Below are 123,159 nucleotides of genomic sequence, written 5' to 3'. Positions count from 1 at the left end.
AGCCACAATAAGGATCACCCAGGATCTAGCAGCATCCACATTAAAAGATCGAAGGGCCTGGAATATGATATTCCGAAAGGGTAGAATTTTGGTAGTTTGGTATGGCATTGAATAGATTTAGGCAGAATTGCCATTTTTTATTATATTGGTTCAGCCTACCCATGATTAATAACTATTTCCCAATTAGATCTGATTTTGTGTGTAAAGTGTTTTATATTTGTGTTCATAGTTCTTGGATTTGTCTTGGCAAGTAGACTCCCACATATTTTGTGTTGTCTACAGTTTTAAATGGAATTTATCTTGCTGCTGGATTTTGTTGGTAATATAAAGGCTCATGATTTACATAGATTTATATCCTGCAACTTTGTTAACGTTATTTCAAGATTTTTTAGTTGATTCCCTTGGATTTTCTAAGTATAACATCATTTGCAAAGTGAGTTTTTTTCTTTTCATTTCTATAACATAGTATTTCTGTAACATTTTCAATACAATATATAACAGAGGTGATAATGAACATCTTTCTTTTACCTCCGATTATATCCCCATTACAGATGATGCTTGCTGATAATTTTAGATATATTTTACTTATTTTAAGGTACAGTGTAATCTTAAGACCTATGGAAAGTAAGAGTTAAAGCGTATTTTGGTTTATCCTAAAGAAGAGTTTTCTGAGAGAACAATGTTCCTTTATCAAGTACTTTGCCCGGGAATAAGTTTCCTAACACTGAAAGTATTGAATGATTTATCTGTTAAATATCTTAAAGGAGATTCTTAATATTTTTCAGAAATGTTCCTTACTGATTTTCACCATGGTCTTGCCTTTTCATTTAAAACAAAAGAAGAAACCTGTCCAATTCCTTTGAGAACAGGAAGGTGTTCAGTAAGGTACTGAGTCAAATTTACAAAAATAATGTGTTTTGTGACTAGCAAACCAGGAGAAATTAATAGAATACCATTTACAATAGTAATGCTTTGAACAAATTCCAATTTCCTTTCTGTGTGCAAAGGTAGTTGTCATGATACACAATGAGCCTATATAAAGGAAATTATAATTTTTATGAAAATGAAGAATTAACGAGGAATGTTTTATGCATCATAGGTTGAAGTCCTAAAATTAATTTGGGAAGTATCAACATTTTTCTAATAACGTCAGTATAGTACCACAATGCTGATGGGTTGTTTAATAGAATTGGATAAAGCTATAACAAATTTATAAGAGAAAAATAAATGATACCGGGGCAGCTAGGAGGCGCAGTGGATAGAGCACTAGCCCTGAAGTCAGGCGGTCCTGAGTTCAAATGTGACCTCAGATGCTCAAACTTCCTAGCTGTGTGACCCTGAGCAAATCACTTAACTCCAATTGCCTCAGCCAAAAAAACAAAAAACACAATACCAAATGGAACTAAGCCTCCACCTAAAAAAAGTTATGGATTGAAGATTTCATCAATTCATACCATTTATTAGTCAGGAGCATATATTTAAAACCGTCAGTAAGCATCATATGCAATGGGGAAAAACTGGAACCTTTCCCAGATAGTGAAGCAAGGTTGTCCACTATCACCATTATTATTCAATATTGTATTAGAAACACTAGCCTCTGCAATAAGAGTCAAGAAAGAGATTAAAGGAATTAGAGTAGGCAATGAGGAAACCAAACTATCACTCTTTACAGATGATATGATGGTATACTTAGAGAACCCCAGAAATTCTACTAAAAAGCTATTAGAAATAATTCATAATTTTAGCAAAGTAGCAGGATACAAAATAAATCGCCATAAATCCTCAGCATTTTTATACATAACCAACAAAATCCAACAGCAAGAGATACAAAGAGAAATTCCATTCAAAATAACTGTCAACAGCATAAAATATTTGGGAATCTATCTGCCAAAGGAAAGTCAGGAATTATATGAGCAAAATTACAAAAAACTTTCCACACAAATAATTGGAAAAATATTAAGTGCTCTTGGATAGGCCGAGTGAATATAATAAAGATGACAATACTCCCTAAACTAATCTATTTATTTAGTGCTATACCAATCAGACTTCCAAGAAAATATTTTAATGATCTAGAAAAAATAACAACAAAATTCATATGGAACAATAAAAGGTCGAGAATCTCAAGGGAATTAATAAAAAAAAATCAAATGAAGGTGGTCTAGCTGTACCTGATCTAAAACTATACTATAAAGCAGCAGTCACCAAAACCATTTGGTATTGGCTAAGAAATAGATTAGTTGATCAGTGGAATAGGTTAGGTTCACAAGACAGAATATTCAACTATAGCAATCTAGTGTTTGACAAACCCAAAGATCCTAACTTCTGGGAAAAGAATTCATTATTTGATAATACCTTCTGGGGAAAACAACAGACCTGGAAAACAGATCCAGGAGAGACAACCTGAGAATCATTGGACTCCCAGAAAAGTACGATGAAAAAAAGAGTCTGGACACTATCTGCCAAAGGAAAGTCAGGAATTATATGAGCAAAATTACAAAAAACTTTCCACACAAATAATTGGAAAAATATTAAGTGCTCTTGGATAGGCCGAGTGAATATAATAAAGATGACAATACTCCCTAAACTAATCTATTTATTTAGTGCTATACCAATCAGACTTCCAAGAAAATATTTTAATAATCTAGAAAAAATAACAACAAAATTCATATGGAACAATAAAAGGTCGAGAATCTCAAGGGAATTAATAAAAAAAAAATCAAATGAAGGTGGCCTAGCTGTACCTGATCTAAAACTATACTATAAAGCAGCAGTCACCAAAACCATTTGGTATTGGCTAAGAAATAGATTAGTTGATCAGTGGAATAGGTTAGGTTCACAAGACAGAATATTCAACTATAGCAATCTAGTGTTTGACAAACCCAAAGATCCTAACTTCTGGGAAAAGAATTCATTATTTGATAAAAACTGCTGGGATAACTGGAAATTAGTATGGCAGAAATTAGGCATGGACCCATACTTAACACCGTATACCAAGATAAGATCAAAATGGGTCCATGATTTAGGCATAAAGAACAAGATTATAAATAAATTAGAGGAACATAGGATAGTTTATCTCTCAGACTTGTGGAAGAGGAAGGAATTTATGACCAAAGCTGAACTAGAGACCATTACTGATCACAAAATAGAAAATTTTGATTATATCAAATTAAAAAGCCTTTGAAAAACAAAACTAATGCAAACAAGATTAGAAGGGAAGCAACAAACTGGGAAAACATCTTCACAGTTAAAGGTTTTGATAAAGGCCTCATTTCCAAAATATATAGAAAACTGACTCAAATTTATAAGAAATCAAGCCATTCTCCAATTGATAAATGATGGACAGAAGCAGCTGCACCCAAAGAAAGAACACTGGGAAACGAATATGAACTATTTGCATTTTTGTTTTTCTTCCCGGGTTATTTATACCTTCTGAATCCAATTCTCCCTGTGCAACAAGAGAACTGTTCGGTTCTGCAAACATATATCATATCTAGAATATACTGTGACATATTTAACATGTATAGGACTGCTTGCCATCTGAGGGAGGGGGTGGAGGGAGGGAGGGGAAAAATCGGAACAGAAGTGAGTGCAAAGGATGTTGTAAAAAATTGCTCTGGCATGGGTTCTGTCAATAAAAAGTTATTATAAAAAAAATCATACCATTTATTAGTCAGGAGCATATATTTAAAACCGTCAGTAAGCATCATATGCAATGGGGAAAAACTGGAACCTTTCCCAGATAGTGAAGCAAGGTTGTCCACTATCACCATTATTATTCAATATTGTATTAGAAACACTAGCCTCTGCAATAAGAGTCAAGAAAGAGATTAAAGGAATTAGAGTAGGCAATGAGGAAACCAAACTATCACTCTTTACAGATGATATGATGGTATACTTAGAGAACCCCAGAAATTCTACTAAAAAGCTATTAGAAATAATTCATAATTTTAGCAAAGTAGCAGGATACAAAATAAATCGCCATAAATCCTCAGCATTTTTATACATAACCAACAAAATCCAACAGCAAGAGATACAAAGAGAAATTCCATTCAAAATAACTGTCAACAGCATAAAATATTTGGGAATCTATCTGCCAAAGGAAAGTCAGGAATTATATGAGCAAAATTACAAAAAACTTTCCACACAAATAATTGGAAAAATATTAAGTGCTCTTGGATAGGCCGAGTGAATATAATAAAGATGACAATACTTCCTAAACTAATCTATTTATTTAGTGCTATACCAATCAGACTTCCAAGAAAATATTTTAATAATCTAGAAAAAATAACAACAAAATTCATATGGAACAATAAAAGGTCGAGAATCTCAAGGGAATTAATAAAAAAAAATCAAATGAAGGTGGTCTAGCTGTACCTGATCTAAAACTATACTATAAAGCAGCAGTCACCAAAACCATTTGGTATTGGCTAAGAAATAGATTAGTTGATCAGTGGAATAGGTTAGGTTCACAAGACAGAATATTCAACTATAGCAATCTAGTGTTTGACAAACCCAAAGATCCTAACTTCTGGGAAAAGAATTCATTATTTGATAAAAACTGCTGGGATAACTGGAAATTAGTATGGCAGAAATTAGGCATGGACCCATACTTAACACCGTATACCAAGATAAGATCAAAATGGGTCCATGATTTAGACATAAACAACAAAATTGTATATTAGCCAGATTGTAGGAAATATGGACATTGCTTCCTTGAGGAATGGTGCAGTTTTCTGAATAATAAGTTTGACTACAGCCCAAAATGATACAAAACGGATTTTACTAGTTGGTCCACTCCCTCTCTAGGGAGGAAAAAACACCAAAAACATTCATAATAGTTTTGTGATTAAAAAATACATTTTCAAGTCTAATGATTTGGGGAAATAAGGTTGTAGTTAATTGAATGTATCATTGCTCCATAAAGCATGAAAAATCTGTAAAGATTTTATAAAGAATCAGAACAATAGACCCCAATTATCATCACCACATATTTTCAAGGCAGAAATCTGGTATGTGCATGAACAGAAGAGGACTCCTGCCCATTCAGCAAATATAGCATTTTTCAAGAATGATGTAGGGGAAAAGGCCTTGAATTTAGAATTAGAAGACCTGAGTTTCAATCTCAATATGACCATGGTCAAGACCCTGAACCTCTCTAGGGACTAGAATGCATGACTACTGAGGGCTGTCTGTCCTAAGTTTCATATATTCAAGATATTCCAAAAGTCTTAAGTGTTGTTTTGAGCTTTAATAGCTTATACATTTACTTTAAGTTTTAATAGCTTAAAAATCCACTGAGGCTTTAGAATACTCCTTTTTATGAGGCACTGTATTAGTCATATATACACTTGAGCAGAAGATTGAGGGGTGCTAGTAGCAGCAGCCACCTCAAGGCTTATTAGTGTGTTTACTTTTGAGTTCTTGGAGGTGGATTGCAGCTCCCTAGTACACAGTTGTCACCTCAGGCATCCAATTAATATGTACCTACACTGGATGCAAAGCTCAAAACAATCCTTCTGTTTGAGCTTATAGCTTCATAAGTACTCACAAAATCAACTGAACAAGAAGAGAGCATTATCAACTGCTGTGGGGAAGCAGAGAAGGTGGGGATATCTGAGCTAAGCCTGGGAGAAAATATGCAGGGCCAGGGAATTCCAGACACAGGCTAGCTTGTCTCAAGCTGGACTTGGCTGCATCATTGCCTTTTCCATTAGTTCTTTGAGCAGTTGCTTTCTATCAAGTGAGCCCTTAATGAATTTTTCATTAGTTCATTCACAAGGCGGCACTGGAGTAGGATTTGAATGAAATTTCAATATTCAAAAAAACCTATTGATCTTAATGTTCTAACAGTGTATTAGAAATAATTTGGGGATCATGGTTTTGCCTAATCAAGATATTTAGTAGATTATAGGAAACATTAGAGCCACAAAAATATCCTTTTGATAGTTTGATTGGTAAAGCTTTAAAACTATAATAAACTATCGGTGTTATTTTTATTATGTTAACATGCTCCAGACGTGAACATTGCATATTCCTGCAGCTAAATTGTTCTTTAAAATTTTTGCAATTGAATCTATAAAAGCATTTTGTGTATTTTAGTGATTGATGCCTAGATATTTTATGCATTTTGTTATTCAATATTTCCCTATTGCTTGTTTTATATAGAATATTGATTTTTGTGGATTTTACTGAAGTAATCTCAATATTTTTGTTCATTACTCAGGATTTTCTAACTAAACCATCAGCCAATATGAATGGTAAATTTTATTTCCTCTTTACCCTCTCTTTATGCTTTTGTCTTATTGCTATGGCTAGCATTTCTAGAATTATATCAAATAATAGAAGGTAGGTATATCTTTTGTTTTACTGTTACATTTGAAAAGTTTCTAGTGTAGCCCCATTCCCTATGCTGCCTTTGGTTTTGATATTAAAAAATATCTGCCCTCTGCAACTATGCTTTGTAGGACTATGTTATGTTCTTGTTTTTGCTTTTAGCATACATATATTTCTGCATCTATTGAAATAATCATATGGTTTGGGATACTTTTGATTTTTATAAAAATATTTTCCTATTGGCATATATCCAACTTGGTCATAATGAATGTTTTCATTGATAAGTGCCTGCAGTCTATTTGACAGGATTTTAAAGTTGTTCTTTAATGATATTTTTCTGTAGTTCTTTGATTTGTCCTTCTGTGATTTACTAATCTTGTCTTCTAGTTTTAGTCTAATAATATTTTAGTTTTTTTTAATGATTTGTGTAATATTGGTACTAAATGTTCTTTAAAAATTTCATAAAATTCATGAAGCCAATAGGATCAGGAGTTTTTTCTTTGCTTTGGTTTTGATTCAAAAGCTAAATTTTCCAAGGAATAATGTGACACTTTAATGTCTTTAATGTCACTTTTTGTAATGTCTTCAGCAATGAGATAAACCAAATCAGTTCCAATAGAGCAGTAATGAACTGAACCAGGTACACCCAGCGAAAGAACTCTGGGAGATGACTGTGAACCACTACATAGAATTCCCAATCCCTTATTTTTTGTCTGCTGCATTTTGATTTCCTTCACAGGCTAATTGTACACTATTTTAGGGTCCAATTCTTTTTGTACAGCAAAATAACTATTTGGGCATGTATACTTATTTTGTATTCGATTTATACTTTTTAACATATTTAACATGTATTGGTCAACCTGCCATCTGGGGGAGGGGATGGGGGGGAAGGAGGAGAAAAGTTAGAACAAAAGGTTTGGCAATTGTTAATGCTGTAAAATTACCCATGCATATAACTTGTAAATAAAAGGCTATAATAAAAAAAATTAAATGACAAAAAAACTCTCAAGGTTAATCTTAATGTTTTGCTTCAAGTAGTGCACTTCAAAGTGCACTAAAATAGTTCTTTATGCTTATGGAACATATGTTGTCTTTTTCAGTTGCAGTGTTGAAAATCTCTTGGTGTCAACATCTTGAATCCTACTAGAGAGTCACCTTCCCAGCCAGTGTGGAATTCTCATCCCTTTTTTCCATAGAATTTAAAAGAGTTTCATACTATAGTCCAAACCTAATTTAAACAGCAGCTAATTCAAAAGAGGAACACAAAGTAACTAGAAATATACTATTATAGTTTTTTAGCTTTTGAATCAAAACCAAAGCAAAGAAAAAACTCCTGATCCTATTGGCTTCATGAATTTTATGAAATTTTTTTTAATATAATTCTCTTAATATGGTAACATCCTAAAAAAAAAAAAAGTTTTCTGGAAACTCACTATGTTCCTAAACCTCATGCATAGCTTACCTTTGGCTTAGAATCTAAGGCCAATTTATCTTCCTTAGTCAAAGATTAGACTCTTTCAAGACTGTAAAAATTAAAACCGATAGATTTTCCATGGGTCTATGTCAGTTAAAAATCAGTAAATCAAAACCCATAGAATGATATCACTTAAGCTAACTGTAGCACTCAGATCCTCAGAGGGAATGCTACTCCTAGGTGTTCCATATGCATCATACTCTTCCTTCCCCAAGAATACCACAGCCTTATAATATTTTCCGTAACACATTAACAAATACGTTTAAAAACATAAAACAAAAGTTTTGTTACAAATTTAATAACCTTAGTTCAAGTTGAACTCCAAATTAGCTCTAGGGACAAAAACTGCATTATGCATGTTTCTTCTATTTTGCATGTTCCATGTTGATTTTATTCAAAAACCACTACAGATACAATTTTCAATATTTATGTAACAGGTCAGATACAAAGGCTGGGCTTTACTGTCCACCAATTGTATCCACAACAAAGATGAATGATCAGTTATTCTACAAATATCAACAACATCCATTTTCAAACAACATATATTAAATCCAATTGAGTTTGCATTATATCCAATTTAAATCTGAATCCAAACCACCCTATATTTAAGTATACCTATTTGCATTTATTCTGTAGTCATACAGTTATTTCCCATTAGAATGTAAGCTTTTTACATTCCTCTCATATACTGTTTATACATCCTAACAGAACAGGTTTTTTGTATTCTTAGCACAGTGTTAAGGATTTAGCAGCTCTTGATATTTTAATTATCATATTGTATATGATATATCATATATATATGTTTTTATATCTGACAAATGATTAAAATCTGGAATATAGAATTGCCAAATGGTCACAGAGCCAGTATATATCAGGCAGGCCCTAAAACTCAAGTTTTTCTGATTCCAAGTGCATCTCTCTCTACTACAACCACCCTACTTTCTTGCCTCACACTTAATATTTAAAGTGTTCCAAAATTCCAACCATTTTTCTCAAGTCCAAATCAGGATTCTTGCAGCTGTTAAATTCAGCTTGAAATTTATTGACATTACCCCAATTCCCTGTTGAACAATTGTCTGTCTCTTCAGAGACAGTCTCCTTTCCTAAGAATGTGTGTCCATTGGCTAAAAATTGCCCTGTGTCTATTTTTATCGATTTAATGGTCTTTTTCCCAGTCTCTTCTACATTCCATTATAGTTTCAATGCTTACCCTCCAAATAAACTCATGAACTTGTCCTTACCATTGATGGGAATTGCTCTTCTCTTTGGGGACTCGGCATTTCCCACTTAAAACACATTTCTCCATGCAAAGTTCATGGTTCTACACTGATAGCTTGTCCCCACTCTCCAATCCCTGAAAATCCTAAGATCCATTTTTAATCTCTTTTTCCTGAAGTTGAAAGAACAACATATGGGTTCTTTATTTCCCCACTTTGTGTAGATTTTTCTCCCCTTCCAGCTCTGGTCTCCGTACTTCTTGCTTTTTCTTCCTCTCTTTTCTAATTCCCCCAATGTAGAATACATTGTGATTAAGAACGAGATACCAATCTAATGGAGTGCTTCCTTAAGAAGCATCATGCCATTCACATGCATTAAAACAAATCCTACAGAGGTGAAAGTGTATTTTTAAAATCTACTGAAGACAGAGTATACCAAAATCACCATCAGTATCAGTATCACTGAAGTAAATAAAGTACCTGGAATGTGGATCTCATTCCTAAATTCCCAATAGCTTGCAGTCAGTTGATTGAGATTTTTTTTTAATACAGAAATTATTTAGAATCTAAACTACAGAGTGACCAAAGTTTGATTCACCTTCCCAGGAAAAAAAAATACATAAGGTTCTTTCCTTATGAGGCAGAAACTTTAAAATCCCAGTTGAATGGGACTATTTGAAAAACACCAGTTCAACAAATTTTTTAGGATTTTAGGGCTAATTATTATGAAAAAGACTCTGAAACTTAACAGATTTAAATCATATGAAGATGAAAGTGTGAATACTACTACAAGGCATATGCCTTAAAAAAATCAGTTACAGAAATAAAGGTCCATATATACCAAAATATTCCTAGCATTAATTTTTGTAGTGGCCCCAAACTGGAAACAATGGCTGCATGTTAATTTGATAATAGCTGGAAAAAAACAATCAAGAGAACAATATATATAATGACTACAATAATATATTACATTAAAAGACAAATCCCTGTGTGACCCTGGGCAAGTCACTTAACACCAACTGCCTGAGGAAAAAAAATATATATATATACCACATTTAATACTTATCCCTTTGAAGGTCACTAGCTCTAAATCCTGATTTTCATTATCTCCATACTTCCAGGTCATTCTCATTTCTCAAGGAGTTCAGTACATGATTCACAACTTTTCTGCCCCCATCCCTCACCCTCAATATAAGGTCCCTATAGAACCTTCCCCTCCCAATTCACCAACCTAAAAATCTATGATTTATATCCTTATTCTACCTCAGATATATACAAGGTAGACTATCCCTTTGATATGCCCACTTATAATTGACCCATATCTGAATTCCAAATTTCCCACTGACCATAACTCATACTTCAATTTCTATGCCTTATTCCTCCTCCTTACTCCCAATTTTAATCCTTACTAGGACTTCTAGAGTCTCTTCACTCCCAGTTCTCCCAGGATCTTTTCTCTGACCTTCCTTCCTGACTCTATGAACAATTTGATCATAAAATAAAATCATAAAATCAACCTGTGAACCTCTTGACTCTTTTTTCCTTAATAGCTGTGTTTGGCTAAACAACTTTCTCCTAATTTTCTTTCCCCATGCCTAGTCGTGTGCTTCTGAGCACCGCTGGACAAAAATCAAACACGCCAACTATTACAAATTAGCACTAGGTGGCTGACACCTAGGAAAGAGGCTCTACCTGGATTCACAGAGACTTCAGACTTTCCCGGGCTAGCTACAGAGAATTCTTGGGCTAACCTCCTTACGAGCTTATTGGTTTGGGGGTTCCCATGGTTTTGAGAGAGCTATTTCTGCTCAAATTTTGGTGTTCCAGGCAGAGGGGCAGAGAAGTGAGAGTGAAATATGAGGAGTCAAATACAGGAATTGGAGAATGAGAGACACGGGCAAGCAAGTAGCAGGAATGACCTAGAACTAAAAACAGGGGGATTCAACAATTGTGACAAGCCTACTTTTCCCAGAGCATAGTATTGGACAAATTCCAATTCCAATTCCAATTCCAATTCCAATTCCAATTCCAATTCCAATTCCAATTCCAGTCTCGTTCATTCCAACTAGAATGTAAATGAAAATTCAATCTCATTCATCATTTCCTACCCTTAGACCAGCTGGGAGTACAGTGAAAGGGGAGGAAAAACAGCAATCTTCACCGCCATCTTCATTGTAGCCTTTGATATTTGAAAATTCGATATTGCTTATAAATTACGTGGCCACCAATTGAGAGTAATGTCTCTAGTATTATTTCCGGGTGGAGCCCGAATCATTTGAAGAGAAAGCTTCGACAGTTTTGGCAATTTGCTGAAGATATTCCAAGAGCTTGCCTACCAGAATGCCTTTAAATTCAAAGACAGAGGCAGAGCTCAGGGACAGAGAAAAAGCAGGGACTTTCTGAGGTCTCCCAAATTCCCTTCAAAATAACTTCAATATCTCAAAATAAAATTTGGAGTATCAGAATCTACAAAAGGACAAGGTGAAACAATTTTCCAGGGCTAGACAGCTTACAAATTGGCGAGAAAGATTGGTCACATCAGGGTGAGAATGCAGCCCAATCCAGTACAGGCCAGGCCAGAGTAGGCTGGACCCAAGACAAACAGGGGTAGGCCTTGGGGGCACTGAGTAGCAGGGGCAGCTGAGCCGCAGCTGCTCCATCTCTCAGTCCACACAAGGTAAGAGGGGAGGACAACCCCTCTTGGAAGGTTGGAAGGAGACCAGAGGGGTTCCTTGGCTAGCCCCAAGGGCAGGACTTTGTGGCATTGCCCATTCTTGGATCTGGGGCACAGTTTTGAGTGGCAGTCCCTGGCTAGAGGAGGAGCTCAAGCTCACCAGAGTTTGCAGCAGTAGGAGAGCAATATCCTGGTCACAGATCCAGGGCAGAAGACAGAACTCATGGTTACTCACAGACAGGAGCAAAGGCAAGGAGAGAAGTAAACAAGGCTCCTTAGAGCATACCCCCTTGAAGAATTGAAAACTTACAGGTCCCTAGAAGTATTTCTGAAAACAACTGCACAAAATCCCTGAAGCTTGGGACAGTGGGCCCTCCACTCTAGGACCAGAGTCCCATTTTAACAAAGAGTTAAAAGTCAAGAAATGGTCTGGGAAAAGTGAGCAAACAAAAAATTCTGACAATAGAAAATTATGTTAAGATCAAAACACACACTTAGAAGAAAAAGTCAAATCTGCTGCATTTAAAGTCTCAAAGGAAAATATGAATTGCTCTCAGGCCATAGAAGAACTCAAAAAAGGATTTTTAAATTCAGACAGTTGATTCTGGAGTAGAAGGTGGTGAAGGTCATCATCCTTGAGTTCACCTGAAAACCTGTTATGTTTTCACTTTATTATTGCGGGTGAGAGGTAGTTCTTGTCCAGGGCTTTTTTTTTTCCTCCTTATGAATTCCATCTCTCATTATCAACCAGTTGTACTACATCGGATTACTAGTGCAAAATGCCTGACAAACAATTGGTGATTAATATGTTAAGCTAGGTATTAAGAGAAATGATTATTTCTCTTTGTATTAGTAACTAATTTTTGATTTAGGATTAAGATTTTCCCCTTTCCTCATCCAGAAACAAACCAGTGTGGGAGATCTTAGGCAAAGACTGGGAATTCCTGCATTGTGTTTACTCATACAAGTCTGGAAAAATAAGGATTCTTCCTTTTTTCAGATGGGTGAGGCGGAAATTGCTAAGTCTCTTTCTGACCAAGACTTGAGTGATCTAAGCCATGTACCTTCAAGACTCTCATTGCAATAGACCCCACCTTTCATTGAAATATTCATTTTTCTCACCCATTTCTCATGTTAACCAATCAGCGTTGATTGCCACCTTCAGGAACACCTGCTTTTCCAACAGCAAACAAACTGCAAGCCTGCCACTGTGAGGGGTCTTTGGCATTCAAGAAAGCTTCTGACCTCTTTTAGTAATGACATGCTAACCGAATAACATAATAGCAGAAACTATGCTTCTTCAACTCTTTAAAGTCACATAGTATTGATGTTCCCATGTGTGTTGTGCTGATTACATGGATATTGTTTGCTTATTCATATACTGTGAGGGTCCGAAAGGAACTTTGCAAAGTATAAGAGGAAGAAAAGAGGCTTTGATGCCTGAGGCAACCAGATGTGATCTCTGCAGCCAGCCCGGGCCGCCTCCTGAGCAGGAGCTCTGGTCGCATTGAGATCACATCATCAACGGGGGACGACTCTGTCCCTTACTGGCTGGGCGTGTGACCTCATAGACCCTATATAAGCAGTGGGGACCAGGGAGTGGGAGGAGCTCAGCAAGAGGGCGGGAGGGGGGGGGCACAAAGGGAGGCAGGAGGGGGGCAGGAGGGGGGTAGAAGGGGACAGGAGGAGGGCAGGAGGGGGGCAGGAGGGGGGTAGAAGGGGACAGGAGGAGGGCAGGAGGGGAGCAGGAGGGGGGGTAGGAGGGGGGCAGGAGGGGCGCCGTGTTGGACCGGAGAGCCCCTGGTCGCAGAGGCGGTGGCCAGAGATCTCTGAAGACCTAAGATTGGTATAGAACCACAGTGGCCAGGGATTAGGCGAGACTGACAATCAATAACCTCTGAGTGACAATATACTAATAACTAGCAAGTGTTTATGGTCATGGTGGCTATCTACATATGTCATTTTTCTATGTCATCAATTTGCACATTTGTTTAAATTTTTATTGGCTACAAGTTCATACTATATAACTAGTGCTTCATATTCTACTGCTACATGATGCTTCCTTGTTGGTCAGTTGATTGAGATTTTTTTTTAATACAGAAGTTATTTAGAATCTAAACTACAGAGTGACCAAAGTTTGATTCACCTTCCCAGGAAAAAAAAATACATAAGGTTCTTTCCTTATGAGGCAGAAACTTTAAAATCCCAGTTGAATGGGACTATTTGAAAAACACCAGTTCAACACATTTTTTAGGATTTTAGGGCTAATTATTATGAAAAAGACTCTGAAACTTAACAGATTTAAATTATATGAAGATGAAAGTGTGAATACTACTACAAGGCATATGCCTTAAAAAAATCAGTTACAGAAATAAAGGTCCATATATACCAAAATATTCCTAGCATTAATTTTTGTAGTGGCCCCAAACTGGAAACAATGGCTGCATGTTAATTTGATAATAGCTGGAAAAAAACAATCAAGAGAACAATATATATAATGACTACAATAATATATTACATTAAAAGACAAATCCCTGTGTGACCCTGGGCAAGTCACTTAACACCAACTGCCTGAGCAAAAAAAAAAAAATATATATATATATATATATATATACCACATTTAATACTTATCCCTTTGAAGGTCACTAGCTCTAAATCCTGATTTTCATTATCTCCATGCTTCCAGGTCATTCTCATTTCTCAAGGAGTTCAGTACATGATTCACAACTTTTCTGCCCCTATCCCTCACCCTCAATATAAGGTCCCGATAGAACCTTCCCCTCCCAATTCACCAACCTAAAAATCTATGATTTATATCCTTATTCTACCTCAGATATATACAAGGTAGACTATCCCTTTGATATGCCTACTTATAATTGACCCATATCTGAATTCCAAATTTCCCACTGACCATAACTCATACTTCAATTTCTATGCCTTATTCCTCCTCCTTACTCCCAATTTTAATCCTTACTAGGACTTCTAGAGTCTCTTCACTCCCAGTTCTCCCAGGATCTTTTCTCTGACCTTCCTTCTTGACTCTATGAACAATTTGATCATAAAATAAAATCATAAAATCAACCTGTGAACCTCTTGACTCTTTGTTCCTTAATAGCTGTGTTTGGCTAAACAACTTTCTCCTAATTTTCTTTCCCCATGCCTAGTTGTGTGCTTCTGAGCACTGCTGGACAAAAATCAAACACGCCAACTATTACAAATTAGCACTAGGTGGCTGACACCTAGGAAAGAGGCTCTACCTGGATTCACAGAGACTTCAGACCTTCCCGGGCTAGCTACAGAGAATTCTTGGGCTAACCTCCTTACGAGCTTATTGGTTTGGGGGTTCCCATGGTTTTGAGAGAGCTATTTCTGCTCAAATTTTAGTGTTCCAGGCAGAGGGGCAGAGAAGTGAGAGTGAAATATGAGGAGTCAAATACAGGAATTGGAGAATGAGAGACACGGGCAAGCAAGTAGCAGGAATGACCTAGAACTAAAAACAGGGGGATTCAACAATTGTGACAAGCCTACTTTTCCCAGAGCACAGTATTGGACAAATTCCAATTCCAATTCCAATTCCAATTCCAATTCCAATTCCAGTCTCGTTCATTCCAACTAGAATGTAAATGAAAATTCAATCTCATTCATCATTTCCTACCCTTAGACCAGCTGGGAGTACAGTGAAAGGGGAGGAAAAACAGCAATCTTCACCGCCATCTTCATTGTAGCCTTTGATATTTGAAAATTCGATATTGCTTATAAATTACATGGCCACCAATTGAGAGTAATGTCTCTAGTATTATTTCCGGGTGGAGCCCGAATCATTTGAAGAGAAAGCTTCGACAGTTTTGGCAATTTGCTGAAGATATTCCAAGAGCTTGCCTACCAGAATGCCTTTAAATTCAAAGACAGAGGCAGAGCTCAGGGACAGAGAAAAAGCAGGGACTTTCTGAGGTCTCCCAAATTCCCTTCAAAATAACTTCAATATCTCAAAATAAAATTTGGAGTATCAGAATCTACAAAAGGACAAGGTGAAACAATTTTCCAGGGCTAGACAGCTTACAAATTGGCGAGAAAGATTGGTCACATCAGGGTGAGAATGCAGCCCAATCCAGTACAGGCCAGGCCAGAGTAGGCTGGACCCAAGACAAACAGGGGTAGGCCTTGGGGGCACTGAGTAGCAGGGGCAGCTGAGCCGCAGCTGCTCCATCTCTCAGTCCACACAAGGTAAGAGGGGAGGACAACCCCTCTTGGAAGGTTGGAAGGAGACCAGAGGGGTTCCTTGGCTAGCCCCAAGGGCAGGACTTTGTGGCATTGCCCATTCTTGGATCTGGGGCACAGTTTTGAGTGGCAGTCCCTGGCTAGAGGAGGAGCTCAAGCTCACCAGAGTTTGCAGCAGTAGGAGAGCAATATCCTGGTCACAGATCCAGGGCAGAAGACAGAACTCATGGTTACTCACAGACAGGAGCAAAGGCAAGGAGAGAAGTAAACAAGGCTCCTTAGAGCATACCCCCTTGAAGAATTGAAAACTTACAGGTCCCTAGAAGTATTTCTGAAAACAACTGCACAAAATCCCTGAAGCTTGGGACAGTGGGCCCTCCACTCTAGGACCAGAGTCCCATTTTAACAAAGAGTTAAAAGTCAAGAAATGGTCTGGGAAAAGTGAGCAAACAAAAAATTCTGACAATAGAAAATTATGATAAGATCAAAACACACACTTAGAAGAAAAAGTCAAATCTGCTGCATTTAAAGTCTCAAAGGAAAATATGAATTGCTCTCAGGCCATAGAAGAACTCAAAAAAGGATTTTTAAATTCAGACAGTTGATTCTGGAGTAGAAGGTGGTGAAGGTCATCATCCTTGAGTTCACCTGAAAACCTGTTATGTTTTCACTTTATTATTGCAGGTGAGAGGTAGTTCTTGTCCAGGGCTTTTTTTTTTTCCTCCTTATGAATTCCATCTCTCATTATCAACCAGTTGTACTACATCGGATTACTAGTGCAAAATGCCTGACAAACAATTGGTGATTAATATGTTAAGCTAGGTATTAAGAGAAATGATTATTTCTCTTTGTATTAGTAACTAATTTTTGATTTAGGATCAAGATTTTCCCCTTTCCTCATCCAGAAACAAACCAGTGTGGGAGATCTTAGGCAAAGACTGGGAATTCCTGCATTGTGTTTACTCATACAAGTCTGGAAAAATAAGGATTCTTCCTTTTTTCAGATGGGTGAGGCGGAAATTGCTAAGTCTCTTTCTGACCAAGACTTGAGTGATCTAAGCCATGTACCTTCAAGACTCTCATTGCAATAGACCCCACCTTTCATTGAAATATTCATTTTTCTCATCCATTTCTCATGTTAACCAATCAGCGTTGATTGCCACCTTCAGGAACACCTGCTTTTCCAACAGCAAACAGACTGCAAGCCTGCCACTGTGAGGGGTCTTTGGCATTCAAGAAAGCTTCTGACCTCTTTTAGTAATGACATGCTAACCGAATAACATAATAGCAGAAACTATGCTTCTTCAACTCTTTAAAGTCACATAGTATTGATGTTCCCATGTGTGTTGTGCTGATTACATGGATATTGTTTGCTTATTCATATACTGTGAGGGTCCGAAAGGAACTTTGCAAAGTATAAGAGGAAGAAAAGAGGCTTTGATGCCTGAGGCAACCAGATGTGATCTCTGCAGCCAGCCCGGGCCGCCTCCTGAGCAGGAGCTCTGGTCGCATTGAGATCACATCATCAACGGGGGACGACTCTGTCCCTTACTGGCTGGGCGTGTGACCTCATAGACCCTATATAAGCAGTGGGGACCAGGGAGGGGGAGGAGCTCAGCAAGAGGGCGGGAGGGGGGGGGGCACAAAGGGAGGCAGGAGGGGGGCAGGAGGGGGGCAGGAGGGGGGTAGAAGGGGACAGGAGGAGGGCAGGAGGGGGGCAGGAGGGGGGTAGAAGGGGACAGGAGGAGGGCAGGAGGGGGGCAGGAGGGGCGCCGTGTTGGACCGGAGAGCCCCTGGTCGCAGAGGCGGTGGCCAGAGATCTCTGAAGACCTGGGATTGAGTAAGATTGGTATAGAACCACAGTGGCCAGGGATTAGGCGAGACTGACAATCAATAACCTCTGAGTGACAATATACTAATAACTAGCAAGTGTTTATGGTCATGGTGGCTATCTACATATGTCATTTTTCTATGTCATCAATTTGCACATTTGTTTAAATTTTTATTGGCTACAATTTAATACTATATAACTAGTGCTTCATATTCTACTGCTACATGATGCTTCCTTGTTGGTCTGCTGAATGCAATTTTTATTTTATGCTTACTTGAAAAACTGAAGGCTGACCTGATTGAAAGATATTGTTATGTAACAGATATAGGGAAACATAGATGTCTCCTGATAGTTGCTACAGAACCAGGTTACCATTAGTGCAAAAGTAAAACAATTTAACAAAATCATAAGATTATTGAAAAGGCCTATAAAAATGTGAAGAATTATAAAATAATTTATAACTTGGTTAGACTAGAAGAAAACACTCAGGAGATATTTTGTGAATTTACAATTCTATTCAATCATTCAAAAATTCTTGATATAATAACAGTAGATGTTAGCCAGAAATTTATCTCTAGACCCCAATCTGAAGAAGAATTGATTAAAAAACTGGATTGGGGGCAAGGGATAATGCAGAGAAATTTTGCTAGTAAAAAAAAATGCCTAAATTATAAAAAGTATGATTTACACACAGGTATAGTGTCTGAGATCTCTTCTAAGCTCTCTGACAGGTATTATTGAATCCAGATTTTCTACACCACATGGATATTATAGGTCCAAACTATGAATCTTTTCAGGAAAGGTCCCATGACTTCTAGGGTAACAACTATAGAAAATCTAAATTATCCATGTGGCAGAATCAGTACAACACTGGTATCTGTCTAGTTACCAAAAAAAAAAAAAAAAAAAAAAAAGGTAAGAGAAAACATCAGAAAACTTAAAGAGAGAAAACGACAAAAGATTAACTTTAGTAATTGTGCAAGGACTGAAGACTATCTACCCTGTACTCACATGGCAAGGATGTTTGGAAGATTAGAAAGGCTCTTTGGAGAAGGTGGGACACATAAGCAAGTTGATGCAATATTCATCCAGTCTGTCATTTGGTACAAAATCCAAAGATATTATCCACGAGAATACTCAATTATAGAAATTCAGAGAGAAGAAGTAATAAACCTAAGGAAGTAGATGAGGTTAGACTGTAACAAAGCACAGAAGCTACACCTAATTGATCTTAAATTTTGACAGAAGCTACTAGATTTGGTATGCTTGCTAGAAAGAATAAGTCAGATGGAGCGTGACTTCAATGTTGCAAATTGGAATCTAAATTGGGAAAAAACAGTTTTGACTAGTTCTGAGCCATCTCATTTATAGGACCATGGAAACACAGCAACAGAGCCTTGAGGTACTGATGATTGGGAATGAAAGGCTGGAGTCTACAGGAAGCCTGGTGAGAGCTGGAGCCAGAAGCAAAATTATTCTTTTTGGAAAGACAAAAGGACAAAGAAAACAGTTTTCAACGTCCTAAATTCAAATATACTACCAGTAGGATACAACAGATACTTTCTATGAAAAAGGTGGATTAGAAGGCCACAAATATATTAGGTGCTCTTGAAAAGAGAATTATGTCTTGGTTTGGAAGAAGCTGATGTCTGCAGAGTCAAGAATGGAGTTTATCCTGGAGCCCAAAACATGAAGCATGATCTAATTCTTAGTTTCTTCTGGAGTCTCTATCCTGTCTGCTCCTGCACAGAAGTGATAATAAAGGTATAGAATGTAGAATGCATTGCATTATTAGACATTGGCTCTTGACAGATCATTAAATCTGAGAGAGAAGTTTGAGGATTAAAATACCTTTACTGCCTACAAAAAAACTAGAACTTAGTAGACCAAGTGATAACTTGCATATGTTTGAAATCCAGCAAAGGAAGCTTGAAATTTCTTGAGTAAGTTGTTAAGATGAACAGGAAGATGGACGGACACTGGTATGTCCACATTTTCTAATATAACTAATACTGTCAGCATGAATTAGAACCAATTCCAACCCACCTAAAATAAGTTACTGTAGATTAAAAAAAAAAACAATATCTGCACATTGTGACCATCCATGCAGTTATGCAGAAGCCTACAAGAAGAGATGAGCAGTAACAGTCAACATTATGAGAGTACAATCCCTTCCCACTTAGAAGAGGATCCTGAAAAGGTCAATTGGGGTGAGTCCCCACTGCTGAGAGAATGGGAGGAATGGCTAATGCACAAGATAAGAGGCCTGGAGTTTTCTCACTGAAGGAGGGGATATGAAATATACTTAACGAACAACTCACACAATCTGCCTTGCTGATCCCTGTAGTTCTGCGATCAACCTGAGGTTTCTTGATAATTAAAGACCTCCAAAACATCTGCAGAACGATGACATGAGGGGCTAGCCACCTATGGACATCCTCAATAGTGGTGGTAAAGAAGAATGGAAAGATACAAATGTCTCCAGATGAGCAGCTTCTGAACAAGAGAACTAAGTGAATCAGGACGCTGCCCTAAGGGCTCAAGAGCTTCGGACAATCTCTTGGCTAGTCCATGGTTCTCAGGATTGGATTTTCGTGGCAGATATAGCAGAAGGGGGAAAAAAGATATTTTTTATCAGCCCAGCTGGATTTCGACCAGTATCAGTGAGAGCCCTGAGGGTGCCTGTTGCTTTCCAACAGCTAATGGGAAGATGGCTGGAGACATAAATTACCTTGGAGCTTCAGTGTACTTAGATGGCTGACTGTTTGGGGAAATTCATGAGAAGGGATTGATGACAGAATTAGGTGAATTTAACCAAAGAAACTGACCTGAAGCTTTCAGTTGACAAGTCCGAGTGTTGCAGAGGCAGAAGGGCTTAGTGGACACAGAGCTAGCCTTGAAATCAGGAAGACTTGGGACCCAGCCTGACGGCCAATACATATAGGATGTATAATCTTGGGCAACAATCATTCAATGCTCTAGGCAACTACATAACAATACAAGGTGCAGAGAAAGAGCCAAACCATGAGGCCCCTATACCAATGAAATCACAGGTCCAATCTTGATCCTTTATCCAGTTTTACAGAACATCTATCTAATATGGGGGTCCCATAGTATCTCAGCAGCAAGGCATGAAAACTAGTCCTGAGAAGATAGCAACCATCTTGAATTGGCTATGTCCAAAGGACTTTCAAAAGCTAAGTACTTTTCTACTCGCTTTGCAATTTCATTAAGAGCTATCACACAATTGCTAACCCACTCAATAATCTAACTTGTGAGTCTATAATTTAAAAGAAGTAGAGAAGCAGAATGAAAAGAAAGGTTAAAGTGTTCTATATCTCAGGAAGTTGTTTAAAAATTGTAGTTCAACACAAAGGTGAAGAAACTTTCAAAGACTTGGTTGATTGTTCCCTCACGTATACCCGTGCTGGTCCATGTAGATCCAAGCAAGGCTTTTGACCTATATATGGATGTGAGCCGTGAGTGTATGATAACAGTCTTTTACTAAGACTGATGGTTAGTGGAAGGTGATATTATTCCCAAGCAGCACTCTGATAGTGAGATTAGCTATCCTATCTATACATCAACTAGTATTCTTGGTTTTGAGGTGAGCCATCTCTGAAAAATTCAAAAATTATGTGCATGAAGCTAAATTTCCAGTGTGTATTAACAACAATCTACTGACAGATACTTCAATCATTGCCAAGTTAGATGCTATGTGCCAGAAATATGTAGCAGCATTAGCTAACTATGAATTCAAGATATATTAGCATCCAGGGAAAACTAATGTAGATAAAGATACTCTGTCCCAAAGGCTATGTGGGACTGAAGTTTTGGTGATACCTAAAGGAATGAAAGCTGTATAGTGATACCTGGGAAGCCGAGTCCCTGTCAAATGGAAGTACATCTAAGATTTTGGACTTCTACTCGACAATATACCAGCAAAGGATACAAATCTCATTTTATTAAGCCAATGCTTTTTGCTTCTCATTTCTGGAGATGACTGACAGCAAGAGTAGATGGCTAATGAAGTTGAGACAAAAAATGATGTAAAATCCATATAAATAAGAAACGAAGAAATGAAGCTAAAGAACTCAAATTCTAGTCCTAAGAAGACGCTTCACTATTGAGACAGTTGCAGGAGCTGTGCAATGAAGTGCTGTACCAGACAGTAATTAATCCCAAACATGGTACCAGGAAGCAGTTGGAGCTACACAGTGCATGTATGTGCATCTATGGCCATGAGAGTACTATATGATGGTTTGGGATACAGAAGTTGAGAGAACCCTAGAGCTAGTAAGCAACAGATAGAATAGGGTTAAGATGGCAGTGAAAGGCAGTATGGCATAATGGATAGACAGCTGGTCTTGCAGAAAGACTCCCATCTTTGACACATACTGGCTATGTGATTTTGGGCAAATCACTTAACCTCTCAGTGCTTTAAGCAACTCTCTAAACTCCAGTTTAGAGAAGGTGCTGGCTTGTGTTGTTAGAGGGAGCTTCCTCACCTGGAAGTTCTCTGTACCAATGAAATCACAAGTCCAGGCTTTGTCCTCTTCCTAAAATGGCAACAGGTGTCATTAAGAAGTATTATTGTAGTATGAGAAAAGCATTACCAACTTGTGCAGCATATTTGAACAATGTAAGTACTAACAAACCTCTGAATATATTTAAGTTGTCTTTTTATCTCTGAAAAAAAGATATTAACCTTATCTTAGTGTTGATTGCTCACTTCACCAAATATGCTTAGATAATTCGGCAAAAACTAGAAAACTTCCATGATCTTATAGAAGTATTTCTCTGAGTATGCATTTCCTTCCAGGATATAGTCTGATCAATTTAGAGTCTTTGAGAGCAACATAATTCAAAGAAATATCAGCTTTGACAATTTACAAAAAGTCTAGAACAACATCTTACCATCTCCAAGGAGACAAGCAGTGAAAGGTGAGGAAGATGAGAAAATCAAAATGGATTCTCTTTTGTAATTAATTCTATTCTACATCACAGCTGACACTTTAGCTGCCTAAATCATGTTTCTTTGTCCTTGAATAAAGTTTAGAAGTTTAGTCTTCCTCTCTTGAGTTATTTTTAAAAATTGTTTTCTATAAATCACTTTAAAGAAACTATCTTATCTTTTCTATAAATCACTTTAAAGAAACTTGTTATCTCTGTACCATTTGTTATCCTTATACAATTAAGAAGAAATCTGTCGTCTATGACTCATTAGTACCCTTGCAGATATATTTAATCAACCAGAATTTCCTCGTAGGATGAAACTTGTTACTAGCACCACATTCCTATTTCCATTCAATCATATTATTCCCCATGGCTATGATGTTTCCTGTTTTTAAAAATTGTGTTGTTTTCTTCATCTATTATTATGCTGCCTTCTATTTTTTGAATGCTCCTGCTCTTGTCTATAAAAATGATCTGTCAACCCTCATTTGAGGCCTTAGCTGACTGGGACCCTGATTATTGGCAAATTCACATTTTGCTAATAAATTGATGGTGCTTGAAGTTTTTCCTTCCATTTCACTTAATTTCAATTAGAACAGTTGGCAAGCTAACTAGGAACAAGGGAGGAAGGCCAGTTCCCAGGACAACTCTTAGGAGTACTTTCTAAAATGTCCCGGTTGAGTGATTGTACTGGGGATCTGATTCTCCCCTCAGCCTCAACTCTTCTGGAATAAGGTAAAGCCCCATATGATTGGAGAAGCTACAATTTGTCTTGTTTGCCTGAGTGTACTGTTTGTGTTTAATGTGACTGTAGCAATAACTGACAAAAGCCCAGGAAATTCCAAGAAAGGACAAGGCCATCAGAGAATTTTTTTCCTCTTCAGCAGGTGCTCCCAGTTCAGGTTGGAAAGCATTTTAAGGTGCATACAATCAACACTCCTTTATGGAAGCCACTAATAGGCCCTTGGAGAATTTTCCTTAACAGTAGCCTCCAGTTCAAGCCACAGGAATAATTCCCATAAAAGAAGGTGTCGGGAAAGCCCAGAAACAGGGATTCATTCCCAGTCAAAAAGGAGATAACTAGAAATAAAGCAGAATTGGTCTGACATATTTTAAAAAGTCACCAATCTGGTTTGAAAAGGGACTTTCATTGCTGCATACTAAATTATTTTTAGGGAATACCAACATGGGTGTTTATGCTTTTGTGCCTGCTTGTGGTGACAATCATTATTGTTACCACAATGACTTATTTCATTACATTTTATTACTGTAAAGAGAGGCAGGGTCTTTGGGTTCTTCCTTCATTCTATCTTGTCTTACAAACTGGGTACCACACTAGGACTTAGCCCACTGATCAGGCCACACATATACTGTGTGACTGTGGTACTGTGAGCTCAGTTGTAGAACTCAAGGGTCACTAAGTGAACCCTGCATCCCCCCCCAGGAGAGTGTTACTTCTGCCAGATGCCTCAATATCTCTACATAGCCTGTGGGCCTTTCCCTAAATATAAAGTGGATGCCCATTCTAGAACTATGATGGGCATCAACCACCAACACTGTCTTGAATAGGTTTCTGTGAGAACATTCTCGAAGCCAAGTGCTGCCAGCTGGGATGCTGTGGACCATCAGGAGGCATTCCATTTCTGGGGTCTATCTAGATTCATGAACAAAGGGCTAGGTCTGTAAGGTTACTAAAAGCCATCACTCCCTCTTGACAAGTTTTACTGAGTTTCAGTGGAAAGCAAATACTGAGGTACCCAGGCAAACTCCATTACCCCTTGGAAAGGGATTTCTGGAAGATTATTAAACCTTACTTGAGCAATCCCCCAAACCAGAAATACGTAGCAGCATTAGCTATCTATGAACTTAGAAGACGCTACCATCCAGGGAAAACAAATACAGAAAAAAATACAGATACTGTATCTCAAAGGCTATGTAGGATTGAAATTTTGGCGATACCTAAAGGAATGAAGGCTATATATTGTGGTACCTAGGAAGTCTAGTCATTGTCAAATGGAAGCAAATCTAAGAGTTTGGGACTTCTACCAGACCAGGTACCAACAAGACTTATAAATCTTCTTTTATTAAGCCAGTGCTTTTTGTTTACCATTTCTGGGGATGACTGGTGGCAAGAGTAGATGGTTGAGGAAGTGAGAAAAAAAAATGATGTAAAATCCACATAAATAGGAAACAAGAAATGAAGCTAAAGAACTCAAATTCTAATCCTAATTAGATACTTCACCATTGAAACAGCTGCAGAAGCTGTGCAATGAAATGTTGTACCAGACAGTAATTAATTCCAAACATCATACCAGGAAGCAGCTGGAGCTACAATTTTTTTCCCTTAATCTGCCTTAATTAAAAGTTCTTAATCAAAAATATAGTACACAAAATTTTCTAAAAGCAATATCAAAACTTTTAATTTGTTCAATAATCAAAAATGGCCCAAGCAACTCATCAAATGATTTTCTATTCCTTTTAGGCCAAATTCCACATAATCTAATAAAATGTTTTTTAGTCATTCCTGGATAAACCAAAAATGTCCTCTGGTCCCAGGATACAAGGAGTTTCTCCAAGGAGTTGGTTTTTTTGTTTTTTGTTTTTTTTTTTTGCCAAGTTATTATTAGATCTTATTATTTTAAATTATTTCTCAGATTAGGCCACAAAAAATTGTAAGGTACAAAAACACACAGAGAAAGTTTAAGCGAGTATGAAAGTTTTAGTGTTTTGGAGATTTTTGAGGGAGATTTTGATCTCATTAAGGATGTGAGAAACCTTATGTGGTTATTCTTTATGATATGAAAACTATAGTAATCTACTTGCAAACATGGGATTATCCAAAGATAATGTGCTAAAATTCTGTCCTTGAAGAACCATTAAAAGAATATGTGTGGAGGAATATATGAGGAATATAAAATTCTTATGGATCCTAAAAGAGGGGGATATCAATACAAACCTGACTTTTGAAGAATTTGTCAGTAGACTCTTCAGCCTGTTGCTGATAATATATATCAGATATAGAACTTAGGTAAAGATAGAAACAAGTGGTAGATATATAATAACTAAATTTCTCTAAAATTTTACATGAATTATGAGTTCTTAATTTGATCATTTTCTTACAAGCTCTATTAGTTAATAAGATCAAAACCTATTAGTTTTGAGCAGATTTTTCACCACATGAACTAGTTATTGTATAACTAAATTGAGAGGTTTGTACTAAGTTGTATTGAGTAATCTTTGCAAGTAACTTGGAACCAGAGAAGTAGACCATCAAAGAGGAGTTCCTTTCAGAGCTTCCTTGAGAATGAGACCTATTCTAGAATATCCAAGAGATGTTTACAGTGACCAGATGACTACATGGGACATCTGGGATCCAAAATGAAAAGAAATGATGAAAGGACATTGGACGTTGGGTTATTAGGATTCAAGGAGATTTGATGTCATTTAATAGTAATAATCACAATTATATTATAGGCTTTTTGTTTGCTGAGTTTTCTTGGTTACCCTGGGGATATGTAAATCTCCTCTCTCAAATTAGTCCATAACGAGCCTTGTAATTGAGAAAGTTGGCTTAGTTCTCAATTAAATACTTCTTCTCCCTACCAATTGAGATACATTCACTTGAAATTGAGAAGTTGGCTTAGTTCTCAATTAAATACTTCTTCTCCCTCCCAATTGAGATAGATTCCAAACTATTCTTACTGTGGTTCAGGAAGAGGCTTGCATTAAGATTAATTAATCTTGTTCATACATTAACCAGTCAGAAAAAATTGTGACAAAATTATGTTATTTTGAAGTCACAAGCACCCATCCCAAGTAAACCCTGATAGAATTCTTTTTGGTTCACTTGGTTACAGACAAATGCCTGCTAGTCACTCTTGGTAAATAATCTCCCTCTGCCTTATAATCCTGTTTAAATTTCAATTAGTTGTTTTATTAAAACCTGTTCCAAACTTGTGCTATAAGGCTTATGTTAGCATGCATTGTTCATGTTGAATATCTTTAAAATCTTATAGAATTTTGCTCATAATTGATCCATATGGGAGACATGTCTCCCATTGATCAAAGGAGGAAATTGAGAAAACCAAAATGATTCTATTTTGTATCATTGATGAGGTCAGGGTAGCAATTCCTAGTTTAAAATAAACATGTGACAAATTCACAATGGCCATTCTCTTTTGCCAACAGGAACATTTATTTAGGAAAAGAGGTTACAGACAAAATGAAGAGGTAAAATAGGCAGTTACAAAAACTGCCTATTTTAATAGGAATTGTAAATGTGAAATAGATTTGGGAGAGCAATAGGGTAATCAAGGAAAAGAGTTTGGAAGAATCCATTAAAGGAATGTCATGAGGCCTGAGTATGCGCCATTGACTGGCAGGTTAAATCCATAGGAGTGTAGAGTTAAGTATATGTAAAGCATAACTCTAGTAAGGAGAAAGACACTATTAAAAGAAAGACGCTGAGGAGGGAGAAAGTGTACTTCACAGTGGGCTTAGTCCTGAAAAGGACTTGGCAAAGACCTTCATCATGAGCATGAAGAGGATACAGCTTCTAAGGGAAATATAGCAGTAATCCTAAAGTCCCCTGACCTTAGAGTGCTGCTGTTCTAACAATCTGTCAATGACTCTGAAGTCTTCTGGCTTAGGGTAGTCTTACAAACATTGCAGATAGTCTTACAAACGTTCCCAGATAGATAATCTGCTCATCAGTGATAACCATGTTCCTGAGACAATAGTGAACAGACCATCCCTCAGTTCTATCTCTGGGCCATATCAGTGACATTAAGAATCTGATCTGTCTTTTCCTATAAATTTGTCTTCTTGCTTCTTGCTTCTTTGCTAAATTCTTTTGGAATTTAGCCCCCTTCAATTGACTTTACAATTACAATAAACTTTGCCCTTTGACTTGGAGATGGGTTCAAGTCTGCAAATTCTTTTGAGACACCTCCCTACACCTGCCATTGCCAACCTTTTGGGCTCCCTTTTGAACCTCAACAAACATCTGTTTATTTGGGAAATACAATCTTGGGGGTTTCTCTGGGGAGGAGAGGGAGTACCAGGGGAAAATTTGGTTATTTCAGAGGGAGGAATCAAAGAGGAGTCAGGAGAAATGTACCTGGCAGATCAGGTGCCAGACCTGTCTAAAGTTATGCTAATTGATATCTCAAAGGTTGTTTAAAGATGCCCAAAGGTTGGAGGGATAGACAAAAAAAGAATGATAAAGAGTTGTGGTCTTAAAATTCACTCGATTATCTGGGAACTTCCAGGCTAGGGAAGCTTGTAAGTTAGTTCAAACTCCACCTCATCACTGTCAGCACTTTCTATGACTGCCTAACTCATGTTTCTTTGTCTTTCAATCAAATTCAGAAGTTCATAGGTTCACAAATTTAGTTTTCCTCTCTGAGTTATGTTTAAAAGTTCAATTTCCCTATAAATCACTTTAATTAAGAGAGCTTTATCATTAGCCATCCTTGCAGCTGGACTAAATTAGAATTTCCACGTAAGAGGAAGTATTAGTTTGTATTCCCAATTTCCAGTCAATCATGTTATTTCCCATACCTATGGTGCTTCTGATTATTATAACCAATCATATTGTCTATCCTTTCTCTCATGAAACTTTTTTTTTTTGGAGAAGGGGAAAATGTTCTTCCTTTTATTTATAAAAATGATCTGTTATTCCTGAAGTCAAACCTATTTATTGGCAAATTTGCATTTTACCAATAAATTAGTTGTGCTTGATTGGAGCTTGTGCCTCAGTTTACCTTGATTTCAGTCACAACAAAGGTGAGCAACAATATCTATGCCATTTCTAGTACAAGTTTATAATTCCACTAGACATGCTACAGATACCATATTTTTTGATGTTTGGGTGAAAACCAAATCTACCAACTGATTTGAATTTTGGAGCCTTAGAAGATGGAGAGGATTCAGAAATTCACAACCAGTAAATCTCTCAGCTGAGAGAAGTTGAAAAAAGTCTTCCAATCAACTCTGACTTCAGCTCAGAAGAGTCCTAACAGAAATAAACAATGGAATACTTCTGAATTGATTCTCAAAAGAACTTTAACAAGGTGACAGTTTTGTTGAGAAACCTTAGTGTTATTTATGTATGATCTATGTAAAATTGTTTTACATAGAGAGGAGGAAGGGAGAGAATTTGGAACTCAAAATTTGGAGGAAAACAAAAAGAGTTCAAATTATTTTTACATGTAATTAGGAAAAATAATCAGAGGAGAAACTTTTGTGTTTAGACAACATGAAAATTAGTAATTAAATCAGTGGGAAGCTACCCTATATCAAATTATTCTAAGACTGGCCAATTAGTTTGTTGTTTATCTCTCATTATCAAAGGGGACCATGACTTCAGGGAGGTGTTGCCATTACAAGCAAGTGAATTGGATTGAAAAGAGGGAGGAGAAGTTGGAGCTGTGCATGTTCTGGGTCTAATAGCAAGCCACAGATTAGGCCAACTGGAGATGACTTGGATGCAGTGGAGACTTTAGTCTTTTTAAGCTAACGTTTTCTACTGTCTCAATTTGACTGAAGGCACACACATTCAGTGATTAAGGTTAGGTAGAAATTAAGGCAAAGAATGGTCTCTTTCACCTAGTAAACAAACTACAAAACAAAGCAAAAACAAAAATAAAAACAAACCTAAATAAATAAATCTGGTTGAGGAACTCCCTCAGAGTTTCTTGCTAAAACAGGAATGATTGCTATTAATATTCATTCTGAGTCAGTCAGGACCCAAATAATGGCCATTTGGGGCTTGTTCAAGGATATTATTGGCCAATCAATGAGAATCCTAGTAGTTTGGGTTTAAGACTTTCCATAGAGCACCCATTACACTCTGAAACTCTTCTATTATTAATACTATCTATTGCCTAGAGGAGAATTAGTTTGAGGAGCAGGAACAATTAACTAAGCATAAACTGAAGAGAAGAACTTTCCTCTCAGATGTATAAAGAGTCAATAATTCAGAAGCTATTGTTTCAAGTGAATTAGATACTATATGCTATTAACCAACAACCTTGATGAAGACTGAGGATTCACCTTCTGTGATGGGGAAATAAGAGGAAGATTGAACCTAGATGCAGCACATTGACTGCCCAGAAACTCAGCTGTTGAGTCACCTATAGTATAAAGGTAATCCACTTAGTTTAGAAATATATATATATATATATTGTATATATATATTTCTAATGTTATGTAGCCAATGTATGTGGATCTCCACCAATTGTCAAGATACCTAGCCTAGAAATCATAATTATGCCATATTGATGAGGTTCAGAGCAAGGCAGTGAGTTGTGAGTACCCCCTTCTGATCGGTGCTGGTTCTTCATAAATGAATTTACAAACCCGAAAAGTTAAACTGGCAAAAGAGTTTATTATTAGAACCGAGAAGTCAGTTTTTGCAGGCTGACTTCTTTAGTGGCAAGGTCCCAACAGAGAAGTAAAGCTCTAGCAGAGAAATCGCGACAGAGAGGTAAATAAGGTAAGAGATAAAGAGGGAATAACGCTGAAAAGAATGTCTTTTCAGCAGGGAGAGGTTTACAGCTATGCCAAAGGGAAAGAGAGAGGTTCCTTGGCATGATTAGGTCCTCTGCAAGAGGTTGGGCTGAAGGAAGCTTGTTATATGGGCAGTTCTTGGTGGGGACTGGGAGCAGTTTGATGAGATCAGAATAGAGAATCTTTGAAGTGAATGTGTCCCTGGCTAGGTGGTCCTGGACTAGTCCCACCCAGATAACAGATTGAAACCACTTTGTCTTGATTCCCTGGGGCGGGTCTCTCAGGGGAGAGCTTGTCTGAGGGAGGTTCCCACGCTTTCCCCCCAAAGTCTGAGAGAGAATGAGAGAGAATTTCGGAGCTCCACTTGTCAATATCATCAACCCGCTCATGTGCCAGTGTAAGAAAGCCACTTATAAAAGCTAGAATTATATAACCTGAAAGTAGAGTGACTTAGGATATTGTAGATAAGAAGCCTGATGACAATCCTAATGCTTGCCTGTGGAAAATATGCCTTGAATTTAATTGTATATATGGGTATATTTTGATACATGTGTTAATTACTGCCAATGCCAATGCCTTATATTTATGATAGCAAAATCTGGATGCATGATTGGTTGCTATTTGCATACATATTAATAATTGCCTATGTATTTTTCCTAAAAAAGTTTATTGATATAGTGCTAAAGTTCATTTTTTAAATTATTTGTAATTGTACTATAGATATGCATGTACTGTTATAATATGTGCTAGTAAATGCCTTGAGAAGGAAAATAGTTCTGGATTGCTATGACTACAAAGATTCAGGAAGATTTATTTGGGATCACAGACACTTGGAGGACTTTATACCATGATCAAAGAGACTTTGGAAGATGGCTTCCCAAGTTTTAAGAATCCTTGGGCATTCAGGAGAAGTATTTGTTTCCTGAGGTCATGATAAAGGGCCTTCTGCTTAAGGTCTGGGGTATCTTACAGGGGAAATAGAGGTAAGAATAAGTGTAAAAATTGGATGACAGTTTAGTTTCCACAGAGTTATGCAGAGAAATGAAACTTAAATCAGAAAAAAATGAAATTGAAACCTACAAAATAGAATCTAAGGTTAGGAACAAGGGGATACAAAATTAGAAATAGAAACACTTAAAAAGGTGCAATTAGGAATATGAATTGTAGGTATATTCCCTACAAGTGTAGGGAAAATGGAAACAGGGGACGGGAATTCACAAATGGAAGAACATGTAATAAGGTGTGGAAAATCACATGAGGAATTGACTGTAATCTTTGTAGTACCAAGCCAACAGGGATTCTGGGGAGGAACTGAATTATGTCCAGATAAGGCAAAAACCAAGGAGAGATGTAATTAAGTGTAAAGACTTGCATGGGGGAATTAGGTACTTTAGACAGATTGTAATCTCTGTAGTACCCAGTCAATAAGGAATCAGGCAAAGGACTTGTTTCTAGTAACAGGGTATAAAAAGACATGTCTATTGATTCCAAGTGTGCCCATTCTATAGGCCATCTGCTGCTGCAGTTGCAAAATAAAATACTTTTAACTTCACCCCTCCCAAATACAATAGTTATTTCTTATATAAATTATGAGATTATTATATAGATTAGAAAGTGAGAGGAAAAAATATGGCGTGTACTCAGTTGAGATTAGACAGAATCGGCAGTTATGGTATTTGGGAGTTTGAAGTCCATTCAAAAGCTCCTTTCTTAATTCTGTTTTTCTCAAAGCACAATGCTGGGAAAATTTCTGCTTAAGAGCAAAAAATCTCAACTCCTTCCTTTGTCAATTCTCCCTGAGACTAGGAAAAGTAACCTGAAAAAAAGGTCATCTTTGTTGTAAATCCCATTACCCCACTTAACAATTTAAATGTTTATCTTCATTCCTTTATTATTTAATACTGCTGATAAATCACATGGCCATTGCTAACTATTTATGTCTAAACCTATAAATTTGGAGAAAAGGGAAGCTAGCTCATTGGAGAAGAGATTTCTCAGCTTTTTTACTCTGGAGTGGGAACCAATCTGATTAGAACATTTCAGCAATTTGGGCTATTTACTGAGAATATTCAAGAGTATACTCTTAAGAAAAAAAATTTAACAAGGGATCTAGCCAAGAGCTGAGAGTGGTGGGGAATGGTATGGCTGTTCCTGAATGATACTATGGATATTATTTAATCTCAACTATTTCTTCACTGATAACATCTTTTTTTCTTCCGTTTCACTCTGTACCTCTTCTCTATAGTAGTTATTCCAAACTTTCATGCCTTACAAACTTCATCATCTCCTCTCAGCTAAGCATTTTGCCTATAATTTTACTGAAAATATTAAAAAAAAACCTCTCTTTTTAAAAAACAGTCTCATCTCAGATGAACTTCTTTCTTCCCAGTACTTATCTCAAAATCTCTCTTCTTGATCTCCCGTTCTCTTCTCCTTCAAACCAGTCTTTTAAGAAAGAGATGATCAGTCCCTCTGCCTGTGGTCTTGATCTCATCCCTTCCCATTTCCTTCAGGTCCTTGTCCCAGCTTGATCATTCCCTCTTTCATCTTCAGGCTCCTTCTACTGGTTCTCTCTACTCACAAACACATCCCCAATCTACAACCATCACCTAGTCTGACCTGACTTTCCCATTCTCTTCAGCTAGCGTCCAGTATCTCTTCTCCCATTTGAAGGTATTTCAGCCTCAGTTATTGTCTTTGTTTCTTCCTGTCCATCCCCTCATCTTTCTGGCCTTTCATTTCCCTTCACCTTATCTCTGTAAACACTTCTGCTAGCCGTTCCTGGACATCATCTCCTATCTCCTAGCCAAAGCACAGCTCCTTTACAAGTGGAATGCATTTCCTTCTCACCCCTTGTCTTTCAGAATTTCCAGTTTCGTCTAAGCACAGTATAAATAACACCTCCAAGAGATCTTTCCCTGTGCTGAAACCCTCTTGAAATTGCATTGTAGCTTCATTTTGTATGTGTTTCATCTCTCTGGTTAAACATAAAAGTTCTGGAGAATAGAAACTAATTCTTTTTTTTATCTTTATCTCCAGTGCTTAACCCAATGCCTTACACATTTAGTAAATTAAATTGAAATGATGAGGAAACATTTCCCTTCCTTCAATAGAAAGATAGTAGACCAGTCACAATTTTGCAAATTTTGGCAGTCCTTTTCACTATATTGGTTAGTTTTACTCATTTTTCTTCACTATGAGGGAAGTTTCCTCCACAAACTCCTACTCTGATGTCTCATTTTGATAGGTCAATAATTCTAGGTGCAAAGCCATGCTAGAAAGACTTCACAGGGTGTCTTGGTACAGACTACAGCTGCTTTCTGAGGACCAATCAAGGTAAGGACAGAGGAGCTCAGCACCAATGAGAGGCTATTGGGTGATAAATTCTTTGCTCATGGCCACCTATGAAACAAAAGAAAATTTCAAACACTCTCTCAGCCCTATCATGTGGTCCCTTCTATTTCTGCAGTGATGGTAGCAGAAGGACATAAAAAGGAAGCAGAGGGCAGTAAGAATTGCGTACTTTGAGGCATAGCCAAACGCCAAAGAACATCACTATTTATAAAGCTGATGATATTTTAACAGACAGAAAATGACTCCTGGTTTTTGATGTGGGAGTTAGAGAAAAGATCAAAATCATTAACAAACTAGAATACCAATGACAGTATACAGCATACAATGACAGCAACTCTAAACCAGCCTCTTTGATAAATAAGATGCTGGTGCCAAAAAATTGGAAAATGGAAAAAAGAACATTGACAGACCATCACCATTTTCTAAACAAGTGCAACCTATGTAAATTAGTTGCCACATATATATATATATATATATCCCAGAGATAGCAATGAAAAATCACTTTAGCCAGAAAACTTGATCTCCTGGCTGAGAGGAGAAGAGAACCCCTCAAGTTTAGGATAGAAACTAATTTGTAAAATCTTACAGGAAGATGATTGGAGGTGATAAGCAAAATTGCTGCTTAAAACAAGAGGCAACAGAGAGAACAGTTTTACCATAAGTTGAGTAATAGTCCAAACTAAGCAGTCTTGTTGAATACATTTAAGAGTAAAATTGGACAGAGGATTGTCAACAGAGAAGAAGTGAAGGTTTTTCTAACAAACTATTTTCTCCACCACATTTGGACTTAGACATCAGAGTCCTAGATGTGTCATATGAAGAATCTAATACAACCCTAAAAAAACCAATGGGAATATAAACAAACTGGAATAGAAGACTGAGTTTAACACAGGAGAGCTCTGGGTTACTTATCACAATTTTTTGGGCATTAAGGGATCAATTCTCAAGATATCTGAAAGAGGGAAGGAAAGCAAACGCCAAAGACAAACAACAGAGCTTATTATTATTCCTAAGAAGAGATTTAGCAACTCAGTCTTATCTGCCTCTAGGGCTTCAGAGTGCTAAGGGCTGCACTACTGCTGAAAACTTTGTCAATATTTACTAGGAGACCATGAAAAAAACAGAGGTATAGACTAGACTGAGCAGCTAGGCCATGCAAGAGATAAGAACATTGGCTTGGAATTAGGAAGCCTCTTCATGACTGAACCTTTGGCCTCAGACACTTACTAGTTCTGTGACTCTGGGCAAACCTGTCTGCCTCAGTTTCCTCATCTGTAAAATGACCTGAAAAGTAAATGGCAAACACTCCAGGATCTTTGCCAGAAAAATCCCAAATAGGATCAAAGAGACTCAGACATAACTGAAAACAATTGAAAAGAAATACTTGTACTTTGATTACTTGCACTTTGATAATGTCATTTTGTTTTGGAACAGAAAAATTCTCTCTGGACAAGACACTTTGAATAAATTTTTGGAAATTTTTGTTTTTCTACAAGTTCCTCATCAACATGTTAGACGGTCAACTTGTTCATGAACAAGTCACTCACAAAAAAATAACTCTCCTTGTGGTAACCTAAGAAACAAGCTTGATGGAAACAAACTCCATTATTTCCTCTAGAACTTGTTTTGGAAAGCCCCAGCCACACCTAATAATGTTAGGCCCTGAGTAATAGGCCATAGTTCCCCCTTTTCTTGCAGTTAGGCTTGAGTTTGGAAAAGTGCCCTAAGCCTTGAGGGTTTTGCCCCCTTCACATACATTCTGACACAATGAAGGATGGCAAAAAAGAAAAAGCATTGTCCAGGTAGTGCCTGTTTCCTGGTTCTTTTCCTTGAAGTTTCTTCCTAAAGGTAATAACAGTTGGAAGATGTTAGATAAGGTGGCAGGCTAATTGCATGTCTGACTTCTGTATCTTGCTTGTAAACCCTTGTTAGTTAAAATACTATGTAAGTTCTGCGCCTCATTTTCTGTACACCAGGTGCTTTGGAACATCTTACTATATGGTCAAGCTAGCTTATTAAACTCTCCTCTCTCCACTTAAAATTAAACCAGTCTTTAATCGCCTCAGTGTCTCCAGTACTACAAAAACACAAAGTAGAACACTGAAAAACTTCTTTTACAGGATTAGTCCTGACAAAAACGCATTGTTCTTCGTTAGCCCAATAGTCTTTCTTTAAATTATTTAAGGGAGGGATTCTAGGAAGGTGGTACACTTGGTCAGGAAATTTCAAGCTCTCCAGATTTCCCCCACAAACAAAACAAAATTGTGCCTTAGGTCAAACCTGTTTCAAATAAGATTTGGGGCAGAACAAGGGTCCCCCAGAACAACTGGAGACCCAGAGCATAGGGTTCTATGCCTAAAGCATAGAACTTTCATCTCCTAGATACAAAGGAGGGAGTTGGGGTCTGAGAGTCTAGGAAGACTGAAGAAACCACAACTGATCTGGAACCTCAGGCCCAGCTGTACTGCAAAGAGGTGGGCCTGTGCAAGAAGAAACCAGCACCCAGTAAGTGCAAAGCAGTGGGGTACGAGTGCTGCTACCTGCAGTGGGGAGCTTTTGGTTGGGGCTTCCTGGTCAGAGGGATGAACAAAAAGGAAGCTAAAGGCACCATTCCCCTCCTCTTCCCATTAATCTTTTTTTTTTTTTTTTTAATGGACAGGAAAAGAAAAAAACCAACCATGGAAACTTTCTATGGGAATAAGGAAGATTTGGCTTCATTTTCAGGGGAGGATAGAAGAACTCAAAAAAGATTAAAATCAAATAAATATTGAGGGAAAAAATTAAATAAGAACCTTCCAAGAAAAATAAGATGGTTATGAAAAGAAAGTTAACCTAATAGAAAAGGAGATCCAGAGATCCAGAAGAAAATAATTCCTTGAAAATTAGAATTGGGCCAGGGGAAGACAGTGAAGCTATAAAAGACCAAGAAATAGCAGAATAGAAAAAAATAGAATAGAATGAGAAACATCTTATTTAAAAAAAAATAGATCTGAAGAACAGATCAAGAAGAGAAAACTTAAGAATAATTGTTACCTGAAACCTGTGCCCAAAAAAATACCTTGACAGAATAATACAAGAAATAAAGAAAAATGCTCTGGAGTTTTAGAACACAAGGGGAAAATAGGAGGAGAAAAAAAAAATCCACTGATCATGATCTCAAAGATATCCTACAAAGAAAACACATAGGAATATTATTGCTAAATTTTGAAACCCTCAGATTAAAGAGAAAATTCTACAACAAACAAACAAAAAATTCAAATATGCTGGAGCTACAAGATTTATCAGCAGCTACAATAAAAGACTGAAGGTCCTGGAATAATATCTATCAGCCAAAAATGTTATAGCCAACAAAAATAACCATAATTTTGAATGAAAAAATGGACATTTAATGAATTTGCAGATTTTCAGGACTTTGCCTCAACCAAATCTGAATTCAGTAGAAAATTTAACATATAAGAGCCAAGCCAATATCAAAGATTAATTTCAAAGGACTCAATAAGAACAAATTGTTTTTTTATATGAAAATATAAACCCTATGTGGATAGACCTGAGTATGATTGACTTAAAGTAGCAATTTGTTTAGAAAAGGATAAAAGAGTAATTATACTATATGAATGGGGTACAGAGGAAGAAAGGTGTTGGGGGGGTAGAAGGACTGGTAGTTATGAAAAGCTATTCATATCAGGAATGAGTTAAATAGGTAAAATATGTGCATATGCCATGAAGGGTATAGCACTCTCCAAAGTCTATAAAGAAATAAAAGGGTAAGATAAAGTGGGTCATAGAAGAGTTTGTTCAGATTTGTGGCAATGGAACAAGATGTATAGATTAATGGGAAAGGGAAAAAGAGGAAGGGGAAGAGTGACATAAGATAAGATGATGTAGAGAAGGGTGTTTAGATTGAGAACTGGGATAAAATATGTAGAGTAATGGGAACTGGAAAAAGGAGGAAAATGGTAGGGGAAGAAGATAAGGGAGGGATCCATAAGTAGGGGAGGCAAGTTAAGGAGTAGAATTAAAGTAGAAGAGTTAGCAGGGATAGGAAATAAGAGATGTAAATACTATAACAAGAATCAGAAATAGAATTTATAAGGAAAAAAATAGGGCTAATAATCATTAATCTCAGACAACAACAAACTTAAGATTCAACCAAGAGAGGAATCTACATTATATGTCAATCATATTATTTTAGATGCATATCTACATATGCAGAAATGCATATGAATATATATGTATATGTATATATATATATATGTATACATGTAGGTTTATGTATGTATCTGGGTAGGTATGAAGTGTATGTGTATGTGGGGTGTTTGTGTATATTTATGCACAATATGCAAATATATCTGTGCTTAACTGTAGCCTGCTTGAGAGACATGGGGGGAGTGAAAGGGGAAAAAAAAAGAATAAAAGTAAAAAATTCACAGCAGAGAACAAAAAAAAAATAACCATGAAACCATGCAAAGAAAAAACAGACAGTCATGAATATAATATAATTATTGTATATGCTTTCTTGGAATGGAAATTTATTGTTACATATTTTGAATCCTTCCTGACATTCTGCTGAGCCCATGACAATGTTTTGTTTTGATTTTCCTTTTATTTTTCTAATTTTCTTAATTCTTTAATAATTTTATATAATTTAAATTTACTATGTGTTTATATAATAATTTGTTATATGTAATATGCATATTGTATATAACATGTGATGTTTGCATGATTTTAATTTAATAAACATTTTTAAAAAGTTATCTGGAATTCATTCCTTTTCTACTCTTGTCCAGTTCACTGCAGAAATACTTTAAACTGAGGCTGCATGAAGGTTGATATACCTTTAAAAATAAACATTTGTGGTTGCCTGAAGAATTATATGCAATTTTATTTGTATATTTCTTTTAGATACTTTGATAATTTTGAGCTTACTACTTTGTTAAAATGTGACTGCACTAAGATAACAATGTAAACTTGATCTATCTCAAAAATGGAATTCTTTATTTGCTGCTAATTAATGGTGAAAACTGCTTCAACTTATAAGCTTTCAAAGATAGAACAATAAAAACTATTTTACTTGTTTTTTTTAATAATTCCTCAGATATTCCAGAAGTTTATGTATGAAGATATGAAAATTGTTTTTAATGAATTATAAATATTAAAAATATAATGAAACTGTTTTTGAAATTAGATACATTTGACTACATGAATTTTAACATAAATATAATTTTGTAATTGCAACTATTTATTAGCTTCTTTGACTGTTCCTATACCTATATTATATGGTTATAATTAGTAATATACTATCTTTCCCTTGATTCTTTTCTTACTTGGTACTGTTTTATAAAGTCTTTTCAGATTTCTTTAATTTTCTCATATTCGTTTATCTCATTTGTTGATTTCATTGTATTATGATAGGCTGTCATATTCACATAACACAATTTATTTGATTATCTTCCTGTAGTTGGACATGTTGCTTCCAGTTTTTAAAAATTACAAATGTTATTTTAAAAAAAAAACACTCAAACATTATCAGCATCTTCCAATCTATGTGCCTGTTTTGCCATTTCTACAAATTTTTATGAGAATCATCTTACACACACATCAGAGAAATCTTTGATGAAGGTTTGAGAAGGTAACAGGCAGGCTTTCACCAGATTCTGTAGCAGATCATAATCACACAATTGAGGAACAAAAATAAGATTCCATTATACATAGTTGTTTTTTGAGGGGGGGGAGGGGAAGAACATACAAAAATAAGTATTTGATTAAGTAGAGCAAAAGGACTTTTCCTCCAAAGCTTTTCCTCAAAATCATGCAAGATTTCTTGAAAGACATAGCAACAGAGATAACTTTGTTCAGCACACATTTGATCATTAATCTCAATCAAGCAATAAAAGATGGACAAATATATCCACCAAAAGTTTTTATCCTTGCCATGAACAATGTCCAAGACAGAGTACAAATGGAAGAGGGATTCCTAATATATAAAATAGTGATATCCTTCATATATTCCTGTTTGTGGATACCAATTGTTTCACTCCCTGAATGGTTGCAGAGCCTTCTAAATGAGATCTATAATCACTCAAGAAAGTATGGCCTAATTATCCACACAGAAAAAATCAAGTGGATGAAGAATCGCCTGTTCTCCAGACTGTAATAGGAAGTTGTATAGACAATCTGCATAGCAACAGAAGAGCAGCTTGGACAAGTGCTACAAATAGACAATTTAAGTATCGACCCAAAGTTAAATGAGAAGAAGAAAGTGAAAAAGCTTATCTATAGGAAACTGCACAGACTTTTTTTTTTTTTTTAATGATCCCACATTTTTCTCTGGCATAAAAGCCCATTGTTTTAGTATTATTATTCTTCCAGGGAAAATATATGGACACTACACCCCAGTCTCTGAAGAGTTAAAACTGCCAGTGGAGAAATGCATAGCAGCTGTGAGTAAGCAAACAAAGAAGTGAACAAGAAAAATGTCTTATCAAAGGACTGTATGACTGGAGAAAAGATGGACCAGTCACATAACAAGAGTGAGGTACAACCAATGAACATCCTGTTTGCCCAATTCTTGCCTATCCAATAGCAAAAGAATTCCCAGAATGTTGAAAAAAACCCTATAATGGAATTATGGAAGCACAAGAAGAAAATCCAAAAGGAAGGGTGTGGACGGATGGGTTGCAATCTGCAAAGTTGGAGGAAGTACCTCCATTAACTATATCACAGATCCATCAAAATAAAGAACAGTTCTGTGTGTATTTGGGGATGGGGAATTTGTTGAGAATTGTGGTATAAAAAACAAAAAGCATCAATAAAACTTAAAAGAAACCCCCCTAAATGTCTAATTCATAACCTTTGCAGGTTATGCCTTTACCTTTTCCAGAACAAATAACTATTTAAATAACCATGTCATGAAACCATCAACAGGGTTAAGTTCCATAATGAGTCTTTGATAAAGATATAACAAATGACTATATCTTTATCTGCTCTCTATTACCTTGAAAGACTTTCCCAAGGATCAGTAATGCAGTGTCATTTATGTACATACCTAAATGCTGAACAAAGTCAATTGAAAAAAAAAAGTATTGTAAAATCTAGACAAGTGGCTGTTATAAAACTTAAATGACATATTATTCTTTACAAACCACTCATTTATGATCTTTTGTTACACCAAATGTTGGGCATTATGGCATATTTGATAGAAAGAATACATTTAGAAGTCTTAGAAAACCTGGGTTCAAATTTGACCACCAACTTTTTACTAGCTGTGTGACCATGGGCAAGTTATTATAACATTTCAGCCTCAGTTTCCTTATCTGTAAAATAAGGATTGTAGGTACCTGTAGCAGGCCAGAACTCTGGAAAGGTATACTTGAATCAAGGACAGCAGAGTGCTTATAGTTAAGCACCTATTCAGTGTGAGATAATGGTTCTCTACTTATTGTGATATGGTGATGTAATGGTTGCACATGCTTAGTTGCTGTAGTGAGGTAATCATACTGAAGTATTTAAGGGCTGGGAGGAATGGGAACGAGCTTCTCAGCCACAGACATAGACACAAAGAAGACTCTGGACTTCATCTTTGACCATCCATCCTCGGGAGTCTCCTGCCTCCTTCATTCCTCCACTAAGACCAAGGACTCAGGCTAATCCTGAGGTCCTTCAGAGAGCTAGTCCTGACAATACAGGGACCACCTAGTAGTACCAACCTCAAAAGTTGTTGTGAGGTTCAAATGACAATCTAAGTAAAATGCTTTGCAAACTTTAAAGCTTTATATAATGTCCATTATCATTCTTATTGTTATTGTTATTATTGTTATTAGAATTACCTAATCCCAAGTCATTCAATCCAGACCATCAATGATGACAATTTATCACAGTTCACTATTCCATACAGCTATGCCAAATGGAAATCAGGTATCTTTGTTTGTGTAATTTTTTCCACACACAACATGGCAGCACAAGGAAAATATATTGCCATTGTTAATATGACTTTGGAAACCAGAAAATCCCTAAAAGACTTGTCTTTCGAACTCTTGGAAACAATTGAATAGAAAAGTCATTAGCACCATGATCTCCATGTTTCAACTGATCTCAGAGGAGAGAATCAGCCTTCATCTCCCACTTTTACAATGCTGGAACTCATGTTGAAATAACTTGTGGTAACAGTAAAGACTTCTACGAGAGGATGATGGGGTCCAATTTTGACTGTAAAGAAATGAAACATAAGAAAAATAGCATCTCTGGAGAAAGCTAATAATAACATGTTAATAACCAATTAGGATAATGCAAATTTCAGCTAATAGAGTTTCATAACAAACCATATGAATATTCTGTGTAATCAATGTTGTTCAGCGTGATATCTTTTTTTATAATAATGATGGTTAGCATTTATATGTAGCACTTTTAAGGTTTAAAAAGCATTTTACAAACATTTCATTTTATCTTCACAACTATCCTGGGAGGTAGATATTTTCCTGTTTTATAGATAGGAAAACTGAAGCAAAAAGAGTTATATGACTTGCCCAGAATGAGGCCACATTTGAACTCAGGTGTTCCTGATTCCAGGCCCTGCACCCTATCCACTTATGGCACACAGAAGCTTTTGAAAGATTAAAGAACACTATACTTTTTTTCTCTTTCACTTTTCTTCCTTTCCTTTCAGTGCCCTAGGCAACTCTGTATTAAAATTATAGTTGCTGTTCTATATTGAAAGTGAGTTTCCTCACCAAAAATTCTGTATGCCAATAAAATCACAGATTGGGAAAAACAAAAATTATGGTTAACTCCCCCTATTTTCAGTGAGTGACTTTCAGAATTGACAAATTATTATTATCATATTGTTTGATTCCATCTGGCCCATGTTCTGTTCCACCATCCCGGCTGAACAAAGGGGCAGTTAAACTAATTTCAGGATTATTCACAGGGGCAGAGTGAAAGAGCTTGATATATAATATTAGGATCTTTTACTGTTGTGTGGCCTTTCTAAGCATGTGCTTTTGCAGCTCAACTGTTAGATCAGCAAATTGATCAGTCACCTTCCACTTTACAACAGCAAAACTACAAATTAAACACTTTATAATTTTGGTCAGTATTCCTCGTTCTGGTCACCTTTAGTTTTGTTCCCTGCCAAGGATTATGACATAACCACTAGTGCCTCTAGATAGCACAATGGATAGGGCACCGAACCTGTCCTCATGGAGGAGGACCTGACTTTAAATGGGATCCCAGACTGTGGGACCCTGTGCAATTCATTTACTCCTCTTTGCCTCAGTTTACTCATCCTGTAAAATGAACTGGAGAGAAGGACATGGAAAACCCCTCCAGGATCTTTGTCATGAAGAACTGGCCATGACTGAGCAATACTACTAACATGTTGATTTAAAGATCTAGCATAGAATTCCAAACTTCAGGTTTTAAAATAAGTTTCCACATCTGTGGATGCTTGGGCTTAACAGTTAATTTTTGTGTTTTAAAGTAGAAAAACTGAGGAAAGAAGAAACTCACAGGCTAGTTATAGCGCAGGCAAGATGTGGAGGTACATTCTGTTATCCCATAGTTTCTTGAAAGAATTCAAAGTGTTGATTTCACAAGAATCTCTTGTCTCTCTCAAAATGGCTTCAATTTATTTCTGTACTGCAAAGGAAACACAAACTCTAAAAACAAACAAGCAAATAAACAATTTAATTAAAACTTCCATAAACATGTCTCCATTTCTCAAACACCTAAATCATTGCTCCTGAAATGGCAATTCAGAATAAGGACTCTTACCTCCTGTAACTAGCATGAGATAGAATCCCCATGATTTTTCCTGATGTTAAAGGATCAGAATACTGGGAATACTGGGTTAGGGTCTAAAATCAGTTGCTCTGGACAATTTTAAAAGTTGTTTTAAATTCTTTAAAACTTTTCAATTTCTGTGTTGAATTTAATGTGGTTCTTCTCCAACAACAGCCTTTAACCTGAACTTCACATTTAGACTATGCTAATTCCCGTTTCCGTTTAATCCCTTTTAATTCTATTTTTAGTTCTTGCCTTTGAACCTTTATATTCAGTTTTCTGAATTTCTATTTACAAGTTTCCTGAAATTTAGAATTTTCTTGCAAGTTATTACAGTTGTTTGCATTGATTAAAGAACTTTTTCTTTTTGATATACCCTTGATAATTTCTTAAGCTCTTGCTTTTTCTATTTTCAAAACATATTTTTTAATAAGTTCTAAATGTGTTGTTAGGTTTTGCCTCTCATTATAAAAGAAACAAAAGTAGGGTGGAAAAAAGTTATCACTGTTATTGTTTTTCAGTCTTTGTCACTCCATTTGAGATTTTCTTGGCAAAGGTGCTAGAGTGCTTTATTTCCTTCTCCAGCTCATTTTACAGATAAGGAAACTAAGGCAGAGGGTAAACTGACTTGCCCATAGTCCCATAGCTAGTTAAGTATATGAGGCCATATTTGAATTCATGAAAAGGAGTCTTCCTGACTCTAGGCCTGGCACTCTATTCACTGTACAGACTAGGATATTCCTTACTCTATTGAACAATACCCTTCCATATCTAGGTATACTACCCAAAAGCCCTTGCTGCCTTTCTGGTTCAACCAAGGTTATGCTTTTTTCAAAATGTGTCCTTTCCTTTGTGTAATTTGGCCATTGAATAATCAGATGTTAATCTGATAGATTTCCAAGCACAATATCTTTCTCTCATCTACTTCACTAGTTTGGTGTCTTACTAAATTGTAAACTCAGCTCTTTCTGTCAGCAACAGATTTCTTATCACCCTGCACATTCTCTGCCCTTGATGAAGTAATTCAGCTAGATGTGTACATATTGCTTCCTTTGAAGTAATAAATAATTAAATTCAAACAAATCATTCCTTCACACTGGCACAGATCAGGCAAGTCAAATTCAAATTCTCAACATGAAAAAGGTATCAAGTATCACTTAAGAATGCTTCCTCTTCTTTTACTATTTTCTGAAATGCCATCTTTAACAGGAAAGGAGAAAGAAGAAAAAAGAAAGAGAAAGAAAAAAAATGTGGAGGGAGCAAGCAGAGCTTTTGCCAAGTTTTACAATTGCAAGATAAATTCTCTGCTAATAGTTTTTGTCATCAGGAGTTCCTTTTATATTCTGCTGAGCTTAATTAAGCCTTCTTACAGCCCATGGTATAATGTAGATGCTCCCTTTTAATTTCTGGGGTTCATGAAAAAAGATAACTCTAGTAACATATCATTTCATAATAGAATAAAATATTTAGTAGCTTTCCTTTGAGCTATATAGTTACTTTTCAAAAATTAAGGATTACAAAAATGAATACTGAATACTTTTTGAATTGAATTTTTTTTCAATTCAATTCAATTTTAAAAATTGAATATTTTTACATGTAATTTGAAAAATAAAATACTATTGAGAAAAAAATGAAATGCTGGTCATATCAATAAGACAAGAAAAAAAAATTGAAAAATAAAAACAGGCAATAAGGGAAAAAATGACAAGTAGCTGAGAAAATGCCCATCTCATTCAGATCAACTAAAACAAACATTTTGGAGAAAAGATTCCTTGACTTTCAGATTTACTGAAATTTTCTGTCTGATGAGGTCCTGAATAATTAGGTACGTTTAGCAGAGAAAGACTGAAGTGTTGATGGTATTACTCCTTGAAACAAACAGGGAAGGGCACTGATTGGGATCAATTTAACCTCTGTGGAGTTCTGGGTAGCCCCATATTATGATGTTCAGGCAGAAATTCGAGTTATATCAAACTCCTGAGGTTAAACTTCTCCTACAAATCTGTCCAAGGCCTACTATCTTTGCTGAACCCGCTTTGGATCAGTCGGCCACAGCATTCTGCTTCCCTCCTCCCTCCCCACAATGCCATATACTACCTCTCCTCTCCTTCCCCCACCATGCCTCATGGTACCTTTCTCCTTATATCTAACTCTGTTAAACTCCTCTATAGAATTAGCCTGCCAGCTAAGGGCTTACTCCAACCTCATGAGATGTTATTTTTCTTGTGGTAAATGGCAAGCTCCACTAGGGAACTTGTCTTTTTCATTGTTAATTGTCACATGCTCTCCCAACTCTTATTTCATATTTACCATTTCTGGTGTCTATTGTATCTCTTCATTTTGTCTGTAACCTCTTCTCCTAATTAAACCCACCTTTTGCCAAAGAAAATGGCCGCTGTGAATTCTTCACATTACTGAACCCCAACATTTAGTGTCAAATCAATTTCATCATTTGGTGCTAACCTTAAACACATCATTTGGAACTAGAAAGTTTTCTTCTAAAATACATCATTTGGTACCTAAATCACATTACCAGGCACTAACCAAAGTTTAATTTCCACAGAATAATTACTTCTCAGAAACCTTGAGCAAACAAGGAATTGGGGAATTAAGAAAGCCCAGATGGCTCAGTCAATCAGAAAGAGGTTTTGAGAAAAATACAAATTCAAGATAACAACAGATCCAGCTCATTTTGGTTGGGGTTAATGACCAGACTTAACTGAATCAATACTGTACCTGTTTAACAAGGTAATTGAATATTAAACAACATACCCTGTAGGAGAAGTTTTCTACCACTTTTGATCATGGGACATATAAGGGAGAGAGGACATGGTGTTACATATTTAGGGGAAACCACACAGTGGGCATAGCAGGAAGATTGTAACCCAAAAGGGAACAGACCAATACGTTCTCTGAAGGGAGAAGACTATGCCAAGCTAAGAAGTATAAAGCTTCTCTTGCTTCTGTACTCGGGGGCTCTCTCTTCCAGAATAGTAGAGCCTGCTTCTGGCCAGAAATGCTAGGACAATTGCTTAAAATTCTTCTGTAATAATTTTTTCTTTACACCTGAATTTCAGTGTCAACCATATTTCTAACAACATTATTTCAAAGCAAAACAGTTCCAAGTGGGATTCAGCTTTATCAATGACCTCAATAATAATGTTGCAGGTCCTCAACATTTTTGCCTGCACTTCCAAATTCTTGCTTTGTCTGCATACTCTATCACTGTAATCGAACCTTCAAATTGAGGCCTCTAACTCAAATCAATTAAAGGATATCCTCATTTTCTTATTCACTGGCCATAGTAGCATCTAGTATATAGCATCTGTGAGCCCCACAAAAAAAAAAAAAAAAAAAAAAAAAAAGACATGATTTTGTTCAAGACATGGGTTTAATAGGGATTATGAAACAAACAACAAAGGGGGAAAGATTAGCTCAATAATGTCTTTATAACCTCAGCATAAGTTAAAGTTTATAAAGTATGAGAAATATTTGTAGAAAATCCTAGCTCAATAAGACACATAAATATATAAAAAATTAACTCCAGTATAATGAAATACTTAACAATCCTAAAAATAAAAAACATATCATTATTCCTGGAATGAGAATGGCAATGGATTAATAACCAATCCTTAGGACAGCAGAATGTTCCTGGATAGCAAAGTAGATTTCCCCAATTTTTATTTTTTTATTTTTTTGCTGAGGCAATTGGGGTTAAGTGATTTACCCAGGGGTCACACAGCCCACACAGAAGTGTTAAGTGTCTGAGGTCAAATTTGAACTTAGGTCCTCCTGACTTCACGGCTGATGCTCAATCCACCTGCGCTACCTAGCTGTCCCTATTATTTCTCAATTTTTAAAAGAGAAATAAAAGATGAATGGAGAGAGAGAGGGGCCGGGGGGAGGGAGAGAGAAGGCGGGAGAGAGGGGGTGGGGAGAGGGGGTGGGGAGAGGGGGTGGGGAGAGGGAGAGAGAGAGAAGAGGGAAAAGTTTATGGTTGCTCCTCCGATTCCCAGATGAGTAATTTCTGCCCTTTTGCCTATGCAGAATGTGAGAAGCCACTGCTCTCCCTGCTGCTCCATCCTCCAGAAAAGAGGAAAAGGGATAAGCATGAGAACAAGGCCAAATCTCTGCTTCTCTGCAAAACCCCTAGAAAAAAATAAAGGCAAAGAACATGAAAACATGGTCATAACACTGCTACTTTTGTAGTCAAAGAGAAGCAAAGAATCAGATTAATAGAAAAGTTTCAAAAGATTAAAATCTTTTTGTGGTTATTCAGTTGTGTCTGATTCTTTGTGACCCACTTTGAGATTTTCTTAGCAAAGATACTGGAATGATTTGCCATTTCTTCTCCAGCTCATTTTACAGATGAGGAAACTGAAGCAAACAGGGTTAAGTGACTTGTCCAGTATCACACAAGTAGCAAGTGTTTGAAGCCAGATCTGAACTGAGGAAGATAAGTCTTCTTGACTCTACACTCAGCACTCTAATCACTGTGCCACTGAGCTGCCCCCAAACCATCCTGCTGCCAGCCAAATCACATTCCAGACTCGTGTCACTTTTTTTAAGGATTCAATTTCTCCCCTGAGGGGAAAAACTAACATTGGATTTACATTCTAAGTTGTATCAGCCCTGAAGACACATGGTAGAAGTTTCCCTTTCCTAAGGGAAGACACAGTTTTAAATCAAGGGAGTCAAACCCTATTCACAATTGAAAGAAATCCCTTTTACACAATGTCCACACAGATCATTAATATTGGCTGGAGCCAAATGAGGGATAGAGTATTCTGTGCCTATCCCCATTTGAACAGCCAGAAGGTTGTGATTTTTAACTATGTAACTGGCATTGCCAGAGTTGGCTGGGCTGAGTATGACTTTAAGAGATAGATTAGTGATAGATCTATGGAGAGTCTTAAATTCCTCTATACTAAAAGAGTTTATTCAGGGTGATGCGCCCAAGGGCCTAGAAGAATAGTGATACCATCAGCAGAAACAAGGACATTTCAAAGAGGAACAAATTTAGAAGAGCATAATAAATCTCAATTTGGCCTCGCTGAGTGTGAAATGCCAACAGAACATTCAAGTAATAGGGATGTCCAGCAGGAATTAGTAATATGGGACTAGAATTTAGGTGATTAGGATAGGTAACAGGTTTGGAAGTCATCGGACTCAACTTACTAGTTGTGTGTCTTGGGGCCAGTCACTTAACCTTCTTTGCCACAGTTTCCTCATCTGTTAAATGAGGTGAGGAAGGCAATGGCCAACCACTCTAGTATTTTAGCCAAAAACAAAAACAAAACCCAAATTGGGTCACATGAGAGCGGGACATGACTAAACAACATCACACCCAGACTTGCGTATGTTTGTAAGCTACAGACACAGGATTAGTAGCTAGGCAGAGACTGATATGAAAAAAGTAATGGAACAAGAGAGGTAGGACAAGCTTTTGGAGGAGATGGGTGGAAACAGCATTAAGGTCCTACTTACTTACAAGTCTTCAATTTGGCAGGGAGAAGTACCACTTTGCACACAAACTGAAGCATAGGAAGGGTGAAGATCTTGCATGGCAGTGGGGGTGTGAAATGAAGAGCAAGAGAGATAATGAAGTTCATTATAGAAGGTCACATAGAAGTTTTCTCTTATAAGAAAAAGAGGATTCAACAGTATAGTTGGAACCCTGAGGAAACAGGATAATGCCTGGAACATCTACTGTGTGGATCAAAATGATTACATAGGTAGGTGACAAAACTGGAACCCAGGTCATCTGATTCAATTTAATAACCCCCCAAACATTAAATGTTTGGTATGTCTAGTTTTGGCTGGGTACAGAGACAAAGACAAAAAAAAAATCCTCTGGCCTCAAAAAGTTTACAGTTTTCTGATTCTATGTTTAGTGGACCTTCTACCATATTAGGGAAATTTAAAAAATCCAATCAGACCTGAAATGGGTAGAGAAAACAAAAGCTCATTCCTTTCCTTGGGCAGAAAAAGGCAGGTGATAACTCCATGTCAAAGCTAGCCATTGTAATCTCTACTGCACAAGGCAGATTTAGCAGATGACTTAATTTTGCCCAACTCCAAGTCCTTTTGTCTTGGGTCTTAAATTACAAAAAGATACATTTCCTGGGCAGCTAGTTCATTATTTATATAGTTCCTCCTATATAACAAAGCCTGACAAACCTTCCAACTAATTATCCAATCTCTCTCTGTGATAATTACTCATGCTAATGATGTTAAAGAATTTTCTGATACAAATTTATACATTATTCATCTTTGGTTACTTGACAAGTGATTCACTCTTAGGCCATTACATTCAGTTTCCATCTTTAAATTCTAACAATTTCTTCTGCCTGCTATTCATTGGAACGGAGTTTCAATTTCAATTGCAGCCTGATATACAGAGTGGTATTTAACCACTACATGTATTTCCCAAAGAAATATAAAACTTAACATCGTTTATAGTATAAATACCTAGTGATAATCACTAGTGTTCCCATTTTTGAAGGCTCTAAGATCCCATGGTATATAGAGCATTGGACTGGGAGAAGGGAAAACTAGTTTGTTGACTAGGACTATACTCTATACCCTAAACAAGTCATTTAACTTCTCTCAGATTCAGTTTCCTTTTCTGTAAAATGGAAATAATAGCATCTATTTTAAGGAGTTGTGAAGATCAGATGATATGAGATGTACAAATTTTATTTTAATTTTTTAAAAATTTCCCCAAATTTACCTTTTCCTTCTATCTGAATCCTCTTCCCTACAATTGGGAATAAAAAAATTCTATATGTATAGTAAAACAAATTTCTGCATCAACTATATCCAAAAACAGAAATCTATCTTCTCCTGTATTCTGAATCCTACACCTATCTCGGTGAGTTAGGTTTCATCATTTGTTCTCTGAAATTATGGTTGCTCATTATACTGATTAGAGTTCCTAATTCTTTCAAAATTATTCCTGTTATAACAATATTCCCTCACATTTCTATACTATAACTGGTTTCCTCTATGAATACCCTCAGATTCTCATTGTCACCCCAAAGTTTTAAAAATATTTTTATATATCCTTATTTTTTCCTAATTTCTCCTTAATCTATCCTACTTCTTTTTCCCTATTTCCCTGTTGATTGTATGTTTGTGTCGATCCTTCCTCTAACCATTTCAGATAAGAGGTTGGGTTGAACTATCAACTATTCATCAACTATCAACCTCATTCATACAGATGTCTACTTTTACACTGATTATGTGAAAAGTTCTCTAACCTGCCTTTCTCTCAACTCCCTCTCCCCACAATCTTCCCCTTCTCTTTTCATCCTTATCAAAATATAACTACCCCACAATCTTCTTTAATTAAGACTTCCTCTTTGATCCCTGATAAAAAAAGAGTTCAAAAGGGACACCCATCATTTCCCATATTTGAATGTTTATCAGTTATTCCTTGGCTGATCCCTTATTGTTCATGCGTTTCCCCCTAACTCTCAAGTTTTAACTTCAAAGTTTCTATGGAGCTCTGGTCTTTTCTTTAGGAATGCTTGGGAATCCTCTGTTTCATTAAAGATCTATTTCCCTCCCCCTTTTACTTTATACTCAATATTTCTGGGTAAATTACTCTTGGCTATAAGCCTATAAACTTTGCTTTCTAAAAATATTTCATCTATTGTGGCAGCTGCTAAATTGAATGTGATCCTGGGGCACCTAGGTGGCACAGTTGATAGAGCACCAGCCTTGAAATCAGGAGGCTCTGAGTTCAAATATGACCTCAGGCACTTAACACTTCCTATCTGTGTGGCCCTGGGCAAGTCACAACTGCAATTGCCTCAGCAAAATAGACTGTGATGCTGTGACTCCTTAGCACTCTGGTTGCTTACAGTTTTTTATCTGGCAACTTTTGATTTTGATTATGTTCCTGGGAATTTTCATTTTGGGATCAAGAGGTAATCAGTGTACTCAATTTCTACTTTGTCCTCTGCTTCTTAGTATTCTGGGTAGTTTTTCTGAAAATTTTTCTGAAAATAGGGATATCTAGGCTCGTGTTTCCCTTAGGCTCTTATTCTTTCCCAAATCAGTTGGTTTTGCCTTACATTTTTCTTTTTTAATCTTTTGATTATGCTTTGATATTGACTTCTATTGGCCCATTCAATTTTTTAGAGAATTGGTTTGGGCCAAGTTTTGTAACTCATGCCAAGCTGTAAAATTAACAGCTTTATTCCATAACTCTTTTCCATTTCTTCCCTCAAGTACTATTTTAATTTATAAAAAAAAAATTGTAAAAAACTCTCTTCATTCCTTTTATGAATTCTAATTGATTTTTTTTTGTGTCCAAGTTATTTTTCTGAGACCTTTCTTGTAGATGTTATGGAGTCATTTTCTTCTGTATGTTTTGTCTTGAGCTTCTCTGTTACCATAACAGCTCTTTATGGTGAGATTCTTTTTTTTTTATTCTTCTAAAACATTTCTCTTTGGACTTGATGATAGGGCTCAGACTGTCACACTTCTGGAGGGAAGGATTAATGATTTGGGGGCTATTGAGTTTTGTGTTATGACAGATTGGGCACATTTCAGTGCTCCTGAAGAGATCTGATCCAGAGCAAAGTCTAATTGCTGGCTGCCTGGGCTGTAGCTTCTACCTGGCTTTGGATCAGAACAGTACTCCACTCATAGAAGCCAGCTAAGTTGTTCTGCTAGATCATGGCAGCAGGACTGTAGGCTTCCTTTGGGTCTGGGATTCCTGTCTTGGCATTGGAACTGAGGTCTGAGTCAAATTGCTGTTGTTTGCTTCTTGCTCTGTCACCTCATCTCACTTTGTTACCAGAAACTGAGTAGGAGAGGTAATATAGCTATAATTGGCATCTGTCCCCATTGGGGTGCCCTGGATGGGTCTGGAACCTTCTCTTGCAGAATCTCTCCCTGGTGTTCTCTGGCCCAATCCTACCCCCAATATCTGCAGACATATCTTCCTATGCCAACCAAGATTAGACAAAGGACTCACTATTATAAGGATTTCCCCATCAGGATTCAGTCTTATACATTTCCTAGATTTGGTGGCGTTTTTATTGTTGCTTTGTTTTTTAAGATACCTTTTAGTACTACTCACTGCTACTTTAATCATCTTAATCCTGTCCTTTTTGCAAATCTTAAATCACTTTATCAATGTTATCTGTTATCTGATTTCTGTGCATATCACAACCCATCCATGCATTCTCATCTTTTGCAGCTTTTAACTGTGTTCTCTTTAAGGAGTTCACCCAGTGTTCTGGGGCTGTCTTGACATGTACATCTCAATGAGCTGTGTTTTCAGTTAATCCTCACTCAATACTACATGACCAACCATTTCCCATTTCCTTTTCAAATATCCATGTGATATGTTCATCACTTCTGGTATACAATTCTTATTTAATGTTGTAGCATACTCAAATTACCATGCTTTTCTTCATTGTCCTTTGGGATGGCTTGCAAGCTCAGTTCTTAAGAACTTGTGACATAGCCAATCAGTATTGATAAAATAATATTTTTTTTAAAAAACTATTTCAAGGAGAAATTTAGGCTTTTAAAAACACTACATAATTTTCCAAAGACAAACTGGCTTGCTCTTATTTTCCTTCTCCTGTTAAACTCTTTGTCATCTTCCTCTTCCCATTTAATGATGGGTTAGTTCATTATATATTTGCAATATCTACACCAGCTAGCTATGTATTGATGGACCAGCTTTCTGCTTTGTCCATCCAACTGGTTATCATGGTCTTGCCAATGAGTATTCCTTATCTAATTACTGTCTGGATAATTAAGCCAGATTTTTGAGTGACTATGGATCCTACCTTTTGGTCGAAAGTCTTTTAAGGTAGAATTTTTTTTAATAGTCACATGCTTTTTTTAAAAAAGTAAATAATAAACAAAGTGAGTTCTCATATTCTTTTATCTTTTATCAGTTGTATGATTATACTCTAATTGGTAGATAGTAGGTTCTTAATAAAAGCTTGACCAATTGCCATAGAATATCATTTGTGAAAACTTGTATATTCCTTTTTCCATCCTATTGTCTAATACTACTTAACATGTATAAATTATTCTCTTCAAAAAATTGTGGAGATGTGAATGGAATATGGAGTGGTAGTTATTGATATTTTCTCACTCATTTTCTGGAGGGTAATGACTATTATTTTTCACAAGCAATGGAAAATTCTTTATAGAATTTCTCACTTCCTCCTTTCCTCCTTCACCAAAGATGATGGCTCATAAATAATTGCAATAGCTTGCATTTATATAACATTTTGTTTTGCAAAAGACTTGCAAATATTATCTCATTTGATCCTCATAACAACCCTAGGAGGTATGTGCTATTATACTCATTTTATAGATGAAGAAAACTGAGACAAACTGAGTGTGAGTTTAAGTAACTTGCTGCCCAGGGTCACACAGCTAGTAAATGCCTGCAGTAGGATTTGACTCCAGTTCCAGTGTGCTATCACCCAGGTACAAACATGTTTGACAAAAATTATAAATATTTTCATGAGGGTCTTTGTGCAAATGTTTATGATGAGCATTGCAATAAAAGATGACCAAGTATCTGTCACATAAAATCATGATTTTTGTTGTTTTAAGACCCATCATAAAATCAATTCCATGAGTGTATTTACCCTTCCATAGAGAACATAAGCATAATCTTTTGATTTAGCTACAATATCCTTTTGTCTTCTGGTTTCCTTTATAACAAAAAAGAATTCAGTTCCTTTGGTAGTCTGTCCATTCACTGATCCCATTCACAGAACCCTAGACAAAGTTTGGAATATCATGTTTACAGATTGTCTCCAAATGATGAATTTTTTTCACCTTCTGCCTCCTGCTCTAGCACTCCACCACTCTCACCACATTGGATTTTTTTATTTCATGAGTTGCAATAGCTAATGAATTTTAACAAGTAGCCAGGCTGAGCCTTTCCTTAGACTGGTCCTCCTAGAATTGATACCTGTTGCCTGGACCAGGGAATGAAATGGTAAAACATTTCTTTTACACAAAGCTACTAGGCCAAGCACACTAAATACAGATAATAAATGGGGAAGACAACATATATTAGAAGGTTCAGCTATAGGGCAGACAGAACAGGCTGGTGGAACTTAAGCAACAATGGTAGGATAGGAAGGAAATCAGTGGTCCACCATCTTACCAGAACCAAAATTGGTTCTCCTTGCTCATTCCAGCAGTGTGAATGGCCATGTCTCTGACATGGCACTCTGTTGTAATGAAGGTAGTGAACAGCAGGGTCAGAGTGGAGCAAGATTTCATGCTACCTCCAACAGGGATAAGGAAGAGGATTCAGGGTCCAGCTAGGAATGTGGGTGTCTGCTAATTGAAACAAAGCAGGGGAAGGTGCATCTATACCTGAAGCCTTTTCAGAAGGGTGAAACCTATCTGAGTTTGCACTCCTGGACAATGAACCCAAGGTTACTTTCACACAATGATGAGGGTTTAGACTTCATCTTACAGAGGAGAAATCAGAGGCTCTGGGTGGTTAAGTACCTGCCTATTACTAAGTAGGATGTATATATGGATACTAAATGAGTAATAGCAACTGAATTGGCACTCAGATTCCAAAGGCTCTGCTTCTAACTCCTGTCAGTCAAGGGACAGATGGAAAAAGCTAGCGGAACTTAAGAAACAATGGCAGGATAGATGAAAAGTCATAGTGATCCACTACCTTGCCAGAAAAACTAAAATTGTTCTCTTTGCTCATCCTGCCAGTGTGCCCAGCCATAATCTGTGTTCTACTATAGTCAACTGACTCTTTTTGACTTTTAGCTATAAGCCAGATACCCTAATAACGTAAAATAATATTTCTGATCATGGGTGGAGATAGGTAACATCTGAGCCGCTGTGGAGAATTTGTAGCTTTGTCTACAGGTTTAGGACTTTGTTCTAGGGTCTGACCTTTAGAGGGTGCTATTTGCTTTAGTAATCTGCAATGGTTCTCGCAGCCCCAAGCCTTAAGGTCAGGGTCCAGTGATGTATACCAGCAAAAGGTAGTTGAATAAACCAAACCATCCTACATGTGCCTAGAGCATAGTTCTGCTCTCATAATTCCCCTGATCAGAGATTTAGGGGCTCCCTGTTGTCTGTAAAGTAAAATGCAAAATCCAGTTTGGCCTTTGATGTCATGATCTGGCTCCACCCCATTGTTTCAACGTCCCACACATCATTCCAGACAAACTGGCTTCTCGTTTGTCTTTCAGTCATAATATTCCATCTCCTTTCTGCTCTGGGCCAGGGTTTTTCTCTCTTCTTACCTTTGTGTCTTGGAACCCCCAGCTCCCCTTTAAGTGCCACATTCTTCAAGAAGCCTTTTCTGATTTGCCTGTTTGCCAATGCCCCAACCACATGACTTTGTATTTATTTTACATTTATCTATGTTTACTTTTTATGTGTTATATGCTCTATTTTTCTCTTTCCCTTCCTTTCTCCCTTCCCCCCACTCCAGATCCCTTAAGGGCAGGGACTGACTTGTTTCTATTTTTGCATCCTCAGTGTCTAATAAGTTGGCCTCGATACAGTAGGTGCTTAATTAATACTCGTTGAATTGAATAGTAATAGCATAGTGCAGTTGAAGGATTTGGTTATTGGTGAAAGAGAGAAACACTTGAATTTGCTTCTCTACTCCTTCCAGAGGCTCCATGAATGAAGGTGAACATATTCTTTGCTGTTCTCCCCTCCATTTCAGTTTCTCAATTAAATTCAATATATGAACAAGTTGTGTTTATTCAGTAAGGATAATTAGTTTTCCTCTTTTGTTCACCAGAAAGCTTAATGTGGACTTGTGGGGTTTGAATTTTTAAAGTCTAGAGAAGGAATTTAATTTTTTAAAAACAACATTTCCTTTTTAAAATTTTGAGTTCTGAATTCCCTCTTGTTTCTCCTCCACCCATTGAGAAGGCAAGAAATGTGATATCACTAATTCATGTGAATTCATGCAAAACATTTTGACATTAGCCATATTGTAAAAAGAAAAAGCCAAGAAAACTAAAGAAAGTGAAAAAATTATGCTTCAATATGTACTCAGACTCTTATTAGTTCTCTTTCTGGAGGTGGATAGCATCTTTCATCATAAAACTTTATGTTGTATCATTACAATGATCAGAATAAATAGTCACTCACAATTGATCATCATACAAAACTGCTGTTACTATGTATTATGTTATCCTGGTTCTGTTCACTTCACTTTTTATCAGTTCGTATAATTCTTTCACAGTTTGAACCATCCTGTTCATCATTTCTAATAGCACAGTAGTATTCCATCACAATCACATACTATAACTTGCTCATTCATTCTCCAATTGATGGAAATCCCCTCAATTTCCAATTCTTTGTCACTACAGAAAAAAGATGCTATATTTTTGTCCAAATAGGTCTTATTTCTTTTTTTTTGATCTCTTGGGATATAGACCTAGTAGTATATTATTAGGTCAAAAGCTATGTTAGTTTTATAAGCCCTTGATAGTTCCAAATTCATCGCCAGAATGAGACCAATCTACAACTCCATCAGTATATATATAGTGCATTCAATTTTTCCATATTCTCTCCAACATTTATCATTTTCCTTTATGTTAGCCAATCTGATCAGTATGAGGTGATCTCTATCAGTGATTTAGAGTAGTTTATGTAACTATAAATAGCTTTGATGTCTTCTTCTGAAAACTGCCTGTTCCTATCCTTTGGCCATTTATCAATTGGGAAATGATTTGTTATTTAAAAAAAATATGACTCAATTTAAGGAAGGAGTTTTTAACCTGGATTCCATGAACTAAAAAAAAATTTTTTTTGATAACTGTATTTCAACATAACTGATTTTCTTTATAATCTTATGTATTCTATTTTAAGGCTTTATCAATGTTATTCTGTGAAGGGATCCATGGACTACCTATATAGATCAGAGTACAGTTGAAGTAAAAGAGTGAAGAAGTCAGGTATCAAGCAGTGAAATGGTGATTGATGTATCTGAAAAGTGTCTTCTGGATATTTATCACCTTGGCCACAGGTTATTAAAAGGGAAAGGGAAAGATGATTCTAGATTTTACTCTTCCACTTATTGAACCTTCAGTTTTACATGGAGAAGATGAAGAGGTTAGATGGCAAAACCTCTAAGATACTTTTCAACTCCTATTTTATGACCCTCTTTTATGAATGAATTTGTAAGGGACTGCTAATATTTGACATATTACTGGATAGTTATCAGTGAAGATAACAGCTTTTCAGGGACTCATTGCTTAGGCCTTTGCAGTCTTTGATCTGAAAATGCATGATTGGGTAGAGTTAAGAGTAGTGCTGCTACATGCTCTGAGGAGGAAGCTTCAGAAACAACAAAGTGTTGAATGTCCCTTTTGTCTCAAATGCTTTATAAAAATGTCCAGGTAGGCTTTGGGTGGCAACAAAATTCGTAGGTTGTAGTGTATTGTATTATTGTATGTTTATTCCACATTTTGTTCTTAATCATTCCAAAATCTGTATCAGTGTTTCTCACCTAAGTTATTATATAATAACAGCGAAACTTTCCAAAGGAGAGTGGTGCCTGATTTTCCTAGAAGTAGATAAAAAGCTGCTTGAGAGAAGATTTTTCTCTCTCTTTGTATCCCTAGTATCTAGAACAACTGCTTACATATCACAGGCACCTAAAAAATACTCATTAGGTTGAATTGAATACACTTTGACCTAGAAATATGGACTCTAGTTAGAAGGCCCAGAAGTGAGTGCTAGCTCAATTTTGCTATATGACCACATGCTTTTTAGTCTCCTCTGTAATGAGCTTTTCAATTATAAAATGGGGGGGCTTAATCAATCAATAAGATCAAGAATCTCACTGACAAAATTTGTTTTATTAGTCCAAATTTATGATTCCATAGGTATGGGGAACTCAGAGTATATAAACTCTGTCTCTCTGTCTTTCACTTCAGATCTGTAACTCATGGTCTCAGAGGGTTTCCTGGAGGGGTTAAATCTTCTGGTTCAGTTGAACTGGTGCCACCGTCCCTTGAACCTAGATCTTTGTTGCCTGCCTTCCCTCATACTACCTCTACCTTCTACTCTCTCCAATCACCTAATTTCTGCTCTTACTTCAAATCCCATTTATCATTAGCATTCCAGATATTCCAAATCTCTCCCTTCTATGAACCCCTCAAGCACCTATGGCCTACACTATTCACCTGGCATTTAGTTTCCCTTTATAATTAGTTCTCTTTTTATTCACATAATTGCTTTCCCATTTATGTGGACATCATCTTGAGAAAAATTATTTGGTCCCCAATACCTTGCAAAATTATCTGACTAGAGGAGTTGCTCAATGAGTATATTTGATGGTGGATCATGTTATGAGCACTGAATCTGACCCAAGGGACTAAAATGTTCCCAAATCCAAATTTAGACTTTCAAGATAGGCCAAAAGATAAATAAAAGCTCCATGGCTATCTCCAAGAAAAACTCAAATCAAAAAAAAAAAAAATCATCAACTTTGCTGCTCATATCACTTCAGTACTTTCAGTAGCCTCTGTCCTTCTTACTGAAGGATTGGAAGATGGGGCCAAAAAGCCTTCCCAAAACCTAAGAGTCTATTTCTCACCTAGAATACAACTTTCTCACCCCCACCTCTTTTTAGCTTTCTTTTGCGTGTTATCTCCTCTAAAAGAACAAAAAGAACTGTCTTTTTCTTATTTGTATCATAAATGTTTAGCAGAGTGCCTATTACATAGTAGGTGTCTAATAAATGTTTGTTGACTTGAACTGAAAAAAAAAATCATGTCCTGGTTTTTCAAAAAACACAGAAAAAATAAACTCATCATTTTATTGAATATTTGCATGTATGCCATGTGATATATCCCCTTACTATATTCTGTGTTCTATAGGGGCAGAGATTGTCTTATGTACCTTTGTATTTTCTCTTGAGTATTTTTTTTCTTATCAAATTAGGCCCTTATGAAATTATTTTTTGAATGACGTCTAGGGAAGGCATGTCCAATCAAAAAAGGACATTTCCCATGGATCTATGGCTTCATATGGACTACATTTCCCAAAAGGTCTTGCATGAAAAATTAACTGGGAAGAGTCTTTCAGGACCTTGTTTCTCATAAAATTATGTCTATTATGCTGATTGTGTTATAGGGAGATAAAGGGGAGAAGGCCTCAAAAAAAAGAGTAGAAACTAGTGTGTGCAATCTGAGCAAGGAGTCTCTGAGGCTGCAATGGTGGCCCAAACATTCTAGAGTCCCATATCATTTTTTCTGGCATCCTGCTGAGGAGAGGATACCCAGGCTATGGAAAGGTAGCAAGACTAGGAGATGCTCCTAATGAGAGATTTTAGCCCTGTAGGAGTAAAACTAGCCTGGGCCACACTGAAGCTTGAGTCATGCTCCAGGGGCCCAAGTCTTAGAACTAGGCTATTTGGGAGGCAATTTGGAATAGGTATTAAGATATTTTTGGTTTCTTGGTTTTCCAATTCTATCTGTATTAAATATATTAGTATTTCAACATGTAATTGGAAGGCAGCATGATAAAGGGAAAAAATGGCTGGATTTGAAGATAGAGGCCTTGGATTCAATTCTGGTTCTGCCAAGGATGATCTTTGTGCTCTTGGGCAAGTCTTTACTGCTCTGAACCTCAATTCCTCATCTGGAAAATTAGGGCTAGACTAGAATACAGGTCTCTTTCAGTTTTAAATCTATGATCCTTTGGCCTGTTATCAAGAACCAAAATCAATTGAGTTGACTTTTCGAAGTTCCCAGGATCCAAAGCAATCCCAATAAACTTTGGACAGAAAATGCATCTGCATTCAGAAAAAGAACTAAGGAGACTGAATGTAAATCAACACATGCTATATTCACTTCTTTTTTCTGTTGTTTTTAATCTCTCCCATGGTTTTTCCCTTTTGTTCTGATTTTTCTCTCACAATATGATTCATAAAGCAATGTGTGTTAAAATAAATAAAATTTTAAAAAAGAAGTTCCCAGGAAATTGGGGAGAATGAGCCCAATAGGACAAATTATAAGTGTCATCTAAAATCCTTAACCCATGTGAATCCAAAGTGGAATGGCATATGGGTTAGAGAGAGAATGAGCCAGAAAATGTGGTGGTGCCTGCATATGATAAAGGAGGTACAGATAAAAAAAAATAAGCCTTAACTCAGTCACTGAGTTCAAATCCCAGCTCTGGTATTAACTATATGGTATTGGACAAGTCATTTCAGCTCTTGGGGCTTCAATATCCCAGATTTAGGAGGTTTGCTTCATATTTCAGATATGAGTAGTGTCCCACTATCATTTTCATCCCCAAATCTTTTGCTTACCTTACTTTTCCTATGTAAACTTCTGGCTCACTAGTGGTAGAGGCCAACAGAAAAGACTCAGGTGAGGTGCCAGGAGGGGCTCCACTGCTAACTATCTCTGTGACTTTGGACTAAGGTCATCATCCAGACCTTCAGTTTTCTCATCTGTGAAATGAGAGATTTAGACTAATGAGATCTCTTTGAGATGAATTCTAGGTCTGAGCAATATCCTCCAATCTGCCCTCTTACCCCTTAGATCTTTTCCTTAATTATGTGATCTCAAGACTCACTGGCAGCATGCTGTAATGCAAAGACAGGCCAAGAGTCAAGATTGGACTCTAACCTCAGATCTGTGATGTGGGGGACAGATTAAATCACTTTTACCTCTTAACCTCAAATATCTTTTCAATATATGTCACAAAGTTGTTGCAAGGATAAACCGAGATGATGGATAAGAAAAATCTGTGGAAAAAGTTAAAAAGTGCCACACAAAATATAAGGCTAATTGAGACTATGTCCTCTCTTTGTCTTGATGAATGTCTGGCAATAGCTTCACACCAGCTCCCACTCATACCCCCAGCAGCTCCTTCTCCAGCTAATTTCTATTATGGCTGGATCCAAATTTTCTTTGAGCTGCCAGGGAAGAGATACTGGTTCCATAGTGATGAAAAGACGGTTGTATTGCTTTCCTTACAGATACTATGACATGATGAAAAAAATCCAACATAAGAAGTCAAGACTTAGGTTAGAATCTTAGCACTGCCATTTGTTATCTGTGCAACCATACTCAAAGCTCTTAATGTTAAACTTCAAATTCCTTATCTGTATTAATGAAAAGTTGGATTGAATAATTTCTGAAGTCCCTCCCAGATCTAAAGCCTAGGGCCTTCTTCTTCTTTCCATCCCCACTCCCCCATTCTTTCATTCATCCCATCCCGCTCACTTCCTGCAAGGGTAATAATAAAAGCTAAAAGGAAAGACATTTGGATCTTTGGAAGCACCCTCCCAGGTAAGGGATTAGGTGCATCAGATGTAATATATTGCTAAGACAAAGCAATGAGTTCCATCTCCATATGACATCCCCAAAAGTCTCCAATGACCTCAAGAACCATCAGTGAACATAATTCAGTAGAATTTACTACTTTGTATAAGTACAACCCATGCCATAGATCATTTTCTTTTAGATGATTTTCAAAACTGTCAACCTCAAAATAAATCTACAAACTCTTAAATGTTTAGTATTACTTTACCTAAGTTCTCAAGTGAGATCCAAGAAGGATGGAGGGTTTGAACCAAGTGGCTTTTTAGAGCTCCATCATCAGCGAAGAACTTCTGTGCTCAGTCAGAATTGTTGACTAGTTGGGCTAAATGCTGGGGTATAAGGTGCTGAGAAGTGACCTGGACAGAAACAGTAGAACCTCTCCTCCTAACCCAGCTGAGAGAAGAGATAAAAGTAATGTCATTAATTTTGTTGTTGTTGTTGTTGAGGCAAGTGGGGTTAAGTGACTTGCCCAGGATCACACAGCTAGGAAGTGTTAAATGTCTGAGGCCAGATTTAAACTCAGGTCCTCCTGACTTCAGGGCTGGTGCTCTATCCACTACACTACCTAGCTGCCCAATGTCATTAATTATTAAGTGACAATTATGGGCCAGGCACCAGGGAAACAAAGGCTTTTGAAGCACTCACAATCTAATGGGGAAAATAACATGCAGATAACTATGCATATAAATATATGAAAGATCTATGTTTGTGGATATCTACATTATAAATTAGAGAAAATTGCAAGAAAGGCCCTAGCATTAAGGGAGCAGGAAAGACTTCTTGCCAAAAGTTGGATTTAGTCAGAGGTATCAGGGAAATCAGGAGGCAGAGAGGAAGAAAGAAAACATTCCAGGCACGGAGATAGTGAAAATACATGGCATCTGTAGGTGAAGTGATTTCATGCAAGGAAAAGCAAGGAGGCCAGTGTCCTTGGTTAGCAGAGTATAAAAACGGGACTAGAATATGACTGGACATGCAGAAAAGGGACCTAATTATGAAGGACTTTAAAACCAAGGATTTTTTATTTGATCCTGCAGGTAATAGGAAGTCACTGGAGGCTACTGACACGAGTGTGGGGGAGGGGACAGGATCAGAACTGTGCTTTTAGGAAGATCACTTTGATGGCGGAAGAGAGGCTGGATCAACCTGGTGAAAGACGAGTCAGGGACGTCAAGGGCTATGGAAATAGTGCAGACAGAAGGGGATGAGGAACTGCCCTAAAGTGATGGCGATGTCAGAGCTGAGGGAGTGTACATGGAGATGGGGGACAGAACAATCCACTGGAAATGGAGGACGAGTGTGGTCAAATGATTCTAGATTGCAAGCCTGGGTGACTAGAAGGATGATGGCACCTTAGACAGTAATAGGGAAGTCAGGAAGAGAGGGGGTTTAGAGGGGTAAGATCATGATTTTAGTTTTGAACATGCTGAACATATCTATTGGATATCCTTGATATATAAGAAGGCAGTTGGTTGGAAATATGAGACTGGAGGTCAAGAAAAAGTTTGGGCTGGACAAGCTATGGATGAACTATGAGTGTAAAGATGATAACTTAATTCTTTTGAGTTTACTAAGACGATCTATGAAATTTTTTCACAATTTTCTGCACTCCTTCTATTCTTGGCTACATTGGTTTTATTTATGCCAGAAAATTTAAATTTAAAATACTAGAAAATTATCCATCTGATACTGTTGAATCTGCTTCCTTTATATCTTTTTTCTGTTTTTTTTTTCATTCTTGTCTTTTTGTTCTTCTCAATAAACTTTGTTATTTTTTTTTTCTATATCAGCAATAATTTTTTTAATAATTTAATTGGGATGACATTGGATAGTTAGGTAAAATTATCATTTTAAAAATTATATTGGCTTAATTCTCCCTGTGCAGCGGGAGAACTGTTCGGTTCTGCAAATATGTATTGTATCTAGGATATGCTGCAACATATTTAACATATATAGGACTGCTTGCCATCTTGGGGGGGGGGAGGGAGGGAGGGGAAAAAACGAAACATAAGTGATTGCAAGGGATAATGATGTGTAAAAATTATCCTGGCATGGATTCTGTCAATACAAAGTTATTATTAAATAAAATTAAATTTAAAAAAAAATTATATTGGCTTTACCTATCCATGAACAATAAATAAAACTTCACTTATTTATATCTGACTTTATTTGTATATAAAGTATTTTATGTTTATGTTCACATAATTCCTGTGTCAGTTTTGGTAAGTGTACTCTCAGGCATTTTATACTGTCTAGTTATTTTAAGTGACCCAAAACAATATTGAATATTGCTGACCCATACATAGTATATATTTCCCTATTTTTCTCTTTTATTTAATCATTTTAGCTTTAACTTTGAGGTCATGTTTACTACCCCTACTTTTTTTTTGCATAATAAATTCTACTCCTGCCCTTTATTTCCTTTTTTCCCCTCTTTAAATTTTTATTTATTTATTTTTGCTGAGGCAATTGGGGTTAAGTAATTTGCCCAGGGTCACACAGAGTGGCTTCAGACCTTTATTTATTTGTCTTATTCAAATCCAGATCTGGAGAACTTTCCCTACTTGCTTCAAATAAGCTCCTCAGATATGTGGATGCAAATCACTACATATGTATATCTTTGTGTATGTGTATTGTATAAGTATGAATATATATGTGTATACATCTTAAAATGTTAATATATATAAGTTATTATTACCCAAGAAATGATGGTTCTGGGAAGCCTTGCAGGCTGCAGCTTTATTTTTTTTCTTCAAAGAAACTAGAAAATAAATTCAAAATATATGTTGGCTGTTAATCCCCTTTATTCTTTCATAACCCCAAGAACCTAGGAGGTATACCTATTTCCTTACCCCCGTCTTTCACATTATATTTTAGTTACTTCAGCTTACACCATACTACCCCTTGCCGCTACCACTATGGCTGGCAACTGGGCTTGAATCCCAATTCAAATACTTATGGGTTTGGTGACCCTGGGTGGGGAAGATGCTTAATCCTTTGCAACCTCAGCTTTCTTATCTGTAAAAATTGAAACAATATTTGTAAAATAGGATTGTTTGTAGGAAAGCATTTTGTAAATTTAAAGTAAAATAGAAATGAAAGTCGTTTCTATTATATTAGATAAAACTTGTTTTCACTTGGTCTCCTAATCCACTTCTACAGTGAACATAATATCATTTTCTTTTGCTATGTTCAATCTTTACTTGCTCTCTGCTTTGCTGGCCTTGATTAGTTTTAAACATGAATTTCTCTGCTCCCTCTAGTTTTTCAATATTTCAGACCCTCCAGATAACATACTGAATTATTATCTCCCTCCTCAGGCTAAAGACTTGCCATTATTTTGCAAAAAGATTATCCTTATAATTCATGGTCTAGGATATCTCCTTTGATAGGGGGCAATACTGATGCTTCCTTCATTTTTACAGTATAACAAAGACAATCTTCCTAAATGGATTGTGATTTAATTAATGCAGCTGCTCCCTGAACTGATATAGATCCCCATAATAATCTTCAAATCTACCCAAAGAGCTAAAATCTTTCTTCTGATTATTGGAATATATTAAGCAGATCAACCTAGCCACTCTTACTCGCTTGATGAGTAACCGCTCTTCAGTTATCTGGGTCCCTGATAATGTCTTTTATTCTCCCGAATTGCCATTGGTGACACACTGGTGATTTGCTTTCATCTTTTGTATGTCTTTCTACTACCCTGAGGGTCACCAATAACTTTTACTCTTCTGAGTTATCACTGTCTTAATGAGACAGTCACAAAGCATCCATGATTTCCAGTGGTGAATAAACTCAGGGTCATGAAAAAATGTTGAGTTAAAAAAAAATGCAGTCTAGCCTGGTCTCCCCCTACTTAAAACTGTAATTCCAGTTCAAGATATACATTCATTCATTAATCATTCAATCAATTAGCAAATATTAATTAAGTTTCTCTTATGATAGGCACTTTGGATAAAAACACATTGTACCAGTGGGCTTTCTGTTCAGCCGCAACATCACAATCTGAAGAACAGCCCTTTTTCATCCTCTTATATTGAGTATAGATGATTAAACTAAAAGCTTTCAAGTAATATTGTGAATTTCACCGAGGAAGCTTTATATGATCTAGGATTTTATGTCTCAGTAGGATCATTTGTAGGGCATTGACAACAGTAAGGAATTCTCCTTTTGTCTAGATTCCATGTGGGGACAACCTCTATGATAACTCTAACCGATGTCTATAAAACACTTTCAAGTTTATAAAGTACATTGCATAGTGAACATATCTTAGGCATACACCTTGTTCGTCCAGGTGGTCATTGAACAGTTCTTGGTAGCTGCGTCTCTAATATACAATTTTATTGGAAAACAACTCTAAGGCTAAATTTTAAAAAACAGCAACAAAAAAAGCAGTATGTCTCCAAACCTCACAATTACTGTGGAGGTGTGGTCTGCTAATAAACAACAACAACAACAACAAAAATCAAAGATTCTTCAAAGACCTGTGTCTTCCCTTGACAAGTATTTGTTAAATGCATCATAACAAATGTAACTTCTAAGTGACAAGCAGATGTTGTCACAAGAGCCCCTATACTTGCAAAACCTTTCTTACCCATGGAGCCTGTGCTGACTTATTCTACTGAATAAACCTTTCCTGATTAGTGGACAGATGTCCAACCCCTCCCCCAGCTGGGAGAAGATTACAGTAAGCAGAATGCAAACACACAAACGTACAGGTGAGTAGTGAAATCCTTCCCTCCTCTCTCTTGGACTTTTACATGAGAAACCTGAGACTTCCCTTTTACTGCTTTCCTATACCATCCTGGTATCTTGGAGAACTCAGACATATTAGATGTCTTAGCTCCAAAATTACAGTCCTGCATAATTAACTCCTATTTACGTATTCAGGCTTATTTCATATTATTCCCTTTCCTCCACTCCAAATTCCAACCAAACCTAATTATTGTTTGTTTTCTAAAGTCAATATTACAGCTCCTATCTTCCTGCATTCACACAAGCCATATGCCTAGAAATGTCCTTACTCCCCACAGAAGCCTTTCAGAATCCCTGGCTTCAGAATTCAGCTAAGAGGACACATCTTCCTTCAGGAAGCTTTCTCTTTTTCCTGAGGCAGTTGCTTTCTTCTTTCTCAGACAACTTTTGGCCCTCTATTAAACTTATCTGTGTTTATACAATTTCCTTCAAGGAGAACATAAAGCTATATGGTCTACTGGCCTTAAATATAATAATTATTATAATAGCAACAGCAGCTGCTAGCATTTATATAGCATTGAAAGGTTTACAAAGCACTAAAAATTATCTAATTTTTTCCTCAACAGCCCTGGGAAATAGGTGCTATCATTATATTCATTTTACATTGAGAAAACTGAAATAGAACTTACTTAACCTGATTGTCCAGAGTTATATAGGTAAAAATTGTCTGAGGCACATTTGAAGTCCAGGCCTCTCCACTGTGTGGAGTTGTGAAGAGACTTAAGTTCACATCTCAACATACGAGTGTTATATACACAGTAAAAGATCCAGAAAGACTGTACAATACTCTTTTTCTGGCTGGCATCCTTTTCCTCCTAGGAATCTAAATGGTCCTTTCCACAGTGAGTGAAGCTCCCGAAATAACTCAGGTGTTTAAATCAAATCAATGAGCCTCTGACTCCTCAATCAGATCACTCATGTCCCAAAGGCTTTTGTCATCTTGAGCTCCAAAGAACCAAAATTTCAGATGTCTCAGAGGGCAACAAGGAGATTCATGATAGGTCTAGTAGGACAGAGGCATTTGTATCATGATGTTAAGAACAAAGTACTGTGTGGAACCTTCTGGAGGATGAATGAATGGATGGATAAATGAATGAAAGGAAAGCATTTATTAATATTTTATGTGCCAGGAACACTTATGGAAGAACATCAAAAAAAATCACACAGGTTGAGAGGGCATGGATAAACCATAAACCCTTGGGCCTCAGTTTCCTTATCTGTAACATACTAGGGACTTGATGACCATTAGGGTCCCTTCATATCCCATAATTCTGTGGATACTCACGGCTATAAGATCAGGATTGCCACAGAAGTACTGAAGAATAGCATCACTTCATTTCCATTTCCCCCAACATGTTTGGTAAAGTGCTGTATAGTAGATTTTCTGGCCAGTAAATGCTTATTGAGTTGAACTGAAGTGAGAGATAGAAAGCAACCTGGATCTCCTCAAAGCAGAATGGGAATGGGCTAGTCTCTAATCTCTCTCTGAAGCTCCTCACTGACAGGCCTTTGGTCAATCCTTGTGCTATGGAGCATCTGCCTGCTTAGGCCAACACCAATGGAACTTTCAGCCAAAGGCAGTTAAACTGATTATTTAACTGACAAGCTCCCCAAGCCAAGGTCAAAGGTAGCAAGCCTGATTTCCCAATTTTTCCTCTCTTAGGATCACCCTCAGGTTCAGCATTCCAGCCTCCTTCTCATATCCTCTCTTCAAATTCTAACTCCACACACCTCCAACTTTGTTCTGAGTCTCAGGTCACTCCTTAGCCATGATTCATTTTATTGCCTTCATTTTCTATTTTAAAAAATTATCTTACCTTCCCACTACCTCTGCCCTCTCCTGAGCAAATGAAAAAACCAGGACTCAGCTCAAATTGGCTGTAGATTGTTAAATTTTGAGTGTGAGCTTTTACCTTGGAATAATGGCAATGTTTTACATTAGGGTTTCACTTATTGTTTTGTTGATTGAATTTAAGAAAGTAATGGAGAAAATGTTAATAATGCAGATTAAATTTACAAGTGTGCCCTTATTTTCTTAACTTTTTTTTTATTTTGGAAGAGAAGGGAGCAGTGAGAATTTGTAAGGGAGAGAAAAAGTTTCTTTCCTTAAAATAAACAAAAGCATTAGAAAAAATGGAACCTTAAAAAACAGATGCCTTTTGGGAGAGCCAATCATCAAAAATTTACCTAATTTGAACCCAGACCTAATTTTCTGTATCCATTATTCTTTCCTACTGTGCATAAAACAAGCTCAGTGACTCAGATCTGGTGGTACTCTCATGTTGAATTGCAGCTCTGGGACCCTCCACTCTTTCAAGAATATTTGAAGTTTGTGATTTGGGAGGCTGGGCCAGAAACCTAGGCCATAATTTATACCTGTTCTTAGCCTAAAGATGAAGTGTTTCACAATGAAAATGAGCAGTCTCTCTGGCTTCCATTAGTAGGGCCAGCTTGGATCTCATAGCTAGAAAAAAGAATGAGGTATCCTTCCTTCTTTTGGGCTAGAAAACGGTGACTTCCCAGGATCTTTCCCTTGGTCAAACCCTACACTAAAGCAAAAATTCTACAAGGTCCTCATCTAGTATGGGGGCCATGGAAAGGGGAGATATCACAGAGTTGACCTCCATTGAGCCCCTCAATTTAGAGGGGCTATTCTGTCCCTCTTACAAGGTGCAACAGGAATGGCGCAATGTAATATAATTATGGGGTGGGGGTGGGGGGCAGACAAAGAAATGAGGATCCCTTGCTCATTTTACTTTACTAGGCTGTTAAAAAAAAAAAAAGTTCCCATAGTTAATTCATCAAATAAACATTTGCTAAGAATCTATTTTCTGTAGTAAGATAAACCCTTGAGTTTAATCTCTTCTCCAGCTCACTTGTTTTATCTACAGATGTAGAAGAAATTTCAGAGCTTTAATCTCCTCATTTTATAGATAAGGAAACTATGGAAACACAGGTGAAATGGCTAGAATAATTCAAATCAACAAGCACTTAATGAGTGACCTTTAAGTGTCAGATTTTTCACTAGGCAGGTGCTGAGAGTAAAAAGACAAAAATAAGTTCTGCCCTTAATTAAGGAGTACATTTTGCTTGGGATGTGGGATAAGTGAGTACTAAATATATACAAAATAAATTCAAAATAATTTTTCAAAGGAAGAACTAACAATAGGAAGGGAATGAAGATAGGCTTGTTTTTATTGAGCCTTGAGATGAAATTCGTTTTCTCCAGAGAGAGAATTTTGGTTTCTTGTTTTGCCGATTAATTTAAGAAAGTAATGGAGAAAATATTAATAATGCAGATTAAATTTACAAGTGTGCCCTTATTTTCTTAAAGTCTTTTTATTTTGGAAAAGAAGGGTACAATGAGAGAATTTGAAAAGGAGAAAAAAAGGAGGAAGAACATCCCAGGCAGGCAGGACAAAATCATGGCTGTGGGAGATGGAATGTCCTGTACAAAGAACAAGTAGATTGTAGATTGGTATGGGGTACAAGAAGTATAAAATTGTAAAACCCAGAAAACATAAGATAGAGTCAGACTGTGCTACTCCAAAGAAGTTTATATCTTATCTGAGGGATGATGGGAAAACAGTGAAGCTTTTTAAACAAGGCAATGTCATAGACCTGTAGCTATGAGGAGGAAGGAGTGGAGAGGTTGGACCTGGGTACAGAGACCAATTAAGAGATCTTTGCAGTAATCTAAGTAGGAGTAAGGAAGGCCTGAATTAAGAAGGGAAAGAAGGGACAGCTGCAAGACATGTAGTAGAGGCAGAATTGCTAAGACTTAGTAACTGATAAAATATGGTAGAAGAGTCTGGTGACTGGAATAATGGCAGTCCCTTTAACAGAACAGGGAAATCATGCAGTAGGTTTAAGAAGGATTATGAATGCTGTTTTGGACATGCATCTAGGTGGAGATATCTAGCAGGAACTAATTATGTAGGATGGGAGTGAGGAGAGATAACTGGATATTTAGATTTGGAAGTCACCTGTATGAAGATGATAATCCTACTTATGGGATCTACTAAACAATTGGAAGATATTAAATATTCATGGATAGGCCAAGCTAACATAAGTGAGAATTTTACCTAAATTAATCTATTTAGTTATTTATACCAAATTGCCAAGAAATTACTTTATAGAGCTAGAAAAAATAATAGAAGGAACAAAAAGTCAAAACTTTCAATGGAATTAATGAAAAAAATGCAATTGAAGGTGTTTAGCTGTAACACACCTAAAACTGTATTGTAAAGCGGCATTTATTAAAACCATTTTGTTGAGGTTGAGAGACCCAAAAGTCCCAGACCAGTCTTGTGAGGTGTCTCAAAAGAATTTGCAGGCTTGAACCCATCTCCTAGTCAAGGGGCAAAGTTTATTAAAAGCAATGTGACACCATTACTGAATAGACTGAATTCTAAGAGAATCCAGTAAAGAGACAGAACCAAAGAGATACACTTATACAGCTTTCAATGATAGATATGTTAATTCTATGACCTAAGGAAAAGGCTAGCAAGTAATCTCCAGAAGAATCCAGATAGATTAAATATGTTCAGTTTCCTGAGCCAGAAGACCAAGGATTCATTAGAATAGAAGCCCCTAAGTCAGAGGATCCTCAAAACACATTACATCAATTTGGTACAGGCTAAGAAATAAGAGTAATGGATCAATGGAATAGGTTAGGTTCACAAGACATAGTACTCAGTGACTACAGTATAGTGTCTGGTAAACCCAAAGACTCCAGCTTCTGGGATAAGAACTCATTATTTGATTTTTAAAATTTCTAGAAAAACGAGAAAACAGTATGGCAGGATCTATGCATTGACCAATATCTAACACCCTATATACCAAAATTAAAGTTGAAATGGGGTCATGATTTACATATAAAGGATGATATTATTTTTAAAAAATAGGGATAGTCTTATCCCTGTGGAATCTGTGGGAAAGAGAGGGATTTTTGGCCAGAGAAGAACTAGAGAACATTATGAAATACAAAATGGATAATTTTTATTACATTAAATTTAAAAATTTTGCACAGCCAAGATTAGAAGGGAAGTAAAAAGCTGGGGAAAAATTTTTATAACCAGTGACTCAAATTTATAAGAATACAAGCCATTTCCCAATTGATAGTCAAAGGATGTGAACAATTTTCAGAAAGAAATTAGTCATTTCTAGTCATATGAAAAAATGCTGTAATCAATATTGACTAGATAAATGCACATTACGACAACTCTGAGATCCATTTCACACCTCTCAGAGGAACTATGCCCAAAGGGTTGTAAAACTGTGCATACCTTTTGATCCAGCAGTGTCTCTACCAGATTTGTAATCAGAGATCATAAAAGAGAAAAAAGAATCTACAGGTATAAAAATGTTATGTAATAGCCCTTTTTGTATTTGCAAGGAACTGGAAATTGAGTGGATATCCATAAGTTGGGGAATAACTGAACAAGCTATGGAATATAAACGTAATGGAATAGTATTGTTTTGTAAGAAATGCTTGGCTTTGATAAACCCAAAGACTCCAGTTTCTAGGATAAACACTCACTATTTGATTTCAGAAAAGCCTGGAAAGACACATTAACTGATGCTAAGTGAAGTGAGCAGAACCACATTGTCCAAGGTAACAGTAGGATTATATGATGATCAACTGTTATGGACTTAGCTCTTTTCCAACAATGAGATGATTCAAGGCAATTCCAATAGACTTGTGATAGAAAGCACTATCCAGAGAGAACTATGAATCCTGAATATAGATCAAAGCATAGCATTTTCACCTTTTTATTGTTGTTGTTGTTATTGTTTGCTTGTTTTTTTCTTTTTTTTCTTTTGATCTTTCTTGTACAGAACGAAGCATGATAAATATGTAAATATGTTTAGAAGAATTGCACATGTTTAACCAAATTGGATTGCTTGATGTCTTGGGGAAGTGGAGGGAGAAAAAAATTGAAAAACAAAACTTTGCAAAGGTAAATGCTGAAAATTATCTTTGCATGCATTTGAAAAAAGTAAAATGCTATTTAAAAAAACTCATGGGATCTAATGAACTTATCAAAATAGAGAATGTAGAAAGAGAAGAAAAGAGAGGCTAGGACAGTATTGGGATATATAGGTATAGGAGATGGATCTTGGATGATGATGCAGCAAAGTAAGCTAAGAAACTGATTGGACAGGTAGAAGGAAAACCTAAAGAGAGTGATGTTACCAGAAAAAAAAAGTATACTGGAGGTGATCAACAATATTAAATGCTGCAAAGAATTAAAGAAAAATTAGGACTGAAAAGAGGCCATCAGATTTGGCAATTAAGATAATAGTTTTGAAGAAAGCAATTTCATTTGAATGGTGGGGGGTCAGAAGCCAGATTGCAAAGTGTTGAGAAGTAAGTGGGAGGTGAGGAAGCTGAGGAAGCTTAGGAAGCTGAAGCAATAAGTGTAAATAGCTTTTTCTAGGAATTTTAAACACAAAGAGGAAGAGAGACACAATAACCTAATAACAAGTAAGAATAATAACCTAACTGGATAGCACAATCAAGTAAATTTTTTTAGGCATGGCAATATAGGCATATTTCTAGGCTGTAGGAAAAGTTAGTAGATAATAAAAGACTGAAAATTAGAAGAGATGATTGAATGTTAGATGTTTAACTACTTCTTTAAGAGGAGACATGAGGGGATGAGATCAAAGACATAAGCAATGGGGACCAGACTAGGCAAGAAGTGCTACTTCAAAATCTGAAACTGGAACAAAGGAGGAGAGAATGTAGTTGGCCCAATTAGTAGGTTTCTATAATTTATAAATAAATTTCTATAGTGTTGCTATTATTATAAATATAATTCTACTAAACTTTAACAAAAAGCTGGAACAAAGAAAGTAAATGAGGGAAATATTCAAATATTAATGTTTGGACAAATCTGACCAGTGATAAAACAGGGAGCAGCAAATGATTCAAGAGGAGAGAAGAACACAAACTTGAACTAGTTAACTATAAGGTTAAGTTTTTAAAAGAAGGAAAATGGAGACAGAATTGAGGTGATGGACTAAAAAAACATAAAGAATTGAAAAGATAGAACAGTTGTGAGGCCTGAGAATTACTTTAAGAGGGGTAAGGCACATGAACAGTTGGAAGAACAGGAATTTGTGTTTAGAGTGAGCAATTTCAGAGTTCTGAATCATGGATATAGGATATTTATGGAAGATGAGATCAAGCAAATAATCTTATCTGTTTGAGGTACAGAGATTATGGGAACTGAAGAGGTTGAGGTGGAAAGATAAAGTGTTTGAAGGGACATGAATTAGTACTTTGAAATCTCCAAGTTTATAAAAAGGAGCTGAGAAAGAAACTTGAGTCAGGTACTGAATAATTTGAAAAAGGAAAAGAATGAACTGGAGTTATCTTACCACTTGGCTCAAAAGAGGGTGATAGATATAAATAGAGTGAATCTTAAAGGAAAAGAGATTGTAGGAGACAGTCATATACACAGAAAGAGGGCTGAGATTAGAACCCACATCTTCTGACAACAGAATCAACATTCTTTCCACCACATCATGCTGGCTCTATAGCTACACTGGAATTAAGAATGAAATGGGAGAGAGAGAGGCAGAATCCTGGCCCCTGTTAAGAGGATGCTTAGATCCCATAAAGTGGTCCTATTGAACTTTAGAAAAACTGGATAAATAGTATTGTTTATCATTTACATATTAACATATATTGTTCTTTGGACCAGCGCTAAAAACCTCAGCTGATGTGGCACAGGTTTGACTGTCAGATGATCTGAGACAAGTAGGCAGGTATATGTTGATAGGTGGACTGTGGGAGTGAACTGGACTTTCTCTATTTTCAGAAAAAAACAAATTTTTAAAAATGTGGCCTTCTGGCCCTGGAAATAGGCCTATTGGCCTGAACTCAAAGAATTTATCCAGTCTGCTTTGTGGAGAGCACCCCAAGTCTGTGTTCTAAATTCTTTTCTTTCTATAAGAAAAAGATGACAAGTTCTATGTGACTTAATTAGCCCCAAGGAGACCTATATGTGTGGCCATTTGCAAAACCTCCTAATACCATAATATTTCTTCTTAAAGCCAAGACTGTGTAGGGCTCCTCCACTTTCTGACCTCCTTCAGTGTAATAGGGAGCCTTAGGCAGAAAATTCTTTCTCCTCAGAGGTTTCCATTCTACACTATGAAGGCTCTATGAGATTCCATATCCAACTGTCCCTATGATTTCTGGGAGGTAACTTGATCTGTTAGAAAGTTTCTTTTAGGGCAGCTAGGTAGCCCAGTGAATAGAACACCATCCCTGAAGTGAGGAGGATCTGAGTTCAAATCTGACCTCAGACACTTAACACTTCCTAGCTGTGTAATCCTGAGCAAGTCACTTAACCCCAGTTGTCTCAGCAAAAAGAAAGGAAAAAAAAAAAGCTTCCTTTAAGAAAACTGATCTTGGCTCATTTATACTGCTCACATTTATACAGGACTTTAAGGTTTCAAAATTTCAAGAATGTTTTCTTTATATCACCTATCAATACAAGTACTATTACCAACGTTCTACAAATGAGGAAACTCAAACTCAGGTCAATTGTCTTGTCCAGGGTCACAAAGCTCATAAATATTGATGTCAGAAATCAAAGCCAAGTCTCACCTAACTCTTGTTCTTTCCACTTCATACTGACCACATCATTCCTGAACCCCCTTTCGGGGGTAGATACTGATTCCTGAGCAAAAGGATGGAGGAAGTGAAGTACATCCTTTTATCAACCAGGGCCACGTGCTGGAAGGTAATTTTGCAAACTAAGAGGGAACCTGGACTCTGGATTCTATGGAAGTCAAAGCATTAGAGCTTGGAGCATTTATCTTGGTATTGGTTCCATCATATAAGAAAGATGAAGTGTGAGATTCCTAAGAAAAGCAGACTAAAGTCCTGAGGACAGAATTAGGGTTTAAACTAAGCCAAGAAATGGAGGGGCTTACTATTCCTCAGTATTTTTTCCCCTTTACATTCAGTTAACAATTTCAGGACAAATTCTTGACATAGGACTTTGATCAGAGGCATAAACTCTACTCTAACTTGGTGGCTCCCAGAAGGATGAGGGGCAATGATGGTCCAAAGCCACATTCTAGGCAACTCAGGGCAAACAAAGAACCCAAAATAGCCTAGATAGTAACCCTACTCCAGCCCTCCCTGTTGTTTTCCAGCTACAGAAAACCCAGTGTTTCATCTTACTAGACCTAAAAGTCAAAGGACAAATGTTCATTGGAGACCCGGGCTTTGTATTGCAAAGGAAGTAAAAAAAGTATTTCCCTAGAGGTGTTGAAGAGGATACTTTGTAGTGGCACATATTCTAATCAACACCCAGAGAGATGGGATGTATTCCAATAATAGGGTCTCACCAGGGAGGATGGGAAAAGTTTGTTGTCCTTCCAGAACAACCAAGTTCAAGAAAAAATATTGAAGCCAAGAGGACACGAGAGCTTCGAGCTGGTGACACACTAGTGTGACATTTCTTGTTGTTGTTGTTGTTACTGGGCCCAAATTCCCAGTTATGCTTCTGCCTAGGCTCTTCAGATCCAAGTAAAGGAAAAAACAAACAACTGTTTCACTAGAGGGGAGGGGAGGGATTTGCAGCAATGGCAACTGGAAAATGTCAGTCTGTCAGTACTGCTAACCACAGCCATCCTACTCACTTCAGGCGTCTCCATTACATGAACCCACCACAGTCTTACAGAAGGGAACCCAAACAAATGATTCAAGTCCTATCAATCACTATTGGTTTGGGTCTAATTTCAGAACCCTTCCAGCCACAGAATACTATGAAACCATCTCAGATGGCATTTACGGTTCAACATTCTTTGTAGCAACAGGCTTCCATGGCCTTCAAGTAATCTATCTGAATGCAATCTATTGACAGGTATTGTTTTGATTCAAGTATATGAAGAAAATCTGAATTCGCTCATATATATGTATATATATATATATATATATATATATATATATATATATAATATATATATAATATATATATAAATTTTAAAGTGTTTTATTTCTACAAAGATATGTAGATAGTTTAATAATGATGATGAAAAATGACAGAAACATTATAATCACAGGATCATAAATATTTATTTTAAAAAATACTCTATAATAATGTCTGTATCATGTTATTCACATTTGAGTAAGATGACAAAACTGATCCCATGAAAGGATCTCAAAAAATTTAAATTAAAAAATTAAATTTCTATATATAAAGTTTTCATATTTAGCATATTTAGAGACCTGAAAAAAAATTAAAACCTTGGAACTCACCAGGCAAATTAAACCACAAGGAGAGGTTTGAGACACTTGAACAAAGTAGTTACAGGATTCTCAGAGCTACCTGGAAGGAGAGGAACAGGACATTAGTCCAAAGCAAATTAGAAGGAACTTGAAATAAGAGTTACTCACTAGACAGACTCTGCAAATAGCAATCCTATTCAATCCTTTGGACCTTTGCCCTCAATCTACGAAGATTTTAGATGGGCAAGTCTGGTTTCAGAACAATAGCCTGGATTCTCTAGGTCTGAATGATTAGTTTGTTCTGTGATCATAAAGGAAACAATCAAAAGCTCAGCTTAAGTTTACTGAATTTCCATTTGACATGACAGAATGATGAGGTACAGGACTAAGAATTCTAATCCTTTATCTCTCAAAAAAAACTATTATACTTCTGGTAAACCAAAACCTCTACCACAAGAACAGCAATCATGATAACAGACATAGCAACAATCAAAACAAACTTGATTTTAAAAAGATAAACAAGGTAATTATATGCAAAAATATCACAGACAATTAATTAGCTTTTTAGTTGCACTTTTGCAGTACATACAAAAACTGATCATAAACTAAGGCATTATAAAATTTCATAAATATAAAACTTCATACAAATGTTTAAAAAAAAGCAGAAATGTTAAAACATCTTTTATTGACCACAATGCAAAAAAAAATCTATAATAAAATTTATTAAAGGACCTTTTGAAAAAAGGACTAAAAATTAATTAAAGAAAATAACTAAAATCTAAAGAGTTAGTAGTTCAAAGGACAAATTATAGGAACAATAATTATTTAATTTTTTAAAAAGACAATGATGAAAGAACATACCAAAACTTTTAGGTTGTAGCTAAAGTAATCTATAGAGTTAAGATTTATTTTCATCAACAAAAGAGAAAAAGAATATAACTAAAACTAAAAAAAGTTAGAAAAGCAACAAGTTTAAAAAAAAAAACCCACAACAACTAAAGACCAAAACAAATTCTGAAGATCAAAGAATCAATGAACAAAATTCAAAGGGAAAAAAAAAAGCTCTTCTGGGATTTACAAAAATGGGATCTGCTTTTATGGAAACAAAATTTTAAAATAAAGTAAGTAAATCTAGGATAGGTTGATATTTTTTAAAGAGAGACAAAACCAAATTGCCACTATCAAAAAGGAAAATTCACAACTAATGAGGAAATAAAGGAAATTATTAAAACTTATTTTTCCAAGTACATATCAGTAAAACTGATGATATTAATTAAATGAATGAAGAGCTATAGAAATATAAAAAACTCATAATAAGGAATTTAAATAATCCAGTCTGAGGGAAACAAATTGTATAAGCTCCTTAAATGAGCTCCCAAAGGAAAAGGAAAAAAAAATCTGGAATGAGATGGATTAATAAGTGAATTTTCTCAGACATGAAAAAAAATTACATTCTATAAACATTTACAAAAACAGAAAAACTAGAGAGCCTGCCACATTCCTTTTATAGCACAAAAATAAACTTGATTAAACTAAACCATAAAATCAAATTATATTTTTTATTTTGGAAGAGAAGGGAGCAGTGAGAATTTGTAAGGGATAGAAAAAATTTCTTTCCTTAAAATAAACAAAAACATTAGAAAAAATGGGACCATAAAATGGTGCCATAAAATCAAATTATAGGCCAATATCCAATGAGTATCAAAACAAAAATTTTATTATCTTTAATACACATTTCTTTATGAATCATGTTGAAAGAGAAAAATCAGAAGAGAGAAAAACCATGAAAGGAAGAAAAAGAAAAAGAAAAGTGAACGTAACATGTGTTAATTTACATTTAGTTGTCATAGTTCTCTCTCTGAAGATAGTGTTTTCTATCCAAAGTTTATTCGAATTGCCTTGGATCATTGAATTGCTGAGAAGAAACAAGGCTTTCATAGTTGATCATTGGATAATTTTGCTATTATTGTGTACAATGTATTTCTGATCTACTTGTTTCATTCAGCATCAGTTCATGTAAATCTTTCCAAGTCTTTCTAAAAATCAGCTTGTTCATCATTTTTAACAGAAAAATAATATTTTATTATTTTCATATACCATAACGTATTCAGCTATTCCCCAATTAAAGGACATCTACTCATTTTCCAATTCTTTGCCTCCACAAAAAGAGCTGCTACAAACATTTTTGCACAGGTGGGTCATTTTTCTTCCTTTATGATTTCCTTGATATAAAGACTCAGTAGTAGCATTGCTGGATCAAAGGGTATGCACAGCAAAACAAATATTTTAAATAAAATATTAGCAAATGGATTACTGCAACATGCTAAAAATATTGCATTTATTAAGTGCCTACTATGTGCCAATCACTATATTAAGTACTGGGAATACAAAAAGAGGCAAAAGACAGTCCCTGCCCTCAAAGATTACCATCTAAAGGAGGAGACACCATGCAAACAATTATATACAAAGAAATCTATACAGTATAAAGAGTAATTAGTCGTCTAAGCATTTGTGTGTGTGTGTGTGTGTGTGTGTGTATGACATGACTGGACCTGTACTTTGGAAAAATCACTTTAGCTGTTGACAGGAGAATGGCCTGGAGTGGGGAGACATAAGGCAGGCAGACCTACCAGCAGGCTTTGCAGTAATCAAGTCATAAGATGATAAAGGCTTGCACTAGAGTGCTGGCCCCATCAGAAAGAGGAGGAGGTATATTGGAGGGATATTACAATGGTGAAATCTACAATTCTTGATATTAGATGGGATATGAAAGGCGAGAGGCAGTGAAAAGTCTATATAAATAAGGGTTCTTAACCCTTTTGTGTCATAAACCCCTTTGGCCATCTAAGGAAGTCTTCCCAGCACATTGTTTTAAAATGCATAATATAAAATAAATCACATTGCAAAGGAAACTGATTCCATTTAAATGTGGTTATCAAATATTAAAAAAAAAAAAACCATGCACACAAAAGTTCCCGGACTCTACATTAACAACCCCTTATCTTAAACTAAGATTTAACATTATATATATAATGGAATTAAATTAGAGGCCTTTCCAATAAGATAGGAATAAGACAAAAATATCGATTAGGGGAACGATTACTTGATATAGTGCTAGAAATGCTATCTATATCAACAAAATAAAGCAAATAAAATTGGAGCAATAAAATTATTATTTTATATAGATGTTATAATGGTCTTTGGGGCATCTAGTAGCAGAATGGATAGAATATTAAGCCTAGAGTTAGGAAAACTTGAGATCAAATATGACTTCAGACAATTACAAGTTGGGTAATTCTGGGGGTAAGAGATTTAAATTGTTTTTGCCTCAATTTCCTCATCTATAACATCAGCACCTATCTCCCAGGGCTGGTTGAAGGTCAAATGAGATAATATTTATAAAGTATTTAACATAATTCCTAGCATATACTAAGCATTATATAAATCTTAAGGTATATTATTATTATTTAGATAACCTTAGGTAGTTAATTAAAATTAATCAAAATAATAACTTCAAGAAAGAATCAGGATATAAAAGAAACACACACAAATCATCAATCTAGATCATGAGTCTTTCACTAAAATAACTAAAGAATGTATAAAATATTTGGGAGCCCACTTTCAAAGATAAAGACAGCAATGATAAGAATACAACCATCTCTCCAAGCTGTTTGCTCATCTGTAATATGAAGTGTATGGACAGACTTCTAAATTTTTTCCAGCTCTCAATCTATGATCTATGATTCCATGAACTATAAAGCATTTTTGGAAAGATCGTATTTGTTACTGTTTTGGAAGTGCCAAAATAATAAAAATGGCAATCCTAATCTAAATTAAATTTTTTATTACAAACCATATCAATTTACCAAAATGTTTCTTTATGAAATTAGAAAAAATCATAACTAAACTCATCTGGAAAAAAGGAAAAAACTATTTACTAAATGCCTACCATGAGAAACAGTGCTAAGAGCATTATAATTATTTCATTTGATCCTCACAACAATCCTAGAAGGTAAATATTATTATTACCCCCATTTCACAGTTAAGGAACCCGAGGCAAACAGGGTTAATTGACTTGCCCAAAATCACACAGCTTCTAAGTGTCTGAGGCCAGATTTGAATTCCAGTCTTTCCAATTCCTCATCTACTGAACTGCTTAACTATTCTGGAGGAACAAAAGATCAAAAATTTCAAGAAAATAATGAAGGGAAAAGTGGGAAGGTAGGATGCTGTCAGTTTCAAATATCAAAATATACTACAAAGCAGTAATCATCAAAACTATTTGATAATGATTACAAATTAGTAAAGTAAGCCAATAAAATAGATTAGGTGTGCAACATACAGAAGTAAATGAAAAAACTGCAACTACTAGACTAAGAATTATTTGGTAGGAAGAAAGAGAATATAAAACTCAAAATTGTAAAAAAAAAAAAATGAATGTTAAAAATTGTTTTACATGCAACTGGAAAAAATTAGAATAGTAATAAAAATAAAGACAAAGATACTAAAAGATATAAATAGCTAATGTCAGAGGGGTTGTGGAAAGACAAGAATAGCACACTGATAAATCAAGAAGTGGATTGATCCAACTATTTTTGAAAATAATTTGGAATTATGTGAGAAATGTGACAATACTATTCATAGTTTTTGATAGCAATCCTGTAATAGCCTTTACTGAAAACATATCAAAGAGAAGAAAGAAATGTATCCTATATACCATAGCAATATGGTTATGGTTAAAAAAAATGCAAACAACACATCCCTCCTTAATAAAAGTTTGAAATTTGTGTTAATTGAGAAACACAAAATAAGATATCTCTAGGCACCACTATCCATCTCTCAGATTGGCTAAGATGACAAGAAAAGATAATGATAAATATTAGAGGGGATGTGGGAAAACTGGGATACTAATACATTGTTGGTAGAGTTGTGAACTGATCCAATCTGGAGAGCAATATAGAACTATGCCCAAAGGGCATAAAACTGTGCATACCCTTTGATCCAGCAGTCTCACAACTGGTTCTGTATCCCAAAGAGATCATAAAATGTCTGTAGCAGCCCTTTTTATAGAGGCAAGAAACTGGAAATTAAGTGGATGCCCATTAGTTGGAGAATGGCTGAATAAGTTATGGTATATGAATGTTATGGAATATTATTGTTTTGTAAGAAATGACCAGCAGAATGATTCCAGAGAGGCGTGGAAAGACCTACATGAACTGATGCTAAGTGAAATGAGCTTGGACCATGAGATCATTGTACATGACAACAACAAGATTATACAATGATCAATTCTCATGAATGTGGCTCTCTTCAACAATGAAATGATTGAGACCAGTTTCAATGATCTGGTGATGAAGAGACCCTTCTGTACCCAGAGAGAGAACTGTGGGAACTGAGGCTGGATCATAACATAAACATTCTCACTCTTTTTGATGTTGATTGTTTGAATGTCATTTTCTTTCTCATTTTTCTTCCTTTTTGATCAGATGTTTCTTGTGCAGCAAGATAATTGTATAAATATGTATGCCTATATTGGATTTACACGTTTTTTTACCATGTTTAACATATATCGGATTACTTGCCATCTAGGTGAGGGGGTAGGGGGAAGGAGGGGAAAATTAGAACACAAGGTTTTGCAAGAGTCAATGTTGAAAAATTATCCTTGCATATGTTTTGAAAATAAAAAGCTTCAAAAAAATAAATGAAAAGGAGGAAAAATGAGATGATCAGCAGGATGAATTCAGAGCAACCTGGAGAGACTTACATGAACTGATATTAAGTGAAGTTGAGTAGAACTAGGAAAACATTGTATATAGTAACAACAAAATTAAGTGATGATCAACTGTGATAGACTTGGCTTTCCAACAACGATGTGATTCAGGCTAATTCTAATTGACTTGTGATGGAGAGAGCCATCTGAACTCAGAGAGAGGATGTGGGGGCTGAATTTGGATCATAACATAGTATTTTCACTTTTTGTTGTTGTTTGCTTGTTTTTATTTTCTATTTTTTCCCTTTTGATCTGATTTTTCTTGCACAGCATGACAAATGTGGAAATATGTATAGAAGAATTGTACATGTTTAATATATATTGGATTACTTTCTGGCTAGGGAAGAGGGTAGGGAAAGAGAGGGAAAAAATTTGGAACACAAAGTTTCAGGAATAAAAACTATCTTTGCAAATATTTTGAAAAATAAATACACACACACACACACACACACACACACACAAGACAGTGAAAGAACCAGCACAGGATGTAGAACATCTGTAGGACAGTTTATCTCTAAAGGTCTTTCAGAGTTTTCAGACAAGCATCATGTGGGACTGGAAGGTCAGCAGATACCATCTTTGCCCAGGTGGATAGTGCTTCCCCTTTAGTAAGAAATTTACATATTCAACTGTCTAAGATAACAAATGGAATGAATACTAGCTCTCGTTAAAAAGAACACTAGGTATCCTCTTTCAAAAAAAAATTGTGCTGATTTTATAAAAGTTTAAATTAAAAGAAAACTTTTCTATCACTCATTCAAAGTGAGTAAAAAATAATGGGTGACTAAAATAAAAATAAAACCCATTGACTATTTGACAAAAACTTCTGAGAAATCTGGAAAACAGTTGCTCTAAATTAGGAATAGATTAAAATCTCACAGAATATTCTACAATAACCTCCACATAGATATGTGACCTAGATGTAAAAGATCATCATAAACAAATTAGAGAAGCAATGAAGGAACTATCTATTACAAGGTGTCTGGAAAGATGAAGAGTTTGTGGCCACACAAGGGATATATAGAGGATCACAAAACAAAATGAGTCGTTTCAACTATATAAAACTGAAAAACATTTTGCACAAAATCCATTGCTAAAATTAGAAAGGAAATAGTTACTGCAGGGGAAAAATGTTTGTAGTAAGTCTGTATCATTACTTTTACATATCAAAGATATATAAGAAACTGGTCAAATATATAGCAGAATCACCTCTAAAAGATAAATGATCAAAGAATATAAACAGGTAGCAATCAAAGGAATAGCTATGTGAAATTATCAAAATCTATTAACAGCAACGTGAAAAATACTCCAAGTCACTAATAGCATGAGAAATGAAATTAAGATTAATCTTTGAGGTTCTACCTTACAACCATCATATTGGAAAAAAAAATTTAAAAAAAAAGGAAAATGAGTGTTTTGAGGAGCTTCAGGAAGATAGGAATACTAGTGAATTGTTTGTGGAATTGTGAATTTGTCCAGTGTTTGAAAAAAATAATTTTAAACTGTAACCAAAAGGTCACAAAATTGTGTATATACTTTTTTCTTCAATCTATTTGGGTCATTAGATCAAAGAAAAAATCTTATACAAATATTTTTTAAAAATTTAAAAAATTTTAAAGCATTATAAAATACAAAAGTATCTTCAGCAACTCTTTTTGTTGTAGCAAAGAACTGGAAACAAAGGGATGCCCATCAGTGAGCATCTAAATGACTGAACAAATTATGGTACATAAAGAAATTATAAAAGGGACAATTGCAGAAAAGGGAAGACTTGTATAAATTGTATGAACCGGAAGAGAGAAGTAACTAGAACCAGAACTCTGTGTGTGTGTGTGTGTGTGTGTGTGTGTGTGTGTGTGTGTTTATATATAATGGTTTAAATAGAACTGAAGGACTCTTCAGTGAGAGTTATGGGACAGGGAGGAGGGAAATATACCAGAAAAGGGGCTCAGACTGATAAGAGTTAAAAACAAACTTCTCCAATTCTCCTACGGTATCCACATAAATCCTAAGAGATATAGTTGCCCTTAGTCTGAGACAACAAGTTCTTGCTATATGTGGCACAATACATAGAGCCCTGGATCTGCAGTCAGGAAGACCAGAATCCAAATCCAGAATCAGATCCTTACGGGTATGTGACCCTGGGCAAATCCCTTATGTTGTTCTCCCTGGGCCTTCAACATTTCAATATTCTCAACACCCTGATGGAGATCTCCATAGTCCCATCAGTTCTACAAGGGCCCACTCAAGTCCCATCCACAAAGCCACTCTGACTTTCTCAGCCCACAATGATCATTAAGATCTGACCATACAATTGTTTAATTACTATTGGTTCCTTATCTACTAGTCTTTTCTCTCCAACGAGGTCTTAAATTTCTCCGAGGCCTGGGCCATGATGGCTTCTTTTATATCCTCACAGGACCAAGCACGTAGAAGTTGCTGGATAATTAATTATTTATGTGTTACCAGTTCTGTTGAACAGAAAACCAAAAAGCTTTTTTTTTTTTTTTCCTGAGCAAGCAGTACGTGAACAAAGATTTGCCACAAAATGTCTGTGCTTTCTGTGAAGCTCGAAGTGGAAAGCTGGCCTTTCCAGTCCACATTAGCACAAATGTAGAAGGAGGCCTTCTCTTTGTTCCCCATCCTGACTCTACAAAGGAGACTGCATCAGGAAGGGCACTCTGTACAAGCTCCTAAGGACCAGGCTTTCACTGTCAAGTCTCCCTGTTACATTCATAAATCATCTGATTTAGAATAGAATACAATTTTAAATATTGCTTTAAAGGCTACCCCTCTCACTAAGGAAACTGAGGCCCAAAGAGGGTGTTGTTTGCCCAGGATCTCACAGATGGCTTGAAGCAAAACCAGGGTTTGAATCCCCATCCTTTGAAGCCAGATGCATATTTCTTCCTACCACACATGTTGCCTTTCAAACTATTCCCATTTAGAGCTACCAGACAAACATATTGTTCTATATTATCAGCAATGAACAAGAACAAATAGGCATTATTTGCTTTTTAAAATTTTTAAAGATTGAATTGAGAAAATACTTGTTTCTAAGTATTTATAGAAATCCTATGGCTATTGTACATGGCCATGGCCCAAAAGGAATAGAAGCATTGGCTGAAAATCTAGTTTGGTGCATTCTATGTGCAGGAAGGTCAGGAAAGCTGGAGTGGCAATTTACAAGTCCACATTGTTGTGGTACAGACAGGTACTAAATTTCTTTTCTCAATGACATAAAGGTTTAGTTCAAGCGCTACTGCTAGGTCCATTTCAGGCATTCAATTTATCCTGGTTGACTGAGAATCTAGATGATACTTAACCTCCTCCCTTCTCCAGGTGCAGGCGGGAGGATCCTAAGTAAAAATTAGCAATCATGGAATGCTATGTTCATTTCAACAAACAGTAGTTATCCCTTCCACATTGTGACTTTGCCATCAAGGTTTCAATATACCTACCATTGGCATAAGAAATTAAACCTCTAATCCTCTGTGATGTAGAAGAGATAACAGTAATAAAGTATATATCATGTGTAAGGCACCGTGTGAGGTGCTAAGAGAACAAATGTGCCAGATGTGGCACAGACCTCGGAGCGAATACGCTAACTGAGGAAAAACAAAGAATAAGATGGAGGGAGAACATAAGAGATTTTTTGGACCTGTGGCGGAGAGGGCAGGGGAGGGGGAGGAGGGAAGAGTGGAAATCAAATAGAGATTAAAAGAAGGGGTGAGACTTCAATAGACAGAGGTGTATACGTGTCTACAAGACAGTGTGTTTTGGCAATAGCAAGATTATGCGATGATCAATTCTGAGGGATGTGGCTCTTCTCAACAATGAGGTGATTCAGGCCAATTCCAATGGTCTTGTGATAAAGAGCCATCTACATCAGGAGAGAGGACTGTGGGAACATAGCATTTTCACTTCGTTTGTTGTTGTTTGCTTACATTTTGTTTTCTTTCTGTCTTTTCCTTCTTGATCTGATTTTTCTTGTGCAGCATGATAAATGTGGAAGTATGTGTGTCTATATTGGATTGACATATATTTTTACCATGTTTAACATATATTGGATTATCTATGGGAGGGGGAAGGGCAAAGGGAGGGGGAAATTGGAACACAAGGTTTTGCAAGGGTCAATGGTGAAAAATTATCCTTGCATATGTTTTGAAAATAAAAAACTTCAATAAAAAAGACTGTGTGTTTGTATGTGTATGCATGTGTACAAGCATGCATGCATATACTCAGGACTGGGCATCATGTTCCATTACAGTCACAAGCAGAATTAGGAGGGAGAAGAAGAAACTTTAAGAGTTTCTAGGCCAGTCCTGCAGTTTGCAGACACAGGCTAGAAACACAGCTCTCCAGCATCTTTTTTCATTCTTCCCCACAGGAGACATGAATCACAATAGAGCAGTGGAAAGGGGACAGGGCTTAGAGAGGACAGCATGTCTGAGGGATATGTCTGTCCAAAAAGGTCCCTCCTTTGTGAGAAAAACATCCCAGACTGGATTGGGGAAAGAAATACAAGAACTGGAAGCCTGTTTACTAAAGAAGGGGAGAAAGGGGTGAGGGTTTTGGGGTGATTTTTTTGTCCATTGTTTTTCCCTAGATTGATGAGAGCATCAAACTAAGTGGATCATATAACCCACCCCATGAGATTACAGAGTCCTTCCCACCTCAGTTCAGATACTATCTGAAGACTCTTTTATACAAACACTTGGAAAAGTAAAGATGAGGTCTGCAAATAACTGTTGTCACTTTCTCTGCCTGCCTTCCTATAACTCAGATTAATCTTTTGGATATAGGTGCAATTTGGATCCTGGATTTGTTTCAAAACCAGAACAATGTCTGTATTTCTGGTTCCTGTGTGTGTATGTGTGTGTGTGTGTGTGTGTGTGTGTGTGTGTATAACAGGTCCAAACATAGATGATCCTTCAGCACATGGATCTACTTCTTAGAGTAAGCCTGAGACCCAGAGATAGTACCAGAGAAGGAGGGACTGAGGAAAAGACCCAAGTCTTTTAATTTAGATGACCGATTAAGAGTAAGAAGGAAAGGTGAAAATCATCTAACCTCATCCCCATGACTTAAAGAAACTAAGGCTCAGAGAGGTTGTTATTCATCCAAAGTCATAGAGCTGGTAAGTGCCAAAGCCCCTTAGAAGCCCAGGTCTTATGACTTAAAGTGTAGTAAGGACTCTTCACTGTCCTATGGTGACTTGATGCAGTAGAAATTAAAACAGAGGAAGGGAGCAAGCATTTAGGTAGCATCTCCTATGTGCCAGGTACCATGGCAAGTATTTTACTTTTTTTTAAATTACCCTTAGACAAAGCCGTCATTGCCCCGCCCTCATCTCTCTACAAAGAATCAGTAATGCAATGTGTCTAATCATTTGGCCAGAATTTGCTGGCTGGCTGCTCCCTAACTAGACATCAAGTATCCTCATATTTTCTTTTTTTTTTTTTAATTGAAGGTTTTTATTTTCAAATTATATACAAGGATTATTTTTCAACATTGACCCTTGTGTTCCAATTTCTCCCCCTTCCCCTTACTCCCTCCCTTATTAGGTGAGTAATACAATATATGCTAAACTTGGTAAAAATATATGTTAAATCCAATGTAGGCATACATATTTATACAATTATCTTGCTGAAAAAATGTTTGTGGCAGCCCTCTTTGTAGTGGCAAGAAACTGGAAACTGAGCAGATACCCATCAATTGGAGAATGGCTAAATGTATTATGGTATATGAATGTTATGGAATATTATTGTTCTATAAGAAATGACCAGCAGGATGATTTCAGAAAGGCCTGGAGAGACTTCCATGGACTGATGCTGAGTGAAATGAGCAGAACAAGGAAATCATTATACAGAGCAACAACAAAATTATACAATGATCAATTCTGATGAATGTGACTCTTTCCAACAACAAATGAACAATGGCCTGATTGAGGCCAATTCCAATGCTCTTGTGATGACGAGAGCCATCTACACCCAGAGAGAGGATGGGAACTGAGTATGGAACACAACATATTCTCATTCTTTGTTGTTGTTTGCTTGCATTTTGTTTTCTTGCTCATTTTCTTTCCTTTTTGATCTGATTACACATATTGGATTTAACATATGTTTTAACATGTATAACATATTGGATTTCTTGCCATGTATGGGAGGGGGAGAGGGGAAGGAGGGGAAAAATCTGAAACACAAGGCTATGCAAGGATCAATGTTGAAAAATTATCCATGCATATGTTTTGTAAATAAAAACCTATAATAATAATAAAAAAAGAAAAAGAGAAAAATTATCCATGCATATATTTAAAAATATTTTTTTTTAAAAAAAGGAAATCATGAAGGACAATCTAATAACTGTGCAGGTATTGAAATCTGTGTCAGTAAAATGAAACTAGAGAAAAACAAAAGATCAAACATTTTAAAATATAAAGATAAATAATGAAAACAGAGATAGAATAATGGGGAAGGAGCACCAAAGTTTTGTGGATATATTTGTATTATGTTTATATTGCCTTAGAAAGCAGATTAAGATGTTTATCTTCAAAACATGTTCATTCTATTGTTTAAAAAAATTTTTTTTAAATTATCTTGCTGAACAAAAAAAAATATCAAAAAAGAAAAAATGAGAAAAAAAATGCACCTACTCTAATTCCTTTCATCTCCTTTTCTTTTCCTATTGCCAAACCTAACATTTCTAATACAATATTGAATAGTAATGGTGATAGTGGGCAACCTTGTTTCACCCCTGATCTTATTGGGAATGTTTCTAGTTTGTCCCCATTACATATGATGCTTGCTGATAGTTTCAAATAGATGCTACTGATCGTTTTAAGGAAAACTCCATTAATTCCTATACTCTCTAGTGTTTTTAATAGGAATGGGTGTTAGATTTTATCAAAAGCTTTTTCTGCGTCTATCGAGATAATCATATGATTTTTGTTAGTTTAATTATTGATATAGGTCAATTATGCTGAATAGTTTTCCTAATATTGAACCAGCCCTGCATTCCTGGTATAAATCCTACTTGGTCATGGTGTATTATCCTGGGGATGACCAAGTACTTTACAAAAAATCCTTTAATAGTCACAACAATCCTGGGATTATTTATTTTACAGGTGGTTAAAAAAACAAATAAACAAAAAACAACTTTGTCCAAGATGGCCAACTCTGGCCAGATTTGAACTAAGTTCTTCCTTAGTACTGGCTCAGTGCTCTGCAGAAGATTTTTGAACAAAATAATGACATGAAAGTAGATAGACTGGGGCAGAGAAACAACCTAACCGCACTTCCTCCAATAAACATAAGCACCTAAATTCCCCCAAAAGGTGGAAAGGCACCGTTTCCCTAAAGAAGCCTATTGGAGGCAGGCCTTAGCTTCCTCCATCACCGCCTTTGACCTCCCTGACCTGATCACCCTGATGAACCTTGCTCTCCTTTGACCTCCTCATGACTTCCTTTAAGACTTCTGAGGACTTACAGGAAACTCCCGCTCCTTTCCTTTGCATGACAAAGGGGACTGCTCTAGTACTTCCAGAAGAAATAATCAAACCCCTAGTAAAAAGGCCTCCCAATCCACATCTCCTTTTTTTTTGCTCTCCACAGCTGACTTCAACTCATTTACTTAAATACTGTAATTCCCAGAAAAACCCATAAATCATCCTGGAATCACATTCAAAAAAGGACCTGTATCTTTTAATGAGTCTGGAGATTTGCCTTTTGTCTGTCTCTCCAAGCCCTCCCAGGATAAGTCTTGTTAGCCTTGAGCAAACTCCAACTGACCTCATTAAGGAACAGCCCAGACTTAAACTATATACTGATAACTATTTTATGTTAATGTGAAGCCATGTTAAGAGTCTGCCCCAAAATCTGATTTTGCTCTTAGCTTGGCCAAGTTTTATCCTGCCCCTCTGGGGCTGTTTTCCTCATGTTGGACATTATCTCAATCTCACATTTTATGAGCCTTTGATTAGGGAGTAGAGACCGACTAGGCTAAATCCAGTTTGAAATTTTATGAATCTATGATTCTCTGTCCTGAGCAAACTCAGGTGGAAGATTCCCTCGGATAGAAGTTTCCTCTTCTCTAACGGGTAAACTGTCATAGTCTGGTACTCATATTGCAGCAAAAACTCAAGCTCTCTCTGTCTCTGTCTCTCTCTTTCTGTTTCTTGGTCTCAGGCCCTCTCTGTCTCACTATCTATCTCTCACTCTCTTTGTATCTCTATCTCGTGTATATGTGTATCTCTGTCTGTCTCACTGTCTTTGTATCTGTCTCTCTGGTCTCTATCTCTTACTGTGTATGTCTCTTAGTCTCCTCTATTTCTGTCTCTCTCTGTATCTCTGTGTCTCTCTCTGTCTTTGTATCTGTCTCTCTCTCTCTCATTCTATTTCTATCTCTGTCTCTGTTTCTCTCTGTATTTCTTGTCTTTTTCTCTCACTCTATCTCTGTATGTGTCTGTCTCTCAGTGTCTTTGTATATATCTCTATTTCTGTCTCTTTCTCTCATTCTGTCTTTGTATCTCTATCTCTGTCTCTCTCACTCTTGTTTTTGTATCCCTATTTCTGTCTCTGGTTCTCTCTGTATCTCTGTATCTTTCTCTTACTGTTTTTGTATCGTCGTCTGTCTCTCACTGTCTTTGTATTTCTGTCTCTGTCTCTCACTCTGTCTTTGTATATCTGTCTCTCTGTTTCTCACTGTCTTTTTATCTATTTCTGTCTCTGTCTCTCTCTGTATCTCTGTGTCTCTTTCTCTCACTGTCTTTATCTCTGTGTCTGTCTCTGTTTTTGTATTTCTATTTTTATCACTGTTTCTGTGTCTTTCTGTCTTTGTGTCTGTCTCTCACTCTGCCTTTGTATCTTTCTATTTCTGTCTCTCTCTATCTCTGTGTCTTTTACTCTTTGTATCAGTTTCTCCGTCTTTCTCACTGTCTTTGTGTCTGTCTCTGTCTCTTTCTCATTCTGTCTTTGTACCTAAGTTCCTGTTTCTCACTCTGTCTTTGTTTCTTTGTGTATGTGTGTGTCTCTCTCACTCTGATTTTGTACCTCTGTCTCTGTCTCTCTGTTTCTCATTCTTTGTATCTCTGTCTCTCTGTGCGTGTCTCTGTCTCTCACTCTGTATCTCTGCCTCCGTCTCTGTTTCTCACTCTTTGTATCTCTGCCTCTCTCTGTGTCTCTCTCACTCTGTGAGTATCTCTGTCTTTGTCACTCTTACTTTTTTTCTGTAATGTAGGGAAAGTCTTTCCAAAGGAAAATTATTTGCTTTTCCTTCTTTGCAAGTCATTAGCAGAAAAAGGAGCCTTTGCCTTAGCCTCTTCATATCAGAAAACTCTGGGAGAAAGTCTTCAATGATTATCAATTCTAAACAATGCCCTAAAGGGTACCACCTCCTTTCCTGGATATTCAGGAAAAAGAAAAAATTAAAAGCTGATGGGACCATTCCTCTGCCAGAGAAAGAAATGTAGATTCTGAATCAACATAATAATTCAAATTTATATAACAGTTAAAGTGGAATCAATTGGGTAATACAAGTATTATCCCATTTTAAGGAAGAGAAAAATTAAACTGAGAAGAGGTTAAGTGACTTACCTTGAGGCTACTCAGCTGTCTGGGTAGTCAGAATCTGAATTATGGATTTCTGAGCTCCAGTTTAGCATACCTTCCCACTGTAGCCAACCTTGGTGGTAGGCAGAACCAGGCCTCTGTAGGAATCCTGGAAGGGAAGATATTTCCTTACATTGCAACTCTCTCTGGAGATAACTGATCAGCTTTTCCCTTAAGGAATCAGCATCCATCTCTAAACCTTCTCTCTCCTATCTGGTACAGCCAAGTCTACTTGCTACCCTGGGCCAAGACCATTACCACTCATTTCTTCCTTATGCATAAATCCAGGTATCTTCACCACTCTATGACTTTCTGGCTGCCCACTGAGTAAAGTTGAAACCACTTTGCTGACATTCAAAGGCCCACACAAACTGCTACCACCCTGCTTTCCTGCCTTATCTTGTATAACTGCTTTCCACATATTCTGTTTTTACTGCTTGTGCACTTAATATTCTCTCCTGATAACCCACACTGTCCCGCACAACTTCTTACGTCTACAATATTTCCCCTAGCCTGCCTTCTACAGTTAGATTCTCATCCAATTTTTTAGCCTACAGAAAAACCCATCCATCCTCTTCCTTTCCCTCTTAAGATAAAGAACCTAAGGTGCAGAAAGATATTGACTTACTCAGTTACACAGGCCATACATACACTGATTGTGTCTCATCCCGCACACAGCATTGATACACTTCTTCAGTGTTATTTATGTTACAGTTATTTTTATGTTTGATACAGGTCTCTTAAGAGAGGCAGTATAGAGAGCATTGAACCTGAGTTCCTATTTTGTTTCAGACACTTAGCTAGTTGGGCAACTCTCTGAAAACCACTTACATTCTCTCTTGGTCTTATTTTCCTCATTTGTAAAATGAAGATGATAATAGAACTTAATTTCAGGATTGTTGTAAGGATCAGACAAGATAACATACACAAAGTGCTTAGTAGACCTTAAAGCTTGCAAAAAGAAAAATGTGGGCTATTTTTATTACAGTTTCCTTTTAAACCACAAGCTTCATGAGGAGACCTCTTATCTAAATTTTGTATCTCCCCAATACCTAGGACCAAGCTTTGTATACCGATTTGCTTCTATTAAACTGAATTGAAATGAAATAGAAGGTGAGACTTGATATAGAGGTATCTGCTCCCACATAGAGCAGAGTGGTTTCAACTTTACTCAGTGGGCAGCCAGAAAGTCATAGAGTGGTGAAGATACCTAGATTTATGCATAAGGAAGAAATGAGTGGTAGTGATCTTGGCCCAGGGTAGCAAGTAGACTTGGCTGTACCAGATAGGAGAGAGGTTTAGAGATGGATGCTGATTCCTTAAGATGGGAATTCACATCTGCTGACATTATTCTCTTGTTAATTTAACCAAGCTCAAGAACGAACTAAAATGAAGAAATGAGCCTGGAAATGTCAGCATCTTCCCTCTGGCCCCTCGAGTTTCTGAAAACTGCAGGGAATATTTTAGTTGTTGGGTTTTTTTTTCCCTGTTTTTTGTTGTTGTTGTTGTTGTTGTTGTTGTTGTTGTTGTTGTTATGTTTTGATGGGGACACTATTAAGGTATTTGCAGAACAGCTGGGAATAGAATCTATGACACTTTTACCTATTCATTCTTTTAAAATGTGACCATACCTGCTGAGCTTTCTCCCACCATGTGGCTAGGATTGACTAACTGACTATTTAATATTTATAAGACACTTGGGCTGGGGCAATTTTCAAAGGCTGACAGCCACAGATTGGGAATCAGCCTAAACACAGAACTCCTGCACCTTTTGGCATGACTAAAAGGCGCCAATGTTGTCACTCAGAGGTTTGTTTTCCGATAATTACTTGCCCCCCCCCCAAAAAAAAAGGAACCAAATATTTCTTTGGAGAGCACTTACCTTCATTACGGAGAAAATAGGAAGGTTGGATGTGGGGAGAAAGAGAGAAAATGTGAGAAAGGGCAGAAGCCTTTAATTGTCGGATGAGTAGCAGACATAGTATGAAATGAACATAAGGCTTTCTAAAAACAATTTTCTTTAATTCTGTCTTTCAACTAATGAAATAAGCTGATGATATTCAGCCAGGACTGGGAGTAGGGAGGGTTGAGAAAAGGGGGGAAAAGTGTGTTTATGAAAGTTTAAGTTTCTTTCTCCCATCATGTCCCATTTCCTTCACATTATCTCTAAACCCCAAATCTATGCCCCCTACATATGTTTGTACCTTTTAAAAATAGGTGGATTCTGTTTTTTGAGTCCTGTTCCTTCTCTACATTCCAGGTCCTTGTCCACTTACAGGTTCTTATTCCCCACCATTATTTCCATAACATCATAGGACAACCCTAAAATCAGTGATGACAATTCAACTCTGCCTGAGAGAGGGGTGTGTGTGTGTGTGTGTGTGTGTGTGTGTGTGTGAGAGAGAGAGAGAGAGAGAGAGAGAGAGAGTGCAAAACCAGACTACTTTGCTTCGAGCAAAAGCCTTTCCACAGAACTACCCCAAGGACTCAGTTTACAAATACTTTTCTCAGGATTTCTACTGGTTCTATCACCAAACTGGATGGTAAAACACTAAGAATTTCTCAACTTTCTGTTAAGGCTATGCCAAGCCTGCCAAGTCCAACTTTTCAACATTACAAAGTTTAATTATTCTTCTCCAGTTAATCTTTTTTCCTGTCTATTCAACATATGTTCTTTAGTCACCATTTAAGAAACAAGGTAAATATTGGATAGAATTTGACAACCCCATAGATAAGAATTTTTAATCCTATCTGCCCTTCTCTAGAATCATAAGTTCTTAAGCTAGAAGGAATCTTAGAGGACATTTAGCTCAACTTTTTCATTTTACAGAAGAGGAACTGAGTCCAAAAAGGGTCATAGGATCTGGGATTTAGAAATGGAAGGGGCATTTGGGGTATTTGAATTCAACTACCCCAACTATCTTGGGACTCAGATATTAGGACATCCAACTAATAAATGTGTGAGGCAGGGTTCAAATCCAATTCAGCACAAATTCTACTTGGCACTCTCATACCACACGTGATTGCATCAAGGTCTTCTAGCAAGGTAGGGACAATTGGGCTTAGAATTTCTAGGACAGCATGAATGGGTCTGCCTCTGCTTTATATTTCTCAGGATTTCACTTCATTTCTTGTCAATTATCTGAGGAATCCAGTTAGCTTGGATTTGTTTCCTTATTGACCCAGCCTGAAAAGAAAATTTCCCTGAAATTCCTCCTTCTATACATGGAGTTTGCCACTGTACAATTATAACATAGTTTTGGCTATTGTTTTTAATCTCTTTTTCTTGCTTATTTGATATAAATATAAAAGAAATTTTAGAATGTTTTCTATATTTTTCCTCATAGGTATTTTATTGACCATTCAATTATACAATTTCACAGTTCACAGAAGTTTATTCAATCGTTATAAGAGGAACATGAAGGGCTTCCTAGGGCCCAGAATGATGGAAGAGGCACAGAATTCACAGGGTTTCAGACAGGAGTCAGTCCCAGACTTGCCAAAGACAAAGGAATTCAAGCCAACAAAATAGCAGCTGTTTAGAAAGACTGAGTGTTTCCCAGAAGTAATAAAAGAGGGAGATCAAGCTATCCCTACTATACTGACTGTGAATGGAAAAGACCAAAGACATGGTCGGCTGAAGCAGGGGCTCAGAAACACAATAAGGTCCAATTTCTCACCTTAAGGTCAGTTCCAGACAGCCCTTTGTATATTCTTCCCAGGATATTAACTTGTTTGTTTAATGTGTTTGTAGCCCCAGGGAGTCCTGGGGGTGTGACCCTCCTGTCTGCCCATCCCCACCCTCTAGGGGCTCCCATGCTCCTAGCTGTCTATTTAAGCAAACCCCCAACCTGAGGTTCCTCAAGCAGGTAGCAGAGCCAGAAGCATCTTTCTAGGCACCAGCTCTTGAAGGACTCTGCTCCTGCTTCACTCTTCCCTCGTGCAGACTGCAGGCAAGACAGCATGAGATTCCCAGCACTGACTTGGGCGGCGTGGGCCCTGCTCCTTGCCAGCAGCAGAGCCATGGAGATAGAGGAGAAGATCCAGGCGAGCCTGATGAAGCAGCTGCACCTTAACGACATCCCGGTCCTGGAAAAGACGGACGTGGAGAAGCTGGTCATCCCCAATCACGTGAGGACCAAATACATCTCTCTTATGAAGCGCAGCTCCGAGGAAACCTTCTCCCGGGGGAAGAGGCACAGCCAGAACATTGCAGGTAACGGCACTCTCCCAAACCTTGGCCCTGTTCCTTCTTCCGGGGGACTGATCCACCCCGATAGCCATGGCAGATTGCTGCTCTTGTTTCCCAACTTCGCTGGGGGCAAAGAGCACCTGGCTGGGGACATCCAGGTGAAAGCTCAAATGATACGGGGGGTGAGGGGGAGATTTGACAAGGGAGCCCCCCGGGGTAGAGGGGGTGGAGAGAACGATCACGGAAGAGAGCACTAGCTAGGGAGACAGGAGACCTCGGCTCTCTTCCCAGATCCATCCTTGACCCTATGTGAGACCGTTACAATATTGTCTAACTTCGATGCCCCTTCCAACTCTAAAACGGGAACCGTACCTAACATACTACAAGGGTTATGGCAAAACAAAATGTGATGATGTGCATGATAAGTCTAGTATAGATGTAAAACATCAGTAATCGGCCTCCCATTGTGTCCTTACTTGAAGACGATGCTTTCTAAAGGCACCCCTAGCTCTAAGCCCATGATTTTATAATCTGATAAATCAGTATATTTAAGTCTGACAGCAGTGACATAGGCTGCCTTCCCCTGCTCTAAAGGAACTAGGCGCACTAATTCCCTTTACAAACTCCCGTTCGTGACCTAGAACTTCAGAAGGGGTGGGGCTGGGGCAAGGCACCCATCTGAAACATTGCTATTTCCTGCCCAGTTCTGCCACCTTTGGTGGAAAGAAGGGATGGGATTGCAGATGGGAGAGGGTCTATTCTAGCATATCCCAGGCTCTGACTGCTAAATGAACTTAGAAGCAAGTCATTTATTAGCAAAGAGGATTGGAACAGAAAGGGGACAGTCAGGATCTTCTAAGCTAATCTCATTTTACAGAGAAGGAAACTAAAATCCCAAGAAATCAAAGTGATTTCCAAAGTCACACAGTTCTTTAAGGGCAGAGTCAAGCTATAGCACCCAGGCTTCCCACCATACCACCTTGTCTTTCTTCCTCTTTCTGTGTCCTAAACTTTCAAATGATGGAATAAGAACAAATTTCTGGATAAGCTATAAAGTTTATAATTTTTAATCATGGCACTTACTGGGAAAGGAAGTATGATAACATAAATAATTCCCAAACCAAAAATATAAATTGTCGTTAGACATAACCAACTGGTGACAATAGAGGTAGATTTCATGGGTCATTTAAAAAAAACCCAAGGGGCAGCTAAGTGATGTAGTGGATAGAGCACCAGCCCTGAAGTCAGGGGGACCTGGGTTTAAATCTGATCTCAGACACTTAACACTTCTTAGCTATGTGACCCTGAGCAAGTCACTTAACCCCAATTGCCTCAGCAAACAACAAACAAAAAACTAGACAAATATATCAGATACAGTATCAGGCACCTCTGCTATTCAGGGTTTTGTTTAGGGTGAAGGATTTTAGCCTTTGTAAACTGCTTTATTTTACATTAGTTGTATTCATTATCATTAGTTGCTAGCAAAATATTTAAGAAATAGCTCCATCCTCAGTCTCATGTGACAAAAGGATTGCCTTATAGGCATAGAAGAAAAGGTGGGAGTCAGGGATCAGGAATGAAATGCCATTTGAATCATTTTCTCTTTTTTACTCTGATTTAAGTTTTGTCACTCACTGTAACTCCCCAAATAAGAACAAAGACCAGAAAGAAAATCAGCTATGAAACTATTTTTGACAGAGGGTAATGTGAAATAAAGTGAAGTTTGAGATTATCTATGGTTTAAAATTATTTAGGATCTATTTGTCCCTACCCTGACCACCTTGAAATTACCCCCATTCTCAAAAAAAAAATCAATTAAGGCTATTTTAAAATTTTAACTATTATAAATAGGCAGTTTTCTTTATGAATGCCCAACTACAGGCTCCCTTCTCTTAAGATTTTGATAAACTATGTCTCTTTCCAGCTGTTGGGGCTTCTATGAGGAAGACAAAATCAAATTGACTGTGGGATTTGTATTCACAGAAATCATGGGCAGCTTTTTCTCTGATGCCACCAACCAACTACTAGTCTTCAGCATGAAGGACAGGCTTTCCCCCACCGGAGAACTGGTCCAGGCTGTATTGAGACTCTTTCAGAAGCCATGCCCAAAGGAAGTGATTAAGAGACAATCTAAGATGTTCCCCTTCAATTCCCATGCCAGCGTAACTATCTACTGGGTGCAGACCAGAGAGGATGGCATCAACCGGACATATGTGATTGATTCCAGGTAGGAAAGGAACTACAAAAAGAATACAGGCCCCTTAATTCTCTGTCTTTCCCTAAGGAAGAGGAATGGGAAGAGGAAGAGGGACTATTAAGGAGCATTATGAATGTTAATAGGAGAGAAAGGACAACTTCATCCCTGGAATGATCCCAAAACCTCACAAACAGTATAAACTAGAGGGTTCTGGATTATTCACGGAGTCCCTATACAAACTTTCAGGAGTCTTTTCTTTTCTCTAGCCTTCTGCTCTCCTATTGTTCAACTCTTTCCCTAATGCTCAGAGGATTTAGATGAAAAGTAGGTCAACTCTGCATGTGTTCTCATTGTCTTTCTCTTTCCCTAGACGAGTACCTATTCATGAAACCGGCTGGATAAGCTTTGATGTGACCCAAGCTGTGAGTTACTGGCAGCAGCAGGACAAGGCAGATCAGCCCCTGGTCCTGGAAGTCTCTATCCACAAGGAAAACATAGGCCCAATGTCTTCCAATGAACACAAATTCACCTTCTTCTCCCAGAATCCTGCTGATGGAGAGTTGCTTGCTCCCCAGCTGCAGCTGCATACACTGGATACAAAGGAGTACGGGTATGAGTACAGGAATGGGCTTGAGGGAACTCCCAGAGGGGAGTTTCCTTGGAAAATAACTTTATCCTCATGACTGCAGCCTGTAACTATCTTTATTTATTAGGATTATCCCATATAAGAATGTAATAACATCAGATCAGGGGAAATTGAATCCCAGATCCTAAAGGACTTGTCCAGGAGACAGTCTATCTTGATGCTACTTTGCTAAAAAGTTGTATGATCTCTATTGGAGAATAAACCCCTAACTCAACCTTCTGTCCCCTTCTAATCTCATACAGAACTCTCATCTTGCTTTTTCTTCTTTTACCCACACAGTGCCCAGGGCAACTGCATCCCTAACATGCCACTGACAAAGATCACTCGATGCTGTCGGCATGAGACTTACATCAACCTTCAGAACTTGAAGTGGACTGAGAACTGGATCTTGGACCCACCTGGCTTCAAAGCCTACACCTGCGTGGGGAGCTGCCAGCAGCTGAAGAAGGAGCACCTGAACTTCAAGTGGCCTTTCTCTATGCAAAGGAAATGCTTTGCCACAAAATCTGCCCCTCTACCTTTGATTGTTGCTGTTAAGGATGGAGACAGCATCGTGACCAAGGTGGTTACCCTTTACAACATGAAGGTGTTGGAATGTGGCTGTGCCACAGAAGGAATGCCCATAATGAAGAAACTGAAGCCATAGATATACAATCCTTGTGGGCTTCTGAAGACCATGACTTTGGAGTTAGACAGGGGTACAGAGATATCCTGGAAACTATGTAGCTCAGGTAGGGGGAGGGAGGAATGAAAAGTAACTTTTTATTTGGCAAGTCACTTCTTTTACCTGCATGAGCCAGCCCTAAATTTTCTAGGAAGTCAAGAGAATTCAGGATACTACTATTTAGGGTAGGCTTCCTGGCTATGGACGGTGCCTGAGTCATGTCTTTTTCTGTTTTTAATAATTGCTGTGAACTACCTATTTTCTAAGCACTTTCATGTGTAAGTATTGTCAATCTTTGATGTTAGATTTTTGAAAGACGAAATTCTAACTAACTTAATATAGCTTCATCTGAGAATGGAAGATTGTTGGCTATATTGTTCTTCCATTAACGCTGTCCTACACTCTGGTTCTCTGGCAAATTTCCAGGAAAGTCTTATTTTTGGAAAAAGCCACAGAATTATCTCATTTCTGATCAGAGTTCTAAAGTAAAGCCTGGAGAGACAGATTTTTGATTTTGGGGTTCTGACCAAGAGAAAATGTGTATTTTGTTCTGTCCATTACAGAGTAACAATGTCTAGCCCAGCTAATAAATTTAAGTGGGGGAAAGTATGCTATTTAATTCTGTATCTTTGCACAATTAATTTCAAAATTTATTAAATGCCTCCATACAAGTCAATGTACTCAAATACCTTGTAAGGAGGAGGTAAGAAGAGGTGAGAGGCATTATGGGAGAAAGGGAAAGTTATGGGTAAAGAGATGAGAAATAGAGGCAATGATGTAGCAAATAAACTATCATACTGAAATCCGTAACTTGTTCTTATTCTGATTTTGTGACTAAGTAGCCATGTTACACTGGGTTAACATTTCTAGTTTTTACTTTTCCTTGTCTGTAAAATGAGGTCTATTACTACTTATGGAAATCAATAACTTCTAGAGGTCCCTGTTCCCTAATCTGAAAAAATGAGAATAGATTAAATGATCTCTAAGTTCTCTTCCATTTCCATCTTTACTCATAAAAGGTGCTTAATGTTTTAATTCATTATTCTATGAATAGTTGAGTTTATTAATATTATGGTAAAGCTGAAAAATTGGAAAAAATGATTTAATGAAGATCTCGATTTCAATCAGAGAAAAGCTGAATGAGAATAGAGATTACAAATGCAGCTGTAGTTTATGTCTCAGGGTCTTCAATAGTGAAGGTAGGAAAACATGAAATTGCCCAGGACCCTTGATAATCATTCACAGTCTTACGGGTTACAATCTACAAAATGTTTTCTCTCCATGACTCTGTGAAGTTGGAAATGCAAATATTATTCTAAGATGAACTGGAAATCAGTCTTATAAAGTCATATAATTTTACATAGTTGGGGCTAAAACTCACATTTTCTGACTCCAAATGGGGTTCTGACCAAGAGAAAATGTATATTTTGCTCTGTCACTTACAGGGTAACAATGTCTAGTCCATCTAATAAATTTAAGGGGGGAAAGCATGCTATTTAATTCTGTATCTTTGCACAATTAATTTCAATTGTGTTATATATTGTTATAATTATGCTATATGATATTATTGTCCTCATCTGAAAAATGTAGGGTCACAAATTTCTATATGATAACCCTAGGCTCTTAAGATTTAGACCTGGAAGTGACCTTAGAGATTGGCCAATCCATTTTCTTCATTTCTAATGAAAAAACTGAAGGACAGAGAGTATGTGATTTTCTCAAAATCACTTAGGTAAAATGGCAGAAATCATATTTGAACCCTAGCCTCTCAATCCCACTCTCTTATTATACAATGCAATCTCACTTCATTACCCAATCAAGATGGTCATGTCTTCCTTCCAAACACAGAATATTCAAGGAGTAGAGTCCTAAGCTGGCAGTTCTGGATTCCATGGACTTTGCCATTTTAGAAAGAAACTCGCCCATTTTATTTTTCCTACTTCCTGAGACAACAGGAGGGTGTCTGGGTTATCATTTGAGCTCCTGAGAAGACTAGCAGGATTAGTAGACAACATTCATAGTCCTTGTAACAAAGGGTTGCACCCAAAACCCTGGGGTGTATCTCTCTCTGTTTCTCTCTCTATTGAACAGTACAAGAAATGCTTGTCTTTTTGTCCAAGACTAAGCAGTCTCCAGACCTTTATGCCCTATCAATGAAGTTATTTTATATTCTAAAACATTCATAGCTGCAGAGTTGTAGCGAATAATAGTCGATATTCATATGTTTACAAAACATTTTATTTACACTATCCAATTGAACCTCATATCAACAATATTATATATCCTAATTATATTAGCTTCAGTTTACATGTAAGAAAGCCAATGGTCAAAAAGCTAAAGAAGAATTTGAATCCAATGCTTTTTGATTGTATAGCACCATCTATTATACTTAATTGCCTCTCAATAACAGAAATGAGTTTTAAAAGCCAGACAAACTTATTTAGAGTCACCAGTATTGTACCAATTGCTAATTGGCTTGGAGTCTTAGGGTCTAATGTTAAGAGTTCAATGAGATTACAGACAATATGTGTGGTACTCACTTCTCTAAATATGTCTTTTTTTCCCCCTTAGAAACAGCAAATCCCTGAGATATAAACATCTACAAAGTTTTTCTTCCTGTCTTCTCTGTTCTGGCTCTTTTACTTTGCTCCTTAAAGACAGCCTATCATTCCACTTTTTCCAAATAGAAAGAGCATTCATCTTGGAATCATAAAAGTTGGTTTCAATTCCCTCATTGGGCAGAGTACTTAATTCCTTGTTGCCTCACTTCTCTCATCTATAAAATGAGAGGAATAATACTTTCCTTACCTACTTCACAAAGTAACTATGAATAAAGCTTTTTGTAAAACTTTAAATGTTGTGACATTACATTGAGGATTTTTACTTTTATAAGATATTAGAAGAGAGAAAGTTCTAGTCAAATGTTCATAAATATACTTCTTGAAAGCTGAGAAATCATTTTTATCATAAGTGTTGATAATAAAGGCCTTATTTGTCAAATATATAAAGAACTGAGTCAAATTTATAAGAATACAAATCATTCCCCAACGGATAAATGGTCAAAGGACGTGAACTGGCAGTTTTCAGATAGAAGAAATCAAAGCTAATTATAGTTACATGAAAAACTGCACTAAATCACTATTGATTAAAGAAATTCACATTAAAAAACTCTGAAGTATTACTTCATACCTATCAAGTTAGTTAACATGACAGAAGAGGATGCTGAAGAGAGATGGAAAAATTGGGACACTAATGCATTCGGTGGAGTTGTGAACTGATCCAACAATTCTGGAGAGCAATTTGGAATTATTCTGGAAGGCTATAAAACTGTGTACATACTTTGATCCAGCAATAAAACTATTAGGTCCGTATATCAAAGAGATTTTTTTTTTAAGGTAAAAGGACCTATTTGTACAAAAATGTTTGTAGCAGTTCTTTTTGTGGTAGCAAAGAAATGGAAATTGAGAAGATGGTCTTCAATTAGGGAATGCCTGAACAAATTATGGTATATGAATGTAATGGAATACTACTGTACTCTAAGAAATGATAAACGGGGGGGAGGGGGGCAGCTAGGGGGTGCAGTGAATAGAACACCATCCCTGAAGTCAAGAGGACCTCAGTTCAAATCTGGTCTCAGACACCTAACACTTCCTAGCTGTGTGACCCTAGGCAAGTCACTTAACCTCAACTGCCTCAGTGAAAAGAAAGGAAAGAAAGGAAAGAAAGAAAGGAAAGAAAAAAAGAAAGGAAAGAAAGAAAAGAAAGAAAGGAAAGAAACAAACAAACAAACAAAGAAACAAAGAAAGAAAAAAGAAAGAAAGGAAGGAAGGAAGGAAGGAAGGAAGGAAAGAAAAGAAAGAAAGAAATGACAAGCAGGATGACTTCAGAAAAACCTGGAAAGACTTACTTGAACAGATACAAAATGGAGTGAGTAGGAGCATGAAGCATTGTATATAGTAACAACAGTATTGTATAATGACCAACTATGAATAACTTAGCTATTCTCAGCAATACAATGATTCAAGACAATTCCAATGGATGTATGATGAAAAATACTATCCTCAGACCAGAAAAAGAATTAATTGAGTCTGAATGCAGATCAAAGCATACTATTTTCACCTTATTTTTATGGGTTTCCCCCCTTTTGTTCTTTTTATTTTACAACATGAATAATATAGAAATATGTTTTACATTCTTGCACTTACTTAAGCTATATTAAATTGTTTATTGTCTTAGGGGGAAGGGAAGGAAAAAATTTAGAATTAAAAATATTTTAAGTAAATGTTAATTATATTTTACATAATTGAGAAAAATAGAATATTATATTGAAAAATATTTATGTAAATAAGTATTCTGCTTTTTAGAAGTTAAAAAACTAAAAACCAAACTGCTAGATCCCCTAACTCTGACCTCCAACCCACTGCTTATTAGAAACAGAACTGAAAATTAAGGAAGAAGGTGAGTTTCAAGATGGGACAGGTACCAGGCAAAGAAAAGAATGCTTGTGGATGGGACAAACTTCCTCTTTATCTCTCTTTCATTCTTTTCTTCTTCCTATGTCAAGGCTAGCAGAAGTAGAAAGACCTGGAGAATATCTGGAGTGCATTTCCTTATGACTTATGGTCTAGAGGAGTCACAAGAATACAATTCAACTGTAATTTCTTTTTACTTCTTACTTAAGAAATTGCTGGCAACTTAATACCAAAGAAGGACTTACAAATTACCTTGAAAATATTTGAAAAGGCAAAAACATTGCAAATGAAGTCTATTTATCTGATGTATAAAAGGCCTTAGATATCACTTGCAAACTATATGACCCCTACCCCTAGCCGATCTTCCCACTTGGTGCTAGGAAAATTCTGAAAACCATTTAATAAGGATTTGTAATGATGTAGGGTCCTAAAGTAGATCTTGTAAATAGAGAGATTTAATACAGCAGAACATTTCCTCAAGGAACAACAACCTAATGCGGGACATGGTTTATATATACATATGTTTATATACATGGTTTATATATATATATATATATATATATATATATATATATACACATACATATATATATCAGCAGGAACAAATGGATTTCCAAATGAATTTGTCAAACATTTAAAGACCAACTCATTCTAATATTAAAAAAAAAATCTGGAATAATAAACAAAGAAAGGGTCTTTTCAAATTCCTTTTATGAAGCAAATATAATACTGATACTTAAACAAAGAAGAGTAAAAACAGAGAAGAAAAGTATAGACCAATTTCATTAATGAATATGGATACAAAAATCCTAAATAAAATACTAGCTAAAAGATTATAATAATATATTATAAAGATTATACATTATGACCAAATGGTATTCATACCAGGAATGTAGGAATGGTTTAATATAAAGATAACTATTAATGTAATTACTCATATCAATAATAAAAGTAACAAAAATTATATATCAATAGATGCAGGAAAAGCAATTGATAAAGTACAACACTCATTTCTATTAAAAAAACAGGACGGGGCAGCTGGTGATGCAGTGGATAAAGCACCAACCCTGAAGTCAGGAGGACCTTAGTTCAAATCAAAGCCTCAGATACTTAACATTTTCTAGCTGTGTGACCATGGGCGAGTTACTTCATGCCAGTTGTCTCAAAAGAAAAGATGCTTTAAAAAAAACACTAGAAAATTCAGATTTAAATGGACATTTCCTTAAATTGAGAAGAACATTTACTTAAAACCATTAATAAGCATTATTTATAATAGGGTAAGCTAAAATCTTACCAATAAGATCAGGTGTGAAGCAAGGATGCCTACTGTCATCAATATTATTCACTATTGTATTGAAAATCCTAGCAATAGCAACAAGAAGAAAAATAAAAGGAATCAGAATGAGCAATGAGGTAACAAAGTAATCTTTTTGCAAGACATGATGACATACTTGGAAAATCCTAGACTCAACTAAAAAACTAATTGAAATAATAAACAATTTTAGCAAAGTAGCAGAATGTAAAGTAAACCCATATACTTCACCAGCACTCTTATATATCACCACCAGCACCCCACAGAATGAGATAGCTAGAGATAACCCATTTAAAATAACTTTAGACATTATAAAATACCTGGGAGTATACCTGTTAAAAACAAAACCAGGAATTATATATATAAAATCATAAAAACCTTTTTATACAAATAAAATTAGATTTAAATAAAGATTAATTGTTTGAGGATAGGCTGGGCAATTTAATAAAAATGACAATGTTACCTAAATTAATTCATATATTCAATTCAATTAATCTATATATTCAACACCAATTAAACTACCAAATAATTTTTTTTTTTTACTGAGCTAGAATATAATAAAATGCATTCGTAAGAACAGAAGGCCAACAATATCAAAGAAACCAATGGGGGGAGGGGAACATTAAAAAGGAGGTTTAGCAATGCCAGATCTTAGATTATATTATGTCAGTAATTATGAAAACTCTTCTGGTACTGCCTAAGAAATAGAAAGGAAGTAAATCAATGGCACTAAGTAGCCATACAATGTACAGCAGTAAACAAATATAGCAACCTAATGTTTGACAAGTGTAAAAGCTTAAGTTGTCTAGAAAAGAATTCATTATTTGTTTAAAAAAAAATTGTTGGGGAAACTGAAAAGCAGACATTGGGCATAGACCAGTTTCTAGCACTCATGCATTTTTCCTTCTAGTGAAACTGCTTGCCAATTGTTCCTGGCTTCTTCACATATGGAATACATTTCCTTTTCATGTTGTATTATTTATAACCTCCATCAAAATACAGTTCAGGTGCCACATCTCTTTCCTCAGTTATTAGAATTCTTGTTTGAAATGATTTTATGTATGCCCTGTGTATTGTGTTTGTTTTCTGTGCATCTTTTCACACACATACCAACAGAATGCAAGAGATTTAAGTCACTGTTTCTTTTTTCCCTTTTATGTCCCTGGCATCCAGAACTAGTGCCTTACAAATAATAAGTACTTAACAAGTATTTTTTGAAATTGGATTTCACAAATTAAGTTTTTGAGGATGAAAAGAACAAAATCATCTTTCCAATTTCAAACAGCTAGTAAGTTACAAAACCAGGACACAAATTCAGGTTGTCTCATTCTTAATTTCTTTTTATTTGTCCAGATGAAGGATTAGGACTAGTACAGATTCCTATCAGAGACTCTTAGAGGTCAGCAGCTATATACATCGCTGTCCTGACTAGTTTTTTTCTTTTGGAGGCATCGAAGTTAATCCCCAGAAGACAAGTTTTGGAGTCAGGAAGATCTTTGTTCAAATCTTTCCACTGATACCAACTATGTAAAATCATTTAACCTCTTTCACTTTAGCTTTCTTTATCTGTAAAATGGGGGAAATAAATCACACCTACCTTATAGGGTTGTAAGGATCAAAGAAAATGATATGTGTAAAATGCTTTACACCCTTAAGCAGAAGCTAGTAAATATTTTGGAAAAGTGACAAGTCTCTGAAGGCAAAATCGTATCACTAAAATTCCACCAGAAGGTGTGGGTCAGTGAAAAAATGACTGCATTTGGAGGCGAGTTCAAATAGCAGCTCTGCCTGTTAATATCCAACCTTGGTCAAGTAACTTCTGCCTCCCTAACCTCGGTTTCCTCAACTGTAAGTCGCAGGGAATTGGACAAGATGACCCCAAAGGTTGTCCACGTCTGATGAAGGGAATGACCCACGCCTCACCTAGCTAGCTACGAGGGAGCTAGGTCAGTTCTGCTGCGGAAGGGCCATCTCCTCCTTTGCTAAGATGGGACAAACCTGTCTGGAGCACTGACGCGCGGGCTCGGGGGTGGGGCCAAGGGCGGAGCGGAAGTGTTGCGAGCATGGTTGGGGCCTTTTGCATCCCGCAGTGTATCAGGCTTCCCCGGTAGTTTCTACGCGTGGGGACGGTAGGTTTCCATCAGCACTACAGGGTTTGCGGGGCTTGTAGGTAAAGGCATTTTGGAGGTGGCAGGGGCTGGAGAGGCTCTGTGGCAGGCCGTGCACATCCGTCCTCCGCCTCCTTCGCGCCGGCCTGGGAGGGAGCGGGCGGAGCTGTGCGGAGCATCAGTAGGGAGACCGGTTTTCTGGCAGCAGTGTAACAGGGGTGAGGGGAGGGGGCGGGATACGGAGCCCTATGGAGTCCTGGAGCGGCTCTGTCTATTTCAGCGTCCATCGCCCAGGCCCCGGAGCCCCGAGCCTCCGAGTGAGTGGCGGCCGCTGCAGCCGGGCGGGGAGCTCCTTTGGGAGGAGGGCGGAATTGCGGAGAGGCTGGAGGTTGCCTAAGCCGGCTGGTCAAACCCCGCCTTCCTTCCTCCCAGTCCCCAGTTAGTTCGCAGATCGCTTTCCCCTGTGATCAGACCCTTCCTCTGCTGCTTTGCAGAGTCTAGAACTGGGGAGAGGAGGGTCAGGACCCGGGAGGACTGCAACCTTCGGTTACCCAGCCTGGGCTAGCCAGAGCTAATCGGCTGCGGGAATGCCCACAACCGGAGGCTGGCTTCTGGCCTGAGCACCGCTCTCCCCAGGAGGTGGCAGCGCCTCGGGGCCGCTCCCTCCTGTTCTCTCCTCTGCTCACATTTCTGATATTCTCTCAGCTGTTCGGACTGGACTTTTCTTCGAGCCCTCCCAGCCGTTGGTGTGACTAGGACGCCCCCAGGACTATGAGTGTGGGCTTCATTGGGGCAGGCCAGCTGGCCTTTGCCCTCGCCAGGGGCTTCACTGCTGCAGGTAGGAAAGGAGGGCCCTTGAGGATGGGGCGGGGAGGGGGAAGGTCCTGAGCCAGAGAGGTTACATTCACTTAGCCCCACTCCTCTGAGCATCGAGATGAGATGCCTCAGACATCTCAAATCACCGAGGAGCCCTGGGTGAAGGCTGGGAAATGACGCTAGGAATAGGAATGGATCCAATACAATGAGGGGCTGGAATGTGAGGAACATGTAGGGTTCAGAACTACCCTTTCCCCCTCCCCCCAGCCCACTGCCCAGGGCTTTGAACTGAAAGAGCTGTGTGTTCTCTAGGCATCCTGGCTTCCCACAAGATAATGGCTAGCACTCCAGATATGGACTTGCCCACAGTTTCTGCACTTCGGGTAGGTGTGAATAGTGGGGAGAAGGTATGCCCCCAAACGAACTTGCTTGATTGAAGGATGGCTTGGAGATAAGCCAAGTTTCTGGTTTGGCCCAGTTTCTCAGGCTCAGGGTAGAATCTTGGCAGGGGTTGATAAAAAGGCACATCTGGCCTGTTGCTGAATCTTATTGAGGGAATATCTCAAAACAGTGAGGCAGTGTGACATAGCTGGTAGAGAACTGGTCTTGGAATATCATAACTTTTATAGAATATTTTTACCTACATCATCTCATTTGATCCTCACAAGAAGTCTATGAGGTAGAATGCTGGGGTCATCAGATAAGAAAGAACCTGGACAGGACCACACAGCCAGAAATGTCTGCAGCCTATTCCTAACTTCAAGTCCAGGTGTGTATCCACTATTCAGTCTAACTTCCTAGAGGACCTGAAGTCTGCCTATGAAACATACTGGTGTGTGATCCTGGGAAGTCACTTAATCCCTAGGGAGTTACAGCAGACACGATCTTAATAGAAATGGGGACTCTCAACCCTACCTTATGTCAAGTCTGAATTTGTTTCTTGGAAGGTCCTGAGCATTGTTCCTGGTTCATCCCTCCAGAGCCAACCAGTATATCTTTAATGACTGCTTCTAACACTTGAAAACAGCTAAAGTTTTTCTTCTCAACAAATAACATTCAACAAGCATTAAGTGCCTACTGTATGCTGAATGTTAAGGACTATAAACCCTTTTCAAGACAAAAATTTCTTAGTTCCATAATTCCCTATTCTTCCAAGAGCTGGAGGCCCTTCCCATTCTGATCCTGACCATCTTCCTCTGAATGCTCTAAAATTTATCAAAGGGCTCCTAAATTATAGCCCTTACACCGATACCCACTACTCTGGATAGACAAGAGGACTTTGGGACTGGTACCCCTTTATTCTTGGAAACTATTTCTCTAAATGTTGCCTAAAGTAAATTATAGTTTTTACTTTCTTATCTTTTTATTAATATTTTGTATTTTTATAACTCAATTTCCAAATATATCCCTTCCTTCTTCCCTACTCATAATGTGAGAATGATTTTAAAAGAAAGTTCTTCAAAACAAATCAACAGATAAACCAAGATTATCCCAGAGGCCTCTTAAAAGAGGGGGGAGGTATATTTTCTCAGCTTTTATATGAGATAAGTTTGGTAACTATGATTTCATAGCATTCAGTTTTGTTTTGACTAGTATACTGCTTTCCATCTATATTGCTGTAGTCATTATATTTATATATATATATATATATATATATATATATATATATATACACACACACATACACACACACACACACACACTGTTTTTCTGGTTCTGCTTACTTTTCCTTCAGTCCATTTATAACATAATATACTCTATTTCTCTCATTTCTTTATGTTCTGTCTCTTATGGCATAGCAATATTCCAGTAGGTTCAGAGGCACAATGTACTTGTAATAAGAAAGATCTGAGTTCAAATTTGACCCCAGATGCTCCAGATTTGACCCCTAGACTACTCATTTCATCCCTGTCTGCCTCATTCCCTCATCTGTAAGATGAGGGTGATAGCACCCACCCTCTAGAATTGTTGTAAAGATAAAATGAGATATTTGCAAAGTATTTTACTAATCCTTAAAACTCTAAATAAATTCTATTATTTTAAACTATGATTTGTTTATCCAATTCCCCAGTCAATGGTCATAATTCTACTTCGTTTCTAGTTTTTGCTCTCACAAAAAAGAGCAGCTATGAATTATTTGGTGCACATTAGCTTTTTTGATTGCTAGTATCATATTCTTAATTCATAATAAGCTTGTAGCATACAAATATGCCCAGATAGTTTTTGTAAGAGAATGGCTGTCATACCTCCTGTATTTGTGAAATTAATTTTTTGAACCCATATGTAAGAATTTGCATTTAAACCTATAAAATTTCATCTTACTAGATTTGATTTATACTATAACCTGTAAATATTCTTTTAGATCCTATGTCATTCAGAACATTAGTCATTCCTCCCAAAATTATTTTTTCTTCCCCAATTTATGTTGTCTGCATATTTGCTATATATGCCATCTACATCTTTAATTCATTTAATCAATTGACTAGCACTTATTAAGATCCTACTATATGCCAAGACTGAGGATACAAAGAAAGACCAAAAAAAAAAAAAAACCCTAAACCCAAACAGTCCCTAAATAATCTCAAAGGAAAGGCCCTAAAATTAAAAGGAAGACTAGGGATGGTTTCTTCCAAAAAGTGGGATTTTAGCTGGGACTTGAGGAAACCCAGGAGGCAGGGGATAAAGCATTTTAAGCATGGGAGATAGCTGATGGAAATCCTCAGTGAGGAGATGAAATCATATTTGAATCAGTGCCACTATATTGCTGTACTTGTTAAACATCAAAGGGCCCAGCACAGATGCTAGAGCCACTGTACTAAAGTCTTCCTTTCAAGTTAAAATCAAACATTATCATTTGATCTCAAATCTCATGTTTTATTCACTATCCTACATCGCCTCAAGTAGAGTTAGGATTTCTAGAATAGGGAATGACCTTGGTTCCCCCTACAAGATTCCATTAGTAGGAAACTTCAGACAAATTCCAAACCTCAACACTGAAAGCATCATGAGCCTAATAGACAAGTGACCTAGGTTGGACAGTAGGACAATAATGCAACTAACTACTAGCTCTACTTCTTAAGCTAACTGAGTGATAGTGGTGTCCAGGCTTCTATCTAGTCAGCAAATACTGATGATTTGTCATGACATGAAAATGCAAGCTAACTGAGTGATAATGGTATCCAGGCTTCTATCTATTCAACAAATACTGATAATTTGTCATGACATGAAAATGCTCTTGGGGTCTTGCCTGCAGATTAACAAAAGCTCCAATAAAGATGGAAAGGTTTTGAACTTGTTCTGGACATAAGTCATTTTTGCCAGATAACTAAATATCACCTTGGCTACATAAGTAGACACTCATTACCAACATATTGACCAATAAATGAGCAGTTCTTTGGTCATGGTGAGTCATGAAACTATTACTGGGTACAAGGGAAAGATAAGAAAAATGTAGTACATTCTTGCCTTCAGAAAGCTTACAATTTAGCAAGGAGAACAAAATCAGCAAACAAAAATGCAATTTGAGACATTAAGTGGATAAGATGAATGTAAAGTCTTGTGTTAATGAGATAACACAAATAAAGTGCTCTGCAAACATTAACTCATAACAAAAGCATCAATTATTGTGATAATAACAATGATGTCTCAGATTACCAACCATATTTTACATAGTCAGGACTTTTACCTAGCAAAGTGTTTTGCCACTTCTGGCTCATGATAGGATTCTACTGTAGAGAATCTTATTTTCCAAGGAGTAGAACAGAAAGCCACTTATCCTCCTCTAGGAAGAAAACTTCTAACACCTCTTTCTTCCCTTCTTCACTGTATCAGCAGCTGGTCCCCCTTTCCAGTCCATTAACAGCAACAACAAGAAATTTTGAGGGAATGAGAGGGCATCATAGAAAGCTAAAGATACTAAATTTGATTTCTGCTGATTGTAGAAAGGTTAGGCAAAATCCATTCTTGTCTATAGCTAGGCTAGTGACCTTTCTCTTTAGTAAAATTCTGAGTCTGGGTGGGCTATTCTCAGAATCTGAACCTGTTATTTCCTGCAGAAAATGGGTGTGAAGCTGACCCACCACAACAAGGAAACAGTACAGCACAGTGATGTGCTCTTCCTGGCTGTCAAACCTCATATTATTCCCTTCATCCTGGATGAGATTGGGTCTGATATCAAGGACAGACACATCGTGGTCTCCTGTGCTGCTGGTGTCACTATCAGCTCCATTGAGAAGGTACCACAACTCTCATTCTAGCCCCAAATGGGAAAAGATCAGGGTCCCAAGGTGCTGGGATAGATGAGCTCAGTGACTGGAGAAGAGTTTGGAATGGCAGACCAAAGTGGGAAGAGTCAACAGGAAATCAGAGTTTAATTTTCATTCTCTCTTCAGAAACTGACAGCATTCCAGCCAGCCCCAAAGATCATTCGCTGTATGACCAACACCCCTGTGGTAGTCCGAGAAGGAGCCACAGTATATGCCACGGGTACCCATGCCCTGGTGGAAGATGGGAAACTCCTAGAACAGCTAATGAGCAGTGTGGGCTTTTGCACAGAAGTGGAAGAAGACCTGATAGACGCTGTCACAGGACTCAGCGGCAGTGGACCTGCCTATGTGAGAGCTGGGACTGGGGTGGGGCAAGGGAAAAATGAGAGGGTTCCTGGTGAGCTTACTTCTCTTTAAGAATTCTTTGGAATGGGAGAAATCTTTGACTATGTGGGGAGGAGATGTATGCTGATTTGAGACTTTGAAGATCAATTGTTCAATAAAGATTTATGAACCACCTATAAGCACTGGGGATACAAATACAAAAAAGAATGACAGTCTCTGCCATGGAGGAGCTTACCATCTAAAGGGAAGAAACTGCACTCTAGGATGCTGAAAAGAGGGAAAGGATGGTATACCTGGAGTCATGATGGAAAAGTCAGAAATCCCAAAGTAATACAGCCAAATGAGAAAGGAGATGTTTTAGCTGAGCTCTTTGGTTCTACTCTTCAATAAAAGAGACAGAAGGGAATCCTAAGGCTGATGGGATCTTGCAGCATGATCAGGTTTTCCCAATACTGTACTAACTGGGGGATGGTAGAAAGGCAGGAAGCAATTACTGGCCTTCAGTAGTTTTCCTTGGCCACTCCTTCCTGCTGCAGGCAGAAATGAAAGGGAAAGGGCTGGAGCCCTGGGATTATTTCCACTAACTTTAGAGAACAGAGTTCCCTTGAGGGAGACATCTAGGTGCCCCTTTCCATCCCTTTCTATACAGAGCTTATTGTTTCCTCTGCAGGCATTTATGGCCCTAGATGCATTAGCAGATGGTGGGGTGAAGATGGGCCTCCCAAGAAGACTGGCAGTCCGCCTGGGTGCACAGGCCTTATTGGTCAGTATTCCTATGTCTCTCTTTCATCCTTTTATTTGCATGAGGTATTACAAGGTTTCTCTTGTGCTATTTTGGGTAGTACTGAGGGTGGTAAAGAGAGGTGGGTATTGAAGTCTTGGGGAAATAAAGTTCTTGGCTCTAATTCAAGGTATCATAACCTATTACATTCTTTTGGCTATTTGGTGAAGCCTATGGACCCCTTCTTAGAATAACATATTTAAATTCATAAAACAAAATATGAGGAATTACAAAAGAAATTAATGATTTTGACAATAATTATCAAAATATTCTTTAAAAGGGGCAGAATAGGTCAGAAAATTCCAAACTCTCTAGATTTCTCCTGCAAACAAGACAAAACCATGCCTCAGAGAGCAGTTAAAAACAACAGGAGTTAGGGCAGAATTGTGGTCCTCCTGACACAAACAGAGAAGATTTGAAGAAAGATACCAGGAAAGAGTTTTGGTCTCTGTAAAGCGTAAACTCCTCCAAGTAGTTTGGCCTGGCAAGTCCCTGCAATTATCTGGTTGATAAGCCCAGACACAGGAACTTTCACTGTCTGTGTCTGGAGTCTGGCATCTGACATCTGAATTGGAGAAGATTGTCTCCTGATATGGGCCTGATATGAACAGGCCCAGCTGTACAACTAAGACTCAGTCATGTGTAAAAAGGAACCAGTTCGCACTAGCTGAGTACAGAAGCAGTGGGGCAGAATGCTAATGCTGAGGCACTTACTGGAGGGTAGAGTTGTTGAGTTTTGGGTTCCAAGCCAGAAAGGAGAAAGAAGGAAGACTGGAGGCCAGAGAAACCATTCTTCCCCTAAAGGATGAGAAGTGATTACTCTAACAAGTTCTTATTTTAAAACAAACAAACCAAAAAAGAGCAGGCAAAGGAAAAAGAATCCAATCATATAAAGTTATCTTCAAAGGAGGATACTGAAATATAAAAAACCTTTCCTAACCCAAAGATTAATGTTAAATGATAACCTACTAGATGAGAATTCATAAAATACTTTAAAAATCAAATGAGAGATAAGAGGGAAATTTTTTTTAAATACCAATTAAAGAAAAATAAGATTATGAAAAGAAAGTCAACCAACTAGAAAAGGAGAGCCAGAATCTTAAGAAAATAACTCTTTGAAAATTGGAAGTGGGCAGGGAGAAGCCAGTGAAGTTTTGAAACCAAGAAATAATAAAACAAAATATAAAGAATAAACAGAAGAGAATGTGAGACACATTTCATGAAAGCGAAACAACAGTGCTGGAGAACAGATTAAGAAAACAAAAATAATTGGACTACCTGAATGCTATGAAAAAAAAAAAAAACCACACACTTAGATACCATAATATAAGAAATAATTAAAGAAAATTGTCCTAAAGTATTAGAAAACAGCAAAGTAGAGAAAAAAATTCACTGTTCACTACCTGAAAGACCTGTAGGAAAACCTACAGGAAACTTACTGTTAACTTTCAAAAGCTCCATATCAAAAAAAAAAAATTAATAATAAAAAATTTTCAAATGTGCTGGAGCCACAATCAGAATCACACAAGACCTATCTATCACCTATTGATTAAAATTAAAGACTGCAGGTCTTGGAGTTCTATATATCGAAAATCTAAAGAACTAGGATTGCAACTGAAAATATATCCAGCAAAATTAAGTATAATACTGAATTTTAAAAGTGAACATTCAATGAAATGCCAAATTTTCAGGATTTTGTGGCAAACAAACCTGAATTTGATAGAAAAAGTGACATATAAGAGTAAACATCAAAGGCTAATTTCAAGGGATTCAGTAAGGACAAACTTTTATTTTTTATGTGTGGAACATATGGTCTAAGATTGTCATTAGTAATGTAGTATTCAAGACTGGAGTAGAGTTGAATTGAAGTGATTCTAAAAAAGTAAAACTGTGTAAGGAAAAAAATAGAAACACTATGTTATATGAATGAGGTGTCAGAGCAAGAACTGACACAGAGGAATTAGATGGGGGAGGAGGGCTGGTAGTTCTGAAATTCTACTCACATTGGCAATAGGTTAAAGAGGGAACAATACATACATACATACATATATATATATATATATATATATATATATATATATATATATATATATCTACCATGGTATAAAACTCAACAAAAATTTATAAAGAAATAAAGTGGGGAAAATAGGATAAGGAAGAGGGGTAGAGAAGGGTGTGTAGATCAACAGGAGTGAGATAAGGTGTATAGATTAATGGAATGAGATAAAGAGGTAGGGAAGAGGTGAGGGAAGAGATTAATAGCAAAGCAAGCTATGGGGTAGAAGCAATATAGAAGAGTTAGCAGGGATAGGAAACAAGATATACATAAATACAATAAATGATGAGGAATATAATTTGTTAGAAAAAAAGGGGTAGTAATCATTGGTTTTAGGCAAAGTTAAAGTTAAAAAGATATTTAATCAAAAGAAAAAAAATCTACATTATATGTCAGCTATGTTAATATTGTTTTAGACTAGTCAAAACAATTATATGCTATAAAGTTGGAATATTGCTAAGGCAGAATAAATGAGTTGATGGATTTAGAAAAATATGAAAAGACTGCATCGTGGTGGAGTTGTGAACTGATCCAAACATTCCAGAGAGCAATTTGGAACTATGCCCAAAGCTTTGATCCAGCAGTGTTTCTACTAGGCCTATATCCCAAAGAAATCATAAAGGAGGAAAAGGGACCCACATGTGCAAAAATGTTTGTGGCAGCCCTTTTTATAGTGGCAAGAAATTGAAAACTGAGTGGATGCCCATCAGTTGGAGAATGGCTGAATAAATTATGTTACATGAATATTATGAAATATTATTGTTCTGTAAGAAATGATCAGCAGGATGGACATGGCCATCTCCAGCAAAGAGATGAACCAAATCAATTCCAATAGAGCAGTAATGAATTGAACCAGCTACACCCAGCGAAAGAACTCTGGGAGATGACTATGAAGTATTACATAGAATTCCCAATTCCTATATTTTTGTCCGCCTGCATTTTTGATTTCCTTCACAGGCTAATAGTACACTATTTCAAAGTCCGATTCTTTTTGTACAGCAAAATAACTGTTTGGACATGTATAGTTATATTGTATTTAATTTATACTTTAATTTAACATGTATTGGTCAACCTGCCATCTTGGGGAGGGGATGGGGGAAAGGAAGGGAAAAATTGGAACAAAAGGTTTGACAATTGTCAATGCTGTAAAATTACCCATGCATATAACTTGTAAATAAAAAGCTACAATTTTAAAAAAAGAAAAGAAATGATCAGCAGAGTGATTTCAGAGAGGTCTGGAAAGACTTACATGAACTGATGTTGAATGCAATAAGCAGAACCAGGAAATCACTATATATAAGGCACCAAGATTATATGATAGTCAATTTGGTGAACGTGGCTCTTTTCAACAGATGATTCAGGCCAGTTCCAATGATTTTGTGATGATGAGAGTCATTTACACCCAGAAAGAGGAATATGGGAACGGAGGGTGGATCACAACATAGCATTTTCACTCTTTTTGTTGTTTGCTTATGTTTTATTTTCTTTCTCTTTTTCCCTTTGATCTGATTTTTCTTGTGCAACATAATTGTGGAAATATGGATAGAAGAACTGCACATTTTTAACATATATTGGATTACTTGCCATCTAGGGGAGGGAGTAGGGAGAAAGGAGGAGAAAATTTTGGAACACAAGGTTTTGCAAAAGTGAATATTGAAAATTATCATGCATATGTTTTGAAAATATAAAGCTTTAATAAAAACAAAAATAAACAAAAAGAACACATACATACAAAAAAGACAACTTGTCCTGAAGATTTTGTTCAAGGAGCCTAATAAAATCAGGGAGTCAATTGTCTCAGTGATTATATTCCTTTCTCGCATTCTTTTTGCTCTTGTAAGGGAGCTGCAAAGATGCTCCTGGACTCAGAGCAGCATCCAGGACAGCTCAAGGACAATGTTTGTTCTCCTGGGGGAGCCACCATTCATGCTTTGCACTTCTTGGAAAGTGGCGGTTTTCGATCTTTACTAATCAATGCTGTTGAAGCCTCCTGCATCCGGACCAGGTAGGTTCAACTCTGCCTCCTTAATCTCCTGGCTCACTCCATCCCCAGGAACAAGCACCTTGGCCCAAACCTGTCCCTTCTCATCAGTAACCTTCACTTTGCCTTCATGGTTTTTTCAGTGGTTTTATATGTTGATTACAGAAACAATCCCTTACCATCTCCTGTGAGATGGTACAGTTGGGCCAAGCAGAGCGAGTCTGATCAACACATCTCTTTCACATTTTGTTTTGTTTGTAGTTAAGGGCAGGGCAGCAATTTTGGTTGTTTCAAGTCCTATGGACTCGGTATCTCTCCGTCAGTGACAATTTTAATACCATTGCTATCTGACCCTCTCATATCCTTTCTGCAGGGAGCTGCAGTTCATGGCTGACCAAGAGAAGATCTCCCCAGCTGCTATCAAGAAAACCCTGTTAGATAAAGTGAAACTGGAGTCCCCTTCTGTTTCAACACATTCGCTTTCCAACAAAGTCAAAGTGTTTAATCGTACCCAGGCCCCTGGGGGCAAGAAGGATTGAGATGGTTTTACCAGCCATTTATCTAATCTTCGACAAATGCCCTTTTCCTGCCTTCAGGGTACTTACTTTCTTTGTTCTTGACTACTAAGGGAGATGAGTCTGTAGCATTTTATCCCCGGTAATGAAATTACTTAAATCTCTTTACATCCGTAAAGATGAATGGAAAATAGGAAAATTAGTAAGTTTTTAGTGTCTCTAACAGTGAAGAAATTCTCTAATCATTTTGAGTTTAAAAGGTATAAAATTATACTTGTGATTTAAAAAAAATGATTATTTTAAAACTAGTTTTAATAATATTGGGATATAATGTGGGGTTCTTGCTAATTGTTTCAATAAAATTATATATTTTTTATTTTTAAAGATGAGTAGAAAAAATGCTGCTACCTCTTCCATTAACTATGTATAAAGCTGAAGCCAATTATTCAGACCACATGGGCACCAGCCCTATTTATCTTCAAAGTGGAAAAAGAACTTGAGGGGGGGGGGGGAATTATAACCTGAAGGTCTGAACTTAAAAGTTTAATTAATAGATAATATTCAGGCTGTTGTTAAGTTCTGTTGCTCTCCAGCTGCCTACAGATCCAGTACTAAGTGTCCTGGGGAAGAGGATAAAAGGGTTGGGTTCACATTTCATTCAGATTTACCCAAAAAATAAATAAATAAATAAATCTAGGATATCTAGTCTTTAGGATATGTCAGACTTAGGATGGGATTGATTATAGTGAGACTCATTCATCCTATGATGTAGATATTAGTCTTCTAGTCTCTTCTCATCTAAAAAATGTGTTTACCCTATCCTTCAAAAGAAAGGAAGTTTATTCCCTTCCAGTGGACTACTCAACCCACAGAGATGAGTTAAAATAAGAAAAGCTTTTTTTTCATCACCAGAAAAAGCCATAGCTACTCCACAACTCCTACACTTTATTTATGGGAGAAATTAAATAGTGTGGTGGTTGTTTGTCTTTTGTTTTCGAAGAGGACCTTGACATTAGGGAGGTGATGGCATGACATGCAAGTGAATTGGACTGAAGTGAGGGAGGGCTGTGCAAGGTTACTTGCCTCACTTTCCCCTCCAGAGCTATCTGGGTCAAGTGGCCAGATATAGATTAGGACAAATGGAGATGGTCTCTTGGCCTTTTTAAGCTAAGGTCTTCAACAGATTTCAGTTTGACTGAGACAGCACTCATTCAGTGATTAAGGGTAGATATCAATTGAGGCAAAGAATTTCCACTTTTACCTAGTCCAAGAAATCTAAATAAATGAATGAATGAATGAATCTGGGAAGGGAAGACCCTCAGGGTTTCTGGCCAAAGCAGAAATGACTGTTATTTACTTTCAATATGAGTCAATCAGGACCCAAACAAAGACCAAAGAAGTCTTGGCCTAGGAACAATTATTAGTGAACAATTAGAATCAGTAGGATCAGATTGGTTTTAATTTAAGATCTGGTCCTTAAAAAAGAAATCTAGCCAATGAACTCCAATATACATTGGGAGAGTTCAGTGGTGAAAAAGAAAAAATTGCTTCTTAAGAGCATCTTGTAGTAAGGGTATACTTATATGGACTACAGGTGGGAAGGACAGAGTGAAAGGGGAAAGAGGAGAGGAAGGGAAGAAAGAAGGGAAAGAGAAAAGAGAGGGAGGGAAAAAGGGAGGAATCTTTCAACTGACCAATTCCAGGTCAGCTTTATTCAGAGGTTGTTTACTCATGGAGGATATAGATGTATATTTATTTATTTTCCACATCAGGCCTTGGGAATATGAAGATGAAAAAAACAAACAGTTCCTTCCCTCATACTTTGTAATTGCTTATAATTCAAGAAATTTCTAAGTTAGTAAAGAATAATGTATTTACAGAAATAAGTTATAGTATTATTATGCAAAGCAAATAACAGTAGAAGAAATTGGGAAAGGAATGGAAGCAATCAGGGAATATCATGGGTGTAGATATAGCTGAGTTGGACTTTAAAGGAAGGAATACATTTGAACAAAACTATGGAAGAGGATTGTAATGTGCAAATGCTTGGAGATCCAAAATGACCACTAGTCTAGTTGAGCCACAGTGCTGAACATGTGAAGGAGAACAGCATGAAATACATTTGTAAAGTAGGGTCTGAACTAGGTTGTAGAAGGCATTGGATTTATTCAGCATTTAGTAAACAATTTTTAAGTGTCTACTATGTGCAAAGCACCAAACCATGTGCTTCATGCTTAAAAACAAAAACAAAAAAGTCCCTGCTTTTAAGATACTCACATTCTCATTGATACAAGAAAAAAAAAATTTTTTTAATCCAGTAGATAATGAGGAATTAATAAAGAGTTTTGTAGCAACTGAGTAATGAGATCTGGGCTTGTATTAAGAAGATAGGTTTTGGCAATACAATGAAATATGATTTAGAGAGGGACAGTAAGCAAGAAGACCCATTAGGAAGCTATTAAAATAGTCCATCTTCATCAACGCTGACATTTGTGAAACATATATCCGCACTGTGCTGAGAGCTAGAAGAGAGATCAAGCTTAGATAAGAAACAGTTCATGTTTCTAAGAAGCTGACAGTCTAGGATGGAGGTGGGAGACAGGGAGAGACACCATTATATAGATATAACAGGGAAGGGAATAAGCATTTATATGGTGCCTACCATATGGCCGTCACTGCTAAGCATTTTACTAATATAATCTTCCCAAAACCCTGGGACAAGGTATTATTATTATCCTAATTTTATACGTGAAACAGAGGTTAATTAATGTGCCCAGGGTCACATAATTGTGTGTGAGATCCAATTTGAATTCAGGTCTTCCTGACTACAGATCTAGCACTCTTTCTACTGCACCACCTAGTTGCCTAATATACACTATTATGTAGATAAGTTCATTAGGAGATGGAAGGAGAAATGAAGAAAAAAGTCCACAGCACCAAGTGATATGATCAAGAAAAATTTCTTAGAGAAATTAAAATTGAGAAGGAGGTAAAAACTAGGGTGAGAATGGATGAATAATATTGTAGTGGTTGAGTCAACAGGACTTTACAACTGATTATATGTGAGAAGGGAAGAATCAAAAATGGTAATAAAGTTTTGATTCTGGGAAAATGACAAGAATATGGATCCATTAACAAAAGTGGAAAATTAGAAAAAAGGCAAATTTGAGGGAAGGAAAGGAATTGGCCTAATTGAACATGTTGATTGAGAGATGTCAATAATATCCAGATAGTTGTATCTGCTTCATAATTGGGGATTTAAAACAAACTCAAAGGAGAGATTGTAATGCCAGAGAGACTGAGACAAGATAGAGATTAGAGAATTTTAATATTTTATTTGAGAGGGAAAGATTGTGCTGGGAGCAAGATAAGATCCATGGTGCCCCCAGGGCTGGATCAGACTAGTGTCTCAAAGTATCCAACAGCCAGTGAAGAATTCTAGGGATTCTTGTAGGACTTCAGTGATAAGGGAAATAAAGGCAGAAGATGGAGAGCACTGGTGAGCATGAACTTTCAGGAAGGGACCATAAATTCAGTTCTGACAGGTTGGGGGTAAGGATCATAAATTCTGATAAATTGGAAGGGCTAGGAGCCACTCAATCTGAGATAGAAGATGTTCCCCCCATCTGAGATTAAACATCTGCAGTTTATGGTTCTATGGAATGCTAGTGGTCTGGCTTCCCAGCCCTAATTTATATCAGTTCTAATGGTTAGGAAGGGGGTTCCAACCAGGGGGATTGATGCAGAACAATTCAGGGAAATTGTGGCATAACAAGATCAGGCTAACACATTAAGATATGAGAGTTTTCCGAATACTTATAGTCACTGAAGTCAAGGCCAAAAGAGAGACTGTGGAAAAAAGAAAAGTATCAGAGCCAGAACCCAGGAAGATAGCTACATGTGGGGGCCTAAAGAGCTAGTAAGAAAGGAAAGTAAGTATTAGTAAGAGAACCAGGAAAAAACAAATATAAAAATGGAGGAAGAATTCATTGTAGAGACTAGGACCAAGAATACAGTATATGATATATGTCAAGCATGATAGATATGTTAACAAATCTTGCTATACTGTCTTTATTCTTTTTAAAATTTTGTTACAAAATGTGATTCACTGGGGTCAAGGAACCTGGAAAAATATATTCTGAAATTAATGTAATGCACAAACAAAACACATCAATTGTTTAAAAAGGAAATTGAAGAAGAGAATATCAAGTAAAGGGTGGCCAGTAAGTAATGTTAATTGATACAAAAAGATAAGCAGAATGAAAACAAGAGAAAAGGACCTGGCAATCAGGAAGTCATCCATAACCTCAGAAAGAACAGTCTGTAATGTGATCTGGATGGAAGCCAAACTATTAACATGTTAAAGAGTAAGTAAATAGCAAAGAAATGGAAATTGTGATCCTAGACCACTTGAAAGAGAATTTAATATTGAAGAGGAGATGACAGCATGAGGAATAGTTGTTTTTTTTTATCTTATCTACATTGTATCTTTTTCCACATTACTTTCATTTCCAAATATATCCCTTCTCTGTCACCTACCAAAGAATCATTTCAAATAACAAAAACAATAAGAAACATTAAAAAATCAAGTCAACAAAACCAATCAATACTTCAGCAACGTCTGACAATATATGTGATAATTCTATAACCAGTCTCTTTGCAAAGGAGAGAGAGAGATGCATTTTCTTTACCTTTTCCAGGGCCAAGATTGGTCAATATAATTACACA

General features: G+C 36.9%; 2 protein-coding genes and 1 long non-coding RNA gene across 5 annotated transcripts; 2 read left to right on the top strand and 1 right to left on the bottom strand.

Moving 5' to 3' along the window:
- Positions 1–41,423: 41,423 nt before the first annotated feature.
- LOC127563231 (uncharacterized) lies at positions 41,424–64,445 on the bottom strand. The gene is made up of 5 exons (XR_007953932.1): positions 64,383–64,445; positions 61,893–62,077; positions 60,664–60,807; positions 43,074–43,222; positions 41,424–41,774 (listed from the first exon to the last, which is right to left on the bottom strand). It is a non-coding gene; the product is annotated as an uncharacterized LOC127563231 (long non-coding RNA).
- A 30,999-nt stretch (positions 64,446–95,444) lies between these two features.
- Positions 95,445–100,130, top strand: LOC127563230 (left-right determination factor 2-like). Its single transcript, XM_051999556.1, has 4 exons — positions 95,445–96,297; positions 98,257–98,500; positions 98,841–99,080; positions 99,396–100,130. The coding sequence occupies exons 1-4, from the start codon at positions 96,045–96,047 to the stop codon at positions 99,760–99,762; spliced, it is 1,104 nt and encodes a 367-aa protein (XP_051855516.1). The 5' UTR covers positions 95,445–96,044; the 3' UTR covers positions 99,763–100,130.
- A 7,450-nt stretch (positions 100,131–107,580) lies between these two features.
- PYCR2 (pyrroline-5-carboxylate reductase 2) lies at positions 107,581–118,815 on the top strand. Of its 3 annotated transcripts, none has more exons than XM_051993407.1 (8): positions 107,581–107,693; positions 108,378–108,510; positions 108,801–108,871; positions 112,544–112,723; positions 112,880–113,101; positions 113,769–113,861; positions 117,777–117,940; positions 118,290–118,815. In XM_051993407.1, exons 2-8 carry the CDS (start codon positions 108,444–108,446, stop codon positions 118,453–118,455), a joined length of 963 nt encoding a protein of 320 aa, XP_051849367.1. In that variant the 5' UTR covers positions 107,581–107,693; positions 108,378–108,443; the 3' UTR covers positions 118,456–118,815. The 3 variants fall into 3 exon arrangements, with proteins under 3 accessions (XP_051849367.1, XP_051849368.1, XP_051849369.1); XM_051993408.1 differs by lacking the exon at positions 107,581–107,693 and adding an exon at positions 107,767–107,989; XM_051993409.1 differs by lacking the exons at positions 107,581–107,693; positions 108,801–108,871 and having other exon boundaries at positions 108,127–108,510.
- Positions 118,816–123,159: the final 4,344 nt, after the last annotated feature.

The sequence above is a fragment of the Antechinus flavipes genome, chromosome 4, assembly GCF_016432865.1.
Source record: "Antechinus flavipes isolate AdamAnt ecotype Samford, QLD, Australia chromosome 4, AdamAnt_v2, whole genome shotgun sequence".
Classification (NCBI taxonomy): Eukaryota; Metazoa; Chordata; class Mammalia; order Dasyuromorphia; family Dasyuridae; genus Antechinus; species Antechinus flavipes.
The sequence above is the reverse complement of the archived record's forward strand: the minus strand, read 5'-3'. Positions and strand labels throughout refer to the sequence as shown.

Excerpts from the sequence above, each read along its gene's own strand:
- PYCR2 (XM_051993407.1), top strand. The coding sequence starts at position 108,444 with ATGAGTGTGGGCTTCATTGGGGCAGGCCAGCTGGCCTTTGCCCTCGCC. Across the intron at positions 108,872-112,543 it reads CCACAGTTTCTGCACTTCGG|AAAATGGGTGTGAAGCTGAC; the intron begins GTAGGTGTGAAT and ends TATTTCCTGCAG. Across the intron at positions 112,724-112,879 it reads CTATCAGCTCCATTGAGAAG|AAACTGACAGCATTCCAGCC; the intron begins GTACCACAACTC and ends TTCTCTCTTCAG.
- LOC127563230 (XM_051999556.1), top strand. The coding sequence starts at position 96,045 with ATGAGATTCCCAGCACTGACTTGGGCGGCGTGGGCCCTGCTCCTTGCC. Across the intron at positions 98,501-98,840 it reads ACATATGTGATTGATTCCAG|ACGAGTACCTATTCATGAAA; the intron begins GTAGGAAAGGAA and ends CTCTTTCCCTAG. Across the intron at positions 99,081-99,395 it reads CTGGATACAAAGGAGTACGG|TGCCCAGGGCAACTGCATCC; the intron begins GTATGAGTACAG and ends TTACCCACACAG.